The sequence below is a fragment of the Ambystoma mexicanum genome, chromosome 11 (genome assembly GCF_040938575.1).
Source record: "Ambystoma mexicanum isolate Mex_15411 chromosome 11, UKY_AmexF1_1, whole genome shotgun sequence".
NCBI lineage: Eukaryota > Metazoa > Chordata > Amphibia > Caudata > Ambystomatidae > Ambystoma > Ambystoma mexicanum.
In genome coordinates this window covers 246666601-246788496 of record NC_090934.1, presented here as the reverse complement: position 1 = coordinate 246788496, position 121896 = coordinate 246666601, and the positions used below count along the sequence as shown (strand labels likewise).

Below are 121896 nucleotides of genomic sequence, written 5' to 3'. Positions count from 1 at the left end.
GTCTGTTCATTGGAATAACACTTAGTCTAATACATTTTCACCTGAAGGAGACACATTTGAATCTGATCCAGATTCTGAATCCTGAAGTTTTAGCATCTCAATCTCAATCATCAGAATTTGGATTCTTTTGCTCACTCTTAGTTGGTGGATTGTTTCATTGAGCTCTGGAGCAGGACAATAGCAAAAGAAGCAGGATTTACAAAGATGAAGCTTTTTCTAAATGTGGAACGTGGGGAGCATTTTAATAAAGCAGCAACACAAGAATGATGCACAGGAAGTAATAAGGTCCATGGTTGGTTTTTCATAGCAGGCACTTAATGCCCTGGGAGATCAAGGATTTGGTCCTGTCTATAAGGTATGGAACAAGAGAGCAAAAAGGATAACAAGGCGAGAAATATGATTTTTTTGGTGCTCCTAAAGGAAGGATTACCCTACGCGCCCTTCCACATTTCTTGATCAGCACACAGCATTTCATCAGGACCATTGGAAACTATTACATGTTGGAATGACATTTGTGCAGAGGCCCTTTTGTTAGTGTTCTGTAAAGTGCATTTGTGAATTAAGCTGGCCAAGAAAAGAGACCCACAGTTGTGATCTCAGGCACCAAACTGGATCCATTTGGAAATGGGGAAGAAACCTTGGCAGTCCTGGTGAGGAACCGTAGATGTTTGGCCGGTGAGCAACATGGCTGCTGTCATCTGATGTCCATACATTTAGTTCAACAATCATCGCCAATGCTAGCAGACCACAACAGAACCATATATGGAAGGAAAATCTGCCAGTCCCCTACAGATTTGGAAACATGTTGAGTGAGGTAAATGTGTGAAGCTGATTTCAAATGTTCCAGTTAGGTCAGGCAGTGTTTGACTGTCCGAGGTTTGTTGACCATTTCCTCTGCTGTCTGACTCTGTGTCCTGGTATGGTCACGCCAGTGTAATGAGGAAGTGGGTTTTTTATCGCGCACTAGGGTGAAAGATTGACCGCCTTCACTGTCTCATCAGGCATTGGAGCCACACCTACAGCCAAGTCAAGTGGCTCCTAATCCAGACACGGACAGCGTGCGGCTGCACTTTCTGCTTGTTGCTGAAGAATGGCCGCAGCTCAGTTCCTGCTACGTGTCACGCTCCCGCGTGAACAGCCTCTGCACCAGTGATCTGTAGAGCTGGGAATTCAGAAACCTTGGGTAAGAGTCTCTGTGCATTAGGGCGTAGACTTGCGCTTGGGCCTCATCAAACATGTGGGCACTTGGCCGTGCTAGTGACTTGTTGATGGAGTCCCGCACCGTGGCGTCAATGCTGACCTGTTGTAGGCAAGAGAGGGAGAGACCTTTAGGTTATAAGCAGCAGCATGAGATTGCATTGTTACAGCATTAGAGTGCAATGTGTTTCCTTATGATGGTGTCCCCCTGCTCCTTCTAGGACTTTATGCAGATGCCTGTGTTCCTACATTGTAAGGATGACCAACATCACTTCTATAAATTGGGAATAAATTATGGGTAGCCAGCTACTGCCCTCAATATTTACCTGTAAAACCAGTTGGGAATTTATCTCCCTAATAGCTTTTTTTAACACCGAAATCCCACTGGAAAAGAAAACCTTAATCCCACTTTAACAGAAGTAGATAATAATTTACTACTTCTTAAAACTAGGCTAAAAACCCCTGCACTAGATCCATTCTATATAGCACTTTCCTATTCCTATGCAATCCAGTGCTCTCCCATGCTATCCTATTGCTGGGTATAATCACCTTGGACCTCCATCTACTATTGCATGTCCTAGTAGTTGGGGGCCAGATATAGCAAAATAGGGACCCATTATTGTCATAGTAATGAACATTCATACAGTACTCGTTTTTATCAATCTGAAAAACATTTACCAATTCAGTGCCTGCTTACAAGTATGGGTATGCGGTAAAAGGTGGTACTAGTGGATTTACCACCACTTTTACAGCACTGCTAATTTACAAACTAAAAGGTGGGTTGGAGAAGAAACCCTTCATGCCTGGAGGTGTTTCCTCCAGACAAATTGAGGATTTTCTTTCCGCAGGAATTACCATCTTCACAGACCCAGTGGGATTCCATAACGTGGAACAGCAACAACTCCAAATCTGGAGCATTTGCTTACAGTTCTGAGATGGTAAGGCAGCTCAGCCAAAGATGTACCTGCCGTATTCATAATGAGGGAGCAAGGTGGGAATCACACCGGTGATCTACACGTCCCTCTGTGGTTGGTTCACCCACTGAGCTCCAATGCACTGACATATTCCTTTCAATTGATCCAGGTTTCTTAGCCATTATGCCTGTCTCACCTCCTTAGGAGACAATATGGAGATGTAATCCAGGTAGACCTTCTTGGCGGCCTCTGTGACCGGGGCCTCATGTTGTTCCTTCTTCAGCTCCTCGCAGGCCAGCCAGAACATCATGTTCTCATCGCTGTGCTCAGTCTGAAGGAACTGGGCAAAGACGTTCCGACCAGCTGGGTTCTCCAGCAAGAGATCGAAGGAGCGCGTCCAGGAGGTGACCTCGTCCAGGGTGAGGCTACTGCTGCTGCTGGAGAAGGGTAGAAAGCAGAGGAGACAGAGTCTGAGTCTCTACAGAAAGAAGCAAACAAGAGGCTTGCGAGATTCCACCCCCGCAGACACATCATAGAGAGAGCGAGAGGTGGAAGATACGCTACTGAGCTCGCGAGATTCCACCCCCGCAGACACATCATAGAGAGAGCGAGAGGTGGAAGATACGCTACTGACTCCTTACAGTGAAACAGTGTCCTACGTAGTTTACAACTAGAATTGCTTCTATGTGTTCAGACTAGACCGAGTCATTATTCAATTTATTTCAAAAATGTTATATAGTACTTTTATTTAAAGTGCTTTACAAAACATAGTGTAAAATCACAATAACATAGTTGTGAAAATCCAGTATTAACACCAAAAACGTATCACTCAAAACTGCAATGAAATAGTCACAGAGACTTACCCAAAATAATGAACAGAGGTAAACATGTTAACCAGCAGATGATAATAAAAAGTCTTCTGTAAACAAGTGAAAAGATTGAAAACGAGAACATGCAGCAGTAGGACTTTGAGTAGAGAGAAAAGGTCGAGAAGTAGACGGAAGAGAGCGAGGCAGATGATAACGGGATATCAGATCACAGAGTTAACATGGGTCGAATGCATGAACACACGTAAAAACTGTGCATAGGAAATGAAAACTAAAATGAGAAACAGCAGAAAGATATTTGAGCTGTGATGGATAAGGAGGGATCAAAGTTGAAAGATCTAAGGCAAAGAGAATGAGAAGAGTAGAATCTACGGCAGAAAAAACAGGCCGAATAACATAACGAGGTAAGCCAACATACAAGGAAGAACAATAATTAAGACTGAAGAAATAAGAGTTTGAAGTAGTCATTTAATAGGAGAAAACGCGTGTAAAGCTGATGGTGACGTGCCTGTACAACAGCTAATATTTGATCCTGATAGGACAATGATGGCTCATAATTTCCTAAGCTTTATTCCCATCAGTATCCATAGCCTCCCATCAAGCCTTTAGTGATTCTCTGATTCCTCTCTCAGGATCACCCAATGTCACGTGTCTCAGCTGCTCATTTCAAGAGCTATGCACTGACTGGTGTATAACAGCCTCCTCCCATAAAAGTCACGTGAGCAGGAGCCTCTCACTAGCCTCCATAATATATGCTCTGCTCCTCTTCCCAGAGGTCACCCAATGGCAGCTATCTGATCCACTCACTTCAAGAGAAGGACACTGGCTGCTTCATCACCAGCTTTGTTGAATAACTTCCTTGCACTGGCTGTCTTCAGTGAGTCTCTGCCTTCCTGCAGGTATTACCCAATGGTAGGTGTCTCGTCCTCTTACGTCAAGAGACTTCCATTGACTGGTGTATCATCAGTCTCACTGAATCTCTGCAACTTCTCCCATATAATGCAGGCACAAGTGAGTATCATTGTAGCTGCCCGGGGGTTATCTACTCCACTTGTTCCTCCTGCCTGGTGTCACCTGATGGAACATACCCCATCACTTGCTTTAAAAGATGGACAATAAGAAGTGTGTCACCTGATCCCCAGAATGTCTGCTGGTTCCTCTTTCAAAAATCATGTGTCTCACTTCTTGCCCTCAGGGCTTCTCTGCTCCTCCCAAGTGTCATCCGATGGCACAAGTCTCATCTACTCTCTACATGAGACGGGCACTGATGACCACCACCTCCCTGAATCTCTGCTAGTACTTCCTTTTAAGTTTCAGGGGAGCGCGAGTCTGACACTAACTTCATCAGGGATTCTCTGTTCCTCCTTCTCGTCGTGTTTCACCTAATGACATGTGTTTTGTCTTTTCACTTTAAGAGAAGGACGCTGACTTATGTATCGCCCACCTCCCTTTTTCTTCGTCCCTCAAAGATCATGTGGGTGTGAGTCTTGCATTATCTGCCTTCATGTATTCTGCTGGAGTACACCCGAGCTGCTTTCCCCATCAGGGTTCCACACCTTAAACTCACACCAGATAGATCTTATCTAGTTCATCCTGTTCAAATTACAGAATGCATCGCTCGCAAAACACAGTGTAAGCCTTAACCTACTCTAAATCTAACTCTCTGAGTCGCCAGTCACTCACCACCAGCCTTGGACTGGCCTATCGCACAATAGGCCAATGCCTATGAGGGGAAGATAGCTCAGCAGCAGCGTGCGCGTCTTGGAAGCAAGACGACACGAAGCAACAACAGGTTCGATCCCCGGGTCCGCGCTTAAAAACCTCTGGGTGTTTAAGCACGTTATAAATACGTAACTAAGACAAAAAAAAACACAATTACGCAGCTAAGAAACACAAACAATTCCTGTAACAGCACCTCGATGCCTGCGGGCTGTGTGAGCGCTTTATAAATGTTAAATAAATAAATAAATAAATACAAATTCCCGATTGCCTGCTCATGATTCTAGCACGGGCCAGTATTTTGGGTGAGAATGTGCACCTTTTTTGGCCAATCTGGGGCAATTTCATAGCTTACTATACTAGTTGTAGCCAATGCTACTAAGCAAATATGATTTAAAATATATTATTTTCAACATATTTTCCCCAAAACATCCCCTTGGTAGTACTTAAACTGCATATCAAATGACATATCATATCATCATATCATAGCATGTGCTGAAAAGTAAAGTCTTGTAATGTGTGATTCTGGGCCACTGTCTCATTGGTGCCTGGATGGATTTTATGTCCCAATCGGATGGTGCTCGCGACCTTTAGGCCATGTGGTCAAGCTTCTTAAAAACTTGATCCAAGATATGTGACCTGGTCAATCACCCAACATTAGGGAGAATGGGTATCCAGTGACAATGTTTACATGAAAATGGCCGCCAGGTGGAGACATTTCCTTAGAAATCCACCCTATACAATGGAACCGGAAAATGGAGAGTCTAGTGAATCCGTTCATCCAGGTCTATATACCAGTCCCCTCCCCGCTATTTGATTCGTTTTGTCAGTGGGTGTAAATTCAACATGGAAACCTCTGAAGAGCCGGGTTTTCTAGGTTAGGTTTGTACGCATTACCAAAACGAATGTCAAATGCCACCTGCTATGTCCATGCATCCAGGTCGCCAATATGGCACAGCGCATAAAAAACCATGTAGAAATTGGTTTACTCATATTTTTTATGTATGCACCATGCATATAACATGGGTGAAAAACTACCTATGTATAGCTAGTGCAAGCAAGGGTAGTCTGGGGAAACTTCAGATTGTGCAAAACGATGCTGTCCGCATCGAGAAAAATGTACCCCTGCACGAGCCAATATCGATCCACTGGTGAAACCTACATTGGCTGCCTGTTGAGGCTACAATTCGCTATAAGCTCAGCACTATTTTGCACAAATGTCTTTACGGGCATGCACCCGGACATTTAAAAGACTCTATTAATGTTTAAAGGCAAGAGAACCACCGGTCTACAGATGCTACACGGTTGATCGTCCCAAATACCAATCGGGCTAGAGGCATTGGCAGGTCTTTCTTGACACAGGCAGCCCTGGTATGAAATAATCTCTCCAAGGATTTGCATGCCGATAGCAACCTAACCACTTTTAGGAAGCGATTGAAGACAGCTTTGTTCAAATAAATTCAATGTTAGGCTTTTTCTCTTTTTGACATTGGTTTACCCTTCCTCCTTCTCCTCTGCCCCTGATGCCTGCAGGCTCTGGCGCATTACATATAAATGAATAAATGAATAAATAAATAAATAAATAAATAAAAGAAAGGAGGTGACAGAACAAAAGGAAGAGCTGGCAAGAACAATGGGAAGGGAATGAGACTAGTGGGGGCATCTGAGTTCAGAGCCAAGCGAGGAGAATGTGGGGATCAAATCCTGCCACCTTTCGTGCATATAAATGATATGGGCCATTCATATAAATATATTGACATTTTCAGCTTAAATTAGAAGAAATCAGGACAACAGGGTACGTAAACGACTGGCATAGCTCTTCATATAGTAACATTGCGAAACATACCATAGCCTTGAATGTTTCAGCATGATGGATACCGAATTCAAATATCACAGTCTAGTTAAGCATAGCATTACATGATATTGCATAGCATAGTATAACATAGCATAAAGCAAGATTAACCTAAATACGTAAAAACTTCATATCATGCCTTAACATAGCATACACCACCACAGCATATTGTAATGTAGCAGGTCTCCATCTCAGGACTTGCCCCCGGTACCCATGACTCATGCTACTCCTTGTTGGTTGCTTTGTATGCGTTTGCTGAATCCAGGAGACATGCACCCAGCCCGCAGAGGGTGCTCATACCCACCTCTCCTCGTTCCCCTGAGGGCTCTCCAGTCTTGTGATGGATGCTGTTCTCCTACCCAGGCCATCCTCCTTTCTGCGGATTCTCACTGCCAGGCTCCTGTGGAAGACATGGCGATGGTCAGTGGCAGCCTGAGGAGTGTTGAAGGTGAAGATTCACACTTAGTTACAAGAACATGGCCTGTTTGTGCTCAAGGGCACAAGGGCAAGACTGTGGGAATGAGTGTGACCCCGCTGAAGTGTACAGTGTCTTTGATGTGCTGATGAGTGAGACTCCATAGAAATGTATGAAGCCAGTGATGTGGGGATGAGTGAGTATCCTATAAGATACACAAGGCCACTAATATGACAGTGAGTGAGACTCTGCTCAAGTCAATAGGGGCAGTGATGTAAGAGAGAGGGAGTCTTCATTGAGGTGTGTGAGGCCAGTGATGTGGGAAGGTATTGAAAGCTATGACAACAGTGCTGTGGGATTCAGTGATACTCCACTGAAGTTGATGAGACCAATGGTTTTGAGAGTGAGGCAGGCTCAGTCTGAAATGTTTAAAAACATTGGCGAAGGTACAGTGGAAACCTGATCATGCTGGTTGCAGTCGGGCCCTATCTCACAAGAGCAGATGGTGATACAAGGACCTGTTATGAAGGAACTCAGACAGTTGCCATGAGTAGCTCTCACCATAAGCAGGTGCAGCACAAGCAGCAGGTCCTCGGGCAGCGACAGCAGGCCGGGGGGCTCAAGGGGGCGCTGTCTGTTTCAGACAGACGCCTCTGGAGCTCTGACTCATCCGAATCCATCCCCTGTGGAACCAAAAGGAGGGTTTAACATAGCAGAAGCACAAGAGGCAGAATCACACAAGGAGACAGGTCCCGCTTTAGGCCGAGATGGACTGAAGCATGAGAAGTCTATGAAAATGCACTACAAATCTCAATGGAACACGGGCCTCTCCCCAGGGTCTGCACTGTGGAAGGAGAACTCAGACTTGCCCAGCATCTGTTCAATGGAAAACCTAACCCTTCCATAAAGAGGCCACCGATAATGTGGCAGGAATGCACAGCCAGTCTTCACGGTTTCTTCTATGCCAAGGCCTACGGGCCACATACGTTACAGGGACTCACAGTCTTCTTCAGAGTCATTTTTATTGTAGGACTATTATGATAAATACATTCATGCCAAGCATGTCTGGGGATACCCCACACTATTTGAGAACTGATGTGCACTGGTTCACTCAACCGTTCCCTGCAGACCCTGACAGTCGAGGACTGACATGTGACTGGTACACTCAGCACCTCTCCGAAGACTCTGATAGCCATGGCCTGACATGTGACTGGTAAACTTAACCCTTCTCCACAGAGTCTGCTGTTCAAAACCTGGCATGTGACCAATACACTCAACCCTTCTCTGCACACTCTGATGGTCAAGTAATGACATGGCGGGTACACTCCACAACTCTCCGCAGACTCTGATTGCCAAGGACTGTCATGTGACTGGTACAATCAACCCTTCTCCACAGATTCTGCTGTTCAAGGTCTGACATGTGACCGATAAACTGAACACCTCTCCGTAGACTCTGATTGGCAAGGACTGTCATGTGACTGGTACAAACAACCTTTCTCCATAGATTTTGCTGTTCAAAATCTGACATGTGACCAATACACTGAACACCTCTCTGTAGACTCTGATTTTCAAGGACTGTTATGCGACTGGTACAATCAACCCTTCTCCTCAGATTCTGCTGTTCGAAGTCTGACATGTGACCAATACACTCAACCCTTCTCCACACACTCTGATGGTCAAGTAATGACATGGCTGGTGCACTCCACGCCTTTCCGTAAACTCTGATTGTCAAGGACTGCCATGTGACTGGTACACTCAACCCTTTTCCGCAGATTCTGCTGGTGGATGTGCCAGGAGCAGTCTTCCCTTCTACAGGGTCTGTGCTCTTCATGAATCAAAATGAATAGGTCAGTGTCAATTGGTCTTTCTTGGCCGCTTCTTATCTTTCACGGATGACACTGTTTCACAGGAATACTTCTCCGCAGCTGCTGCTAGGATGGCACACAAATCACTGTAGAGTCATAGCTATAACTGGTCGGAAATGCATCTGCAATTGTTCTGCAATCCAAATGCTAAATCCCGCCAATTGTGACTTATTGTTTTAGTTATATCTTTATAAAATATGGGTTCGTGCAGTATCTACTTTACGTTTGTTCAACATTTTCTTAATCCATTCTAGTTGTGGCATCACTGCTCAACTGTAATAAGTGGAATGTGGAATGTCCTCACTGGATAACCATTGTGTATACCCTGCAGAGCGAGCTTTACCAGCTATTTCCCTTTCCTGATGTTGCATGCGCCTACTGCGGCACCCTGGCAGAGGATTATGGAATTCAGAATCAGCTGCCATGAAGATACAGTAGGGGAGTACTCCATTTTATCTTACATCGTTTGACTTTTTTGGATTGCTGCTGCTTTATGGGAGAAGAAACTTGCTATTTTTTATGTTTTCTGTGGTTTCCTTAGCCCCCCCCACCCCTGACGCCATTTGAAATAGTGACCTATGAGGACCAGGGATGTCATTTCACCAAAATGCCAGTGGTAGTGGACGTGACATCACATGTCCCTTGACCCCCAATGACATTATAGTAAGTGATGTAATTTGACCACGCCCCCAAGTGACCTTCCGAGTTTTTAGATGCATCTAGAATCCGTCTTTCCAGGTGCTCTCATTTCAGCCAGATATAAGAATCGAGGCACAGAGGGAGGCATGTTTTGTCCACGATTACGCATTTCGGGAATGCCATTTTCCAGATTCGACATGGGGTCTATATGTAAAACATACATAATGCAGTATTTCTAACAGGGTAACCGAAATCTGTAACACAGGCTACAACTAGTGTATGAAACATCTATAGATCAATGGACACAGAAGTACGTGTTATCTGTGGCGTTGCTGTGTTGAACATGACGAAAAAGCACTAACCTGGGGAGGCGTGCACTGCTGTTTAACCAGGAGAAAAATGCTGCATGAGCAAGGCCTGAAAATTAAACCAGTAACCAATATTTAGTTTCAACAAAATTCCCTGGTTATAAATGTATTTATGATTCAGCTACGACTACGATAGAAGAAACCTATTAGACTGGTGTGCGTGCACCTGATAATGTTATCTTTGCTATAGTATAATACCTGGGAAAGTTTCTTTCAATATACCCAAGAGCTCCCATAGTTTTTATTATCTAAGCGTAATACTGGGTGCCAGAGGACTTTAAAAAAAAACACCTTTTAATGTTGCTTCTCACCCGGGGACCCACTGGCAGACTTCAAGGCGTGCACTGCACACTACCCTTTTGTCAGACCAAGTGGTGCTTAATGGCATAGCACACAATTTCGCAGCTCCCCTACGAGCCATGCTGTGGGGGCCCCCCAAGCTCCTTAAGAAAGCACAGGGCACGCCACAGGCCGTGTGTGCGGAATGTCCATGATGATTATGCCACTGCAGGGGCATGCACTACTGCAAGTGAAAGAAGTAAATATGTTTTTCAATCAAACCTTAAATCTTTAACGTGACATAGGGAGATAGGGACAGTGCCTGGTCCACAAATATACCAGCCATGAGTTGTTTTTTTGGAGGGTGAAATATTTGCCACAAGTGTGTGATTGCGACTAAGCATAGGGAGGGAGACCAAACTAACAAAAACCTTTTGGAGGGGGAGGGTGCAGGGGGATTCTTCTCCCTCCCAGGGTAAATGTTTTGAATAATGGGTTAAAATGGTGCATTAGAAAGCACACTTTCAGGTAACATTTGGGTAAAAGGCCAACAATGTGGGTAAAAGGCCAACAATAGGTTGTGTAGGGTGTAGAGTAAATCATGAAAAAAAGTCCAATAGATGCAAGTCACCAAAAGTGCACAGGGCATTTCCCAATGCATTATCATGCCAGTCCCTGCAATATATGCCAGTATAAAGACATTTGTATGTTGACTGCGCCCATACATTTCCATGCTGGCTCCACCAACATATTCTAGTATTCCCATGTAAGAACATACTTATGTTCACTTTAAGATGTTTTTCTATAGTATCATTAATGGCACTGGGCACAACACTGGCTCTGCCACTATATGCCAGTATTCCTATGTAAGTACATACTCCCGTTGGTTTGGCCATTAAAAGTGACATGTCAAAATAGGAAAACCTGTCCAAACTGGTTCCAATGTAAGCCGGTCTAGACCCATAAGAACACGTATCTTGCTTGATTCATCATAGATGCTCAGTTAATAAATTGTCATGCTACAGTGAAGAATATACAGGCGGCTACGATAAAACATCAGTCTAGCTAGGTAAGCCTACTTATCATGCTTGCTTTTTTAAATATGCCATGAGTAATAAATGTCATGCCACAGTAAGCAATGGCTAGACTGACTGCAGCAAAATGCCATAGAATGGCACACTTGAACTTGCCTTTGCCCAAAAATATCAGTAAAACATGTACAGTCATTAAATGATGTGATAAAAATGGTTCAGTGATCCCCAGTCTCCCAGGGCCTTACACACACATGCATCCCCTTCACCCACCCGTCACTCACCCATACATCTACTATCACACTTGCTCACACTGGATTCACCACACAGGCACACACCAAACCCCACCCAGAACATTCAAACACACACGACCCCATGTATGCTCATTCACCCACCAGTCACTCACTCACACCTTCTCTTACATGCACTCATTGCATTCTCTACACAGGCTCACATCCACCCACCCACCCAGAACATTCAAAAACAAGCCATAACATTCATACTCGTTCACTCACCAGTCACTCAATCATACAACTTTTCTTACCTCCACCCATTGCATTTTCTACACAGGTGCCACACACACCCAGCCACCCACCCAGAACATTAAAAAAGACGCCATCACATTCATACTCATTCTCCCACCAGTCACTCACTCACACCTTCTCTTACATGCACTCATTGCATTCTCTACACAGGCACACATCCATCCACTCATAGAATTCTCTACACAGGCACACACCCACCCAGAACATTCAAAAACAAGCCTTCACATTTATACTCGTTTCCCACCAGTCACTCATACATACACCTTTTCTTACCTCCACCCATTGCATTTTCTACACAGGTGCCACACACACCAACCCACCACCCAGAACATTCAAACACACGCCATTACATTCATACTCATTCTTCCACCAGTCACTCTCACACACATTCTCTTGCATCAACTTATTGCATTCTCTACACAGGCACACACCCATCCACTCCTTGCACTCTCTACACAGGCACACACCCACCCACCCATAGACCTTTTCTTACCTCCACACATTGAATTTTCTACACAGGCGCAACACACAATGACCCACCCACCCAGTACAATCAAAAACACACACATCACATCGCTTCTTATTCACCTACCAGTGACTCACACTTTCTCTTGCATCCACTCATTACATTTTCTACACAGGAATACACTGGCCCACTCAGAACATTCATAAACACACATTACACCACTTCTCATTCATCTACCAGTCACTCACACCTTCTCACTCATTGCATTCTCTACTCAGGCACACACCCACCCACCGAGAACATTCAAAAACACACATCACATCACTTCTCATTCTCTCACAGTCACTCACACCTTCTCTTAGATCCACTCATTGCATTCTCTACACAGGCACACATACACCCACCCACCCAGAACATTCAAAAACACACATCACATCACTTCTCATTCACACACCCACCAGTCACTCACACATTCTCTTATATCCTCTCATTACATTCTCTGTGCACAGGCACACATACACCCACCCACCCAGAACATTCAAAAACACACATCACATCACTTCTCATTCACCCACAATTGGCATACATACATCTGACACGCACTTCACACATGCAAATCACACATCATATTACAAAAAGAAAGCCTTCTTAACTTTTTCTTGCAGCTTCGGTCCCTCCTTCCCGGCCCCCTTAGATCCTCTGTGCTGCTCACAAACAGGAACCAGGAAGCTGCAATAGCTTCCTGGTTCCTGTATTTTAGCTGCAAGGAATCTGAGGGAGAAGGGGATGGAGCTGAATGCGGTATCTGACAAGTGCCACGTGTTAGGGTCAGCTCCAACCCCTATTAAGTGCCTCTACAGCCCAGCCTGCACCCTGATGGGTGAGGGCTGAGCCGGGTACCCACCAGACCTGGTGTGGTGGGTCCCCCACGCTGCAGGAGGGACAGCTACGCCAGGAACAGCTGTTTTCATGTTTGGCAAAACAAAAAACAAAACTAATTTTCTTTTTTTAAATTTGGTGTAGCAAGGGAGTTCCAAGGCTTGCAACTGTCGACCCCAGGGGTAGCAGTTGCACCCCAGGTGACCCCCAAATGATGTCTCTGATGGGGACAGTGCAAGAGGTGGGACAGGGACGTGGGTGGCATAAACACACCAGTAATTTATAGATAGCTTTCAACTACAGTGTGTACTCCACCCCGGAATCCCAAGCAAAGTGATTGACAATAGAACACAAAATGTGGGTAACTCTCAACCAGAAATGATCAAAGCTACTGTGCCCTGTTATATGGGCTTTGGCTCACTTGGGAGAGTCTCAGTCATGTTTTAGCCCTCAGTACATTTTACAGAAGAGAATATACAATTTAATATCATTCTTAATCCACCCAATAGCACTCCTGTTGTTTATCAGACGTCACTCAAAACACTGAGTGGAATAAAGCCTTGTATATGGTAGCTACCTATCACCAACTTAATTAAGCAATAAACCCCGAGCTAGGGGGGCACTACTACATCTGTTAATGCCCCGGGGTTTTAGTTGCAGGCACGAGCGAACAACAGCCTTAACGAAGACCCCAGGGCTGAGGTAATGACCCCCCAGTGATGGGTTTATTGCTATTAGTATTCCAGGTGTATTTCCCAGTATACTAATTGCAATGGGTTCACGGCCATGGACGTGAATGGGATGTCTGATGCCTAGGACGGACTCAAAAAGCCAATGCACATCATTATGAGAGAGGCTTGACTGTTTACTTTTTGAACAGTTTGGATGTATGGCAGCCATGTTGGAGGTATAACATGGCTGCAATAAATCCAAACTGTTCATGAAGTGAACGGACTGGTCATGAAGGTAGATAAAGACGAACGAGGAGACAAGTATTGAAAGCATGTTCCCTATAATGGTGATGGAGCCTTATTAAAACGTGGATGTGGCAAGAAAAGGAAAAGGGGGCTGCAGCAGTGAGAGAAGCTGCAAATGGGAGGGAATGGAATGCAGGAATGGCTGGCATGCATCTTGAGAGTTGGAAGGAGGGATTCACCAGCTGTTAAAGCCAGTGAAATGGCCAATGGGAAGAAGAAGGTGAGTTCTTAGCGTGACAGAGGGGTACTATTATGTAATAACCCACTACAGTTGTATTGTGATCCCACAATTCATGCTGCTACTGTGAGAATATATTACAAAACCCAGTTTCCAAAACAGAATTGCATCCCCTCTAACAATACCTGACTGGAGGGAGGAATGACTAGATTTCTGTATTCAATAATTCTCAGATAGGTATGTATAACAGTATGGGCCTCATTACGACTCAGGCGGTAAGGGGTTTACGGCAGCGTAAACAGCGCCGACCCTTACCGCCTGATTCCGAGGTCCCTTAGCGCCATGGAGGTTTTAACACCTGCTTTTAGCAGGTGTTAAAATCCATGGCGCTAAGGGACCTTGATGTTAATTACGCCACCGTAATTTACGGTGGCGTAATTAACGCCTTCCCCACTCCCATTATGCCCTATGGGGCAAAAATGGGAATGGGGAAGGGTAAATGGGGATTGGGGACTTACCGCCCCGCCAACCTCGGAATGGGCCGGTAAGTCCGCCAACCACCATGGCGTAAACATAGTTTACGCCATGGTGGTAAAGGTACGACCCAGGCGGTAACTTACCGCCTGGGTCGTAATGAGGCCCCATGTGTATTTAATACACTAATGAAAAGAGTGTTTTGTCGCTGTGTTAGTCGAGTTTTAATATAATACATCATGCAGTTGTTTTACCTTTTCTTGGACTAATTGTGAATATTGGTCACTATTGATGTTTCATAGACTTCTACAATTTAAGGGGCCAAGTGAAATGTGTAGCAAAGAAAAAAAAACAACATGACAGTTCATATGCATAATGAAAAGGAGATCATGTTTAGTCTGAACTTCACTGGGAGAAAGAAAAGTATGCATGGAAAGCAGGCCTGGGTTTGCTGCCTTATCTAAAGGACCATAAAACAGGCAGTAGGAAGGCAAAGCCTACATGATTCTACTCATAACGCTGTGGGTAGTAATAGCGAAGAATTGGAAAAGGAAAGAACCTCCCACGAATGTGGAATGGCTACGTAAAGTATGGGGCATAGTAGCAATGGAATGGATCACATACGGAATACAAGGGGATAGAGACAAGTTCCACCAAGATTGGAGTATGGTGTTGGACTACATACGGGGAGAATATTTGATGCAATGTTGCCCCCAGAATCTGAAGATCTTGGACATACTGTAAAACAAAAACAAAAAATGTTTCTTGCAACCCTTACCGAAGCCACAAGAGACTGTACCACTATGACTTCAAATTGCAGGTCGGGAGAGGTGGGGACACTTACAGTTTGTATTAATGGAAATGCTAATAAATACAAGTAAAAAAAAAAAAAAAAAAGGAAAAAAAAGAAATCAAATCTCACACACACATAATGTAGTATACTCTCAAACGTAGGCACAGGCAGACTTAACATAAATATATCACATTTGGCCTTCCTCACTGAGTGTAAGCAAGGCTGAAACCCTGTAACCTGCACTTGTAATATCGACAATGTACCTGGAATGCGAATGTTGGCACTCTATGTACATGGGCTACAGCAACTTAAAATAAAATCATTCATTTGCTTTTAGAACATATGGAAATATTTAAAAACACAATTGGAAAGCAGGATTTGGTTTGCATTTTCCTCACAAAAAGCCTAAAGACGTGTTTTGCAGCCTGCACGTTGTGTAAGGGTCATGTTGTGATTCCAATACACATACTATTATTCATTGAAAACAATTCAAATTTCTAGATATGCAAAGAGATGCATTTTAAGAAAGCACATACATGTTGAATATACTATATTCCTGAGATGTTTTAATGTGGGTGACAAAAAGTTACAAAAATACTCATCTTGCTTTAGAAACATATTGAGGTTAACGATTTCAAAACAAACAATAGGAAAGCAGTGTGTTTTGCATTTTCCTCACAGAGAGTTTAAACATGTTTTTTGTAACCTCTATGTAGTGTCAAGGCAGTGTACGGATTTGAATACAATGGCGTAGGTTTACTAGCCAGCATACAAAGTGTCCACTGCAAAGTACGTTCTCAGGGTTCAAATGGTGCAGCGGGCAATATTACCTCAGTATGCATCAAGTTTCATAATGGCCAACTGGCTTCCATATAATATGACACATACAACATATGTTACTTATTTTTTATTGGTGAAATGTCTGCTGTCCTCTCAGTGTGCTTCATGCTAGATAATGGGCGGACACCATTGGAGCTTAGCTACCTAAGATTTCTGTAGTCGATGTCCTGTCTCCTCGACCATTAGAGGCTCTGGATAGTAGTGTGAAGCCCTTACATTTTAGGGATCTACTCTCTGAGCCATAATGTGTTCCAAATAAGCAGATAAGGAATTATTGGTGGACACATGCTGTTCTTTTGTGCATGAATTGTGTGAGATCAATCACCAAAGTACATAGATCAGATGCAAAGACTTTGTGACTTGTAGAGGAGCATACGTGTACATCTTTGATAGAACCGGCTCCCTCACCTTCGACATATTGAATGAAGGACAGGAAGAAACTGTGCATGACCCCGGGTATCATTCGAATACCACATCAGGTGTACGAGAGACTTTATGCATTCAGACAACCATACAAAATGTACCCTCAAACTGAAGTGGTAGCAGGAGATTTGCAGACAACACTGAACATCAAAGAACTGTAAAGAAAATCTGACAGGTGCAAAGTGATGTCATAAGGAGAAGACACAATGACACACTGAAACGATATGAGGATACTTGAAGAATTAAGATGTGACCTAAGAAACAAGATTATGTCTACATACAAGTGGGGAGAAACCATATGTACACAAACGATAAGTAACCAGATGTGTAGTAAATGTATACACGCAAAAAAGCAAGATAGATGAGTCACATAGAAGCTTGCTGCAGTAGAAAATATAACACAGGTAAAGCGGCAATGTTGAAAAGATGGACGTCGGCTCTGAATAATAGTAAATGAAAAGCTTGAGGGAGAGAGACCAGGGCTGCAGAGCCAACAGAAGCTGGAAGTGAATTTGTGCATGAACAAAGAATAGCCATTGGTCAAAGATCAATGTACCACAGCAAGAAGCAAATGCAGGGTAAAAAGGGAGTCTGCAAGGTTAAGCAATACACACAGGACATATTTCTCTTAGATTAAGTAAATGAGCAAACATTTGTGAATGCCAAGTATTGAACAATAAAAGATGCAGAAAATATGTGTGAGACGGAGCAACCAAGTCTTCAGAGGCCAAAGAGAGCCATGACACCCAGAGTAATTGAATTAAGTAGCACCTAATAGAAAGGCGAGATGGACAAAATCACGGTCTCTTCACACGTGTTGCAAGACCAGAAAACAAGGCCTATTCATAAATCCCAGACAAAGATAACAATGTACATTAACTACTGTTAGAGTTCCAGAGAAGAGAACATTCATCAAGGTCAAGCACAAAGAAGAAGCCTCGGCTGAAGGCTTGGCTGATGAGAGATGGTAGATTTATTGGCTACCTGGGCACATTGTTCTCTGCACCTTGGTTTCGTTTTGCTTACGTGCTGCTAGCAAACCGAATGTTCAAGGTTGGAGTGAATGCCAACCGATCAGAAGGCCTATGTAATGGGAAGCATACATTGTTGCAGGCACCAATCCGCTGTTGGTATGAAACTGCAATCTGTGTTATGCATAATTAGAGGGAGGTTCAAGGTTTGCCTGGCAAATGAGGGGAAGCCAATTATGTTGCTAACACCTAAACAAAATATAGGTATATATATGCTCTCTTAACCAATCCCTCCACCAGAAAGGTTTTATTATTTGCCATGTAGAATGACATCATAGCTGAGGTGTACAGCCTTTGTGTAATTGAAATTTAATTGAGAATATGTGGACTATGATTTGATGTTGGCCAGGTTTCCCTACTTTATTGAATTGATAATAAAGTAGTATTTTGCCATATTCTTTGAGTTTGTCCGGTTATTTGTGCCTGCAATCATTTGTTATGGTAATCTCATTCTATGCATAAGAACGCTCAAAGGTGCTGCAGCACATTTTGGTAGCAGTGCGGATGGTTCAGATCCAGACACTCGGATGCTCGAGCTTCCTGTGGCGAGCGGTAGTACAACACGTGTGACCAGAGGCAGTTAGCCTGTGACCCTTTGAAGAAATTCCTGTCTGGTCCCTGCAGTCGCCCCTTGGACTGCTTAGCTGTATCCAATGAGGGAATGGCACAGAGAATGAAGTGGAAATGGTAGAAGGGCTGTCTAAGAGTTACGCGGTCCGCGGACAGGGTGTGCTGCATCCGGGGTTTTCCAGCAAATCCAGCATGGAAAGAAGACTGTAGGGATCAGCCAATCAGATGTTGAGGTTGTGGATTTGTGTTCAAAGAGACTGTGTGTAGTGAAGATGGCAGAAGTGGAGAAAGTCAGGGTGTTGGTGCTCGGAGATATGTTTGTGCATGGTTTACAACAGTATGCTCAATGCAGGCATGTTGCAAAGAATTTCGATGTTAAAGGAGTGGAGGTGGTGTGGAGCACTGTGCCTGATTGCAATGTACAGGGAATTGTACAAGTTTGTGAAGATATGGGCAGGATCAACAGTCCCCATGTGGTAGTTTTGCACTATGGTGCTTTCCATTTGGGCTATGTCAGTGCCCCTACTTTGTTGGCAGATTTGGAACACTTGGCTCAAGCAGTAATGAACATCCTTCCATATACCAAAGTAATTTTTTCTGGATTAGTACCTAGGGCAAAATGGGACAATAGTTCAGTTTTTTGTCCTCAGCAAAACAATGCTAGGTGTGTAATCAACCGAGGCGTGTGTGCCTTCATGCTTAGAGCTGGTATGTTCTTCTGTAATAATGAGAATATTGATTCCAGTAATGCTGTTTATTCTAAAGAAGATGGCATTTCCTTATTTTTTATGGGAAATGCCATTCTGTTTTGGAATGTAAGGGTTGCTTTGGAGGAGGTTATGTGAAGACATTTGTGATATCATCTTTGATGTCCTGGGTGTTAGTGTTAGCAGTGCACGGTGGCGCGTGTTAGGGTTGCTTATCTTACCATAACTGCCGAATTTCAGGGGTTTTTTCGGTTTTAGTTTGAACCATAACGTCCCTTTAACAAAGTTTTTTTACTGAATTTGATAGGTTTTTAGTAGCACAACTTAACCATAATGTCCCTTTTAGCAAAGTTTTTTCACTGAATTTCATAGGCTTTTAGTAGCGCAACTTAACCATAACGTCCCTTTTAACAAAGTTTTTTCACTGAATATATATATATACACAACGTGATTTATTAGGGAAAAGGAGAATACCTCGATACCTGTCCTCAAGGAGGGAGAAAGGACCACTCAAAACTCTTGAACAGTGTATTATGTAAGGGATTCCTGCGGGGACAGCTAAAGAAGGGTGAGCAACACTATAAAATGGAGTAAACTAGAGTTGAGATACATCTATCCAAAGAATAAGACAAGACGATTGTAGAAAACGTGTGCACATGTGTTTTGGGGTGTCTTTTGAAAAATATCAATGTAAAAAATATATTAATGTGTTTTTTATTAGTGGCGATAAAATAGGTTGAAAGCTTAAAAAATATAAAAACGATAGCACTAAGATTTGACAAAGTTATTAGACACTAGAAAACTAAGCGATTGGCACCAATCAAACCTAGAAGGGTAGTATTTGAAGAAAGGTCGAATAAAATAAGATTCTTAAATTATAAAAAATAATAACATAATAGTATGAATTGATAGAAATTATAAATGAAGAGATACAATTAATTTTGTTGTATAGGCTTGGAAATTGTTTGGAGGAATTGGTTTTTGGAAGAGTGACTGGCAAATCAGAGAGTTAGATTGTTTTTTGGAAAAGGGAGGAAATTGATGATGCTGGCCTAAAGTGATTGTTGAAGTGTGATTAATTAAATAATAAAAAAAAACCTGGTAAGTATAAACAGTTAAAAACGACTTGTCATTATGGGGAAACTCTCCTTTTACATCTATGCAGACATTACCAAGATACACGCCCATGATTAGAAGGTGCCACGCTGAGTGGGTAAAAAGCTCAACTAATAAAACACTCATGGCATGGCCTCAAGAACGCTCATTATTAAAAACAGTATTGTGACACATGACAACATAATTGCATGCTACATATACACGGAAGAAGCTACAGAAAAGGCTAGCTGTTTTAGAACTATGTAAGATGTATCAGAGTGAGAGAGAGGACCCGCCTATGAAAGGGTGGATGCTCAGTCAGCATAAAGAGGAGGATGTAACACACTCAGCTCCTCTTTCTCCTCCGAAAAATGAAAAGACAATGCAAGATAAACAGGGAATCTATCCTCTAAAGGTATTAAAGCAGCGGTGGGGTATGTTAATCCAACATACGCTCCTCCCACTTATAATAGTGAAGATAGCATGGAAGAAAGGAAGAATAAAGAATGTACACATATGTCCATGTGCGACAAACATAAAGAGCACATTGGGAGATGGGAAAGACAGATAGAAATAGAAGAGGAAGTCCGGAGACAAGAAAGAAAGAAAGACAAAGCAAGTGTAATGACAATAGTACAAAACGAGTGGATGGGAGGACAGATATTACTTAAATTAGACGTAAAGTGCATTGATGATGTTAAAGAGAGAGAAGAGAGAGAGGAAAGAGAAAAGAAGGAAAAGGAACAAGGAAGGGCATACAAGGAAGAGAAAGAAAGCGACAGGAAATGAAAGGAAGAACAGCCTGTTTCTGTTTTCTTTGCACGCTTTGACTTTAAGCGCAAGGAAGCCACAGATAAAATTATAGAGCTCATCAACTATCTACACCTCCATTTGTAGAAGTAGGGTTCGATGCAAGTACAGGTACTATAGGTTTTTGTTGCTTCCTTCTCAATCGAATCTCCTTTCAAGAAGGATACGTGAGTGGGAAGGAGGCAAGTGTCTCTGTTTCAGGCACAGCATCCACTGTTTCCTGAGACTCAATTACAATGGGCCTTAAATCAATTGAATTTGCCAACCAGCCTTTGGACGTATCGATTCCCTTTTCTGGTGCCATTTTAAAGTGGGGGTGAGAACAGAGGAAGTCCAGCTGATCACTGTGCTTCTGGATATCTGTATGAATACGACCAAAACGACTTTTGGCACCTCCTTCTCAAGCACTTTCACCTGAACTTCATTAACATCGTTGGCGTAAGCTTCTCACATAACTGGCGGAGAAGGAACACTGTTAGACTCTCGGAATAGGTTCCGGAGAGACAGAATACGACCACAGCCTTGATTAACTCATCCTTCTAAAGCTGCTCAGTCCCTAACATTTCTTAAAGCGGCATGGGTCATGCCTCTCCTCAGAAAACCTAATCTAGATCCAAACTTACCCACTAATTTCAGACCTATAACAACAGTCCCATTCCTCCTAAAAATACTAGATAGAGCAGCCTATCTACAAATTCAAAAACATTTAGAGTACAATAACCTTCTAGGCCTGCGGCAATCTGGCTTTAGACCCAGGCACAGGACTGAAACTGCCCTCCTGGATCTTAAAATCCAAATGGATGAAGCCAAAGACAAAAGTAAATTGCGCATCCTTCTTCTGCTGGCCCTTTCAGTAGCGTTCGATCTTGTTGACCACCAGATCCTGACAAATCATTTGACCACAGCTGCAGCCTTCTCTCTGAATGCCGGTAGCTGGATACAATCTTTTCTTTCAAGTAGAACAACAAGGGGCTTCGCACCCACAGCATCGTCTGAGCCAGTACCCATCTACTGTGGAGTCCCACAGGGCCCTTGTGTCTCAACTACACTACAACATCTTTACAAAGCTCCTCTTTGATCGTCTTGATAAAATGGGTGTCACCTACACGAATTCTGCAGGTGACACCCAGGTCCTCATTATGCTCACTGGTTGCTATGACAAAGACTCTAAAATTTTACACAAAATTTACCTCAAAATTCAGGCGTGGATGTCTGCCCACAGCCTTTGTCTAAATGACGACAAGATGGAGCTTCTTTCATTGGATCTCAAGTTTGTCTAAACAGACTGGATACACAATATAAGACTTTTAACATTAATGGAAATATCATTAAAGTTGCTAAAGAGGTCAAAACTTTAGGCATCTACTTAGACTCTACTCTCTCTCTTAAAAAAACAAGTCAATACCACAGCCACAACTACAGCACACATTAGGAAACTGATTAATGCCTGCAAACCTTGCTTGTCTACTAACAGTTGCCTCACCATAGCCAAGTTGGACTACTGCAATAACTTATGTTTCGGCTCCTCCGAACGCAATCTGAATAGATTACACGTTCTCCAGAACAATGCTCTTAGATCTGCATTAAATATCCCATGGTCTAATCACATCTCGGCCATTAGACGGGATTCACATTGGCTCCGAGTGCGCGACAGAATCTCACTGCGCACGTTAGTCATCACACACTAATGCCTGTCAAACACAGCCCCTAAATACTTAACTAACAAAGTCACCAGAAACTAAAAACTACAGGTGGGTCCAGCTTCCCTGTATTAGCTGCAAAGTGCTGGAACTCCCTCCCTATAGCCATCAGAGCCGAATCATCTTTTTGGACCTTTAGATCTAAAGTGAAAGCTTGGCTCTTCGCCCAGCGACACTAAATCTATCCCGGACTGTATCTACTGCCCACATTCTCTGTTATGTCGATCTTACTGCAGTTATTTTTACTGCTTTGTTAAGTCTGTGACATCAATATTGAGCTGACCTGCTGACCATATTGTAGCTTTGTTGACTATCTTCATCTGGCGTCATGGCCGTCAGTGTATTTTTGTAACTCTGTTACTATCTTTATCTGGCGAAATGGCATACTGTGAATTGTTTTCCTAGCTGCCAAAACCTTCTTGTATCTATCCCTGATGTTGACACGTTGATCAATCTGTAACCAAAGTCAATTTGCCACGTTTTACCTGTCTACTATGTAAGTACATGTAACAATTACCTATGCTCAAGATCCCAGATACCTCAGGGTTAGGTGTGCTCTACAAATAATAAACTAAACTAAACAGAGCTTCAATAAAATTTTAATGGCAAAATGGAGCACACCAGGTAAAGGAACCTCTCCTACGTTGGAGGAACATTCGCAATGCGACATAGTAATTTTTGTGATCTCCTCCTCAAGCACATTCGCCTGAACTTCATTAACATTGTTGGCGTACACTTCTCACATAACTTACGGAGTTGGAACACTGTTAGACTCTGGGAATAGGTTCCGGAGAGACAGAATACGACCACAGCCTTGATGAACTCACCCTTCTGAAGCTGTTCAATCCCTAAAATTTCTTAAAGAGGCATGGGTCATGCCTCTCCTCAAAAAACCTAATCTAGATCCAAACTTACCCACTAATTTCAGACCTATAACAACAGTCCCATTCCTCCTAAAAATACTAGATAGAGCGGCCTATCTACAAATTCAAAAACATTTAGAGTACAATAACCTTCTAGGCCTGCGGCAATCTGGCTTTAGACCCAGGCACAGGACTGAAACTGCCCTCCTGGATCTTAAAATCCAAATGGATGAAGCCAAAGACAAAAGTAAATTGCGCATCCTTCTTCTGCTGGCCCTTTCAGTAGCGTTCGATCCTGTTGACCACCAGATCCTGACAAAACATTTGACCACAGCTGCAGCCTTCTCTCTGAATGCCGCTAGCTGGATACAATCTTTTCTTTCAAATAGAACAACAAGGGGCTTCGCACCCACAGCATCGTCTGAGCCAGTACCCATCTACTGTGGAGTCCCACAGGGCCCTTGTGTCTCAACTACACTACAACATCTTTACAAAGCTGCGCTTTGATCGTCTTGATAGCATGGGTGTCACCTACACGAATTCTGCAGGTGACACCCAGGTCCTCATTATGCTCACTGGTTGCTATGACAAAGACTCTAAAATTTTACACAAAATTTACCTCGAAATTCAGGCGTGGATGGCTGCCCACAGCCTTTGTCTAAATGACGACAAGATGGAGCTTCTTTCATTGGATCTCAAGTTTGTCTAAACAGACTGGATACACAATATAAGACTTTTAACATTAATGGGAATATCATTAAAGTTGATAAAGAGGTCAAAACCTTAGGCATCTACTTAGACTCTACTCTCTCTCTTAAAAAACAAGTCAATACCACAGCCACAACTACAGCACACATTAAGAAACTGATTAATGCCTGCAAACCTTGCTTGTCTACTAACAGTTGCCTCACCATAGCCAAGTTGGACTACTGCAATAACTCATGTTTCGGCTCCTCCGAACGCAATCTGAATAGATTACACGTTCTCCAGAATAATGCTCTTAGATATGCATTAAATATCCCATGGTCTAATCACATCTCGGCCATTAGACGGGATTCACATTGGCTCCGAGTGCGCGACAGAATCTCACTGTGCACGTTAGTCATCACACACTATTGCCTGTCAAACACAGCCCCTAAATACTTAACTAACAAAGTCACCAGAAACTAAAAACTGCAGGTGGGTCCAGCTTCCCTGTATTAGATGCAAAGTGCTGGAACTCCCTCCCTATAGCCATCAGAGCCGAATCATCTTTTTGGACCTTTAGATCAAAGTGAAAACTTGGCTCTTCGCCCAGCGACACTAAATCTATCCCGGACTGTATCTACTGCCCACATTCTCTGTTATGTCGATCTTACTGCAGTTATTTTTACTGCCTTGTTAGGTCTGTGACATCAATATTGAGATGACCTGCTGACCATATTGTAGCTTTGTTGACTATCTTCATCTGGCGTCATGGCCGCCAGTGTATTTTTGTAACTCTGTTACTATCTTTATCTGGCAGAATGGCATATTGTGAATTGTTTTCCTAGCTGCCAAAACCTTCTTGTATCTATCCCAGATGTTGACACGTTGATCAATCTGTAACCAATGTCAATTTGCCACATTTTACCTGTCTACTATGTAAGTACTTGTAACAATTACCTATGCTCAAGATCCCAGATACCTCAGGGTTAGGTGTGCTCTACAAATAATAAACTAAACTAAACAGAGCTTCAATAAAATTTTCATGGCAAAATGGAGCACACCAGGTAAAGGAACCTCTCCCACGTTGGAGGAACATTCGCAATGCGACATAGTAATTTTTGTGACCTCTTCCTCAAGCACATTCGCCTGAACTTCATTAACATTGTTGGCGTACACTTCTCACATAACTGGCGGAGTTGGAACACTGTTAGACTCTGGGAATAGGTCCGGAGAGACAGACAAACATTGGCTAAAGTGATCATTTGCCACTGAAATGCCCTCCCCCAGAGTGTGAACCACTTCCATTGGGATTTCCAATAGTAGTAGTCATCCAAGAAGAATTACACATAGAGTAGCATAATTTCAGTAACATCAATGCCACCAAACGATTCTGACAAAATCAAAGGGTAGTACCCTGCCACTCCATCCTTCTGATACTGTATCCGATGTCACGTTCCCACCGGACACTGCAGTCACCTCAACGCATTTGTTAGGCATGTTGGACTTGAAGCAAGCTATTATCTGGCTCGTATCTGAATGAGGCGGGCATGGGATTTTGACTGGGTTGATTACCTCTGGCTCACGTGTCCCCTTTGATTGATTTTCCACCCCGCCACCCCTCAGAGTGGTCATTTGATATCCATCTGTTTTTCCATATGGCTTCTAATTGCATAGATTATATTTTTGTTCTCTGCACGCAGCTTTTCCTGTCATGTTTATAGCAACAAGGTACCTTTGAATTAAAATCGGTGCTATTATATATAACAAGGCAGATCTTGCCTTACCTTAAAATCTCGAAGTGAACTTGGTGAAAAAGAAGAGCACTCCCTCCCTACCACCCACTGCAAGTTGACAGCAGACAGCACTTCCAAAGCACTCTTGCCAATGTGCGTGTGCCAGTGATTTTAAGGGATTTCTGGGGTGGAAGGCTGGGATCTTCACCAACCAATAAAATGAATGGATGTTGTGAGCTCAGCCAATCACGATGCTTGGAAAGTGTTTTCAGGTTTAAACACAATTTTCAAGCAGTTTTCTTCATCAAAAGGTAAATCCCCCTTGCCGGCAACAGCACTTGTCCAAAGCACTCTTACCAATGTGTGCGTCACGTGCCACGTGCCAATGCGTGTGAGCCGGTGCTTTTAAGGGATTTCCAGTGTGGGAGGCAGGGAAATCGTCATCAACCAATAAAATGAATGGATGTCTTGAGCTCAGCCAATCACGACACTTGGAAAGTGTTCTCAGTTTTAAATACAATTTTCAAGCAGTTTTCTCTGTCAAAAGGTAACTCTCCTTCGCAGCCGACAGCACTCGTCCAAAGCACTATCACCAATGTGGATCAACAACATATATGAAGTTGCCACCACAATGGGGAGGAGTTTGTTCATTAGTACTGATGAGCATGCCAGCCCAAGTAGTACCACAAAGTGACAAAGTGACAGATCACAGACTTTCCTAAAATGGATGCTTACCAGAAAAAGAAGAAATCGCTTAACCTTATTCAACCAACGATAGAGAATTACTTCTCGACAAAATCAATAGAAGCCTCTCATGACATTCCAGATGAGCATAAATTGTTCAGCAGAACGGCAGTGATATTTACAGCTATATTCATGCCAGCAATTCGAGGTGCATTGAACACCAAGTGGTTACATATCACCAGGTGGGAGCTGTTACAAATGATCAAGACCACAATAAAATGATTTAATGTGATCAAAGAAGAATTTTCAAGCAGTTTTCTTCATCAAAAGGTAAATCCCCCTTGCCGGCAACAGCACTTGTCCAAAGCACTCTTACCAATGTGTGCGTGCCAATGCGTGTGAGCCGGTGCTTTTAAGGGATTTCCAGTGTGGGAGGCAGGGAAATCGTCATCAACCAATAAAATGAATGGATGTCTTGAGCTCAGCCAATCACGACACTTGGAAAGTGTTCTCAGTTTTAAATACAATTTTCAAGCAGTTTTCTCTGTCAAAAGGTAACTCTCCTTCGCAGCCGACAGCACTCGTCCAAAGCACTATCACCAATGTGGATCAACAACATATATGAAGTTGCCACCACAATGGGGAGGAGTTTGTTCATTAGTACTGATGAGCATGCCAGCCCAAGTAGTACCACAAAGTGACAAAGTGACAGATCACAGACTTTCCTAAAATGGATGCTTACCAGAAAAAGAAGAAATCGCTTAACCTTATTCAACCAACGATAGAGAATTACTTCTCGACAAAATCGATAGAAGCCTCTCATGACATTCCAGATGAGCATAAATTGTTCAGCAGAACGGCAGTGATATTTACAGCTACATTCATGCCAGCAATTCGAGGTGCATTGAACACCAAGTGGTTACATATCACCAGGTGGGAGCTGTTACAAATGATCAAGACCACATTAAAATGATTTAATGTGATCAAAGAAGAACTAAGGGCCATCAGGCTCATGGCCCTCCAGATCGGGTATGTCCTGGACTTAATTACAAATGGCAGGAGGCGTGTGTGCCAAGATCAGGCCTTCATGCTGTGCATACCCACTTGCCCATGATGAAGAAAATGGAAACCCTTACAGAAGCAATAACTATGCTTTTAACCCTTCATACGAAGATGGTGGAAGATGTAGATGAGACTGAGGATGAAGATTGGTTTTTGTCCCTGTTTTCATGGGTTGCAACCAGGTTGGAAAATGCCTTTGAACTACTTGGTTGTTCAAAACACAGTGTTAGTGTTGCTGGGATTCTGCCTTATATGAATAATCATAGGACAGTGCAAGAAGACAGCAAAGAAAGCATTTGGAAAGAAGATGATGACCAATGTGAATGCTGTGGCTGATGAGCACACAGAGACCAAAAACACCACTTGTGCCCATCTGGGAGAAAGCCCTCTGCCACCCCTAGGAACACAGTTGTATTACCCCCAGTATCATAAGAACAATGTAGGGCATTGGGTGTTCTGTCAAGCAACTGGGGAATACTGCCCTATGACCTGCAGTGTGGATGAACACAATGGGCCTCATTACAAGTTTGGCGGTAGCTGTGCCCTTATTAAGGGCACGGCTACTGCCAAACTCGCTACCGGCCCGGCACCCGCGAATGGGCCATTGCTGGACCATTATGAGATGAATGGGCCGGTAATTGCCCATTTGTGGGTGCCGGTATGGCCGGCCTCCCGATCCCCATTCTGTCACATAGGGCAGAATAGGGGTCGGGAGCATGGTTGCACTGGTGCCGGTGCAATCACGAGTTCTGCTTGCGGGTGCCGGTCTACACACCTGGTAAGATATGGATCCCAAAGAAGTCATTCTGTGGAAGAAAAATGAAGAATATTGAGGAGGTGGAGGTGGTTGAGGACCATACGGGGGAATGTAGAGGAGCAGACATGTACGTCATTGATAGAACCTGCCTCCTCACCTCTGACATATTGGATGAAGGACAGCAAGACACTGTGCATGACAGAAGGTATCATTCCAATACGGCATTGGGTGTATGAGAGATGTAATGCACTCAGACAACTGTACCAAATGTACCCTCAAACTGAAGTGGTAGCAGGAGATGTGCAGACACCACTGAAAAGTAGAAGACACAATGATGCACTGAAACAATCTGAGGATACTTGTAGAGTAAAGATCTAACTAAAGAAACAAGAGTAATCCTGCATAGAAGTGAGAAGAAACCGTATATACACAGAAGATAAGTAACCAGATGTGTAGTAAATATATATATACGCAGAAACGCTATGTAGATGAGTCACATAGAAGCTTGCAGGAGTAGAAAATATAACACAGATAAAGTGGCCATGTTGAAAAGATGGACGTTGGCTCTGAATAATAGTAAGCAAAACGTTTGAAGGAGTGAGACCAGGGCTGCTGAGCTGACAGACGCTGGAAGTGAATTTGTGCATGAAAAGATAATAGCTGTTGGCCAAAGATCAAGTATACTAGAGCAAGAAGCAATCGCTGAGTAAAAAAGGGAGTCAACGAGGATAAGCAATATATGCAGGACATATTTCTCCCAGATTAAGTAAATGAGCAAACATTTGTGAATGCCGAGTACTGAACAATAAAAGATGCAGAAAGTATATGTGAGACAGAGCAACCAAGTCTCCAGAGCCCAAAGACAGTCATGACACCCAGGATCATTGAATAAAATAGCACTAAATAGAAAGGCGAGATTGGCAAAATCATGGTCTCTTCACATGTTTCACCCATGGGGGCGAACCCAGAGGCGTCCACGATATCGCAGGAGGAACAGCAGACCAACACAGATTCAGTAACGCTGCCTATATTTAATCTATATCAAATCCCGTTGTCTGAGACTGAATTGCAAGTCCTGGCAAAAGGGCTGACATTCATCCCCACACACCCTACAGACTGGTTCAGTGTTCAGACTGAAATTAGAAGATTTTTCAGGTCAGTGAGGCTCAAGATCTTCTTTTTGGACAAAGATAACTTACCAGATGAAAGTGAAACTGGTCTGCATCCCCCTTCCACATTCACCCCGGAAGACAATGCTATGCCGAATGAACTTCTCACGTTTGAGAAATGCGTCTTAAGAGACCTTAAAAAATTACAAAGACAGCATAGGAACATTCGCTACAATTTGTCACAATCAGAAAGACAAGCTTTAAAATCTCTTAGCAATAATCCGCATATTGTCATCAAACCTGCGGACAAGGGCGGGGGTATTGCTATACTGAACCAGGCACAATACCACACTATGGTTTCAGACCTTCTCAATGTACCAGGCAGCTACCGCCCCCTCCGCAAAGATCCTACTAAGGACATCCAGAAGTCCATCCTGGAAATCACGGACTATACCCTGCAGCGCTCCTGGATTACCCCAAAAGAAGCGCAATTTCTTAACAAACCAGACTGCTCTATTCCTAAATTTTATGCAATTCCTAAAATTCATAAAGACATGGCTAAACCAACAGGTAGACCGATACTAACAGGCTGTGGGACCATTTTGGAACCAGTCTGCCAATTCATCGACAAGTATCTTCAGCCCATCAGCCAACAAACAGAGTCATACCTTAGGGAAAGTACCTCAGTTATCTCATTGTTCGAAGGCAAGGCCTTTGACCCTTCCACCAGCCTTTTGGTTACGCCTGATATCATAGCGCTTTATACTAATATTCCGCATGATGAGGCTATGGAATCTTTGCAAGATAACCTTACTCGCTCTGCATTGAGCTATAAAGATCCCATTGAATTTATCATGGAACTGGTCGCCCTGGCACTTACCAAGAATTATTTTAAATACCAGGACCAGTTCTATGAAGAAACCCAAAGAACAGCCATGGGGGCAGCCTTTGCCCCGAGTTTGGCAATCATCTTTATGGCTGACTTTGAGACCAAATTCATCTTTTCCTACCTTAACCCGTATCGCCAACATATTGAGAATTGGAGGCGGTATATAGACGATATCATCTTCATCTGGCACAGCACCACTGATGAACTCGACTCTTTTTTGCTATGGTTGAATGAATGCCACCACACTATCAAATTCACACTTGCCAAGAGTAACATACAAATCCCTTTTCTTGATTTACTCATTCAGCATCCTGCCAACCAACTAGTCTGTTCCCCCTTTACCAAGCCTACAGATCGCAATACCTTATTTTTCTTTGTTAGCCACCATCCTCACACACAAAAAGAAAACCTACCCTACTCTCAATTTTTGAGAATCAGAAGGAACTGCACCTCCATAGCAGATTATGACCAACATGCAGCAAATTTGACCACGAAATTCCGGCAACGTGGGTCTCCTAAAAAATTGATTACCAACTCTTATAAACAGGCAAGATTTACTCCCTGAGATACTCTACTACTACCTAAGGACGTTGTGCCACATGATAAACTAGTATGTGCTCTCACCTACAGTCCACATACCTTCTTAATCAAAAAAGCTATCAACAAATACTGGTCGGTGGTGCAGCTCTCCCTACCAGCAGAACCATTACCAATATTTGCAATGAAGGGACAAAAGAATCTAAAGGATCAACTGGTCCATGCATCTTCTACCCAGAAAACTTGCAGATCTTCCACAACAAGTTGGGATCTCCGTCCACTGACGGGGCACTTTCCTTGTGGTAACTGCTCAATTTGCAAATTTGCTGTTAAGATTAAATCATTCCCCGTGCATGGCAAACTTTGGGAAATACGCCATCACTCAAATTGCAAGACCTCGTGGGTCATCTATTGTATTGAGTGTCCCTGCGGGCTCAAATACGTAGGCAAAACCACATGACCGTCCACACCAGAATCACGGAGCATCGCTCCAAGATCCGATGCAAAGCCATCAACTCGCTCCTAGTGAGCCATTACATGGAATATGGTCACACAACTGAAGACTTACGCTGGTGGGTCATTGATGTTGTTAAGAATGCCTCCAACCCACTGCAGGCATTATCCAATAAGGAGGCACGCTGGATTTCTGAACTAGACACAATTACCAAGGGTCTTAATGAGGCATCCCAAACTTGGTGGTAAACCGCTTTCTCCATCATGTGGTCCTGTATACTCCATTCTACCTCTGGGGTCTCTGATTATACACTACAATATACTAAGTTATCTTGCATGAGTTACATGCATCCCTAATTAGATCTATCAACCCATGTTGCTCGTTTTGGCATCATCATATATTTTAGCACTTGCCTTCACTCAGTAATGTACCTGGACAAATACATTCATATGTCCGCTCCCAAGGGCTCTCTCTACGTATCACAGTACATCATTACTGAGGTTGCTGCATCTTTGGTTAGATGCACCACGCAGATCTGCCTGCCTCGTTATTTTTATTTCTATTTTTATCTTCATTGTTATTCCAACTTCTGACTCTATCCAGTAATTTATCTGTAGACACACATATATGCATATATTGGCACATATATTGTCTGCATGTTCGTTACTATTCCGCTATTGACGGTGTAGTACCCGTTAAAATGCGTAGGAAAGACTTCCGTAGTCCTCTTTCTATGCGCTTGCATGCACACACTTGACCACGCCCCTAGAAGAACAAACGATGTATTTACTCGCCATACGCATACCGGCGACGAGCATTCAGATCGCCTGTAACCTGCTTTCACTTGAAGGTGCCCTGTAAGTAACTACATCCTTGTGTACTTTCTATTCATAGCCCCCTTCAATATGTATGATTCTCACGGGCACTCGTATCTGTTTTTGCAGCTACGACACGCCCCAAATTTATGTATGGCTGGATTGTGCCCTAACAACTTTGTTTCCTGCTTCCTTGTGTGCCGGACTCGCACAACACGCTTCTACAGATGAGCACAGGTTCGCTAATGTTTATGTTGCACGAGCCTTCCTGTATAACCTTTATCCTGTGAGCGCTTTGTCCATCAAGCTTCCATACTTTTTATTTTCTTTTAGATGTGCCTTAATATTTTGGAACTGGCGGCACGCATTTTGACTTCCGAGTCACAGTACACTCACCATGACAGTCTTTCTCAGCAGGCACCTGCTATACCGTTTTAGGTATGAATTTGCCCCCTTGTTTTTTTCATATAGGGATGCTGGGACCCACCTTCTACCTATATTGGTGCCATGCAGTTATTTATAACACCCTCCCCCCACTTCTATCCTTCTCTCACCCCTTACCCTCTTGCTTGGGACTCAAGAAATAGTTTCTATGACTTTCCCACTATAACCTCTCTATAGTGGCACGCATTTTTCACTTTTACATGGTGATTTTCGGGTATCAATAGGACTCTATGATATTTAGGTATTGCACCGTTTGCCAGTTGTAAGGGAGTGGCGGCCTGATGTTCTCCACCATGCATTGGTATCACTCTCCTTTCACCTCTCATATCAGTATATCTCTCTCTGTATTTCTAAATGTCCTCTGAAATCATTACCTCTTTAGGTATTATATCTCATTGCATTTATAGGGGCTGAACTGTAAGATTAAAGTACATGAGGAAGGTGGTCTCCATCTACCCCCATACCACCGAAACTCCATCTGTTCCCACGTTTCGACTACAGGCGCATTTGCACCTGCACCAAGTCGTCGTGGCAACACACATCCATTAGCGGAAGGCGTCGTATCTCTTTTCAGCCTGTGTACATCATTTCAGCCTGTGAACATAACCTTTTAGGTTTTTTGTTGAATCAAAAGCAATTGTGTGTATCATTCATACTTAGCTGTGCAAATTCATGTATGTTTTGTTGCTTATGATTTCTAGCTATTTTGCCTAAAATTAGGCCCAATGCACAGTATTTTTTGCCTGCTGCATGACTCTTTCATTTAGCCTTCATTAAGAAAAAGACTACCTTTGATGCTATTTACAAATTATATCCTCAAGATAGTAAGGGCTAGTTAGTGACAGTCTATCCTTTGTCGGCTAATCTGCTTTTCTTTGTTTCAAAAATATAATTTTTTTTGGTCTGACGAACCACTGTATGGATTAACTATCTCCAGCCATCTGTGTGCAACTTGTATGGATAAAGACCAACAATAATACAAATGTTGTTTTGCTTAACATTGGACTTGGTGTTGTAATCTTGTTTCCTTTCCTCCTTTTTATCTGTGTATGATTTTATTCTCCTCTATTTTTTTCAATTGAAAAGAAATACGCCCCTCTTTGTAGTTTGGTTTATGTATGTTTGTCCATTTGTGTAATTACTGTTCATATTTGTAGCCAATCATTGGGTAAACTGGTTTCTTCTACTACAAATAATTTAAAAGAAACAGAAAAACAATTGTTTTCATATTTTCTGAATGATGTTTTAGGATCATCGAATTGATGAGGTAGAAAAATACACATGAATAATTATCTGCTTTGTTCTGTTTAAGCTACCAGTTGAATATGTACTGACAGCTATTTAAATAATATCATAACTTTAGTCTGTTCGGGAACACTCTTGTGTTATAGGTTTGTTTTTTGCTCCATTGAGTTCCCGTTTCTTTTGGAGTTCCTCTTTTGTGTATATTCTCTTCACATGTGGTGCAAGACCAGAAAACAAGGCCTACTCAGAAGTCCCAGACAAAGATAACGATGTACATTAGCTACCTTTACATTTTCAGAGAAGAGAACATTCTGAAAGGTCAAGTAAAAAGAAGAAGCATTGGCTGAAGGCTAGACTGATGAGATTTGGTAGACTGGGCAAGTGGGCAGTAGCCTCATGTTGTTCTCTGCACTTGGGTTTTGTTTTGCTTACGTGCTGCTAACAGACCGAATGTCCAAGGTTGAGAGAGAATGCCAACCAATCAGAGGGCCTATGTAATGGTGAGCATACATTGTTGCTGGGGCCAATCTGCTGTTGTTATGTGTTGTAATGACACGTGCATGTTGATGGGGTGATGTCAGAGTTTCTGGTGTCCGGAATGTGGGGGTTTTCTATGTTCCAAAGGGACGGTTGGGACTTAAGTGAGAGAGGCTGGCTGAATAGGTGTGCGGAATCCAGTGTCCTACATTTATACCTGTGTCTCTGTCTATCTACCTTTCCTGCTGTCTCATGAACCCTGAATGAGTACTGGACCAAGGACAATACATCTTCCATGTACTTAACAACAAAGGTCCTGCTTCATCATTTCACTGGCAACAAGGTTTACAGTGGATGGTAGAGGACTCTGGTGAGACATCAGCGCTACTGAGGGGGGTGCAGCACATCTTGCACACTGCCCCGGCAGGTTTTACCCACTCCCAGATGGAAACAAAGGACAAGGGAAGATGTGAGCGCCGGCAACCAGCTGATGTCCCATATTGCTGCCGAAGTCCAGAGCATTTTGTGCCAGTACCCAGCATTGCATCTACCCGAGAGCATTTGCCCGGATTTGGTTTCTTATTCCCTCAGTTGCAACGGGCAAGACCAGTGATGGAGTAGCATCCCAGCTGTTGTTGCCGATTGAGCGAGTGGCACTCAGTTCCAGCAGTTGAAGACCATCACCAGAAAAGTTGAACAAAGTCAGGCCATCCGCATCATAGGACGTCCCTGTCTCCCTTTTTCAAGTGGTTTTGTCCTGTTGGGAGTCAACCAAGTACAGTAGAGGTACCGTGCAGAGACTGAGTTCTTCGCCAGCGAGAGCCAGCCTACATGCCGCCACTGTGTTTCACAGAGGAGTGCTGACGTCACAGAGCAGAGACATTTCCTGGTCACTTGATTGACCGTTGGTGCGCTTGCACCTGTTGCCCAGAATGAAGCGTGTTGGAGGTAATCCCTCCCTGTATAGCAGGAGGGAGAGTTCCACACTCTGGCTGGTACCATGATCACCAGCACTTGTATCAGAGGAGTGATGCATGCACAGTGAGGAGGTTTACCCTTCATTCACAGAGGATCCCAGCGGGGGGGCACACTTCCTGCGTATGGCGTCGATTGGATCACATATTAGGAACGTTTGTAGATCCTGGAGGACTTGACTGTCTTTAGGTTTGGTGGGTAGAGGTAGTTGAGTGTTGTGCCTGTTTCCATTTGTGCATTGTCTTTCTGTTGTGGCCCATTTTAGTAAGGGGTAAGATCATTACCCGGGTGGAAGTGGTATGTTGTGTTGAGGCCGTTTTTTGTTTCCTGTTTGATGTGTTTGCCTTGTGGCCTCAACCCTTGAGGTGCCCCTGGCTCTTCGCCCATGTCGGATTGTTGGAAACATTTATTGTGGTGAGTTTATTTTGCTGTGCAGCATTCTGTTAGGTTAAGGTTTTTGCATTCACTAGAGATTTTCTTTTTAACAGTTAGCAGAGGTTTGACCAGGGACGTCATTTAGGGGTCACCAGGGGGTGCACTTGCGACCCCTGAGGTCTCTCTTGCTACCCCTATGATCTCCAGTGCTACCCCTAAAAATTTTTTTTAAGTTTTTTTTTCTTTCTTGTTCAGGCTTCTTAAAAAACAGGGGGTTCCACAAGTGACCCTAAATAACAAAGAATAGGAATAACAAATCATTTGTCTTTTTGGAATTCCGTACAATAATTGCTAGACTCATTACAGGTTTATTTTAGACACACTTCAGGGGGTGAGTCACTGGTTTAGTCTGTTCTTAAACACCTCAGTTTCACAATGCAGACAAAATGCTCCAAAAAGCATCTAGAGTAGAATAAGCATCAATTTTGGACTATGTATTTAGCTTTTCACTAGTTACAGTTATAGCATGTTTTTTTGCCGATACATATGGTGATCCATTCTTGTATGAAATGTTTATCACGTTACCGTGATATTGTAACAATATTTTTCATAGTGTACTTAAGAAAAATGCTATAAGGTGAGACTTCCTGTTTTGTCAAGGTGTAAAAGGTTGTGTTCCATTGCTTTCCGTGATTATATGATATGATATGGCATTTATAACGCACCTACACACAAGTGTTTCAAGGCGCGACGAGGCAAGGGAGGGGAACAAGGGAACATACAACGATCCTACTAGGCCAGGTGTCCTTCAGATCGCGCAAGTGTGTGGGAACGGAGGAGAGGAAAGGTCAGTACATGGGAATAGATAATAACAAGTGCAGACATCAGGTATCGAGGTCTGGAGGGGGAACTGTAGGGACACAGAACAGTCCCCAAGTGCGGGGGTTGCCAGGTGGGCAGTGCAGGTGTGTGATGCAGGCGGGAGAGGGACCTGGGGCCGGCATCAGAGGGTGTCCAGGTAGCCAGTGCAGTACTGGTTTCAGCCAGGAGGTCAGCAGAGGAGAGCAGGAGAGAAAGCAGAAGCAAAGAGAAAGGATTTGGTGTGTTTCCAGAACCGAAGATTGTTCTCCTAAGGTTTAAGGGAGGCAGGGAGGCTGTTCCAGCCGAGGAGAGAGATCTACCACCAACTCGTTGCTTGGAGAAGCGACTGACCCTGAGGGAGTTGGAGGCAGATGATCAAAGAGCTCGAGAATGAAGATATTTAGGAAGAGCGAGTTGGAGGTATTGAGGTCCCAGACCGCAGAAGACCTTGTGGACGATGCAGAGGGTTTGAACTTAATCCTCGCAGCCACTGGGAGCCAGTGCAGAGATTTCAGTCCTGGAGAGATACGATCCCTGGGCTTGAGGCCAAGGACAAGTCTCACAGTCCTGTTCTGGATGAGTTGCAGAGGACGGAGAGTAGAAGCAGGCAGATTTAGAAAGAGGCTGTTGCAATAGTCCAGTATAGAGAGAACCAGAGCTCTGGAGACAGTGAGCTTCTGGGGGAAGGAGAAGAAAGGCAGAATACCTCTGAGGAGGTGCAGCTGGTAGTGTGACTTCTTGGAGATGTCAGAGATGTGAGGAAAGAAGGAGAGTGTGGAGTCAGGAGTCAGCTTGCATGTCTGAACTCCTTTATTCCCATATCATAACTGACTCCTCTCCATTCCATTCATTCCCAAGTTCTACCCACCAAACATTCAACATTCTATTCAGCTACAACAGAGTCGAAGATGACCCTGACGTTTTTGGCTTTGCAGATGGGAACAGGAAGAGGACCGAGAGAGGCTGGCCAGAGAGCAACAGGAAAGGAGGGTGCGGGTGTGGTGATGAGGAGAATCTCAATCTTCCTGGCATTAAGGCAGATGTCATTAGCGGCACACCACTCCTGGAGAGCAGACAGTCAGAGATGAGGGAAGGAGAGGAGGAGGTAGAGGGTAGCCTGAGAATGAGCTGGTTGTCATCTGCATAGCACTGAAAGTTGGGGCAGAGAGCGTCAATGCGGTGGGCAAGGAGTGCCAGGTATTGGTTGAACAGCCAGGGAGAGGTTAGACCCCTGGGGGCCACCACAGGAAGAGTAAAAGGTAGCAGAGAGGAAGAATCAAAGTTGGACCTCAGAGGGTCGGTTAGAGAGGAAAGTAGTCAGCCACGCCAGAGCCTGACCAGTGAGAGCCAGGTTATCACAGAGACGGTTGAGCAGGATGGCATGGTTGACAGTGTCAAATGCAGATGAGAGATCAAGCAGGATGAGGACACAGGGGGTGTTAGAGTCAAGGTTGGAGAGCAGATCTTCACGGATGTTCAGGAGAGCAGTTTCTATGCTTCTGGCAGCTCTGAAGCCAGACTGATGGTCATGAAGACAACCAACAGATTTAGTATAGAGATTAAGCTGGGAGATGGCTAGTTTCTCCAGGAGCTTGCCCAGAAAGGGAGTGATGGAGATTGGGCGATAATTAGCCGGGCATGGGGGGGCGGCATAGGGTTTTTTAAGAAGGGGGTGCACAAGGGTGTGCTTCAGGGGTTATGGGAAGACTCCAGTGGGGAAGGAGTGATTGCAGAAATCAGCCAGGGCAGGAGCCAGGGAGTCGATGTGGTCCTTGATAGTTTTGGAGGAACAGGGGAAAGGAAAAGAAGGAGGGAGGAGGGGTGGCTGCAGAAGGGCTAGAGGAAGAGCAGGGAGTAGGGGAAGGGATGGCATAGGAGGCGAGTGAGGACAGGATGTCCCGAGTTTTAGAGACAAAATGAGAGGCCAGTGCCGTGCAGAGGACCTGGGAAGGGACAGGAGAGGTAGAGATTGTGGCAGGATTGGCCAGTTCCTATCAGATTTTAAAGAGCTCAGCCGAGTTGTTAGATGCTGCAGAGACGTGGGCTTGTATATGACCTCTCTTCTTGGTTAGGACAGAGAACCAGTATTGCGTTTGCAACCGGCAGCAGGCCATTTTGTCAGAGGATGTACATGAAACACGCCATTTCCTCTCGGTCACCCTGCACTTATGTTTTAGGGTGACGAGGTCTGAATCATACCAGGAGTTGCACTTGGCTTTGGGCTTCAGGCGGATTCTCATGACAGGGGCAAGGATATCAAGAGTATCAGAGATAGCAGAGTGGAGCGTGGAGAAGGATGTGTCAGGGTGAGAGTCAGCCAAAGAGGTAGCAGGGATGAGAAGGTGGCGTCGAAAGCCTCAGATGACACACGCTTCATAGGTCGGATGACCGAGAAGGTAAGTGGCATTGATGGAATTGGCTTGGCCTGAGGGGTATGGAGGAAGAGGATGGAGGAGAGGAGACAGTGATCACCACAGGAGAGAGGAGTGGAGAGAGGATCAGAGAGGGGAAGGTCTGAGGAGATCAGAACATCCAGAGTGTGCACTGCAGAGTGAGTCGGACCAGAGGGGAGAATAGTGAGTGAGAGTAGCCGAGGTCGCAAAAGAAGGACAGGAGGCATCCAGGTGGATGTTTAAATCTCCAAGAAGGAGGAGTTGAGTGGTTGAGGCCAGGAATGACAAGGAGCGGTCCGCCCACTCAGAGAGGAAGGAGGAGATCTGACCAGGTGGCCGATAGATAGTAGCCACAGTAAGGGAATGGCTAGGCGAGAGAGAAAGCCTACAGACAAGGCATTCAAAAGAGGAGTAGGTTTGCGTAGGAGTGACAGAGGCAGGAATCCACTCGGGAAGATCAGGGCAACACCCCCTCCAGAGCGGTTGGACCTCGGCACAGAGAGGATCTTGTAGCCGTCGAGTAGGAGCATGTCAAAGCTAGTGACAGATCTGGCCATGAACCATGTCTCGGTGAGACCGAGAACATTGAGGTCGAAATCTTCCAGAAGGCGGCAGATATCAGAGGAGTGTTTGACAGCAGAGTGAGAGTTTAGAGTGACAATATGGAGAAGATTGGCATCCTTGAAGGACTTCCGGGGAGGGGTTACACATCAGAGGTACGCCCTTCGGAGGTATAGAAGGTGCCCGAGAGGGGGCAGAGAGGGAAGGAGAAGGCACGGTAGCCAAGGAGGAGGCAGAAAGGGGAGGCGAGGAAACCACGGGAAGGGGGAGAGAGGGTACAGCAGGAGAAGAGAGGAAATTGATGAGGCACGGGAAGCATCTATCAAAGAGGTGAAGGTTGGCCTGAGGGCCTTCGACTAAGTTGGTCCGGTTCGAGTAAACATTAATAATGACCTTAGAGGAATGGAAGGAGGACAGGAGGACGTCCCAACGGGTGCCACCATTAATGAGAGAAGAGGAGAAGGGAGAGAGCATAGAGACCATATGAAGGGTCCATAGGTCTGGCGAAGAAACGATGAAGAGGATCTCGGTGAGAGTTTCCTTAGAGGAGGCACTGGTGTAGGTGTCAGCAATAGGGAGGCCTGGGTTGGAGACCAGGATGTCCTTTTTAAACTTCTGCCCACCATATTTAAAGGGGAAAGCAGGAAAGTCAATAGAGAAGCAGTTAGAGAAGATAGGAGAGACAGAGAGCACCATAGAGTAGGTGGGAGCGGAGAGAGGTGGAGGTACTGGAGGAGGGAACTAGAGTAGGCAGACAAGGATTGAGAGGCAGTCAAGTTGCGCATTAGGACAAGATGATGACACTCAGGTTTACAGAGCTAACATATTGCAGTTAAGACAGGAGATAAGACACACCTAAATTTGAGAATCTTGAATAGAGGGAGAAAGGCCTAGGTTTCACAATGTAATTTTAAATACTGAGACAGTGCATATTATAACAGGAGAAAACACACCTAAATCTGAGAATCCTGAATAGAGGGAGAAAAGCCTAGGTTTCACCAATTTTAAATACTGAGACAGTGCATATTATAACAGGAGAAAAACACACCTAAATTTGAGAATCCTGAATAGAGGGAGAAAGGCCTAGGTTTCACAATGTAATTTTAAATACTGAGACATTGAATATTATAAGAATTGAAGTGATGCAATTAAATAGACAGGAGAGAACACAACTAAGTTAGAGGGTTTGTAAGGTGGAGGCGCTAGGCAGGGAGGCCTGGACCATTGAGCAGGGTGACAACTGGTAACAGGCGTCCCCTGCGGACACCTGCAGAGACAACCAGGAGCTGCCAATCAGGGAGCCGCCCTTTGCCTAGGGGCCCTTAGCCGCAGGGGGCTGCCGGGCAGAGGGCTGCTCAGGGATGGTCAGCTAAGAGCGCCAGGCAGCCAATCAGGACAGGGAAGGGACTGGCTGGGAAATAGGAGGGGGAGAAAACAAGGAAGTGGCTGAGGGGGTGGGGTGAGAGGACACTGCGCTCAGAGTGCGAAAAGCACACTAAAAAAAGAAAGAGGTGGGGTCAAATGGCATCACTTCTTGTGATGTCATTAGAAGTCAAGGTTCATGTGATTTCACTTCTGCTACCCCTGGCATTTTGGTGAAATGACATCCCTAGGTTTCACTTCGGGGGGTGTGGCAACTTTAAATTTGGTTGAAGACTTTATTTACAGGTATTTTACTGCTATTTCCCACCACTTCAGTTGGACATGAGTGTGGGCGCTTTAAAGTAGAGTTGACTGTGCAAGTGAATGAATTTCTAACTTGTATGATTTATGAAGTGACATGAACATGTTTTCAGGAGTGTCAATTTCCCATCACATCAGTTGGACATGAGGGTTGGGATTTTGAAGTGGGGTTAACGGGGTAAGTGAACTAAATCCACTGTATCTTTAACATGTGTTGATTTATGCGATGTGAACATGGTTTTTTGAAAAATGTTATAGGCGCCTCTCATATGGTCATCTGCATGCTCTTTAAAGTGTATTAATTGTTTGAGCGACGTTAGTAGAAGTGGGTGTGTATTGACCAAATGGTAGATTATCGTTTTAGGAGGCACCAGGTGGAGCAAGGTTGTTTCCCTATGTTCCCATATCATTTGCTGAATGGTAAATTATCCTGTATGTGTGCGTGAGCGTGTATTTACCGAATGGTAAGGTTTCTGCCAAGGAGGTGAGAGTCAAAGCTGGAGTATGGCGAGATGCAGAGCTGAAATGTCTATATGTTCTCATATTATTTACTGAATGGAGGATATCCTTTATGTTTGCATGAGCGCGTATTTACCGAATTATAAGGTTTCTTGGAAGGAGGTGAGAGGCAGAGCGGAAATGTTGTGTGTTTTTTTTAAATGTTCCTGATGGTAAAATCTCTGGTGGAGGAGGTGTTAGACTGACAGTGTGGTGATTACCAGTGCAAATGTTCTGTTAGCCAGGTGCACCTTCTTTTTGATGCAGTCTTAGGGACCAATTCCAAGAGTAGAGGGTGGTGTTTGCATTTGTTTGTATTAGAACTTTTAGTCACCTGCTGCAACAGGCGTTATTGTTGTCAAGTAGGTTTTGCTGAGTGGTGCCACCTTAACAGCACTTGAGTGGTATCATAGTGGAACCTGTGTCGTGCTCATGTTTGGTTTTGGTCGAGTTTTGCTTTGTGCAGTGTTGTGTCCGGGTACTTTCCTTTGAAGCAAAGTAAGGTGAAGATGGGGTACTGAGGCCACCCTTGTGTCCTCCCAAGTTCATAATGAGACGAAAGGCCTGAAATGCTTACAGCCACTCATCTTATACTGTTGATTGACAAATACACAGAGAGATATCCTCTCAGCCAGCCATACAGACTGAATACAGTGCAAATATTTCCCTGTGTGGGAGACGAGCCTGTGATCGTGGACAGGGATGCCTATATCGACAGCCTTGACTTAGCACCAAGAAGCCATGGTGCTGATGTCATTAGTGACACCACGACATAGCAGCATTAGATATGAAGCACACTTGCAGTCCTGCACTGCATCACACAAACACACGCTCAAATGCATGAAGAACACAAGAGCACAGTTGTATAGCTAGAGGACAGATACATATAAATATGGACAATGCCTTTATTATTTTTGCACTAGCCAAATGCAGTAATGCAGAACCGCAAAGCACACGAGATCCTGAGCAAGCTTGCTGATGCTTAAAGCCAATAGCCGCGTGGACATACAGAAGTATATATGGAACCTGACCAACCATGTAAAATTAACCTATTGGGAACATAGCTAACATGGATGATGTAGAAACCGTATTATAAGTTTTAGAGAAATTACAGCAGGCATCAATCCTCTGAGCATGAGACGAGCCAAGCTGATTCAGGCTGCACAGAGAGCAAAGACCTGCAAGATAAGCTCACAGCCAAGGTCAGAGATACGAGGACACATTGCAATCCCCAGACGACAAAGGGACTAGCTGCTGAAAAACGGAAAAAATCCTCCTAAATGTGAGCTGCAAGCTCATATTTATGGTCTCTAAACACATGATATAGCCAGACTAGACAATGAACAGTCATCAACTGTGAGAAAGGTGAGCCGATCCCAGCAAGACAGATGCAGACAGCAACACGTGTTGCAAACGTGAGTAGCATGTCTCATAAGCAAAGGTGGTACATACAAGTTACAATACAGACACATAATGAGGTGCACAGCGAGCTGAGAACTTGAACAAGTCCGAGACTTGGGGGCATCAGCTCTAACCAATCATAGCGTAGGACACTAAGGGTGGATGGTGAGGGGGCAAAAACCAATTGTAAGCCCACTACTCTGCAACGATGTAATAGATAGTTTCTTGGGGGTGGCACAGGCCAGCCACCTGACATGCAAGAGCCAGTAGAATAACATCTGTAGGAGACCGTAAATGTTATAGAACTCTCAATATCCAATCCCTCGGGCTGATATGGTTTTTGGAGAAGGGCCCAAGTGATGATGCCAGAGTTATACAAAACTGGCCTGCATGCCATGGAACGCATAGATGTACTCGAGTCTTCCTGTTTTTTTTAATTGATCCCTGTTGGTTTTATTTGCAATAAACCGCAGTTTGTACTTGCCGTTGACTGAGTCCTCTGTTTATTCTTCAGAGGATGTTGGGCCCTCCAAGTCTGCGCACTCTCAGCATCACTCTGGCATACCGGAAAGTCCCCCCTCAACAAAGGTAAGTAATGTAAACTGGTTTCTGTGTTCAGTAAGGAGAGGAGTTTAGGTGTGCGAGGTGCCAGTGAGAGTTATCAGATATAGGGCCTCATTACAACTCAGGCGGTAAGGGTTTTACGGCGGCGTAAACAGCACCGACCCTTACCACCTGAGTACGAGGTCCCTTAGCGCCATGGCGGACTTAACACCTGCTTTTAGCAGGTGTTAAAATCCATGGCGCTAAGGGACCATGGAGTTAATTACGCCACCGTAATTTACGGTGGCGTAATTAACGCCTTCCCCACTCCCATTATGCCCTATGGGGCAAAATGGGAATGGGGAAGGGTAAATGGGAAAATGGGGATTTACCGCCCCGCCAAGGTTGGAATGGGGCGGTAAATCCGCCAACCACCATGGCGTAAACATAGTTTACGCCATGGTGGTAAAGTCACGGCCCAGGCGGTAACTTACCGCCTGGGTCGTAATGAGGCCCATAGTATTATGCTTGTGGTGCATGTCTCTGTCTGCAAGAGGGTTTTTAGGCAGTTGGCCGGCGAGATTTGTTTTGTGCAGAGTAGTTGTTCACAGTTGAGCCGTTTGCGCTCAGGTGTGGCAGGCCTGAAGCTCTGTGGGGCAGCCCAGGGTGGAAGAGGTTTGGTTCACTGGAGGAGATGTTGGTTAGTTGGTGTGTTGCTTGTTACGAGTAAAGGTATGTTTGGGTGTGGCAGGCCTGAGGTCCTGAGGGGCAACTCTGGGCAGGTGGCTGTGCAGTTATTTTTATGTTTGTTCTCTGTGGTTTTCTTGTCGGTTCTTGGATGGTTTTGGTAGGAAGCATGAATGCCCCTTTTCCACGTCGGTGGGCATTTGTTTCCATATTTTGCATATGTGTAAGGACAGAGTGGAGTGATAGCAGAATGATAACTGAGCAGTGTGGAGTATCCTGCCATTTCCGTAGCGTCCAGGTTTTGGTTTGGTGAAAGGTTTGCACCTTTTGTGTTTCCATTGTACTCTGAATTTTGCCCATATAGCTGGCCACTTGTGGGAAAGATTGGAGTGTGTGGCGTGTGGTTTCATGTCTTTATAACAAATCACTTTATAACGAATGCTCAAATTACGAATATTATATAACAACACAACTTAACACATTTTCTTTCTTTGTTTTGGGGTGGGGTCTACCCTAAGCCCCTGTTTCCCACCCCTAAACCTCACCCACACAATGTAACACCTTACCCCACCCCCACATACATTTACGTTATGTTTTTCGTTATATAATTTTCGTTATATATTCATTCGATATAAAACCTTTGTTATTAAGACTGTATACCATAGTGTGTGCCTAAGGTAATGTTAGTTGTGCAGGTCATCGCTTCGTTGCATGTCTTGTGGTTTGTGTAATCTGTAACGGAGGGGGAAGTGTTGTAATGAGATGTGAGTTTTGATGGGGTGGTGTCAGTGTTTCTGGGGTCCGGAATGTAGGGGTTTTCTAAGTTCCAAAGGGACGGTTGGGACTTGAGAGAGAGAGGCTGGCTGGATTGGTGTGGGGAATCCAGTATCCTATGTTTATACTTGTGTCTCCGTCTGCCTGCCTTTCCTGCTGTCTCATGAACCCTGAATGAGTACTTGAAAAAGGACAATACAGCATTCGTGTACTTACCGACGAATGTACCCGCTTTCATTATTTCATTGTGCTACTACACTCTCTATTTTGCGTAGTTAGAGGAGTGTTCAAGGTATGCCTGCCAGATAAGGGGCAGCCAATAATATTACTAACACCTAAACAATATATAGGTATATATGTTCCCTTAAGCAATCCCTCCACTCAATAGTTTTTTTTTTATATGCCACGTAGAATGACATCATAGCTGACACACACAGAGGTTTCAAAGCCTTTGTGTAATTGAAATAAGATTGAGAGTGTATGGACTATGACTTGATCTTCGCAAGGTTTCCCTACATTATGGAACTGATAATAAAGAAGTGCTTTGTCATATTCTTTGAGTCTGTCTGGTTATTTGGGTCCAAAATCATTTATGATGGTAATCCCACTCTGTGCATAAGAACGCTCAAAGGTGCTACTGCACAGACTGGTACAAGTGACCAGCACATTTATTTGTTTTATACTCCTTATTGTGTGTTGAACTTATCCATACTTTATGTTATTAATAATAATAATAATAATAATGCCAACTATTAATATTTCTATTATTATCGTTTAAAGGTAATTTGATTGATCACATAATAATACACATGCTTTATAATTATGATTAATAATGATATGAATTATTATTATTATTATGATTATTATTATATAGCACTTGCTATACAAGATTATATTTGCATATAAGAAATCGTGGCTCATTTTATGTGGCCCTTTAAATGGCTGCATTTGTGAGTTGTTAGACATCAGGACCAGGGCAATATATATTGAAGTCCCATATCAAGAGTTAAACATCACTGATTCGCCTCTCTTTGGGACTCCGTCTGATGGATGTTGTTAACCTGAGGTTAAGGTTGTAGCTGATTTTATGACAGAATAATGTCTAGAGAAATTAAAATAAACATTGAGGCAAAATGGGAAAAAAATAGATCAAATTCTTCCACAAAGGCTCCTAGTTTAAATAACCCACACAGAGATAAGGGAAGAACGACGCACAGGTGAGATATTGTCAATTACTGTTTCACAATCTGCCTGGTGTCCAGGTGAACAGGGCGACCTGGTCAGCAAGGTCGTCAGGGGTTTTCAGAACAGCATGGAGACCTTTGGCACCAGTGACCTTTTTGATGATTGTGATGTTAGTAGGCATTTATGACCTTGTGTGTGGTCCAAGCATGATAGTCTGTACGGGTATTGTTATACCAATACAACGAGAAAGTATGATTCATTAATTCCAACTATAATAATAATAATAATTGTTATTATTATTATTATTATATCATCATTTGATAAGCCACATACAGATATGCATGTGTTCAACCCCTTAAAAAGCCATCAAAAGAAGGACTTGAGCAGAAAGAGCGAGAGAGAAAAAGAGAGAGAAAGAGAGAGAGCGAGAGAGAGAGAGCGAGAGAGAGAGAGAGAGAGAGAGAGAGAGAGAGAGAGGGATGGCACTAGCCGGGTCGATAAAAAATGTATCTTGTTCAGGTAAAAGTTTTACCATTCAGTCTTATAAAAGAGTCTGAATGAGCCCCCTCAAAAAATTGAAGCTTGGACAGTGATGGTGTCATGCTGCACTGCATCTCACAGTTCTCAGTTTTTTGTGGAAGCAGCAACCAGAAAAGAAACACTGTTATTTACAGAAGGATAAGTGAAGTCATACCCCAGTGCCTGGATAGAACTCAAGTGACAGTACAGAATGATAGAAAGAGAAGAAAGAGCAGTGGCTTTGGGATCTAGAGTAAAGGCTATCTAGTGCCCCGGTACAGGTACACCACTTGGAAGATGTCCATCATATTCAAGTAATGCGGGTGCTGACGAACACCCTTTGATGATTCTGCTCACAGCTGTGAGACCAGTTGGAAGATATGTCAGTTTGCTCCTCAGTCTGCTGATGTTGTTTCCACATAGTGACACCAGTAGTGTGGCTGACATGCCATTATTCAGCGACACCAGCAATTGCTTCCATTTCACATTGAGGGGAATGTGATTTTTCAAAACATTGTTTTGCTCTGATGCACCTAATAGCTTTACTTTCTGCCACAGAGCAGAATTTGCAATAGAAACAGTCAATTGTGACATATACAAACTGCAGAAAGAAAGCCTGCAGAATAGTTCAGCATATGATATTGCAGAGTGAGGTAAAGCGGATCACTGTTTTGAATCCATGGTGGGTCCCTGCGACCCCACAAAGACATTTACTTTTGTTTTATTTCATGTGACAGCAACAGATTTTGCAGCTAAAGGAGAACAGATGCAAAATTGCCAAAAAAGAAACATATTCTCCCTCTCTCCCACTCTCTCTCTCTATCTCTCTCGCTCGCTCTCATTCTCTCGCTCTCCCGCTTCATCCCCCCCCCCTTCACCACCGCCTCTCTCTTTCCAGAAGTCACATTGCATGGTTGTTAGAGCCACCCTAGCCCTGGCCATATTGGAGCAGCCAGATATCTTGAGGGGAGTGGGGTGTGGTTCATTTGCAAAACAAGTTAGAAAAAAGGAAGTAATGTGATTATACTAACATTGTAAACTGGATCTTTTTTTAAAAATTACAATATTCATTGCTAATGTTGTAGTCATAGTAAGAATGTTACACTTGTCTTTCTGTGCAAGGCGTATTATCAAAGCCTCGAATAACAATAGGAATTATTTTATGTTAGCTTGTAATTATGTTAGCTTCCAAGATGTACAATCTGTCCACTCCTATACAACATTTCAAAGGACCCTTATATGAAAGCATATAGAAACAATGTGGGTTCTCAGCTGCTTTCCACAAAATCAAAGAGGAGTTTGGGAAAATAATATTAACCACAGATCTTTTTATTTGAAACATATGTCTGTGATAAAAGGTTTGTATGCTTGAATCACTAGTACATCAACCACACACTGGTTGGTGCTCATTAATTTTTAAATCTTGTAACCATTCTGCCACTTCACGGGCAGCTGTGCATTGTCTTGGTTATGGGGAATTTTAGAAGAGGAGCAGCTTGGTCTATGTGTGAGCATGCACATTTTAAAAACCACAGACATTAAGATTGATCGGTTTAGACCCATCAGAAACTAATGGGTAATTAATGGATTCTCCAAATTCTGTTAAGCATTAGCCCGCCAGGTACACGAGTTCTCATTTTTTCATATGCAGGAAGGTGTTAGGATAATCACCAAAGACAACAATTCAATCTTTGGAGTTTGACAAATTTAGAAAATGCACATGTCATCAAGATATCTTCTTGAGAAAATAAACTCTGTACATGATTCCACACAACATAAACTATACACTTGAACAATATTTTTGCATACAGCCTTAGGGAGCTGCCATGGGGTCCAACTTTGCCTCTGTGTATGCTACCAGTTTTGTGATTAATTACAGTGTTCTTCACCAATAATTTTTAAAGTGCCTGTAGTGAATTCAGAAGGAGGCTCAGAGGCTATTTGATATGATATTTTTCTATTTATATCACGCCCATACACACGTGTTTCAGAGCGTGACGAGGCAGGGGAGGGGAACAAGGGAGGACAAAACAATGATCTTACTAGGCCCAGTGACATTGAGAACATGCAAGTGCAGGGGCGCAGTGAAGGGGGAAAGTGCAAAGGGGAGGGGAGGAGTGGAAAGTGTTGAACATGTGATCAAAACAACAACTAGAACAAACAACAACAAATCGTGCTGCCAGCAGGTGTTAAGTGTGAGAATAAGGTGCAGACAACGGGTGTCAGCAGGGGAGAGGAAGAGCAAAGGCAGAGGCAATGAGGAAGGTCTTGAGGTGATTGCAGAACCGAAGATGGTTCTCCTCAAGTTTCGAGGCGGGGAGGCTGTCCCAGAAGGAGGCTCTAGCCGAGGAAAGAGATCTACTTAGTTGGCTGATGATAATCAATATGATCAACAAATCTACAGAGTATATGGATCAAGAGGTACTTCTGAATTTACTGTATACACTGTCTTTCAGAGCATTTCATTGATCACCTAACCATTTTGTTGTACAAGGTCTGTGGTTTGTTATCTTTATTTAGTAAGAATTGTGCTCTGATGGTTTTGGCCACAACCCCAGTGGGAACATTTTAATAAAATAATAATGCATTTGACTATCTTTAGGAAGACCCATCAGCTTCTGTGTTTTCATGCACTGCAATATGTGGATGAGCCATTGCAAAGACAGTGGGGAGGGGAAATGCCTGTTAGGTGCTCGCCCCTGTAACTAATGGGTATTTCTATACAGAGTGAATAATTCTAAATAGGGGATAGGGCGAGTGTTGTTTGTAGAAGTGTAATTCCCAAAGGCAGGTCAAATGAAATCCTGTGTTTGATAAGAAAAGACCTTACAGGACTTCTTGGTTTGCGGGCTAGTACAGGTGTTTAGGTGGTCTTTCCCCGCCACCATGCTGAACCCAGGGTAGAACAACACCGACTATCAGGCTACCAGGGAAAAAAGCAGAAACTGACATTGTAACAGTTTACAGTAGTCATAAAGCTGCAGTGAAACACCAGGAAACAAAATTCAGCACATCTTCAAACATGAATACAAGGGAATAAGCAAACATTTGCAAAGCCAGCAGTTATGACTTTTATGTAGGCATGGGATAGGAATTTTCCAGACACTGGCATATTGATACTGTTTGGCAAAAAGATGGCAAGTGGGTTTAGTTCCTCTGCATTTTATGGCAGTGCTGGTAAATGACTTATACCTATGCAAAAGCAAAAACAGTTCGCTTTGCCAGTGTATGTTTTTAACAGGAATTTTGTGTAAGAAACAGATGCATGATAACACATATTGTTTATAAATCAAGTGGCTAAAGGCATACTTTTAAAGACAATTATATTCTACCAGTAGCAGATTTACAGCCACAATTAACACATTTCCTTTCAGAAGACTTCCTATAAATAACATTGGCATCTGCTTAAAAGCACAGAGCTAGCACAATGAGATATTGGCACAGTTGGGTTTGAGTTGGGACTTGCATGACCAGGGCTGGTCAATGAGTGAGTAAAACCCCATACAAAATCCACATGCTGTGTGTACTTTCCCAGACCTGCTGTCTCTCCCTTTCCTATCTTCACTTTCCATACCAATAGTTTTGGCTTAGAGACTGCTTTCAGCACTACCCAATTGCCCAAGCTAAGGAATAGCACGAACTTCACAGGGAGAAAAGGCAGACAGCAACCTGTTAGATAGTAATACTGTTGAGATGCACAGGACAAGAAAGAAGGATCAATAAACCCACACATAACCCAGAAGTGATTAGTTGTCATATTATAGTGAGTTAGGTGTAGGGAAAAGTTAGAGTATGGCCCATGATGGAATGGGTAAACATAGGCATGGAAGAAAGCCTTGAAGATTTCTAAGCATAGTCATGAAAAGCAGACTCAGATTATTTTGAAAGATTGCTGGACTAATAAGCAGAAGTGCAGGGAGAAAGTGCTTCAGGAGTAGAGCCAGCTGCAGCACTGTACTAAATGTAGCCACACGCACCAGACCAAAGAACATTACGACCATAAAGGGCAAAGGGACCACAGCACTATAAAGCCCCACGGCAGGTGCTGGAGCGATCCAGGAAGAGACACTGCAGCTGTGGAAAGAAACCTGAGTAGCACGAGCACTGTGGAGACTAAATGCTGGTGCCAGAACAAGCTGAGAAGAGCTGCGGGAGCTAGGCTGATGGCAGGTAAATTTAACAATGGATTTGTGTTTCATTCTAGGAAAAAAACCTTGCTAGGTTAGGTATGACTTGCCACTATCCAAATCTGGGATGAATTGTCTTGGAAATGTCTTGGGAATGCACCCAGGACATTTTTTCTTTTCTTTTCCCTTTTAGGTTTGGCTGAAGAGAGTGAATACTCATTAATTAAAATGGAGCCTCAAACGTGAATTGAAAGGCTATGTGCAATCAAAAACACCAAAATAATATTAGGTGTTTTGTGATGTAGTACCACCAGCTGCATCACTTTGTATCATTCTGAAACATAGTGACTTCTTTCCATGTCTGCCCCCTCCCACTTTTTGTCCAAGACTCCCTCTAGTTTCCACTTCTTACCCCTCCTACTCCTTCTCTTTTGCAGAGGACAGTTTCAGTTGCTCTCTAGATGTTGTCTCAAAGGTCCATAGAGTGTCACTCTTGGCCAGACTCAAATGTCCCTTTGGCTTAAATCGAGTCTCACTACTGTCACTACTGACTCTCCTCAATGGCCATGGGGCTTTCATTGCTGGAAAGCACCATCGTCTGATGGGATTTAATGGCCTGGCTATCTCTCTCTCTCTCTCTCTCTCTCTCTCTCTCTCTCTCTCTCTCTCTCTCTTTCTCTCTTCACATCCCCCTCTCTCTCTCGCATCTGCAGTACCATAGACATTCATGGTGCCTCAGTGCTGCACAGCCTCCATTTCATTCTAGACTTTAAAGGGGCCTCACTGTGGACAAGCCACTTTAGCCAATATATCAAAATGGAGTCCCACTCCTGGCCATACTTAATGACCATATTCACTTTGATATAGCCTCACCCCTAGCCACTGCTAATGACACTGTTGACTATCAACATATCATATCATAATTAATTCCCACACCTGCCTACCTTCAATGCACCAATACATATTCATGAAGTCTAGATCCTTTCCAACCCCACTGTCAAAGAGGTTTTCACGTAGCCCTATTTCTGGCCAAAATCAATAAACTAATGAACTTTAACCAGTGGTGTAGCAAAAAATTGGGGGTCCCCTCTGCGAGCCATGCTGAGGGACGCCCCAGTGCCTTAACAAAGCACAGGGCACGCCACACCCTGGGCCGGCACTGACGATTAAGTGTGCGCAATGCCCATGATGATTATGCCGCTGCAGGGGCATGCACTACTCCAGGTGAAAAATGTGCAGGGCCAGACTGGGGCATCCAATTGTCTCGAGCACCAATGAATAAGTGGCCCACAGTTGCAAAATGGCAATTTATTCCTTTTGTGACAGGCCGTTTGAGTAGCGCCCAAGGGGGAGATTTTTGATAAAATGTGATATTTATTCAGTAACACTGGTAAAAACTACTAGTCACATGGTGAAGTAACTTATCAAACTGGCCCACAGGGGCCAAAAATGTAACCCGCTTTAACCCAAAAAACGGGCCCACACTAGCATGTTGTGTTTTTGGTTCGGGCATTACCCTTATTTCACTATAGGCGAGTCAAAGCCTTAAGATGTCAATATGTTTTTTTAATCAAAACTTAAATGTTTCACGTAGCGTTGAAAGAAGGGGGCTTTGCCTGGTCCCCGAATATACCAACTACCAGTGGTGGACGCTGAGTTGTTTTATTGGAGAGTGTAAATATTTGCCAACAGTATGCAATTGCGACCGAGCGTACTGAGACAGCCCAAACCCATGAAAACGGGTTTGGTGGGTCAGGGGGTTCTTCACCTTCCCTGAAACATTTTTCTGAATAATGGGTAACATGGCGCATTATACCGCACACTTTCTGTGGAAAAAGTGGTAAATGGCCCAACAGTTTGCAATCGGTTTGTAGGGTAAATCCTGAAAAAATACAATAGATGCAAGTCACCAAAAGTGCACAGGCGCATTTCCCACTGCATTTTAATAAATGTCTTTGAATATATGCCGGTAAAATAAAACATTTTCATTCTGGCTGTGCCCATACATTTCCATGCTTGCTCCAACAACATATGCCAGTATTCCCATATAAGAACATACTCATGTTCACTTTGACTTGTTTTTTATAGTATTGTTACTGGTATTATGCACAAAGCTGGCTCTGCCAATATAGGCCCATATTTTATATGTAAGAACATACTGCTGTTGGTTTGGCCGTTAAAAGTCACATGCCACAATTTGAAAACATGTCCAAACTCGTTCTAATGTAAGGCAGTCTAGACTCATAAGAACACTTATCACAATTGCTTCATCATAGATGTTCAGTTAATAATAAGTCATGCTACAGTAAGAAACAGCTGGGTCACTACACCAAAATGTCAGTCTAGCAATGTCATATAACTTATCATGCTTGACATACTATGATATGGCATTTATAACGTGCCTATACACAAGTGTTTCAAAGTGCTTGCTTTATCCAAGATGCCAAGTAATAAATGTTTTGCCACAGTAAGCAATGACTAGACTGGCTGGACCAAAAAGCCAGTCTAGCTACGTAATAACACACATGAACTTTGTGTTGCCTGAAAATAGCAGTAAACCATGCTAAGTTATTTAAGGATGTGTCAAAAATTCTCAAGTAATCCCAGCCCCACCACACACACTCACACTCACATTTATCCCCTTTCACCCACTAGTCACTCCCCCATACATCTTCTCCCACATCCATTCACACTGCATTCACCACACAGGCACCCACCCACCCAAAGCATTCACACACATCACACACACACACAATAACACACACACACACACACGCACATGCACATGCACATACACACACACACACACACACACACACACACACATACACACACACACAGTCACATTCCTACCCATTGACCGACCATTTACTCACCACATCCACTCACACTGCATTTTCCACAGAGACATGCACAATACCACCCAGAACATTCAAGCACACACTATCACATTCCTACTCGTTCACACCAGCCACTCACCCATAAACCTTCTCTCACATCCACTCACACTGCATTCTTCACACTGGAACAAACCCACCCAGAACATTTAAACGCACACTATCACATTCATACACTTTCACCCACTACTACCTGACTCATAGACCTTCTCTCATGTCTGCTCACACTACATTCTTCACATAGGCATGCACCCACCCACCAAACACGCAGTATCACATTCCTACTCACTCACTCACCCACCATTCACTCCACCACAAACCTTCTTTCACACTGCATTCTCCACACTGGCACCCACTCACCCAGAACATTTAAACACACACTATCACATTCCTACTCATTCACCCACCACTCAATGACCCATAACACATACATAATAATTTAGCATTTATATAGCATACATCTGACATGCACCTGACACAAGCAAAATATACATACACATTTTTCTTAAAAGCCTTCTTAACTGTTTTTCCCACTTGAGCTTTGGTTCGTCACTCCAGGAAGCCAGAGGAGACGGGGTTAGGGCTGAACTGAACATGACATGGGATACATGCCACATGTCACATTCAGCTCTGGGATCCCCAAAAATAATTGGTGTGGCGGGGCAACCCGGACCACGTGGGCTGCATGCGCCCCGCTGCATCAGTTACTTTAATAGGGTCTCTCTCTCTCTCTCCTGACCGAATGCAATCATCTATTTGACGTTAATGGACTATCATTCCTAGACACCCTCCATAGCCTCACATGTGGTAATAGAGATTCACCCCTATCCATAGCAAGTGTTTCACACATTTCATTGTTGTTTCTCTTCTGGTCAGATTCAGAGACCTCTTCAACTTGAAGCTAGCATAATTCCTCTATCTCTCCCATACACTTCAATTTTAGATTGATAACACACTCTTCAGAAGTGGAGAGAAAGCAGCAGGTGGTGTGCATCCTGCTGCATAGTGTTTCCCACATGAACGCATGTGCAAAATGCATGTACGCTCAATGGGTCCAGTGTGTTTTCTCCTGGCTGCTCTCCTTCCTCATGGCTTCTATCAAATTCAACCTGCAACCTTTCTTCTTAGCCTATTATCGCCTCACCAAACTGCCTAAACATCGCTGTCCTACCGCCTCTTCTTTCCATCGATATCTGACCTCAATTTCTGAGACGGCATCTCTGAGCCCGGAGCTTGGCTCTTTCAGTCTGCCCATGGCCTCTGTGCCAGTAGCTTTCGGCACAGCTTTAGTGGTGTAGTAGCAACAACTAAAATGTGCTTCTAATGTGGTTTGCTGCTGTGGAATTACTTCTGAAATCCCGGCTGTGCCATGGACAACTTCTGGAGACAGCGGAGGGTGTCACTGGGCCGCTGACATAATGCCTCTATCCCTTAAAAGCCTCTACAGCATATGAATGACACTAACAACTTGGCATTTGCTTGTGAGCAGTTTCATCTGTAGTGGCTGGTGATGAGTGAGCTCATGTTTGCAAACCCAGTGATTGTCCCAATTGAGGCTGCTGTTGGCTCCTGTGTAGCTGAGATTTTCAACAAACCATCCTTCCATCTGGTAAACTGCTGGATCTTGTGTGCTGCTTGCTTTGCCCCTGCTTGCACATTATTAACATTATCCTGTGCCAGTCAGTATCTGTTTTGCTTGCAGTCAGAATCTCCATGCAGGTTTTGTAGCACTCAACATCTGTTTGCAGTGTCATGTGAGTCGTAGTGCTTTTCATCTGCTAACATGTCTACTCGGTGAGTCTTTCTATTTGGTTTTCCCTCTATTTGACCAACTGCATAGTTTACTAGTCCTGGCTTGTTGCCTAATATCTATTCTGCCCTGAACTGTTAAATTGGTATGTGACTGTCTATTGTGGATTATCATCTGTACACTGGCTTTTGGCCAGCTTGGTTTGATACATCTTGGCACTTGGTCTATGGCTGCTTTCAAATGTGCCACTATTACTCAATCCAGTGTGCCTGGGATAGAGTTGTGGCCCCTTTTGTCTTGGCACCTATAGCTTACAGATATTCATGAACTTCATTGTCTTCATTCTGGCTTGACGTGGACTTTTCCTCCCTGCCCTGCTTCTCCTTGTAGCCACTCACTTGATCAAAATGATCAGCTGTCATCTGCTGGCTATGGCTATTTTTTACTCTTGTTCTCCAGCTTTGGCTCCTGTCAGGTTACATACTTTCTGTTATTCACTTTTGATCTTCATGTTGTTTCTATTTAATTGATTTCCCTTTTCTTTTTCCATTATGAATCGCTCTATCCTTGATCATTCCTCTTTCCATCGCTCTCTGCCATTTCACTATTGTGGCCATAGTCAAAACAATATTTCTTTATCCTATTTCTTCTTCATTCTCTCCTCTACGCCCCCACTGTTTCTGTCACTCTGTGGATCCCACACCCCTACATTCTCTATGCAAAACAATCTCTTCTACTCTTTGTCTTCCTCTTATTCTACAGTATATTTGCTTGATCTAAATCTGGATTTTCCCTTTTAATGTAACTACTCCTGCAGCTTCCACCTCCTCCTCTCCTTAATTTTATGTCAAGACCGGAGGCTTGGATTATTCTTCTCTTCCATATTTACTATCAGCAGCAAAGTAGAAACCAATAAAACATGAAAACACAAAACTCAATAAAAACTACAATAACCATGGTTTTAGAGTCTTTATAGTTCTGTTCGTATTGGTCCTCAAACTGACCATGTGATAACTTCATCCAATCATAGTGTTCCTTGTCCATAAATCACCCTGTCTTTCTACTATTCCTCCTCTTTCTTTGCTGCTTGGTAGCGAGTTAAGTGCCCTTTTATTATTCGTATGAATGTGTATGTTATGGTGACGGTGTGTGTTTACTCAGGCAGACTTACACACACGCGCGTAATCTAGATTAGTGTTGGAGCATGTGCGCATCAAGTGTTGATGATTGGGAAGTTGTGGTCACAACAGGGGTAGTGCTCTGGCGACCGCAACTTCTGAGGATAGCCACACAGGGCACTACGGTCACGGAAGGGGGAACGCGACGGGACCACGTAGTTCCAGCACTCCCACCATTCCATGGACCATTAGGAGAATGAGAGCCCTCCGAGAGCATATTTACACAAGCTTTTAACTCTTTTTATCAGGAGATATAGTGCACGTGTTCGCTTCGGAACGCAGCGTTCTATTTGATCGCACTACGCAAATACTGATCACAGTGCCCCTGCAGGCCAGAGGGAGACACCGCAATCAAAACAGTGACGGGCACAGTCCCAGGTAAAACCTGATATACCATATATATATATATATATCCAAAAACAGGCCAGGCAAGCAATACATTATGAAATCTATATTGGCAATCTCCAAGAGATTATATAACTCCTGGCTTATAGTCATAAATCCGCAGTGTTCTGTGCAGACATGAGGTCCTCTAGTGATGAGGGAAAGGCTAATGTAGCCAGAAGAGGAGCCATGCGGAGATAACTCGGGTCCTCCAAAAAGCTCTAGGGGCCTCGTTGGGACAAGGGCTCCAGCAGATAGCTCTGATGGAGGACTGGCTCAAGTTATCACAGGGCCTGGAGGAGATCAAAGGGCTAAAAGAGCACAGTGGAAAACAGAAGGGGCAGAAAAGCAGCCCGCAGGGCAGAATAAGCCCACACCCCACTGGGCACACCACCAAAGAAGAAGGGTGGCAGGAGAAGGAGAGTAAGAGTAAAGGCGGGGCCTAGCAGGTGGCAGGATAAATCCTCAGACACCTCTGATGAGGGAGAGGCAGACTGGGAGGAAGACTACTCGGAGGAAGAAGAAAAAGTATATTATATATCTTCCTCAGAAGAAGAACGACACAAAGCGCCAAAGAAAAAGAGTAAGGAGGAGACAGAGGAGGATGGTGCAGGTGATGAATTTGACCCTGAGGCACTAATCCACCCAAGCAAGGTCTTCCGTGTGAGGGCCGCCTAAGAAAACAGCGGCCTACTTAAGAAAGAGTCTGAGGGCGCACCCAGCTAAAGAGGCTAGGAGTAAAATGAGGGCAGAATGCCCTAGTCCTCATTTCCCAGAGGGTGCAGCAGATACACCCGAGAGTGATGCCAAAATGATCACGTTAATGAGTACGTACAGTAAGGACATGAGGAAAGGTCTAGATAGGTCCTGGCAGTCATGCCAGGACATAATGCTGGACATGACAGGGCCCCTCACTAAGATTCTACAGATTGGCGAAGAGGCCAGAGAAAAGGGGGAGCCAGTGGACCTGACAATCTTGATTGGGTGGGCCCATAGGGCAATATGTATGTTGGGCAATGCCAACCACACAATCACCACAGAGAGAAGAAGGTCTCTGCTGGTAAAGATAGACCCGAAGCAAAGTGATCTAGCTTCTTCGGAGTCAGCGTCGACTGCGAAGGGAAAACTCTTCAGAGGTTCCTTCATTAAAGAGTTGACTAAGTTTGCAAACTCCTATGCAGCGCTGGACATGGCACAGGCCTCTCTCAGGAGAGTGTTAGGGAGACATATTTTTGGACGGGCTAGCAGAGGCAGGGGTCCCTTGGCTGGCCGGTTCCACTTTAACAGATCCTACCAGGACATAACACAGTGGCGAGATGAGGAGGATTGAAGACAGACCCCTTCTTCCCATAAAGGGGCAGAGAAAGGGGTAGAAGCTGGCAGGATGCAGAGCGTCAACAAAACAACTCAAGTGATAGCGAACAACCCACACTTAATTACCCCAGCTGTATGGGGAAGAATAGCAGAGTTTTTACAAAACTGTTTCACTATATCGGGGGATACCTGAATAATAGAAACAGTACAAGGTTTACACATAGACTTTCTAGAGACACCTCATCAGAAGAACCCGCCGAGGGGTTTAGAACTAAACAGGGAAGACACATTATTGCTGGAAGAAGAGCTAAGAGGGCTAGAAAGCAAAAAGGCTATATGACTAGTAACAGATTACTCAAAGGGATATATAAGCAGCATGTTTCTCGTGAAATGGAAAAACAAGGTAAGACCAATTATAATCTTGTAAGGTTTAAACAAATACATAGTGTACAGGCACTTCAAGATGGAAGGGATACGCCTGTTAAGAGATACTTTAATTCAAGGGGATGGCTAGCTAGAATAGATTTAAAGGATGCATATTTAACCATACCTATAGCAGAGGAACACTGCAGATTCCTAAGGTTCATCTGGGGAGTAGCGACATGGGAGTTTCGATGTCTGCCCTTCGGCCTGGCATCACACCATGGTGTTTCACCAAGATGATGAAACCAGTGGTGACGCACCTCAGGAGTCAGGGAATAAGACTCATAATATATTTAGACAACATATGTCTGATGTGTCAGGAGAAAATAACACTATTAGTACAGGTGCAGACAACAATAATATTGTTAGAGGACCTGGGGTTCCTAATAAATTGGGAAAAATCCCAAATAGTACTAGAACAGGCAATGGAATTTCTGAGTTTCATAGTGGACTCTATTCAGGGATCTCTCAGTCTACCTATTCCCAAAGTGAACGATATCAAAAAGCAGCTAAGAAACGCTCTAGCAAAGGGAGAAATGTCACTGAGGGACATCGCAAGGTTAGTGGGCCGCCTTGCTTCATCAATGCAAGCGATATTTCCAGGACCATTACATTACAGGGCACTCTGGAGGTTAAAGATCAGACACCTCAGGTGGGGCGCTTCTTACGAAACAAATGTTACCATCTCCCAAGAAGTGAGGGAAGAGTTGGAATGGTGGCTACACCACATGGATGCATGAAACGGGAGGGCCATATTTGGCTCATCCCCGGACCTATTCATCGAATCCGACGCCAGCAGATCGGGCTGGGGAGCCCAATGCGGGGACCTGTGGATAGGGGGCAGGTGGTCGGATCAGGAGATGACTCTACATATCAACTGCCTGGAGTTGCTAGCAGGGTCCTTCCCAGTGAAATGCTTGACTCAAGAGAGGGCACAATGTGGTGTCCTGCTAAAGATGGACAATGTCTCGGCAGTCAGGTACATAAACAGACTGGGCGGGACAAGATCCAGACTACTGGCAGAACTGGCAAAAGATTTCTAGGAACCCTGTCTTCACAGGGAAGTGTCAGTGACGGCAGAGTACCTGCTGGGCCATCAGAACGAGGTGGCCGATTGAAACTCCAGATACCTCAAGGATGCCAGCGATTGGAAGCTGGACGAGAAAGTGTTTCAAAATCTAATGACTCAATGGGGACCATGCTGGTCAACTTATCTGCAACAAGACTAAACAGTTACCCCGGGTCTTCAGCTGGAGACCGGACCCAGAGGCAGAGGTGACAGATGCCTTCCTACAGTCATGGGGCCACCAGACAAACTATGCATTACCTCCTTTCCCTATGATAGCGAGGATGCTAGCCCAGGTGAGAAGCCAGAAAGCATCCCCAGTACTAGTCACATGGGACTGGAGGGGGCAAGTGTGGTTCCCCAGTCTACTGGAATTATCACACCACAACCCAGTGACGCTACCCAACGACGAATTTGTTGTTCGAGACCCCAGGGATCTCAGCCATCCACTAGTGAGGTCAGGCAGATTCAACCTAATCTCATGGGCGATTTCAGGAGATCTTGGGTTAGGCCAGGACTATCGAATGAGGCTGAAAACATCATTAGCGAATCCTGGGCTCGAGGAACACACAGGGCTTATAAATCTGCATAGGCTAGATGGAGTAGCTGGTATTTGGAGAGGAATATTCATCCCAATGGAACAGATGTAGTATACATAGCCAATTTCTTAGCACAATTGGCAGCCCAAGGGAAAACATACAGAATTATCAACACGGCCAGGTCCGCGATATTGGCAGGACACCCTAGGATCGAAGGCATAGCGATAGGTGAACTTCCCTTGATCTGTAGATTAGTAAAGGGAGTACAAATGACTAAACCTCCTAGCAAAAATATACTCAATTGTGGGATGTAGACACAGTTTTGAGATTATTTCTATCGTGGCCAGATAATCAGGATCTATCCAGGAAGGCTATTTCAGGCATGCTAGCCATGCTACTATGTCTATTAGCTTGTAAGAGATCATCAGATGTTAGAGAACTAGAAATCAACAGGAAGAGTGTATCACCTAACAGAGTGACCTTTCTCATAATGAGAAGGACCAAGACAGGTTTGAGATCCATATTTTACAAATCCTTCCCGGGACAACCAAAATTATGCTTCATCAGATGCTTAGCAGCATATGAGCACATGACAAGGGAAGTAAGACCTCCAGGAGTAACCCAATTACTGATAGCAATTTGTAAACCCTTTAAGGCCATAACACCGTCTACCATAGCCAGACGGCTTAGATGGGTAATGGAACAGGCAGGCATTGATGTAGTAAAATATGGCGCTCACTCAGCTAGAGGGGTGATGGCTACCAAGGCATTCAACATAGGGTCCAGAGTAGAGGACATTATGAGGTTGGCGGATTGGTTGAATTAATTGACTTTTACAACTTTCTATTTCAAACCAACGGAAGGTGTGGCATCATTAGTCGTGAGTAAGCTTTGAACAAGCACAATCCGAGCCTCTGGTCTTGACATAGAATTCAGATTTTCAACACATTTGTTCCAGAAAGTCATAATTCTATTAAAGACACAGAGGCAAAGGATTATCCCACCCTATCAATCGTAACAATGGAATGGAATGGAATGGAATGTAAAAGTACTGAAATGTTTTCCATGTTTCTGCAATTACTGAAATGGTGCATGATGAATATATTAAAATGGTACAGTTTTGTTAAATGCACAATAGGAAAATATAGATAAATTGTGGTTAGCTTTATGATTGTCCCACCCTCTTTTGGTTTATAGTCACCATTTACTTTATGTTTCTATAGGTACATTGGCGGACAACAAACAATCCGGAAATTGAACTCTTATCAGCATGGAATGGATGGGATTACAAAGTTCACTGGACGCATCCTCGGCTGGAAAAAGAAAGGGGAGGAATAGTAGAAGGACAGGGTGATTTATGGACAAGGAACACTATGATTGGTTGAAGTTATCACATGGTCAGTTTGAGGACCAATAAGAACAGAACTACAAAGACTCTAAAAACATTGGTTATTGTAGTTGTTATTGAGTTTTGTGTTTTCATGTTTTATTGGTTTGAACTTAGCTGCTGAACAGTAAATATGGAAGAGAAGCATAATCCTTCGCCTCCGTGTCTTCAATAGAATTATGACTTTCTGGAATGAATGTGTTCAAAATCTGAATTATCACATTCTCCTCCTCTCTCAGGCACTCATAGTGGTACTGCTATTCTCTTCCATCCTTCATGAGCTCTTTCTTCTCCTCCAACTTTTCCTCCTAAATGTTCTTGTTTTGAGATTCACTATCCTGTTTTTCCCAAGCAGCTTCAACACTCTTTTTTGTCTATTGTCCGCCCGGTCCTCTTTCTTTCTTTCGTTAGGACAGTGATTCCTTGCTATCCTACCGCCTTCTTTTTAAAGCCCCTTTCTTTCATATTGGTGACTATAGTTTTCAAATATATTCTTTCCATTCTATATGTTCTTTCTTTTCTATTGAAAGATTATCCCTACCTGTTTCACATATTTCTGGCTTTTATTGTGTCTACTCAGTTGTCTGTGTCTTCTATTTTGAGTTTAATTTCCTCTTTTCAGATAATTTGTATCTTTATTTTATTATATTCTTCCCTCTTTCCCCTCCTTCTTCTCCTAAAGTGTATTTTCTGTAAGTTGTTTCAACACATCTTCCCTTTCTTCCGGTGTCTACATTTTCCTCTTCCTTTTGGTGCCTTCACTTCTCTTGATCCTGTCTTCTCCTCTTATTTTATCTCCTCTTCATTGCCTTCCTCATTTGATTCTCTTCATCCGTCTCTTACATTTGTTCTCTCTCGTGAACTTCATCAACGTTGGCTTATCTCTTCTTTGTAATCCACTCATAGGCATTTTAGCAAACTTGAATGTTCTTGGAAAAAACTCCAATTCTTTGTTTGTTCTTACAGCCACGTTCATTTTTCATGGTTCCTATAATTTCACATTCTTTCATGCAAAGTGGCTTTACTGTGAATCTCTCATTTCTTCTCCTCCTCCTCATCCTTGTCGCCTTCTTCTGCTTCCTAATACTCTTCTGCCAGATCTCCTGGTCCTTCACTTAACTCCACTATTTCTGCCTCTGAAATTGCCTCATACTTTACTTTCAAGATTGTTAATCTTCATTCCTCATTTTAAATGACCTATTTTGTTTCTTTTTCTTTGTTTATGTCATCATCATTCTTTCATTTCTCTTTGGTCTCTGAAGCGTCATTGGGACTCATCGGGAATGGTATTAGCGACACCAATACCGCTCTGCCGGATCACGACTGTACAGACAGCACCATCACAGCCAGCTGTAATAGCGCTGACAACACACAACACTATCGCAAACCTATCACAAGTACAGTATCACCATTAATGTACCGGAAAACTGATGCTAATACCGCTGGATATACCTGCAGCCACCTGTTGGAGGTAAATGAACCCAGGTGACAGTAATAAAGCCACAGGTGCACGCAATGCACACACGAGGGCTAGAAAAGACCCACCCAGGCCCAAACACACTTCCCAACACCAAGATGCCATTTGTAGCAGGGAGCTTTGACATGGATGGACACATGCTGGGCCTGGAGCTACAGAGGCTTGACAACCAGGCTAGGACACAGGGAGCACGGGGGGTGAAGAGGAGGAGGAGGAGTCTAGCCCCAGCAAGGCGTGCAGCCATCCCCAGGGTCAAGCCATCACCCTGGGCCCTGACTGAGGGCCAGTTGGTTGAAGAGTACAGGCTGGACAGGGCTACCATCACACAGTTGCTGGTCACAATTCAAGGGGACATTGGGAGCAGGATTGCCATCAGCACTGCTGTGCCCCCACTCGTCAAGCTGGTTTCAGTCCAGGCCTGTGGTCGCTCCCACTCACTGCACCCAATCATATTTCCCGGCTCTTGGGTATTCACACTGGGGGATGCAGTGGTGGACTCTTCACAATGCAATTTGCCATGGGCGAGTACGTCACCTCCAGCCTCCTGTGTGCCGGTGCCTGCCTCCGGTCCTCCCACTCCTTCGATGGAGGCCATGTCGATGAGGGTGGTGCACTACTCTTCGTATGGTGCCATTTTAGGTGGTGGTAGACCTCCCCCGGTCGCCCTGTTCTTGCTCCTGTGCTGTGCCAGGAGGCCCGGTCATGGACCCACAGTTCGTTGATTCTCTTGCTGAAGTCCTCACCATTCCTGGGGACATGGCCCACCGCAGTGACCTTTTCACTGATCTCTGCCCAGATCCTGTTACGCCACTGGTACCCTGTCTTCTTTTGTTGCGGCCCATATAGTTAAACCTGATGTGAAATCACCTCCTCCAAAGGTATTGCCAGTTCACTGTCAGCCTATCCAGGGCAGACTTGCTCCTCAGACACTCCTGGGACATTTTCAGAACTTTTTTGGAGTGGATGTTTTCCAGGGGCACCGATTTTCGGTGGACTGTGATTTCCAAAATTGCCGGTGCTTTGTTTCCCGTTCCGGCGGTGACATATTTCCAGCTGCGGTATTAGCTCAAGCTATTGGTACACACTAGTAGCAGGCTCTACGGTTTGCTGCCGACACTAACGCAATGTTCGCTGGGTTTTCAGATTTCCAGCCTCTATTAGCGCTGTACAGTATTAGCGTTAATGCCCGGCCCGTATGCGCGTGCCCCCTAATACATGATAGGGCGTTGTTTGCGCCACGACTCCTGGCATTAATGCAAATGCACTTCGATGGTAACTATGCCAGAATACCACCCAACTCGTGATGAGGCCCATCGTCTTTCTTATTCCATTGAGCTAATCCTAACGATGCTCCTGTCTATTCCTCCCTTTTCCTCTTATTGCTTGGGGATATCCTAATTTTCTTGATTATCAAACAGTGTTTTTATTCTTAATTTGAAATATTTCTAATGATTCTTAAAAAAACTATATTTTAATCCCTCTTTTCTTTCTACTTATCAACCCATTTCTCTTCTTGCTTTTCTATCTAAACTCCTGATACATGCAGTCTGGTCTCCGTTTTCTGTTGATCAGGATGACAATTCTTTACTTCAATCTCTTTAATTTGGGTTCTGTCCTGCTCACTCTAAAGAGAATGCTCTTCTACATGTCACTGACATTCTTTTATCTTCTCATCTTGCAGAGCAATCTTCCCTTGTAAGTCTTTTTGATTTCTTCTCTGGTTTATATGTTGTGGACAACGCTATTCTTTATTGTTCTATTGTTTCTCTTGGTATTTCAGGTACTGTTCTGTCTGGGTACTCTGCATATACCTTGGTTTAGCCTATTCTGCAAAAAAGGGCTGCTATTTTCTTTCTCCTTTACTGCTTCACCATGACTTCTGCAAGGCTAATTTCTTGCTCCTCCTCTATTTTCTTTGGTTTGGGTGAACCACTTCACAGCCCTATATGGGACCTTGGAGGACTCACTGGATCCAGGTCCAGAGAAAGGGAGTTGTGGTTTAAATCTCATCACTGATGTGGTAAAGGACGCAATAAAGAAGTAATCGGGATCTAGGGCCTCAGGACCTAATGGTCTCACAAATCAAATTTTTAAATCAGGCATTTCCCTTTGGTCAAACATCCTATATAACCTCTTCAAAAAGATAATTAATTTGGGAATCCTCCCTGACTCTTGTAAAGAAGCTGTTGTGATAACAATTTATAAGAAGGAGGATTGGGCTGATCAATAAAATTATAGCCCAATCTCCTTTCTGGATGTGGACAGCAACATTTTTGCATGCTTGGTCCTGAGGGACCTGGAAAGCTGGGCAAAGAAACAGGGAATCCTATCAAAGAAACAAATAGGGTTCCGTACAGGCCTGTCCACCACCTTGAATGGCCTGATTTTAAGCACAACTTCATGAAAATCCTTTCAAAAGGGTGGCCCAAAACTGTTTGGTGCCTGGGTTGGTCTTTCTCAGACTTTCGACACAGTCAACAGAGTTTGGTTACGGCAGAGGTTGAGCCAGTGGCGGCTCCCCAATTCTCTGCTAGCAATAATTATCGAGCTCAATAGGAAATAATTTCTGAGGATAAGATTGAATGCTAGAGTTAAATTTTCCTGCCAAATTCCAACTTTCATGGGAGTGAGACAGGGATGCTGGGTAGCTCCCTGCCTCTTAAATCTGTATCCGGCAAATCTAGCCAGAAGCATGCAGGGGCAGGGTCTTTCGAGTCCTGTAGTGCGATCAGAGAGGCTGAACTGGGTGGCATACGCAGATGAAATCACACTGCTGGACTATCGCCCTTTGGGCTTCAGCGTCTTCTGGATATCCTGGTGGAGTTTTGCCACAATTAACAACCTCAAAAAGAATCCTTCTAAATATTCATCTTCAAACGTCCACTGACAAAGGTTCCCAATTTCACCTGGAGACTCTGAGGACAAGTAGTGGCAACTGGAAAGAACGTCCTATGTATGGGATTTAATATCCGCTCCTTTCCCTCCCAGGGCTATGTCGAGGGCATCATGGAGGGCAAACTAATCCAACTAGGGTATCAAATGAAGAAACTGAACTCTGAGTACTGTAAGTTCTCGTTAGTATCTCTGATTAGATACTATATCATCAAAGGAATCCCTATCCTATTCTACGGAGTAGATGTCAATCCTGCCATCAATACAGTAAATTGGGATAGGCTAGATGGTCTACTGTGGAAAAATATTTTATTCTTCCCTCAAGCCCTCCCAATTTAGACTCTGAGGTATAAAGTGGGACAGCTATCTCTCCGCTTGTATATCGAGTGGAGAATATTGTCTGTTTTCAGACTAATCTGGGAACCCTGAGATTATAGCCTGTATGTAGATTTGAATCAGAAGTTAGTTAATAACAATAACCTCTTTCTATCCAGCCTGGCTAACTATGCCCTAAAAGTTCAGAAATCTTGTGAATGTGAAACCAATGATCTCATTAAAAATCCAATGTTTGTAAAAAAAAAAAAACAACAGCAAGAGGGGAGCAATGGAGTGTAGCTATGGATTCCTGGGACCTCCACAATCTTCATCGGCTGACATCCAAGAAAGATTTAAGAATTCCAACATGGGAACTAGCAGGAAAACAAGCTTCTTTTGACCATATCTACACTTCCAGAAACCTCCTAGCAAATGCAACTTCTTTTGAAGTAATACATACATGGAACAGCAACCATAATCTCATTGAAACTACATGGAAAACGAGCTACCTGGAACCACCATCAAAGGATCCGCAAATGGAGGCAAGAGTGGTGACTAACCTAGCTGGTACTAGGCTGAGGTTAACTGATGAAGCAATTGAGAAAATAACAAGTAGGTACTTGGCAAACAAAGTTTAAGCTGCCTCAATTAATATAACACCAACAACAGACTACCGTCCTCTGCTCGTTCCCTATCAGTGAACGGCTTCAAGAACAAATCAAACTGTGGCTCATTGCCACTCGAATAATCAAATCCTGAGACAGAAATGCTTGGAAATGAGGCGCCTCTCTCGTAATGCAAATTAATATCCTTCCACTCACACAGTAGAAGTCGCCAAAGCCGCAACAAGGAATTACAAACACTGGCTAAAATCATATAAAATCAGTCTATATCAGAAAGACTCTGAAAACATGTTAAGAACATTAAGTGGGAAACAGGCCAAAGCCTTCTGGTCTTTAATCTCAGCAGACAAAATGAGTGACGGAAGACACTCTATCCAACAGTGTCAGTGAACACGAGTGGTCTCTATATTTTTTTAATATCTTGGATAAACTTCGAGCTAACAAACCGGGAAACTGTTCCTACAAAGGAAAAATGGGATATTGAGCTACACAAGGCATCCATTAAGAACAAAATCAACAAACTAAAACATCTAGAGTGCCCGGTCCTGATGGGTTGTTAAGTATTTCAATCAGGCAATAAACTCTGCTCTCAGACTAGTGTACAGTGCAATGGAAAAACTTATTTGATATACAGATTCAATTATTTGAACGATGTACCACTCGTATCACACCCCTTACTTAAAAATACCCCGGGTCACGCTGGACCAGGAATCAGGCTGGTTTGTAAAAGGTATTATTTATTTATTTATTTATTTAAGATCAAAATCACAATATATATATTAATAGGTACAACAATCACCAATGGGGTGACAGAACACAGAATAATATCTTTAATACACAATAAGTAATGAGCAAAACAAATGCAGCACAGAAATTATACTTTTGTGTTGGTTCAGATCAGATAGCACTATGGTTAGAGATTCCCCCTGCAACACCCCTGTTAGGCAGAAACCTGTGCAGTTCCCTTGGGGAACACTGCAAAAGATTTAAGACTACAGGTATAGCAGTAAACCCACTTGGTAGCAGTCTGCACCACCCAGATTTACCTGGTAGCTGTGGCTGAGCAGTCAGACTTCCCTCAAGAAGAGTTAGGCAGTATGCAAAGTATACACAATATGTACTCAAATACAATAGCACAAGCAAACACTGACCAGAGCTTGGTTTCAGAAGTATATAGTTATTTATTTTAAGAACACATAAGTTGAAAACACTCTAGCAATATATAGTAAAACACTTCAAACACAGTTATATGGAAAGCAGTCCCAACCCTTATTCCTAACTAGACAACTCTTGGTTAACACCACATAATTCAAACAGAGGTGAGTGCTTAACTTTAGATGACACTCTAGTAGGTTCAAAGAAGGGAGGGAAAAAGAGCAGAATTAGGATAGACACACCACTCTAAGGTCAAGAACATTCTTTGCAAGTTCAAGGAAGCACAAAGTCACAGGTGAGCAAAACTCACTAGGCAGGGCCCACTCTTAGAGCAGACGGAGCGAAAATGTGCCCAAGATCACACAGTTATTAGGGATTCAGAGTCTTGCAAACGAGTTCAGAAAGAGTTTAGAGAGGCTTAGAAAGTTTAGCCAGGGTGTCCCAGGCAATCCCAGGTTCGAAAGCCGGGGGCTAAAACTACCCCGTACAGTCGGTAGCAAGGGAAGCCAGGCGGAACACGGTACCTTAAACGGGAAGGATCCTCCAGCGGTGGCAGTTGTTCCAGGCAGTGGCAGCAAGGCTCGACGTCGGTCAGGGAAGAAGCAGATCTCGCTGAAGAGCAGAAGAAGAAGATTGTTGCACTGCCCGGGAAGAAACCAGCCGCGGAGTCCTCCGGTTAAAGGGTTGTACCGACTTTCGCGGTTGTGGTAAAAGTGTGGTATTCCGGTTGCCGGGGTGCTTGGCACGGGCAAGGCGGCCACGAGATACCTCGAAGAAGCGGAAAGAAGGTGAAAACTGGTTGTCCCCACCAGTCAAGGGAAGGAGCCACTCCGTTAAGAGTTCTCCTCGGTCGTTGGGAAAAAGTGGTGAGACGGTTCAGCAGGGCTCCACCGGGTGGTGTCATCGTGGCAGGTCGGCTCAGCTCTTCCCTCGTCGGATTCTTGGTCCTGTGGCGACTTCTAAAGTTCCAGTCCCCAAAGCCCTGCTTTTATGCAGCAAACCCCCATTCACCCAGCCTAGCTGTCACTCAAACATGCTAAGTGGTGAGCCGGCCGGCTCACCACTTGGGCCAATCAGGACGGAGTGCGACTTGAGTTACCAAGGTAACTCAGTCCAGGGTGCCTAAATCCCCCTCCACCCCTCCTAAGTACCCCAGACAGAGTGGCACCACTTTGGAGGGCTTCTGTGGAGAAGCCCGCCAAAAGTGGAACAAAGGGCTCCACTTTGGGTCAGAGTTACAGAGGCGAACGCCAACGCCATTTTAGGATCAAGCTTTGGCAAAAAATCCCAACCGGAGTTATAATAATAAATATATAAACCGGCGGTATGTTTGAGGCTACTGTAAATAAATAATTAAATGTGTTAGCCTAAAACAATGGGAAATCCCATAGGAAAATATTCGCGGTTGAATATAAAAAGTAGTTTCCACTGCCACCAGCCAAAACTCGATCCGGGGGGACGGAGACGTGCCCCCTTGACTAACAGACCCTGGGGCAATCGAATTGCCCCAGCCAGTACGTCCACAATATGATGGTTTGTACTGGTTCTGTTCAGGATTTAAGACTAGTAAAGTCTTTGGAGACTTTACCTGCCCTGGGCGACAGTAGTCAGTCCCAGGGTATGGAGTCTATGTTGGGGAGTCCCTAGGACACCCCTGGGTTACTGCACAGAGGGTGCTGTGTAACCCACATTACAAAAACACATGAGGCCCTATGGAGTAAAAGACCCCATAGCCCATTCAACACAAGGTTAACCAAAGAAACACTCTTCAAACATGCCCAAGAGTGAGGGAAAAAGTGTCTCACTCTTGGCAGGAGAAAGAAAGAAACCCCAAGAAATCCAGCAAAGCTGCTGGGGGACTCACTAGGTAGGGAAATTCAGCCTAAACAGAGAATTCTCCCTAACACTCGCCCCCCCCAGACTAAGGGACAGGAGGATTTAATCCACTCCTGGATGAACCTCATACCTCTAGTCGATGATATACATCCTAGAGAGTCCATCAGCATTTTGATGGTGCCACCCTGACCTGTGCTCAATGGTGAAATCAAACCCTTGCAGGCAGATTGACCATCTCAATAGTTTTGGATTTTCCCCTTTCATTTGCATTAACCATCTCAAGGGTTGGTGGTCAGTCTGAATAACAAAAGTAGAACCATACAAGTATGGTCTAAACTTCTTCAGTGCCCACACAATAGCAAAGCATTCTCTTTCGATTGTTGCCCACCTTGTCTCAGGATCCTTCAGTTTTCTACTGATGAAGCAAATGGGGTGCTCCCTACCCTTCTCATCCAGTTGGCTTAGAACTGCCCCTATACCTACATTGGAAGCATCAGTTTGTACAATGAAAGTTTGGTGGTAGTCAGGAGCTCTTAATACTGGAGCTTGGCAAAGAGCTCTCTTCAGTTTTTCAAAGGCCTGATTGCACTCCTCATTCCATTTTACCTTTTTTGGGAATTTAGGAGAGGAGATTACATTCAATGGAGAAGCTATGGTCCCATAGTTCTCAATGAAATTCCTGTAATACCCAGTGAGGCCTAGGAAGGCTCTCACCTGGGTTTGAGTAGTTGGTGTTGTCCAATTTTGCACAGCTTCAATCTTGCTGAGCAAAGGCCTTATTTCTCCACCTCCTACCTCATGCCCAAGGTAGACCACTTTACTTTGACCAATCTGGCACTTACTGGCTTTGATTGTCAAATGGGCCTGTTCCAGAGCCTGCAACACATGTCCTAGGTGGTTCACATGTTCCTCCCAGGAGTGGCTGAAGACTGCAATGTCATCCAAGTATGCCATGCAGAAGTCTTCCATCCCAGCCAGAACTTGGTTCACCATCCTTTGGAATGTGGCAGGTGCAATTTTTAATCCAAAAGGCATGACCTTAAACTGGTACAAGCCAAATGGGGTTGAAAATGCAGTTTTCTCCTTGGCATGGTCTGTCAGGGCTATTTGCCAATAGCCTGACGTAAGGTCAAATGTGCTGAGGTACTTGGCTGCACCAAGTTTATCCACCAACTCATCTGTCCTGGGCAAAGGGTGGGCATCAGTCTTGGTGACTGCATTTAGAGCTCTATAGTCCACACAGAATCTCAAGTCTTTGGATCCTGCCTTTGGTACTAACACAACTGGGCTAGACCATGGACTAGTAGAGGGCTCCATTACCCCGAGATCAAGCATCTTCTTGACCTCCCCTTTGATGTGGGTTCTGATATGTTCTGACATTCTGTATCCTCTGCTTTTGACTGGCAGACAGTCACCAGTGAGTATATCATGCTGGCCCCAAGGGGTCAAGCCTGGTGACAGTGAGAACAGGGAGGCAAACTGATTTAACATTGATTTGCACTCCTCTTGTTGCTCAGGTGTCAGGTCTGAAGAGAGATTGACTCCTTCAACTTTTTCATCTAAAGGCACACCTCTGAGGAGATCAGGGAGAGATTCACTCTCTTCTTCCTCTGCAGCTGAAGCTAGAAGCAAGGCTCCTACGTCAGGTCTGGAGATGTATGCTTTTAGTCTGTTGGTGTGGAAGACTCTAGGAGCTTCCCTGGGTCTGCCCAGATCCACCAGATAGTTGACCTCTCCAAGTTTTCCCACAATCTTGAAGGGTCCCATCCATTTGTCTTGCAAGGCCCTCTGCCTTGTTGGGAGCATAACTAGAACTAGCTGGTCTTGAGTAAACTCAACCATGTTAGCCTTCTGGTCATGCCAATGTTTGACCAGAGCTTGACCAGCTTTCAAGTTGTCACTTGCTTCTGCCATCATGTGTGACATTCTCCTCCGGAGACCTATCACATAGTCAGTCACTCTGACTGGCTTGAGGGGAGGAGCACCTTCCAATCCCTCCTTAATCAGGGCCAATGGACCTCTGACCGGATGGCCATAGAGAAGCTCAAAGGGAGAATAACCTACTCCCTCCTGAGGGACTTCTCTATAAGAAAAGAGAAGGCATGGCAGTAGAAGGTCCCACTTCTTTTTAAGGGGTTCCTCTAAAGCACCTATCATGCTCTTCATGGTTCTGTTGAACCTTTCAACCAACTTGTTTGTCTGAGGGTGGTATGCTGTTGAGAACTTGTAAGTAACTCCACAGGTTTTCCACATGGCTTTCATGTAGTGGGACATAAAGTTTGATCCCCTGTCAGAGATTACTTCCTTAGGAAACCCAACCCTGGTAAAAATACCAAGGAGGGCCTTAGCCACAGCCGGAGCCGTAACAATCCTCATAGGAATTGCCTCAGGGTACCTAGTAGCATGGTCTACTACATCAAGTATAAACCTGTTGCCTGAGGAGGTTGGGGGATCAAGGGGACCAACAATGTCAATCCCTACCCTCTCAAATGGGACTCCCACAACTGGGAGAGGCACTAAAGGTGCCACATTCTTGGAACCAACCTTACCAGAAGTCTGGCAGGTATGGCAGCTCTTACAATATCTATCTACTTCAGCCCCCATCTTTGGCCAATAAAAGTAGAGAGAGAGCCTTTCCTTGGTCTTCTTGAAACTCAAGTGACCAGCCAAAGGTATCTCATGGGCTAGTTGTAAGAACTGTTGTCTGTTCTCTTGTGGGACTACAAGGCGCTTGTAGTCTCCAGGTTCAGACTCAGTTGATTCACTGTAGAAGAGGCCATCTTCCCAGTGTAACCTATACTTCCCAGGCTCTTGCCCATCAGCCTGAGAAGCTGCCTGGTGGCGGAGGCCTTCCAGAGTTGGACATTCTCTTTGCCCCTTACGAAAAGCTGCCCTGCTAGGCCCACCTTCTGCCAGTAAAGACTGCAGCTCAGGATGGTCCTCAGGGTCCAAATCTCCAATAAGGTTTGGGCCTCCTTCTAGCTCTTCTTCAGAGTCTAGCTCAACCACACAGGGTTGTACCTCCCTCTCAGCCTCAGCTGGAGGTGGAGTTACAGGTGTAACTGTGGACAACCTAGGGGAAGTCCTTGTTGGAAGCACTGGAGTGCTTGCTGCTGGCTTTTTCCTAGGAGTCTTGGGTTGCCCCTTTGCTCCTGATCTGGTAGTTACTGCAGTAAGTTGCTCCAGTGGGAGAGGAGTGATTTCTGTCATCATCTCCTGAGATACCCCTCTCAGGGTTTTCTCTCTTGCAGGTTTTGTGAGCTCCTGTAACCTTTTACTAGGTGGTCTGGGGGTATGTGACACAACTCCAAGAGTTTTTAGGTCATTACCCAACAGAACTCTACCTGGCACTTCACATTGTACACTGACAGGTATTTTCACAGCCATATCATTACATTGGATGAGAACTGGTAACTGGGGACACATCTGCACAGGCCCACCAGCTAACTTGGTGAGGCATTTGGGTGCCTTAGCAACATCCTCTGCCTTGAAAAATGATTCATCCACCACAGTTATGCTGGCTCCAGTGTCCCTAATGGCAGGAGTCTCCTGACCATTCACCTGGACACTGTCCTTATAATACTCTTTAGTATTATCTGGGATAGAGTTATAGACATCTAAATTCTGTTGTTCCCACAACCCCAGAGAGACTAAAGAAACACTAGCTGAGACTCCAGTGGGTTCATCAGCCAGTAATAGAAAGTTTCCACTTGCCATATGTACTTCCTCTTCTGGAGCGAAGGCTAAGGAGGCAAGCTGGACCCCTGAAGGTTTACCCTTACATCTGGGATCTCCTTTCACATGGTCAGTAGCCTTACAAATAAAGCATGAGCCAAAGGCTCGCTGGAATGGAGGCTTGTTCTGACCTCCTTCTGGTCTGGGACCAGAAGGTACACTAGCCTGATTCGGTTTCCCTTGTGGCTTACCCTTATAGTTTTGTTTGGGGCCCTCTTTGGAATTTGTAGTATTAGAATTCTCTTTGGAGTCCTTCTTAGGCTGTTTCTCCCCATCCTTTTTCTGAGTTACCCCAGAATCCTTGTGAGTGGCCCTGTTGGCAACCCACAAGTCAGCAGCCTTAGCTAGTTTCCGGGAATCTAATTCCTTGGAATCAGCCAAGTGTTGTCTGAGCTCAGGAGAGCAGGCATCATAAATAGTCTCCAACATAAACAAATTCTTCATACCTTCATAAGTGTTCACCTTGTAACCCTTAATCCATCCCTCTAAGTTTTTCAACCCTTCACTCACCCAGGTAGCCCAAGGGGTACCATCATGCTTTTTGAGGCTCCTAAACCTCTTAAGATACTGGGAAGGGGTCTTCCCAAACCTAGCTATCAAAGCTAGTTTCACACATTCATAGTCCCTCTTATCCTCCTCCCCCATCTCCATTACCACATCAGTTGCAACAGGGGGAAGCCTAGAGAACAACCAGGTGAGTAAGTCATTTCATGTGATGTTCTGGAGCCCATGATTATATTCAAACAGAGACAACCAATCCAACACATCCAACTTAGGCTCATACATACCAACCAATTCTTTAGGCATCCGGGGTCTTTTAGGACTGGAACTTCTAGAGGAGCCAGAGAGAGAAGCATTCTCAACAGACAATTTCTTCATTTCTAGCTCATGCTTGAGCTCCATTTCCCTTAGCCTTAGTTCTTTTTCAGTTTGAGCATTAAGTTTTTTATACTCCAATTCTAGTTTCATTTTCTCCAGTTCATAGTACTGAGGACTAAATGTGGGACCTGGTAAAGGCCCAGTAGGCACAGCAGGTAGAGCAGGCAGAGGCCTAGGGGGGACAGTCACAACAGCCTCACCCTCCTCTTCTGACTCTTCCTCAAAATCATCAACATTTTGTTCTATGTCAATTTCAATACTGTCATCTACATTTGCTGGAGTGGTAGGTTCCTCTGAACCATCACCCAGACTTTGGTTAGCTAACAATCTTTCAATCAGCTCCATTTTCTTGCCCTTAGTCATGAGATCCTTATGTTTACAGAGCACTCTTAAACAATCAGCAGTTTTTGCTGCAAGGGACTCTTGACTATAGCTTTCTATAACTGACATGTTAGAGGTTTACTTCTACAGTGCTAAGCTTTGTGGTTAGTTGCACTAAGGTATCTAAAGCACACTAAAATGTATACTCAATACAAATCCCACCGCTGTACACCAGTGTTAGGCAGAAACCTGTGCAGTTCCCTTGGGGAACACTGCAAAAGATTTAAGACTACAGGTATAGCAGTAAACCCACTTGGTAGCAGTCTGCACCACCCAGATTTACCTGGTAGCTGTGGCTGAGCAGTCAGACTTCCCTCAAGAAGAGTTAGGCAGTATGCAAAGTATACACAATATGTACTCAAATACAATAGCACAAGCAAACACTGACCAGAGCTTGGTTTCAGAAGTATATAGTTATTTATTTTAAGAACACATAAGTTGAAAACACTAGCAATATATAGTAAAACACTTCAAACACAGTTATATGGAAAGCAGTCCCAACCCTTATTCCTAACTAGACAACTCTTGGTTAACACCACATAATTCAAACAGAGGTGAGTGCTTAACTTTAGATGACACTCTAGTAGGTTCAAAGAAGGGAGGGAAAAAGAGCAGAATTAGGATAGACACACCACTCTAAGGTCAAGAACATTCTTTGCAAGTTCAAGGAAGCACAAATTCACAGGTGAGCAAAAGTCACTAGGCAGGGCCCACTCTTAGAGCAGACGGAGCGAAAATGTGCCCAAGATCACACAGTTATTAGGGATTCAGAGTCTTGCAAACAAGTTCAGAAAGAGTATAGAGAGGCTTAGAAAGTTCAGCCAGGGTGTCCCAGGCAATCCCAGGTTCGAAAGCCGGGGGCTAAAACTACCCCGTACAGTCGGTAGCAAGGGAAGCCAGGCGGAACACGGTACCTTAAACGGGAAGGATCCTCCAGCGGTGGCAGTTGTTCCAGGCAGTGGCAGCAAGGCTCGACGTCGGTCAGGGAAGAAGCAGATCTCGCTGAAGAGCAGAAGAAGGAGGTCGTTGCACTGCCCGGGAAGAAACCAGCCGCGGAGTCCTCCGGTTAAAGGGTTGTACCGACTTTCGCGGTTGTGGTAAAAGTGTGGTATTCCGGTTGCCGGGGTGCTTGGCACGGGCAAGGCGGCCACGAGATACCTCGAAGAAGCGGAAAGAAGGTGAAAACTGGTTGTCCCCACCAGTCAAGGGAAGGAGCCACTCCGTTAAGAGTTCTCCTCGGTCGTTGGGAAAAAGTGGTGAGACGGTTCAGCAGGGCTCCACCGGGTGGTGTCGTCGTGGCAGGTCGGCTCAGCTCTTCCCTCGTCGGATTCTTGGTCCTGTGGCGACTTCTAAAGTTCCAGTCCCCAAAGCCCTGCTTTTATGCAGCAAACCCCCATTCACCCAGCCTAGCTGTCACTCAAACATGCTAAGTGGTGAGCCGGCCGGCTCACCACTTGGGCCAATCAGGAGGGAGTGCGACTTGAGTTACCAAGGTAACTTAGTCCAGGGTGCCTAAATCCCCCTCCACCCCTCCTAAGTACCCCAGACAGAGTGGCACCACTTTGGAGGGCTTCTGTGGAGAAGCCTGCCAAAAGTGGAACAAAGGGCTCCACTTTGGGTCAGAGTTACAGAGGCGAACGCCAACGCCATTTTAGGATCAAGCTTTGGCAAAAAATCCCAACCGGAGTTATAATAATAAATATATAAACCGGCGGTATGTTTGAGGCTACCGTAAATAAATAATTAAATGTGTTAGCCTAAAACAATGGGAAATCCCATAGGAAAATATTCGCGGTTGAATATAAAAAGTAGTTTCCACTGCCACCAGCCAAAACTCGATCAGGGGGGACGGAGACGTGCCCCCTTGACTAACAGACCCTGGGGCAATCGAATTGCCCCAGCCAGTACGTCCACAATATGATGGTTTGTACTGGTTCTGTTCAGGATTTAAGACTAGTAAAGTCTTTGGAGACTTTACCTGCCCTGGGCGACAGTAGTCAGTCCCAGGGTATGGAGTCTATGTTGGGGAGTCCCTAGGACACCCCTGGGTTACTGCACAGAGGGTGCTGTGTAACCCACATTACAAAAACACATGAGGCCCTATGGAGTAAAAGACCCCATAGCCCATTCAACACAAGGTTAACCAAAGAAACACTCTTCAAACATGCCCAAGAGTGAGGGAAAAAGTGTCTCACTCTTGGCAGGAGAAAGAAAGAAACCCCAAGAAATCCAGCAAAGCTGCTGGGGGACTCACTAGGTAGGGAAATTCAGCCTAAACAGAGAATTCTCCCTAACAACCCCTCAACCCCCAATAGGCAATGCAAAGAGATGGAAGGGGAGAGCAGGTATTCAGGAATAGTACAGATCAAACAGAGTCTCACTTCCCCCTTTCCCCCTTACACAGAAAGAGAAAAACGAAGTGGGATTTTCAATTGTCAGAATGACATAAAGTCGCTGAGCAAGAACTCTAAATGTGCAGAAAAATGCTTAAAGTATTCTAAATTCCTACCCAAGCCGCTTTTAACAGTTGCACACAATCACCAGCAATGATTTAGTCCAAAGAAAATATTTGAAATGTTAAAGTCCAGGTCAGAAACAAATGGAAGCTATTTCACACGTGTACAAATTTCTCAAAATGGGAATTTGCAGCAAACTTTTCCATGCACAATATTCGTGATAGCGGGAGAATCACACTGTTTTGAAATGTGGGTTCTATGGATAGCTATGGATGTTAGGTACAAGTAGGAGTTGAAATTTCATTTCTATCACAATAACAGAGGGAGTTATAGAGGTTTTAGTAAAGGTCATTTTTGCGAGAATGGAAAGAGGCTTCAGTTTTAAAATCAGAAAAATATTGACTATGGACTAGAGCATCCAAGCTAAGCCAACAGGAAGGCACAACATAAGAGTCAGGAATGATTCGTCACTCAGTCCTAGTTCCTCGCTGTCCACCTTGGAGCGCTAGGCTGGTCACTCGAATGAAATTAATAGATCAAAGTTGACAAACTGACTAGGAAAAGGATGCTTTTACAGATAGACAGAATAAGATTTCACTAGCGATTTAAACAATATTACTGATTATACAAGTAAGGACAGTTCAGAGGTTAGGAGGCGACAAGATAATGCACAGGAATCAACAGTTTCTAGATTCCTGTTAATACTCACAAAACAAAATGGATGTAAGGTTTTGGACTGTCATGATTCTGGACCGTCATGATTCTGGACTGTCAGGATTCTGGACCATTGAATCATATCTATCAGGGACTGACAGCTGGGCACATCAGACTTGACAGGGTCAGCAAGGCACTCTGGTCACAACACAGCACAGGCCTGGACGGAATCTGCCCTTCTTGGTTCTGAGAATTTTTCAGTTCAGCAGGCAAACATTAACAGCACGCCCAGCTGTATTATGATGCTTCCCCTAGACTTTTGGGGTTCTGTTCTAGAATTTGAGGCCTAGCTGAGAATGGTTCAGCTATGAAATAGGCCTTTGCTTTGCCAAGTTTCTGGAGTCTGGAACAAGGAAGATGTAGATTTCAGCAGCAGGGTGTTCCACCAGCAGTCAGGGGAGTGAGCGGATCTGTGAGTCTCTATGTGTTGTCCACTGTCTCTATTTATGCTATAAAATGATATCATAAAGGGGTGTATGGGCCGGCTTAGCAAAGCTTGCCCCTGTGAGCTGGGATAGGGTTAACACTTCATCTCCGCCTTGCATTTGGGGTGATTGGATCAAGGCCGGCTGATGTCACATTTTATGATTTGCTTTACAGTCCTCAGAGACCTCCCTTTAACCACTGGTCTCAAAATCGGATTTTACACTAAACGCACATTTCTACATTAGTCACTTTTATACAAATTACACACAAAGATGCCATATTTTGTGTAGCATCTTTTCATCAAAATCTTGCAGCTGTAGGATCTTGTTTTAACTTTCTATAGAATGTTGTCCTTTTCACTATGAACACAAATTCCAAAGTTTAAACAACTCTCCACAAATGTGTGTTTAATATGGGAATGAGTGTATGAAGTTTCACAATTCTAGCAGAAATACAGACCCTATAAGCCCACATTTATTGCCATTCCTGTTCAGAATAAGCTACACGGTTGTACTAAGTTTTCAAAGGTAGCGCTAAAATTTAGGTTAATTAATCTGCCATTTTCCGATTTTGCACCCCTTTTGATAATAAATTATACACCTTTTAAAAATGTCCATTACATATCCTGTTAACAGCAAATGGTCAGTATTTGTCACTCCTTGAAGCATGTGGTGGCCCCCTCCTTTGGAATTTGCTTCTGTCAGCCAGGAGTTTCCTGGGCTGCAGCATTTTTACGGCCTTTCCATATCCTGGGTTGGAGGATGTCCATTGTTCCATAGTTTTCTGTAGACAAGATTCTGTGCCACCCTGCAATTAACACCTCCCCGTGAGTTTCTGCTGAGAGGAAGGCCCTCTTTCCAGCAGAAAACCCTGCTTTTCCAGTTCTTCCAGCCCCAGCCAGACTACTTAACTTTTAAATCCAGCAAAACCAACTTTGTTGCATTAAACATAATACATTATTTTCTTAGACTTAAACTCTGTGGGATAAAAACACAACTAAGATCTGTATTCCTTTTTGGCAACAATCCTTTTTCTGTTTGCTAATCCAGCAGGCCTTTGAGTTTTAGCTCACTTCTAAAGTTTCATCAGTAACTCTGACAGCTGTCATTCAGGTGGCCCAGGGTACTGCACCCAGATTTTGGCAGTGGCTGTCAGTTTACAGTCAATCCAGTTTTCTGATGAATGTTTTGCTCTACACATTAGGATTTTGTATGTTCATAATGCTTCATTAGATACATGAATTTTAGCACCAGGCAAGATTTTAAATGTTGAAAAGGGTTGTGTTATAGACATTTTCGAGTTTTTAGCAACAAAGCAAATGACATTTGTAGGCACATTTTGGGCTTTCCCTTGCAAAGGGCTGCTTCTCTCTCTGCACTCTGTTTGCTGGTCAAGGAGCTCACTGGCACCTTTCCTGAAGGGTGTGCTCTATTCCACCGCAAATGCACAATGGGTGGCAGGTTGCGCATCCCTCTTTTTGTGTGCTGAAGCACACGGTTTTGGTAGGTTTTTGTAGGTTTTTGGCACACACACAGGTTTTGCTGCCATTTTTGCTGTTTCTTTCCCCATAATTGGCAGGGTGATGCCGCATAGCACAGCGGAGTGGGTCAATACATTCCACAGGGTTGTCAAATATGGACTTAAAAGCAAACCCTGAAGCCTGGGCAACCTTGGTTACAGAAATCTTCAGAACGTGCAAAGAGACCAACACGATACCCAAGTCCTGGAAAACAGCCAATATCGTCCCGATATACAAAAAAAGGGAAAAGGGAAATCCGGCCAGCTATCTACCCATCACCTTACTGGACTGCATCTGTAAGCTTTTTGGAGCATTCCTGCTTGGAAAATCTAGATCATGGGCTCTATCTTCAAAAGGACATGATCATTTCCAAACTGGCTTTACCCAAAACATAGGAACGTCTGAATCGGGCATGGCACAGGGGTGGATGGATCAGTATGCTCCCAGTTTAAGGCAAATGTGAGTGCCTCTGAGAGGCAGGTAGGATTTCTGTAGGGAAGTAGGTCATTTGGTAGGTTTGGAAGAATGGGTCCTCGGTTTGATGGGCCAGTGGGAAATAATTATGGAGGATTCTATGGGATTCAGTGTTGGTCATGTAGAAAGTACAATAAACAATCATTCACGATAAGAAGCAGTGCAGACACAGATTTCTCTTTACTTAAGAGTGTCCTTCAATAGAATGGACACGAGCTGTAATGGAAAGTGTGCGACCAAATAATAAACATGAGACGGAATCTCCCAAGACAATGTGTCACTAATTAGACACACATCCAAAGGTTGGTGACTGTTTGAAGCTGAGAATATTGTTAAATTAAGAATGTTAAACTGAGGAACAATTATATTAAGTAACAGAAACATATTTTCTATTACCTTTAGATGAATTACTGAATATATCTGTTATCTACATCTGAAGAAGGGCTCAAGAAAGCCCGAAACGCGTAATGAAAGATAGGAGTTGTCTTTGTAAGGAAGAATCAACTTGAACAGGACATTGACTTAAAAATCCTATCAGGAAATCAGATAAACCTGGAGTCACTTGAGTGCAAGATAAAACTTTTTATGTCACTTGAAGAAAAATTCCCTCTGCTTTTAGGTTGATGAACACCTAACAGAATTGCAATGGTTATGTATGGTTTATTATGTTTACTGAAAAGCAAAAGGACAATTTGTTCTAAAATTAAATCTCGTTTGATGTTGAAACTTTTCCTGAAATTACTCATAAATATATGAATGATTATTTGATTTGAATTTTTTCCAATTATATCGGACAAGAGTGTGCCCTTGTCACTGCCTCTCGTTGACCACGGGAGATCATCGTTGCTCATGTAGAAGGTTAGGACATGTGTCACAAGATTGTCATGCCAGGCCACAGAATTTTAACATGGGAGCTCTGCAGATGCAATCCCCGACCCTGCCATATGACCCGGGCTCTGTGCATTTGCAGCAGGCATGGGTTGAACAGAACCCAGCGACTACACAAACCTTTGGGATCCCACCGGCCATTCAGCACAAGTATTGGTGCAGACATGGCCAAAGAATCCTTTACCCTAAGGAACAGTTATGCACTACACTGGAGCAAGTGTTTTTGTGAGAGTCCTTTTTCATTCCCCGGTGCAAATATGTACCAGGAATAGGACAGCCACAGGGGTCTCTGATGTGTCCAGTAGTGTCCATTATCACCAATCCAGAAGATGAACCCTGGATAGGTGTGCAGCTTGGTGACCGATCCTTCTCATTTAGGGTTGGCAGTGCAAGTAGAGGGGTCCCTGTGCATTCAGCATTGTTTCTTTATGGGGTGATGGTTTTGTTGAGTTGGGTCCCTGGGAGCAGAAATCAGATTTTCTGGGTACTGATTGAGTTTTTATGTCAGCCTGATGTGCAAAGGAAGTAACACCAGGCACCATTGTGATGATTCTCTCAGAGGCTGTAGTGATCAAGAAAAGCAGGGTGGTTCTCTCAGGCACAGATGAGGAAGGCGGACAGTGGTGCACAGTTCTGTGCATCAACTTATTGCTAAGGGACGTGTCCAATGAGCAATTGCTTGAAGACACAGGAGAGATGGGTTTTGAGATTGGGGTGCCTTGCCAAAGCAATAGCGCAAAGGGAAGTACCACAGACGATGCTCATCGGTAGAAATACCTCACCATATTGGGAGATGGATTTGGGAATGGTTCGTGACCATTTGTGGATAAGCAATCCTCATGATGTGGGGCTGCTAAAGAGTGTTGGAGCAGTGTGAATAAAATTGAAACCTGGTGTGATGTTACCACGGGTTAAGCAGTACCCAATGTCTATGGAGCGGGATGAAGCAATTAACGAGACCATTATGGCGTTGTTGAAGCAAGGCATAATACAACCTTCTGTGTCAACATGTATGATTGATTGATTGATATTTTATTTCTATCACGCTCGTATACAAGTGTTTCAGAGGGCGACAAGGTAAGGGAGAACAAAACAGCGATCTTACTAGGCCCAGTGCCATTGAGAACGCGCAAGTGCATGGGAGAGGGGGAGGGGAAAAGTGCATGGAAGGTGGGAGAGGTGGAAAGTGCGAAGCAGAGGAGAAACAGATAAATAACAATAAATAAATAAATAATAAAGGCAACAAACAGTGGTAATGCAGCCAGCAATTTGCAAGTGCTAGGTTTAAGGCAGCAGGCAGGGTAGGTCTGATAAGTGCAGGAAGAAAAAGGGGGGCTGCATGGGTACAGATACAGACCCCAGTGCAAGGGGTGACCCGGAGGCAGTGCGGGAGGGTGACAGGATGAGAAGGTACCTGGGCCAAAAGGACAGAGGGTGGCTAGGTGCACGGTGTCAAGAGAGAAGAGATCAGCAGGGGAGAGGGAGAGAGAAGGTAGAAGAAAAGAGGAACATCTTGAGGTGCTTCCGGAACCGGAGATGGTTCACCTCAAGTTTTAGAGTGGCAGGGAGGCTGTTCCAGAGGGAGGCCCCAGCCGAAGACAGAGATCTACCCCTAGCTTGTTTATTAGAAAAAACGACTGACCCTGAGTGAGTTGGAGGTAGAGGAGCAAAGAGCTCGAGAGGGGAGGTATTTACGGAGGGATAGCTGAAAGTAGTTTGGACCCAGGCCCCAGAAAGCCTTGTGGACAATGCAGAGGGTTTTGAATTTAATCCTTGCATTCACTGGGTGCCAGTGGAGAGATTTCAGAGCTGGAGAGATACAATCCCAGGGCTTGAGGCCAAGGACAATTCTCGCAGTCCTGTTCTGGATTAGTTGCAGAGGGCGGAGAGTAGAGGCAGGTAGATTTAGAAAGAGGCTGTTACAGTAGTCCAAGCTAGAGAGAACCAGAGCTTGAGATACCATGAGCTTCTGGGGGAAGGAGTGGAAAGGCAGAGTACCTCTGAGGAGGTGCAGTCGGATATTTGACTTTTTAGAGACCTCAGAGATGTGGGCGGAGAAGGAAAGGGTGGACTCAAAGATGACCCCAAGGTTCTTAGCCTCACAGGTGGGGGTAGGAGGAAGGCCAAGGGAGGCCGGCCAGAGAGTGAGGGGAAAGGATGGCGAAGGTGTGCCGATGAGGAGGATCTCCGTCTTGCTGGCATTCAGACAAAGATCATTGGCGGCACACTAATCTTGAATGGCAAGTAGGCAATCAGAGATGAGAGAGGGAGAGGAGGTGGCAGAGGGCAGCCTGAAAATGAGTTGAGTGTCGTTAGTGTAGCACTGGAAATTTGAGCAGAAAATCTACCCTGTGAAGTAAGCGAAGCGAAGGGGGCCATTTGGAGGATGGTCAATGATTTGCACCCCCCCCAATAATATTGTTGAGGTGTAATTTCTGGTGGTACACAATCCTGCTACCCTTCTCTGTAATAGACCTATTGGGTTGGCCCACTTCACAGTGATTGATTTTTAAAAAATGATTTTTCTCTGATCCTTACACTCCGATTCTCAGTACCTCATGGTGATTACATATCGTGGTCAAAGATTCGAGCACACAAGGTTGCCCCAGTGCTACTGCGAATCTCTGAGTGTCTTTAACAGGGTGTTTCAAATGGATTTGGGGAATCTACATGTGTCTAGTACTGTAATTCAATAGGTGGACGATGTATTAGTCTGTAGCACTTCAGACGAGCAGTGTTGAGGAGACTCAATTATGCTCCTCACCCTGCTCATGGAGAAGGGGTACTAAGTGGACAAAGAGAAATTGCAGTACGGCCATACAAAGAAAGTATATTTGGGGCAAGTAATATCACCTGCGGGAAGGAAGGTAATGCCAGTGACTACAGTTCAGCATACGTCTCAGCTAGTCACAGTAAAACAGATGCAGCAGTTGTTGGGGCTCTGTAACTAATTTAGATCATGGGGCCTAAGGAAACACAGAAGGTGAAAGGTCAAATAAAGTGATCTGTGGAAATGGGGACTTGCTTCCGAGAACTCAAGGTGCAATCAGAAATACTCTGGACTTTGCCACCACGAATGATGAGAAACCATATTATTTGTATTCACATTCAAATGGGCAGGTGATGACAACGGTCCTGACCCAGCAAACATCGCTGGGGTACAAACCTTCAGCGTACTACAGCGGACTCCTAGACCCATTTAGGCAGAGACAGTTCCTATGTGAACAAGTTCTATCGGCAGTGGCTTTTGCTATACAAATTACTTCAACTATTACAATGGGTTGTCAGGTGACATTGTGCGTAGAGCGTGCGGTCTTCGTGATTTTGGAGAAATGCAAGTCAACGTTGACAACCCAAAGAGTATCAGGATATGAGGTTATTTTATCAAATGCATCGATACATCCCGTGCAGTGTCACCTAGTCAATCCTGTGACATTTGTAGCCGAACCAGTGAAACCTGAGGACACTGTTCATGATTGTGCCACTTATGAGGGAGAAGAGGAAGGAAGAATCAATGTTAAAGAGAATGGCCTGGAGGGGATTGAGGTACCTTTCGTTGATAGGTCCTTAACCATAAAACAGGACACTGGTGACAGACATATGGGTGCAGCTGTCGTGGGCTTTGTGGACGGGAAATACCTGGCCAGAATGATGAGACGATTACTTTCGCATTACTCCGCACAAGTGGTGGAACTAGTTGCACTGTACATTCTGCGTTATCAAGATGGCAGAAAAGAGGGCTTAGGAGGTCAACTGGGTCCCCTGTCCAGCATGCTATGTTGCTCACCTGAATATTCGAAGCATTAACTTTGTCCGCAGAGATAGGGTTAGTTAAATGAACTACATATGCTAACTGTACTAATCAAATAGCTCTCAGGAATGATGCCGCAGACAAGGCAGTGTAGGAAGCAGCATATTTACCATTTACAGATTCCCAGAAACTGTAAGCCATGTCCCAGTTACCAGCCTCATGCATTGCTGTTCCTGTGCTTCAATCATAGAAATGAAATGGAAATCCCCTAGAGATGAGCTTTAGCTCTAGAAGAAGAGAGGATGTGTTCTCTCACTCATGGATTTGCTATGGGGACTGGAAGTGACAGGGAAGGTAGTAATGACTGTAGAGCTGCTTATTTTGGCTCTAGAGCAATTACACTCCCCGTCACAGAATTCTTGGCGACAAATCGCTGCAGAGCTCCAGGAGGAATGGTTTAACCCTACCGACAAGAAGAGGTAATTCGGTTCATAGGGAGTTGTGTAGTGTGCAAAGAGATCAATCCCGGAAATACCATGAGGTTGGTAAGGAGGGTCTTGCCTAGGGCATTTGGCCCATTCAAAGAACTCTCCAATGACTTTGTGGACATGACTACAAGGTGCAGTAACTTCAGATATTTGATCTTGGTGGCTTGTTAATTCTACCAGTGGCTTTAGGTTGGTCCCTGCATACATCCTGAGGCTAAATCGGCAGCAGGATTTCTGGTGAGAGAGGTGTTTCCGCAGTAGGGAATTTGTGAGGTCCTAAATCCTGACAATGTAACCCACTACTTTAATGCCTTGTTTGCAGAAATTACTTACTTTTCGGACTCATGCACAGGTTGTGCTCGTTTTACCACCCGCAGGCCCACAGGATTGTGGTGAGGCTCAGTGGTGTCCTTACACCCCATGTAGCCAAATTATATAATGAATTGAAAAACCCTGGCACCACTGCCTTCCACTTGCCTTGTTTTATTTGATAAACCAGCAAGGAAAAGGCAATCACTTAAGCCCTCATGAAATCGTGATGGCGTAGGTTAAACACACCTCTGTCACCTACACGCACGGCATCAGACACACACAAGATAGAAGAGACCCTAGGAGAGGATTTTAGAGTGTCATTATAATTATAAGAAAATTAAGGCTTTGAAAAAAGTGTTAAGATTATTTCTTCACAGGTTGTGCCTTCTCACAAACAGACAACAGGAGAATACTGCATGGCTACCAACGATCAACGCAAGACACAGCTGCTCCCGGGAAATTGAATCTTTGTCCACACCTTTGAGCGTCGCTGGATTGAACAGCGTTTCCATGGACTTCATCGAGCTATCTACTCATCTCCGACTGCTGTGAAGGTGGAGGGCAACAAGAATTGGATTCATCTCAGTGCTGCATGAAGAGCTAGCAGCACCCATCCAGCAGCACAGGAGCAGGAATAAAGTTAGTTACGCCCTAAAGACTCTCCATTAATTCCAATTCAAAGGGGGGTGCTAGCGAAGTTCCCAAGTTTGAACCTTTTTGTTTAGAAAATGAATGTCCAAATTTGTAAATTGTGTGAAAATGAGTGTTTTTATGGTTTGTATGGTCCTTTTGTAATCATGTCTAAAGATAGCAACTAGCGTAAATACAGAAAGTTTAAATGTGTCTAGTGTTGTGGAATTCGAATTTGAAGAGATCATGTCAAGGGGAATAATAAGTGTTGATAGTGATTTTTTGGATAATGGGGATGATGAACTAGATCCCACAACAAATGCACATGGTTTCACAGCAGATACCATGGTATAGCCATAAGAGAAATGTGGGAAGAGAGAGAACCGTAGGATATTGCTACATCTGCTCTCTCATCCCCCATACTTTTGGCATACATAGGGTATTCATCCAGAGTGAGGTAGAGGTGGCAGACGCACTATGTCTAGTGCACCTTGCCTTCTGCAGGGTCTGAGGGCAGTTTAAACGGCAGTCAATTATGACATTAATCATACCAATCGATGAAGACTGTTCAGTTGCCGGTCATAAAGAGCAGAAACACATACACTGTGCTCAAAGAACCCAATTGACTCTGGAAGGGGCTATTTTTTCTAAAAATCAATGGGAGCAAGTGGTGAAGAGTTGCAGAGTTGGAGGATTTAGGGGATTGTAAGAAGGGGTGGCACAAATAAACCAAGAATGCGGGAATGTATGGAGAAGTTACTTGTAACATCTGACGTGGCTCAAAGAGCAATAATAACCTGTACAAATACTGACACTTACCAATTTTTCTCTTTGTTTCAAGGTCGATGGAGTGGTGCCTGTAGGCACAAATCGGAACTACATCTGTACACTTCGCATCACTGATCTGGCTGGAGGTGCGGATACTCTTCTAGATAACTCCTGGACCTGTGGACAAACGCATACAGGTAGTTCCCTCTAGCCTGGTGAGGTGTGTGCAGTTTCTCTACCCTTCACGTGCCAGTTCTCGTCATCCAAAATGAACATCTAGTTTTACCCGTCCAATGCTGAAGTTAAATGTGTGCCCCCTTTGTCCCCTGTGCCCCGTTCACCCCTTTCATCATTTTATATGGACAAACCAATGACTTTGTTCGACTAAAATCAGGAACAATTGCAACGTAGTAGACAATCCAATTACCTCGCAGCAGCATCATCCAAAGTTTTAATGGACATTCCTAATAAATTTCGACTGTTCAGCCACATCGAGAGTTTCTTTGTGTCCATTCTGCCATCTGGTGTCCCAAGCAGCAGCAAATTCCAAATGGCTCCAGGTGACCAGGCACAGACGTTTGCTATTCGTCAATGCATCCGAAAAAGCATTTAGTGGCATTAGGGAAGAGCTCTGGGCACTGAGGCTATTTACTTGCAGAACCGGCACATACTTGACCTCCTAACAGCAATGGAGGGTGTGGTGTGTGAGAAGATTGGGAGTATCTACTGCACATTTGTGCCTCCCAATGATACAGAGAATGGTACCCTGACACGGACTATTGCTACCTTACATAAACTCATGATCATGGATAATGAAGCAGGAATTACAAAAGACTCATGGTACTCTCTGTTTTGTTTGGTACCATCTTGGATGAGCCTTGCTTTGAAGATCTTCTTACCTGTCTTTGTCTTTTTTCTTACTCTTTTTTCTTCCTGTCAAATGCTCTTACGATGTTGTTCTGCCCAGGTACCGGAAGTAGCTGCCATGTTCACTGTGACCATGACCTACATATTAGGCAACTTGGTCTCTTTTCAAAATTCCAGTTTGGGTTTAGAAAAAACATGGGCACTCCACTCATTGCCACTATACTTGTGTATCTTTTGTCTAACACACACAATAAAGACGCGGGGGAGGTCTATAGGGATTCACTAGATTTATCTAGTGCATTTGATTGTGTGGTGGGAACCCATTTGTGGAACAAACTCCTCAGCTGGGATGTACCCAAAAAGCTGGTTCAGTTCTTTTCATTACTCCACTCTGTCACTTCTCTGAGGATGAGCCTTATGTGGGAGGGTTCTTTGTCTACCCATATATATACTTGCGTGTGTCTGAAGTACGACTGTACAGTTGCCCCTGTCCTCTTCAATCTGTATGTGCGAGATGTGTAATATCTGTGGAGGGGTGAGATGATATCATTGGCTAGATTGGGCAGCCTTCACGGATGACTTTATTTTCTTTGATCGAACAGCCAAGGGCCTCCAATACAAATGAAATCTATTTGCACAGTAGTGTACCAATAATAATTTATCCCCTAATGGGGGTAAATATAAAATTGTAATCTTCTATAAGAAACAAAAGATCATTAATCACTTCTCATGGAATCTAGGTGGGGAAAGATTTGAAAATGTGGACTCCGTAAGGTATTTGGGCTATAATTTGAGCAATCGGTCTTCCTGTGTTACTTGGAAGGCAGGCCTTATGAGTCGGCTCTCCCCTTTGACCTCTCAAATTAAATGTCTATAGAAAGGCATGCACGTTTTTCTATTCTACCAATGTAGCGTTTTTACTTGGAAAAACTTGTGCTATTGTATGGACTAAATTTCTGCCTACTAGATTTGGGGGTTTATCTAAATAGTGTAAAAGGAAAACTGTGGAAACAGGTTTTGGGTCTTTCTGACGCTATCCCCAACTCTATCATCAGGCATGAATTGTGCCTTATCTTGCTTAAGGCACGTTATATTTAGTGTATACTGGCTACCTATTCTAAGATCCTCTGTCCACCAGTTTATAGACTTTACATGGGTCTGTCCAGTATTATGAAAGCATCCTCAGTTCTCTCTGTTAACCACTTTATAAAGAGAATGCAGTATATTCTGATTTATATTGGTGGAGCGGAAGAGGAATAAGTCTATCATTCTGGATATCAAAAGGCTAAATTGAAAAAACTAGACTGTGTGGAAACAGTTGATGCAATTTATCTGTATAGTACATATACTGAATGTGCTAAATTTGAACATAAAATTGAAAGTATCCCTCGATAGCTACAGAGGTTACCTTGTAATAAAGTTTGTGAGGGTTATCTACGCTTTCACCTCAACCAATTTCACTCCAAGGAATGTATCTCACATTGGAAAGGTCAACAACCTCTTCTTGATAACATTCATTGCAGGTTCTGTGAGAGTACGTATGACCAGGAACCCCTCAAGCATTGGTCACTGTTTGTCCTTATTTTCAGGAAAATAGAGAAAGATTTTTCAAACAATGCACTCCAAGGGAACATGACTTCTATACCTTTCCTGGTCCCTGTTAATGTGGGGCCATAACGTCTCACTTATTTTATCGTTGTATCAATTTTTGTCATTTATATAATGAGAATTATCTATTTTCTATTTTCGTTTTTTCTGTTTTGTATCCATATATCTTTTTTGTGTGAGGTTGCTTTGGTAACTTAAATCACAATTACAAAATCGATTAAAAAAACAGATGGCTGTGACCCTGTTTAATGCTAGAATACCTACCAATGGGAATTGAGACTGAAACTGCTTTGTGTCCTCCATCAGGTCAGGGTAATTGTGTGGAGCGGTGAGTAGATTGTGGGCATAGTGAGGGGACGAGTCGGGCTTGTTCAGCGGAGGAGTGTGTCCATACTCGGACTGATGTTAGAGATGGTTGTGGGGTTTTACCCCAACAAGATGATTATGATTTGTTAGTTAAAGTATTAACTAAAGGGGGAAATGTTGGGGTGGTCATGATAGGTCCATGAGCAAGGGGGGTTTTATGTTGCACACGCCATATTGATGACTAGGGATACGCTGACCTGACTGCGATGTTGCAACTTCATATGTATCAAGTGTAGTTCATTATGGATGGGATAGGTTACTGTACTGTTACTTTTTGTTTAGAGCTGATACATATTAGCTTGCACATGTGCACAAAGATAAAACATTAAAAGCACCAAATGAAACAAATACAATTGACACATGGGGTGCTCTGAAGTACATGGAAACACAGAGGCAGGGAAGGTTTGTATTGCGCATGCAAGGAAGAGGGCTGGCCAGAGAGAACCCAATGTGAAGAAAATATGACAGTTACTAAACATGAATGCACACTGATATAAATAAATAGGGAATTTGTGAATCTAAATGTAGTGGGATGTTTACAAATGGATTTAAACACAGCAGTCAAGGCTGTCTGCAAAGTGAACTTTGACCTTTGAGAAACTGGTTCTGCAGGATTTCAGAGGTCAGAGGATAGGTAAATAAGTCACTTCAAACATCACGATCAGCTCATCTGAAGGAGCCGGCCATGGGTTTTATGGTCTGATAACTATCGCAGACGGTTTATGTAATCTCTTGAATGCATGGGGGCTTGACAAAGGGGTTTTGCTATTTGTTTTTGGCCCACAGTAAAACACAGGGTGTGTCAATGCCCAAGGCTAAAGTGATTGAAATACAGGAGTTTCAATTTTATTTTCAGATGTGCTGTGCACGATGAAATGGCAGTTTTTTAGATTAGAATGTTCCAATAGAACCAGTGACCTGGAGGATGAGATAGTTATCGTTAATTTAAAGAGAACATGTTTACCCAGCCTTCTTCCTATCGCTTGAAATATTTCTGAAATCCATGTGCAATTTAAAGTTAAGGTTAAAATGGCTTAGGACAGTAATGTACTATGTTTGCATCCAAATGTTTAACTGAACGATGATGTCATGACCTACCACGGACATATAATAAAATCAGGTGTGTTCTACACATGAGCTGAAGATGGTAGTAAGATAACAGCTGCCAATGATTATCTAGGAATAGGAGATCGATGGGATTTTTTTGAAGAGGTTTTTGTCCAATCACATGTAGGGGTGGGTTGTAATAAAGTATCTGGAAGTGTGTTAACTGTTGCAAATTTGTAAAATTGTATGTAAGATGTCAACAGATGTGGTTTGTAGAGACGTGGGGGTTAGTTTGGTTCTATAGCACTTTCTAACTGCTCCCTGAATGATTGTGCAATAATCTTGCTTTACGTACAACATGTGCACTTGTTCATCAGGTGGTGGGCCTGCTTGGATTGAGGTGATTAAGGGGCCCACCCCTATATACCCCAAACACAACAGACACTGATGCAAACACAGCAAGCTCTGATGCGGATACAGCAAACACCAATGCAGACACAGGCACTAGCACAACTGAATACAGTAACACCATGGAACGTGAACATATTGCCACAAGCACCCACACCTAGGATAGGGGGTGTGACAGTAGTGGGAGGGAACACATTCACATGTACAGGACTGGACATATATCCACAATAGGACAGCCTACAGAAAGACTTAATGTGCTGCATTCTATCGATTACACCAGACCCACAAGAGGAACCGAGGGTTGGAGTGACCATAGGTGACAAAACATTCTTCTTTCTAGAAGATATAGGGGCAACTCGATACTATGTTAAAGAAGGGAAGTTCTCAATGTCAGGCATTGCCGTGAATGCACAAAGATTTTCTAGAGCAACGACTGCAGTTCCTTTTACAGACTCTTTACCTATTACTACTGGAGAACACGACATGTCTTTGCCATTATTATATTCCCTCAAAACACCAGTTAACATATTAGGGAGAGAGTTGATGAGCAAATTAAACATGACCATATAATTACCCTCATCAGGGGATAATATGTTCTACACCAGGGATACATTATGTGAATGCACAAGAATGCTTAACAACATTTTATGGCCAGGAAGCACAAAGAGCCGTGCCATTGAACCCGGAGGTATTTCATAATGGGGTACACATATTGTTAGCATGGCTTCCAAGAATATAGGATAGACTAATGTAGTTATCCACAGAGTTCTGTTTCAACCAGAAGTAACCTTGGACGTGGAGGAAGGGCAGACAATTACAATTGAATTAGAAGCAGCAATTGTGAGGGAAGACAGAGTCATTCTGCATGGAATTGATGAAGAAGAGTCAAACTGGACAACAGTGATAGCTCTTGACAAAGGGCAAAGATTGACTGACTTAACAGATGCATACTTGTTTACAGCTGCCTACTCAGATTACGAGATTCTGTTTACTTTAAGTCTTACATATCAGTTAAAGATTGAACATAGGGACATAGGGGACCCCAGAGAATGTCACTAATAGAAAAGCTACCGTCCTTCCTCAGAAAGATTTGGCAAATGTACCAAGCACTTTGTGGACCAGCAGTCCATATGACGTTAATCTATTGAAAGGAATGGGGGCAGTCAAAATTAAATTGAAAAGGGGAGCTATTCTACCTCAAGTGAGACAATATCCCATGTCAAAAGAAGCTGATGAGGGTATCTATGAAAATGTTGCTGCCTTGGCGCGTCAAGGGATATTAGTGCCTTTGGAATCCACATATAACATGGCTGTGTACCAGTGAAAAAAGTGATGGGAGGGTCGTGGAGATTTATCAAGGACTTATGCCCCCTGAACAATATTGTTGAGGCAGAGTTTCCATTGGTTCCAAACTCAGCCACAATATTATGTAACATCCTATCCAAAATCAATTTTTTACAGTGATTGATTTAAAGAATGCTTTATTTTCCATCCCCATGCATGAACAATCCCAATATTTGACATAATGTACTTACAGCAGGATTAAACTACAACACACTTGATTACCACAGGGGTATTGCGAGTCCCCCTCTGTATTCAACTGCGTGCTACAGATGGACTTGGGAAACATACAACTTGACAGCACAGTGATACAATATGTAACAATATGTAGATTACATTTTAGTGTGCAGCAACAGAGAGGAGTGCAGGAAAGTCTCAATAAAAAATGATGACAGTGCTGGCAGAAAAAGGGTACAAAGTTGACAAAGAAATATTGCAATATTGCCAGGAAGAAGGACCGTATTTAGGACAGCTAATATCAAAAGAAGGAAGAAAGGTGATACCTGAAACAGCAGAGGCAATCATGAAGACACCTAAGCCAGAGATAGTGAAAGGGTTACAGCAATTTCTAGGCCTTTGTAACTATAACAGGACATGGGTTTTTCATTACAGCACGTATGTCAGACTGATTTTAAAAGGACTCAAGAAGGCACATGGTGAAAAAACAGTTATATAGCCTGGAAAGGCGAGATGATAGATTTCTTGAATGAATTGAAGCTAGCAATTAGCAAAGCTCCCGTCTTAGGGATCCCCGATTACAATGAAGAATCATTTTCTTTTCCCATTCAAATGGAGTAGTGATGATGGCTTTCCTTGCACAAAAAACTACCATGGGACACAAACGACTAGCATTTTACAGTGGTGTCTTAGATCCAGTAAGGAGAGGTCATTATCCCTGTGAACAAGCATTGGCAGGAGCAGCCTTTGTGATTGAGAAATGTGCCGCATAACTATGGGATGCACAGTTACATTATATGTTAATCATGCCCTATTTTCTATACTTGAAAAGCAGAAAAGCACATTGACCCCACAGAGAGCCTGCGGTTATGAAGTAATTATATCCAACACATCCATTAAAATTGTCAGTTGTCGAATGGTGAATGCAGCCAGATTTATAGCAGTACCAGTAAAAGAAGGAGATACTGTGTGTGATTGCACTAATTACACTGAATGCCATGATGAGATGCCACATGTAAAAGAAAATGCCCTGGGAGGGGAGATAATTCTCTTAATTAAGGAGTCATCGTCAAGAGACCAGAGCACTGGTGAAAGGCACAGCAGGACAGCTGTAGTAAAATCAAAACTGAATGATAGCTTTGAGACAGTAGTGACAAGTGTGTAATTGCCTGTGCATTTCTCAGCACGAGCAGCAGAATTGGTAGCCATGATTTTGGCACTCAAAGCACATGAAGAAGAGACAGTAGCAGTGTAGACCAACTATGCCTACGTGATGTGAACAGTACACACAGGACTGTCACATTAGAAGAGGCATGGCTTCTTATGTGCGGACCGCACAACAGTGCAGATGCACCGCTATTCGGCAGACTCACAGACACACTCCAACTCCCATCGTCCATCGACATGGCAAAGTGCGCAGCACACACTAGATATGCAGATTTGATTTCTCGGGGCAGTGAGAACACTGACCGTGAAGCAAAAAGAGCAGCTTTTTCAGAAATATCTGAAATTATGACTGTGCCGAATAAATACACAAATGCACGCAACATGACGATGAAGGAGACTTTTAACATCCTACGCATTGCACAAATTACCAAATTACAGGGAAGAGCACCACCAGAAGAGCAAGAGCTATGGAAAGAAAGGGGAGTGCTCATTGTCCCCCACAGATGCAATGTGGCACCAGGGCAGCACCAGGAAACCAGTTATGACTCTAGGGGTGCTTAAAGTAGCTTTAGACCAATTGCATCAGACAGCATACACATCAAGAGTGACTTGCAGTACTGATTTTGGAGGACTAGTCTGTCCTGAATATGACCGAACACGTCACAGATTTAGTTGTAAATTGTTTGACATGGCAGAAGTTTAGCACTGGCCATACTTTGTGAACAGTGCCAGGAGCAATACCCTGTCTTACTGGATCATTTCAGCATTTACCTATGAACTTTCAACATATGCTAGTAGTCATGTGTCCCTTTTCCCGATGAATGGAAGCAGGTCCATGTACACATCTGGATGCCACATGTGGTGTGAATTTCCTCATGCATGAGGTATTTCCAGGATGGGAAGTGTGTGAAGTGCTCCGGTCTGACATGGACCACATTTTGTAAATGAGGTATTAAACACATCAAAATCCTGTTGGGTATTAAACGTAAATTCTCGCCTGCTTACCACCCCACCCACAGGCAAATGGAATCTGTGAATGTCTCAACGGCCTCCTAAACAAGCGAATTGCCAAAATAAAAAATAAAACACTGAAAAAAGGTTATCTCCATTGGCTTCCTTTGGCCCTATCTGCATTATGCAATCAGCCCAGCTCCGACCATCACCTGACTCCACATGAGCTGGTGACGGCACACTGAATGCACACACCCCTTGCTCCTCCCAATCAAACTCACACTGATGCAGAGAATGCAGCTACTCTGTTAGGGCAAGAAATGCATGATTATTTGATAGCTATAACTGAGCCTCTTAAAGGCATGCCTCGATAGCTATGGGTCGCGGCAAGGGGAATCTAAAAAGACTGCTGAAATAAATTACAAGCTGATCCCAAAGACCTGCTCAAACAGCTAGTACTATTCCCAGGGGCCAAGGCCCTGTGCAGGAATTTTACAAGACGGTGGCACAAGCCCTATTTTGATGGACTGATCATAGTTGAAGCAGTTACACAGACAGCAGTGAAACTCCAAGAAAGGAAGCCCTGACTGCACCTTTCACAACATCAAACTCTACAAATGAGAGACCCCCCTGCCTGCCAACATCAAGCACGAAGGTTAAGAAGACATGGCAAGAGTCCAAACAAGATCAATGACAAGGGTCAATCTGCATCAAGAAGAATTCAAAAAGGAATTCCGTAGAAATATACAGAAAAGATTATTCAATGTCTTTTCAACTAGGCTTGCTTGTAATAAAGCTTGAATATTCCACAGTAAAAAAGTAAATAACAAATGTTGCTGATAACATATAGCGTTTTCTTGGTATTATTCTATTTAATGGAATTGTATCCCTTTTTTGAGCATGGAACATCTGTTTCGCTGTATTTTGGTTTAATATAAAAGCCTACATTATTTTAGAAAGAAGTTTCCTTTCAAAACTAACATTTTTATTTCTGTAAATACCCACTCTTTAAAGAAAGTTTAAAGGACTTCTTCTGGCGGAAACAATGGGATTATTCAATACTGTTAGATATTCTCTTTTAGACGGAATAACACTTCCAATGATTTGCAAAAGCAAGACACATTAGCAATTATGCTTATAGCAAACATTTGTACATTTTTTTGCCTTTATTTTATTATTCTTAAGGCATTAATAGAGCGCATTGCTTGTTACATCTTGCACTCTGCCTGACAAGAGGACAATTTGAAAGACAATCAACTGTTATAAAATATGTGACCTCAGCAGATTTCCCCCACATAGATAACTATATAAAGGAGTAACACATGATGGATACATTTGAAGCACATCTGATAGATAAAGCACCTCCCAGCAAGGTGCTAAATTATACCCTGACAGGTCCAAGAATAGGGGCGGTGCAGACAGTGGCTCATGAAATGTTAAAATGCAGGGATGCCCAGAGAAGTCTGATATGTTATTGTTTTAATAGGCCACAATTGCAAATAACTGGAAAAGCATTCTTCTCTGGGAAATGGGTTGACGAGTAATCGGATGTGGAGCAGCGGCATTGGTGTCTGCATTCAGAGATGCAATTGAAAATGCAGATAAAGTCTGTCATAAAGAATGGAAACAAACTGGTAAACTTTTAACATGGGTTTAAGATGAACAAGGACTTCTACCCATTACTAAAATACAAGCACCAAAATTATGTTGAGGAAATATTGGCCCAGTGAAAGTTGGCAATAATGAGAGATGCAAACGCATCATGGATATACCTGGTATGACATTTGGCACTGCTGTACTTATGGTCCCCTATTGGGCCTGTGGTTAAAAAGCCTATATGCAGCTCCCTCCAAATTGGGGAGGGTTGTGTTCTCTGGTGGTAGCCTCACCAGCTCTAGTAGTACCTCAAAGTAAAGTAAAGATTAGTGATTTCTACCGAATGGATGCATACTTAAGAAACAAAATGTCTGTTACTCTTAAACGCAGTAAAAGGGAAAAATATATTCGGCTAAATCAATAGAGACCTATGATGGCATACCAGATGAGCATAAATTGTTCAGTAGGATGGTAGTGTTTTTATGTCCTTCTTTATTCCTGGGCTGCAGGCATCCACAAATGCAAAATTGTTACAAATAACCAGATGCAAGTTGTTGCAAACAATTAATGCAACTGTGAAAGGCTTTAATGTCATAAAAGAGAAGCTGAGGGCAATCAGGCATATGACCCTCCAGAAGGTATGTTCTCAATTTGATAATGGTCATGGAGGGGGTTGAGGGTGCAAAAATGGGGCTTTCTTGTTGTACATATATTTAGCCTCCCACGATGAGGAGAATGGAACCCTCAGAAAGGCGATAGCCACCTTAATAGAACTACACACAAAAATGGTGGAGGAGAGATTAAAAATGATGACTGGTTTGGCTATCTGTTCTCCTTGATGCCCACTTGGCTAGCTAATGCATTCCAAATATGAATAGATATAGTAGTACTGATACTACTGGCTTTCTGGGTTCTAAGAATAGCAATACACTGTTGCAAAAAGGCTGCCAATGGGGCAGTTGGAATCGAAATAGTAATAAACCTGGATACTCACATACATGAGTATACCCAAGTAGATGACCTGCCTCGTACCCAGGCATTGAAAAGTACTATCGCCCCTCCACGATCAAAATGTATTTGTCCTCAGGACCCTCACAATTTCAGAGAGCCCTGGGTATATTGTGATTATAACAGGGAATGCTACTATATGACCTGGTGCAGGGGCGAATATGTCAGTGATAGAGGTCCCTGTTGGGTGTGACTAAGGTATGGATATTGAAACAGCACTTTGCAGGGAGGGTATGACAGAAGATCTGGTTGAGGACTCGACCAGAGGGGGGGGGGTGTTGAGAGACAGATGAATACCTCATCCGTAGGTAATTCCCCTCCCCCAAACCAGTAGCGCACAGGTGAGAAACGTTACTCACTAAGGAAACCGTATCGTCCATATCCCAGGCAGATACACCAGGAGATGGCATGAGTAAAATCAAACTAACATTGCCACAATACATGTGCAAGCATAAGACACAAAGCAAATATGCACTCAACACGAAGAACGCAAACACTAGGGGATATATGCACTTATACATGAAGAATATTAACCTGGCATTCATATGCATATGAAGGCAACATAAATGACACGCAAATGTAGCTCACTAACATGGAAAAGCGAGAGTAATGGGTAGCCATCTTTTCCAAAATGGAAGCCACAACATGCTTCTAAATAATACAAGGCATCAAGGCTTCACAAGTACTGAAGATGCCGAAATCACAGAAATACAGATCTGTGCAGAACCCAGGCAGTAGCTGGTAATCAGAGCCAAGGTTACTGGGATATTAGGGTGGGTCCAAATGTTAAAGAGAAGACACAAGATAATAATTTCCAGGACGAGAAGAATACTCACCATCTAATTAAAGTCTGGAAGAGCACATCCAACCATTGTGAACCAGGTGCGAGCGATCGGTATACCTAAGAAAACCCCACAATGAATAACTCAAAAGTGTCCCCAGTGGTAAAAGGAACCATAACACTCACACTAATATTAGCTAAAATCTCAATAAATGCAGGGTGAAATCATTCCAAAAGCGGTCTTATCACACGTGACCCGTTATTGAAGAACTCTGTCTAATCATTAGCAATGAACACAGATAGAACACCTACCCCACTTCTCATGCATATTCCCAGAGACAAGGACCCACACAAGGTTGACTACAAAGAAATCACCCTGGCTCATGGCCTATGAATGAGGGACAGTATTTTCTTTAATTGAAGTGAAAGCAGTCCATTGACCTCTCTCCCCCCTACTCCTGCCTGGCACATGTCTTGATGACCTGTCAGTTACCCAAGGTTGGTCAGTAAGAAGCCAACCAATCAGAACCCCTGATCTCATGCCGTCCAGTACGCATTATGCCAACCAATCGTTTATTGTACAGATAATATATTTTTACTATTATCAATTTAGAGGTGGTCTCGGGACTAGCCATCAGATTATTGTTGTCCAATCAGTTTAACCCTTATAGAATGTATATGTCGTCAATCCCTTTAACCAATCCCCGTAAACTGTCGGTTTTGGTAGCTAAGATTACAGTATGATGTCAGTTATGACAAATAGTGAGTATACAACCTATTGTGTTTGATAAGCATGCTGAGAGTGACAGCCTTTTATGCTTGTATGCTGTCCCTGCTTTATTTGGATGTTAATAAAGCTGGGTTTTGCCTTTCATTTTGTCTGGGTTTTTCTGGCTCCTGATCCTCTTAGTAAATTTGGGATTCCCAGGCTGTCTTAACACAACGGTGGGTACGTTTCACATTAGTCCGCACTGTTGTCATGGCAATGGAGAGGGTGTTTTATGTTATAGTACGGTACTGCCAGGGCAATAGAAGTGTGTTTCACAATGTAGTGCAGTACTTCTATACACATGGTGGCATTGTTTCACGATAAAGTGTGGTCTCTATATGCGGATATCAACTCAAATCTGGAGAAAAAAAAGCTTGAAGATGCTCACTGGTTTGAACACATGGGTAGAGAGTGAATTGGCAAAAATAAAGACAAACTGTCAGACCTAACGGAGAATGCAATGAAGGTTACGAAACCCTGGGACGAAATGGACTGGATAGTCACAACTGACACTATGTGATCTTCAGCGTATCCAAGTCCATTCTTGATGACCGACAAGAAGCAGGGTCAATTGGCAAAACACCTGGTAAAATTCCCAAACTGGAAGCTGCAGAAACAATTATTTAGAGTGAGCCTGTATGTGGTTCACACAGGGGAGATCCTGTCCAGAAGAGGTCTGGGCTTAAATGTGACTGCTTTATGCAATGTATGCAAAAACGCCTAAGAGCAATCCTTAAAACACCTGTTAATGGAATGTCAGGGAACATGGGCAGTGAGACTGGTGTTTTTTGGAAGATTTGGGCTGGGAAAAACGCGCTTCCTGCCGGACATGTGCTGGGACAGATTGGTCTCAGGCCAAAATCAGGCTCTCACAGTTGCCGTAGTCCAGGTGTTCGAGAGAAGTCAGATAGAGATCTAATAAGATAGCCATGAACCAAGGTGGGTCTAACCTATAGAGGGAAGAAACCAAAGATCTTTGGAAGATTGATTGTAAAACCCCTAATAATGTTAGTCAAAAGTGGGAAGATGCTGTCACCTGTGATTCGAGGGAAGAGGGGGTGGTAAGGTTGTCTCCTTCGATTCTGTGGAGTTACTCCATTCTTGCAACAACAGCAAAATATTATTCTTCTCTTTTGTTGTTTCTTCTCTCTCTTCTCCCTCTTTCTCTCCTTTTTCACTTTTTAGTTTTAGTCTATACGTAAATAGGATAGTAACATGATTTTATTTGAATTCTTGTGTTCTTAAGTGTTTCTGCAACTGAAGGTTTTTAAGTAATGAGATATTTTATTCTTCAAGACTGATTCGCCAGTAACTTGTATATTTTTGTGATGATTATGAATATGACATTTTGTAAAAGGTTATTTTAACCAAATACAGATTTTTAGAAAAGTGGGGTAGTTCTCTGTGGGCGTGTTTGACATTGTATTGCAGTATTTTAATGACAATAGCGGGTGTGTTTCATGCTGTAGTGCAGCATTTCTATGGCACTGGTGGAATTTTCATATTATAGTGCTGTATTTCTAAACCGATTATGTGGGTGTTTCATGCTATCGTGCTGTTTAGATATGGCAACGGTGGGATACTTAACTTTATAGTGTTTTATTTCTCTGGGCAATTGTGGAGTATTTCACATTATAGTGCAGATTCTCTATGGCAGTGGTGGAGAATTACATTTAATAGTGCAGTATATTTAAATGTTTAACTTTGTTCGTTTTTCAATGGAAATGGTAATGGTGTTACAGGTTATTGTGCGCTATTTTTATGGCAATACTGTGGCATTGCTATTGCAATGGTTGGGGAGTTTCACATTATATTGTAGTATTTCTATTACAATGATGTGTTTCACATTATAGGACAGTATTTCTATGGCAATGGTGTGTGTGGTATTGCTATTGCAATAGTGGGAGTGATTCACAATCTAGTGCTGCGTTTTTGTTGAAATGGTGTGGTGTTTCATAGTGCTGTATTTTATTGCAAAGATGTTGGTGTTTCCCTGTATAGTGCAGTATTTCTATGGCAATGGTGGGAAGTGGTTTACGTTAAAGTGTAGTATTGCTGTGGTAGTGTTGGGTGTTCCACATGTGTGGCATTCTTGCACAGTTATGAGTTTACTGCACAGTACTGGGCCACATCCCATGGAACCAAAATGTTTAGTGTAGCTTGACACACCTACAGCACTTCATAGGAGTATTGCACTATAGTGAGCCTGTAGAATATCCGCTTCATTGCAGCGTACAACACCCGTACAACAACCGAAGCATCTTTAGAGAGTGCACGGTCTTAGCCTTACCATGGGAAAGCTGCACTGTTGCGTGTTCAGATCACTGCACTGCGATTGGGAAACCGCACAGCCATGTGCCACCTATTCTGCATGGCCATAGGAAAACTGCACTGTAGACTTACAACTACAACTGCTGCTCGTCCTTACCATTGGCACACAGAGTTAGAAGAAGGCATTTGTATCACAGGGGCCAATCACAGATCTGAAGCAGCATCACCACAGTAGTGCTGTTCTATATCCTAGCAAAGTGACAGCACTGCCACAGGAAAAACTATACTCTAGAATGCACGTCTCTGCCGATAGTGCTACAGTATACGTTACACATATGTGGCTTTATGCTTGCACCATAGAAGGCAAATATGTGGCATGACTTCTGCATTACCCTTTTAGAATATGGCTGGTTACTACTGCACTATGTGACTAACGCTGCACTACAAGGTGCAACACGGTGACAGTAATACTTTAGCATAGAACGCGAATCTGTGCAGTCGATACCGTCAACAGGAAACACACCTGTGTGTTTAATAACTCACCATATGATGTACATATGTGTCATTATTGCTGCTGTATAGGATGTGGGTCGGTGGCACCATTAATTGCAGGTGGCATCATTAATGCCACACTGAAGTTGGTGTACTATAATGCAGCACGCAAATAGACTGTCAGCCTAGAAGTGCGGTGTGCCAAAGCCACAGAACAGGACATGCCCAATCTCACACTATTACAGACGTCCTCCACCATAGCGCCTCACTTGCCAAGTACACAACAAGCGCTTAGGACAGCTGCACTATTCCGTATGCCAGATCCACAGCATTGCCAGCGGGTTACCGCCGAACAGTGCGCCAAATCCATACCACTGCCACACGGCAGTGCAGGGTGCCAACTAACAGCATTAGTGTAGAAACACAGCAAATCCAGTGAGCCAAGGAGACGGCATTACCATAGATGGCTGCCCGATATGGTAAGTAACCAGCACCGAGGTGCCACATTAATACCGCAACGCAGTGTGCCAAGCACACACAGGCTTTAAAGGGACAGTGCGCTCGAGTGTGACACCCCCACGGCCAGACCGGAAGCATGTCACACCTGAGGCACACCACATTCTAGCGGGATGAAGCACAGCATCCCACTAGACGTGCAGCACTGCCGAATGCACAGCTTTACCATGCGGCTACTGCTCTGTCGGGGGCCACATGCACAGCCTTGCTATATGAATGCGGCGCTGCAGTCAGACACATCTAAACAATAATGCAGCATTACCAGAGACATATCACACAACAGGATATGAGATCCACAACATTGACGTAGGAATGTATCCCAGCAATCTGCCAAATGATCTACCATTACATTGGTTTAGCAATAACACGTTTTGTTACAGCGTTTAAGAGGTAGAGCAATCCAAAACGAAGCACTATATAACACGTGATTTAAAAAGAATTGTAATAACTATTATTAAATCCACATCCTTATCATATGGGCACGGCACTATAGAGGGACATGCCCAAAGCATGCCACGGCGTTACTATATGCTGCCAAACATACAGTCTTGCCATATGAAACTGCACTGTGATGGGCCAAATAAGCAGCATTATCAGATTAATGGTGGCTATTATGATAAACACGTCTGCAGCCATTCCGCGGTGTATTCTGATGGCTCCATGGCAGGCTCCCCGTGATCCCTTCGTGGCTTCTAAAGCTGCCGCACTGTCCCCCTGCACCAGGTAGTAGCGGTGGTCGGGAGGCCCTATACATCCCTCCGCACCATCATCATTCACTCTCTCCCTCTTCCTCCCCTGCCCCTCCCTCCGGCTCATCTCGCACCATCAGCAGCTGTGCCCTCCACATAACGACCCACCCTCTGCACTTACCTCGTGCCTCCATGCAGGTCCCGGTCCTTTCTCCCAGCCTCACACGGCTCCTCTTGTCTGTTTGGGGAAAGCAGCGGAGTGCTGGTTCTGTACCGAGCGTGGGTATTCCTGTCTCTCCCTCTCCCCTCTTCCCCTGCATGCTTCCTTTCCTTCACCTCATCATTCTCAATTTCGCCAGCAGGTGGCAGTGTCTGCCTGTTCATTACTTGCTTGGAATTTGCAGGCAGGCGCTGTTGCTACGCTCTCTCTGGGTCTATCCATTCTGCAAGGAATATTTCCACAGCACCGGGAGGCCACAGAGAAATGTGGGCTCAGGGGATATTTGGTTCCAGGTCTGGTGGATGGTCTCCAACTCACAGCCCACCGGTGTCCCACACATATCGATATTTCTACACCGCTAAACGGGGCATAGGAAGAGAGATGTGGCGGTGGCGCCGTGGCGGGCACTATGGTGAAACGGTCGTGCAAAACAATCACTTTCTCCAGGAACTTCAATGGCAATCGGCCCAATCACTTATTTCAGAAAATCAGAAGGACTATAGTGTGCTCGACGAACCACCCAACCAATTGTAAAATTCCGAATTTCAGTGCTGGAACAATAATTGGACCTGCGTGGGTTATAGGTCGAGAAACACGTGAACGGAGGATAATACAGGGGAAATGCTAGTCTTGGAAGCAAGACCACACAGAGGTTCGAATCCCGGACAGGATATTAGAAACTGAACTCAGGTCTGGTGTTAGGCATTCTATAAAAAAGACCATTAAAACAATGTGGCTGTGGTTCACACTAGTGCAAATGATTTGCACCAAAAGGAGCACTGGCACATTTCCTGCTTTCCCACCAGTACTGTAAATGTTAGGATTGCGTGTCGGAGCTAGTTAGCAGCACTGGGAAAGAAGCAGCTGCACAAAAATGCCGAGGCCTTTTCTGTTGATCCTATTTGCAATTGTATGTGATGTTTCATTTGTAATTTGGTTCTTACATGTAATGTTTTTATATAACCCTCTTGAGGGTTTTGCAAACTATTATTGTGACTAAAGATATTATCCATTTTTGCATAATTTCCTTCAGTGTATTTACCTGTGCAAAGGAGCCCGTGCTTATCGGGAGGCCCTTTATTGATAATAAAATACATAGAGGTAGACTTTTTGATTTAGCCCATTCGACACCCCGATCTAATTTTGTTTTTGGTAGACTTGATCCCAGAGTCCGTGGTTTAAGGGTTTCATGCATCCAGAATACACTGGGAAATCCCTAACGCTCAACCAAATCATTTCATTACACTTTTGCAAATACCAGCGTACTGTTGCTGTGCTTGCTCCACCAAACTCAATGTAGGCCTCCCATGAATACAGCTCCACCCACAAACCTCTGAGAATCCACCAGGACTCGAATTTAGTTCCAACACTAAGTGAAGAGTTGCCAACTAGAACACTGGCAATCCCTTACTATTAAGAGGCAGCATTTAAACAGCTAGGCATTGTATTCTTAGCTATGAAGGCACTGCCACTGCATGCACTGCTTTGGTTGCTGAAGGCGTTATCGCAGTTACTGTTTCTTCTCACAGTGAAGAGAATGTCCCTTCATCAGATGCTGTCAACCTGCAGTTCTTTCACACCACGTTTACTCTCATAATGTGTGGCACTGGTGAGTGCTGCTACTGGATCTGCACTTTTCTTTTAGAATTGGACTGATAATTCGATGGGCACTAACACTACATGCATTCAAGCTTTGCCAAAACCATAAGGTTTCACTTTTATATATTGAAATGCTTTTGCCTGCTGACCATTGTAAGAGGATTCAATTCAGCACTACAGCTAAGTTAACGCCTAGTCTAGAATACTGAATGAAAACCCTTATTGATATATCTTTATGTCCAGTTCATGCGTTCTGGATGACTACCCCTATATAACACCCCTCTCTTGGAATCCCCCTGACCCCACTGAGCCAAGAAGTAGTTCTGTTTTGCAAGTTTAAAAGGTTTATTTGATAATTTAAAATATATATATATCACACTTTATAATAAATTAATAATTGAATAGCACACTTAATCTGATATGATAAAGATCAACAACGGAGAATCTGGCACTAGCACACTTCTTATAATCACTAATGAGTTGACATGAAATGGATAAGGTAGCACACTGGTAAATAGGAACAAAAGTATAATGTGGTAGAGGATGCTTTATGTAAGCTCAGGTGGATGCAATATTCAATGAATGCAGTACAGAAAATACTCAATATGATTTCAACCAAACAATGTAATCACTTTTCTCTGGCAATCCCCTCCCCCCCTTGATGCAAGGCAAGGAAATGGAAGGAAGCACACAGTTCTCAGAAATGCAATCAACTGTAATTCAGTTCAATCCAGCAAACTTAGACTACATAAATTTGAAAACACAGGCCCAAATTGCTTTGATATGTGCTGGCAATGAATTGAAAAGTATGCTAAAATACTTTTAATTCCCTTTCAGAGGTTCAGGGTGATTGGTATCTAGTTAATATTAGTCCAGGCTCACACTAGCAATGATTCAGGAATGATTAGCAGGTTAAACGAAGTTTTGGCAAATGGAAGGCAAGCAGCAGCAGTTTTTACATGTGAAGAAATTTGCAAATCGCGGTAAAATTCGCGGATGCGCCGAGCGCTATTACAGAGGAACCACAAGGACTATCTCTATCGTTTTGGGGTCCTAGGAAAGCCTAGGATCTCAGCTTCCAAATAAAAGTTACTGCAAGTCTCTAGCACAAACGGTTGCGGAGATATGAGCGATTTTGTGAAGGTCGTTTTTCAGATTTGAAATTCTAAAGTTCAAAAAGACAAGTGCAGCTTGCAACTAGAAAATGACAAGTGACAGCTCTACAAATGACAGGTGACAGTTAGGAGGCAGTTCTACTTAGATTAAATAGATTGAATTATATTATTTTAACTAGGAGATTGGTTCTGCACAGTTTTCTAGGTACTCACACTATATTCTTGAGTGAAATGGGCCTCATCACGGATCTGGTCAGGGTTTTAGACTCGCCTCTGGTCTCTGCACTTCACAGTGATCTGGGTCAGCTCTCTCTGGTTCTGCTAACAGGTCAGCTCTACCCTGCTTCTGGTCTGGCCTGATGGATTTGAAGTCTCTATGTTGCTCTCTGAAGGTTGATGAATTTGAAGTCTGGATCTCTGGATGTTGTATGGTCCGGCAGAGCGTCCCGCTGCAGATGGATTTGAAGGTCCCTATCTGTCCTGTCTGTCTGCTTTTATGTGTTTAGAATGTGGGTGTGTTCTAGCATCACTGACCCTACCTCTCTCTCAGCTTCTAATTGGTCAAACTTCCATTTATCATTTGATTGGGGAATGAACTGTGAGTCAGAGGGATGTCATTTTATGGCTTGCAGATAGGACACTCCTCTGTCAGATTGCACACATTCTATATTTGATAATAAAAGACATATTTCACAGTTACACAATTGCTTGAAATTACATATGCATGGTGTGGCTGAATTTAGCCATGTCTCTGTCCAAATCTGCTGTTTCTAAGAGCTTGCATTCAGAAATGGCACATAATTGACTTTTTAACTGATTTTTCACTTTCTGACATTGACCCAACTTTACATACATGTGTGCAGGGAGTATGGACATTAACTGATGAAGTTTCAGATTTTTAACATGCATACATTTAGAGTAATATCCACTTTTCCGCTAAAACCCCCCTGAACACGCCACCGGGTCGAAAAACCTCTTAAAATGTGGGCAGAAAAATCACAAGAATTATGGTATCATTTATAAAATTTTCACATGTCCGCTCTATGAATGATCCATCTTTTTAAAGTTATGTTCTGGCTCCAAAGGGGTGTGGTTTCCTCTCAGCACAAGGTAGAAATACTGGTTTATCCAGTTCTGCCAAGCCAGCTTGCTCTCACAGGCAGTGCCCCTCCCCTTTCCTCAGGAGGAAGCCACTTTTTACGACCATTTACGACTCCTGCCAATAAAACCTTTGCCTGAGCCAGGACAGGGCTTTGTTCAGAGCTCCTGTAGAGCACAGGTAATTCAATTATCAGATAGATGGCATATCCTTAGTGTGAGCAGCAAAAGGGCAGCTAGGCCTGGGAACACAGCTGTGACTCAAGTTTCACTCCTGATGGGGTAGTTGCCAGGCAAATTGGAATCTCTTTAAGCTGTCATTTCTGTTCCCCAGTTTCTGCATTCAAATAAAACTAAACATTTTCACATATGCAGCTAGAAGGCTGATTCTAAGTTTAAAACTATGACATTTAAACAATTGCAACCTATGTGACACTCAAAAGTAGGTCACTCAGTCAATTTAAACATTTAGATTTTTTTTAGTGTCTTTCAGTCCAAATTTACTTAAACTGTTGAAATCCACAGCTCAGCCAGTCTTGTTATACACCTTCAAGTCACTTCAGAATATAACTTTACATTGGATCCACCTCTCAGTAAGTCTTTCTTTCGCTTGCTTTGGGTTCATTTATTCAGTTTTGCAAAAAGTAAAATCTGGTGTTGTTTTAAAATGCCGGCTTTTGGATAGTGGTGAGTACTGGTACTGCACCCATTTTTGAGATTTAAGAAATGAATTCCTCACAATTATGGGTTTGCTTTTGGCAATCAGCATTGCCATTTCCAATGGTTTCAGACTACTGTGCGGGTAGTCCAATGGTGGTTTTAGGCAGTGTCCTTCTGTGCCCATAACATCGGCAAAAATGGGTGGCAGCCTATTCTTCCTGCATTTCCCTGTGCATTTTCTGGGAAGCTCTGGCCATCATGATGTTTTCATGTCAGTACTGCACAGTTTTGAGGTAGGGCTCGGATGCATGGGTAAATACATCCCACAAGCCCCCCTCTTGCGATGGCCATTCTATTTCACGAATGGGACTCGCAAGACCTGGGATGTTTCCTCATCTTCTTCCAATAGATGGCACAGTTCAGCATCTTTTCCTCCATCCGGTACTGATCGATCGGTTCTCCTCGCCGGTCCTGATGGGAATATTGGGCGGTACCCAGGGCCCGTTGCGTCTCTGCTCGCGGTCTCCGGATCGCCCTCCTTGGTCATTCTCCATGGTTTCATCTCTCCTAGGATGATAAAGCAAAAGCGGCAATACCTACTCATAGACGTTTTTCCACCACTGTTGAGATAGTGGGGCAGCATATGCATTTCATCATAACAAAACATTACATTCTTATTTTGAAAAAAAAACAGTACAACTAAGAGACAGTTTCATGCAAATCACAATATTTTAGAGACTAGATGTGGTATGTTTTATGGTTGGAACTGAATTAGTCTGAGACAGTACCCGCTAGGATTCCAGAGGATTCCTCCAGTTGTTGCAGAGTGTGCCTGGGATGGCAACATTTCAACTGGTTTATGTGGACCCACTTGTCTTCCCCCGCTGCCAAAGGACCTTTGGGGATGTGGATTTTGTAGGCCACAGGGGAGATCTTGTTGATGATCTCAAAGGGTCCTTTCCATGTAGGCAAAAATTTGCGCTGCTTGGCCTGGTTCCTTTGGAAGTTGTATAGATAGACCCGGTCCCCCACCTGATATTCCTTCCTGGAAGTTTTCAGGTCATAGTGGGTCTTCATGCTATCAGCTGATCTTTCTAGATTCCGCTGAGCATAGGCAAAAGCATGCTGAAGGTGTTTCCTTAATTTCTCCACATACTCATGAGTTGTGGAGGCATTTATCAACGTTTGCTCTTGGGTTCTGTAGAGCAAATGCTGGGGAAGCACCATCTTGCGTCCAGTCATCAACTCAAATGGTGACATTTTAGTTGCAGATGAAGGGGTAGATCTGATGGCCATTAGGACCAGAGGTAATCGGATATCCCAACTTGGCCCAGAATCTGCCACAAACTTCTTTAATATGCTCACAATTGTCCGGTTATATCTCTCTACTGCCCCAGAAGAAGCTGGTCTATAAGCAATATGCAGCTTTCTCTTGACCCCCAGTATCTCCCACATCTTTGTCATTACTTCACTGGTGAAGTGGCTACCTCTGTCTGACTCAATCCTTTGAGGTAGACCAAAACGGGAAAAGATGTGGTTAATCATCAAGGCAGCTGCCGTTTCTGCCTTGCAGTTTGGGGCTGGGAGACATTCCACCCACTTGGTAAACAAGCATGTGACGGTCAACATGTACTTATTCCCCCTAGCAGAGTGAATCACGGGGCCTACAAAGTCGATTTGTAAATCTGACCATGGCAGTGTCATCCCCCTCTTTTGGAGAGGCGCACGGTGCGTGAGGGATGATGGCTGAAATTGTGCACACACAAGACACCCCTTCAAGTATTGGTCGAGGTCCTGCCCCATGTGTGGCCAGTATGCAACCTCTCTTAAGATTTCCAATGTTGTGTGAAACCCCCTATGACCGGCGGTGGCCGCATCATGGGCGTGACTTAACATCAGGCTTCGGAATGAGGTAGGAACCACCCACTGATCGTGGCCAGCTTTGGATTTCCTTACCAGCAAACCGTCTTGGATCCGGAACATTTTTGGACATTTCATCAACACTCTTAGGTCCTCTTTCCCAATGTAATCGGTATCCGTCAGGGGAAAGTTCTCGGGGTCCTCAAGGTGCTGGTAAAATTTACCAATTATTGGATCCCCCTTCTGAGCAGTAATCAAATCAGCATCATGGGTCTCCTTACTCCATTGTGCAATTGAAAGGTCGTTGTGAGCATTTGTCTGGGACCTAGTGATGGCAGTGACCTGGATTTCCCCCAACAGGGACTCAATCTCAATTAGATCCCCTTGGATGGCCCCGGTTTTGGCCAGCTGATCAGCTAAGTCATTTCCAGTTTTGTCTGGTCCCTCTACTTTGGAATGACCCTTGATCTTTTTCCAATAGATGGTCATCTCATTCGATGTGACCAGATCATCAATGTTTTGGATCAACTTCCCATGTTTCAAGGGTTTGTTGTTAGCACATAACATGCCTCTGGTTTTCCAATTAACCAGGTGCTCCACGAACCCGTTCCGTACATAATCCCAATCTGTGATTATGACCAGTTCGTGGAGTTGATGCTGGACAGCAGTGAGGATGGCCTGATGCACAGCCATCAATTCTGCCACCTGACTACTTCGGGGGCCAATTTTGTATCCAGCGGAGGGTTCTGGGGACTCATTCACCCATGCATTCCCTACGCCGGCCACCAGTTCTTTCTCCCCGTTGTTGTCAACATGGTAAGAGCATCCATCCACATAGACAGTGGGCATTCCCTCACACTTGTCCTCTTCAAAGACTTTGTGGGGGGAATTAAGGTATGCCTCCATGTTGTCCTTTATTTTTAGACTTTCGTCCTCGAGACAGTTTTCTCTGGCACAATCATGCAAGTCAGCCAGACCTTGCGCGAGGGGACTCTTCTTGTTTTGGCCATATCTGACCTCCACAGGAAAGCCTTGCATTGACAGAATCCAGGAAGTAATTTGGGAATTACTCACATTTCCGGCCCGGATTCTGTCACTTTGGAGATATTGCAGAGGCTGGTGTGGAGTCTCCACTATGATGTGTTCCCCCTGGATAAACGGGCGGTAATTCTTCAATGCCCACACCGTTGCCAGGAGTGCCTTCTCACAATCGTTGAATTTTTCCTCCACAGAGGATAAAGTTTTGCTCGCATAGGAGATTACTTTATTGACCTTGTCATGCTTTTGATATAATACTGCCGTCAAGCACGTATTAGAGAACCCTGTCTCCAGGAAGAACTCCTTGTTTCTGACCGGGTAAGCTAGGCAAGGCGCTTGTGAGAGGCTTCTTTTGAGTTGTTTTACTGCCTCGGCTTGTTCTGGACCCCATTCCCACTTGACCCCCCCCCCTTCAGGAGATGAATCAGGGGTCTGGTGATCTCTGCGTAGCCCTCAATGAACTTTCTGCTGTAATTAGTCAGTCCAAGGAGGCTCCTTAGTTCCCGCAGAGTTGTGGGGTCTTTCAATTTTTGAAGTGCTTCCACTTTCTTTTCCTGGGGACAGAGACCCTGAGGAGTAATCTCGTGCCCCAAGAAATTAACACGGGTTCTAAACCACTGTGCTTTCTGAAAGGAAAGTTTTGCTCCGGCGGCCCTCAACTGTGTCAGAACATAACGGATCTCCGCTATGTGTTCCTCAACAGTTGAGCTTTTGATGAGGACATCATCTACATAAGCCAGGTTACCCCTTGCACCCAAGTCGGGCATGGCCTTGTGTAGAAAAATGTTGAATTCATTGCCGGAGTTGAGGTATCCGAAGGGAGTCCGGGTCCATGTGTACTGCTGGCCCCCAAAGGTAAAAGCCAGTTTGTATTGGTCCTCCCTGCTGACAGGCACGGTCCAGTATCCATTGGTCAGGTCTATTGCAGTGAATACCTGTGACCCCTGAATCTGGGCCAGCCCTTGGTCAATGTAGGGCAGAGGCCATCGGGAAGTATGGACCCGTTTGTTGAGCTCCCTAAGGTCGGCGCAGAGTCTCCACTGGCCGTTTGGCTTCAATATTCCCAGCACCGTATTATTGAAGGTGCTGTGGACGGGACGGATTATTCCCCGGGACTCAAGGTTCTTAATTATTTCAGTAAGGGACTCCATTGATGCGAGAGGCAAGCGATATTGCTTCACAAACACAGGAGTCATGTCAGGGTCCGTGGGGATTGTTGTTGTGTGGATGTCAGTGCGACCACAGTCATATGAGTCTACCGCAAAGAGATCTTGGAAATCCAAGAAAACTTGTTTCAACTTTTGCTTTTGTTCCAGAGTCACACAGGCATCAGCTAGGTTGACTCTCTCTTCCACCATCTGCCTGAAGCCTGGAAAGACTTCTGGTTTGGCTATCTCCGCGGCCTCCTCCAGCTGGGTGGAGAAGTCCCTGGTCAGAGTGCTGATTTGGACCGGAGGCTTCAGGTGGGAAAGGCAGCCCTCATGTACCTGGAAAATCACCTCATCCCTCCTGAAGTCACACGTCACATCTTCCTTACCATAGGGGCAGGAAGTGTACACCAGGAAGTTCCCCCCATGCCGGGTAAAAATCCTGTCTGGTGTTGTATTGTCATCACTGTCACTGTCAACACAGTCCTTGGGGATTGGTCCTAACAGTTCATTTACAAGATCAATGGAGAAATGTCGGTCATCAACCGCCATTCCAATAATGGTGCCTGCGGCTAGAGTAATACTCTTTAAGTCGCTGTTATCCACCTCTATTAGAATGGTGTCATGTTCTATGTTGACTAATGGAGTTGGGTTTACCCCCAACCCTTCCTGTTGGAAAGAAGCATTTAGATGTATGTAAGCATCAGGGTTTTTCAACTCTTGTCCCCTTTTAACTTTCACTTCCAGGGAGAATTGTCGGGTCCTTTCTGGGATGGTGACTTCCTCTTTAACCTGAATTTCAACTGCATAAGGTAGCAATTGAGCTGACCTAAATGCTTTTTCTGGATCATCAAAGCCCATGGGATTATCCGCTAATCGGGACCAAGCTTTGAAGTTTATTAGGTCCAAACTAATGGCAAAGCGATTGAGAATGTCACTGCCTAAGTAAAAGGCGGCAGGGACGTCTCGCACGACCCAACAATTGTGGACTATGCTCTTGTTGCCAATGGAGATTTTGAGCATACACCTGCTTGGCAGGAGATGTTTGGAATTAGGTGCTTCCAGGTCCATTTCCCATTTGTCTATCAGTTTGAAGGTGGGAATGGCTGGATCTTTTGGGAGTTGGCGAAACATGGCTTCGCTGATGAAGCTCTTACCGTTGTTCACACACACTCGAGCGAGAACAGAGTCCTTCCCATCATTTAACTGAACAGGGATGAACAACTGCTCTCCAATTTGCTGAATATCAGCCAGGCTCTGAGCTGATTTCACATCTTTCTGGACTATAGGAGTGGGAGTTTCTGATTGTGGATTAGTATAGAATTTCAGAGTGTTTACTTCCAGCGTGGAATACCACTTTAGACTGGAAGGAAGGTTGATTTTCAGAAATAGAGAGGACCCCCCATCACCAGTCTGTTGTCCTACTGCTATTACTGTCACGTCTGGAATTTGGTTATTCTGGAAGTGAAATTCTACTTGGTCAGATTTTTGTTCAACCATGTGGCAGGTGCCGTTTAAACTAACATGGTTGACACTCTGTTTTAATTTTATTGGTCGGCTAGTCTGGGTCCAGAGGACCTTGTTTACACAATCTATTAGGGGTGACAACCTTCTCAGGAGGTCATTCCCTAGTAAACAAGGGGTGCCCTCCGGGGTCACAACTATGACCGGGTGTTTCAACTTGTGTCGCCCAATTTTAATGTCCAAGTCTGCAGTCCCCTCAACGGGAATTTCCTTCCCGTCAAAGTTCTGTAGTTGTCCCGGAAGAGAGGTGAGAGGAATTTGGTAATTCTCTCCCCTTCCTGCATTCAGTTCGTCAAAGGCCCTTCTGGACAGAAGGGTAGCTTGAGATCCAGTGTCCACCAGTGCCGAGATTGTACCCTGCCCCTGTACTTGTACCGGGGCATAATATCTTCCCTCCTTCTCCTCAAGGGGGCACAGGTAATGTACATTTTTGGACAAATGGTGGGCTAACTTTCTGGTTTTGGACATTGCTAGCGAAGAGATTTGGGCAGAATTCTGTGGAGAGTCTTGGGAATCTGAAAGAAAAAGTTGGCAACTGGAGATCAGAGCCATTGTGGGTTCCCCTGGTTCCGGTTCTGGGCTGCCCCCCCCTTTTTGGAGGCAGTCCCCAGGATGGGTTTGAACCAGGGGATTTTCTTGCTGTTGGTTCTGGGATGAGATGGTGGGCGGCGGTAGCTCAGTCTCCACATCTCCCCAGTCTGGATTTGCATCCCTAGGGACCCATTTTTCTTTGGGGGGAGTTCCCCCCTCTCTGAAGGAGAAGATCCTTTTCTCAGGATCCTCTGAGGATCCCTCTCCCTCAAATTGGAAGATCTGTACCTCCTCCTCAAACTGAGTCTGTTTGGGTCTTTTGTTTCTCCTACCCCCCCTCTGCTCCTTAGGAGGCAGACTTTCAGGGGCAAGAGATTTCGTTTCCGGTTCCTGGGTTTCCAGGGGCTGTTTACAAGTGAGGAAGGAAGCTTCCTCCAAGGCTTTACACCCCCCTTCCCTTTGTGCCTCCTCCCTGGGAACCGGTGTGTTATCGGGGTGCTGCCCCCGTCATTGTTCTGGAGCACCAGGTCCAGAGTTGGGTACGTTCTGCGCCGGCACGCCCATCTGAGGGTTCTGCTGAGCCCTCAGTATGTGACCCAGGTCCCGCGCCATGTTTTGAACCTGGCGCTCTAACTGGGAAACCCGCTCAGGCTGATACGGGGCCCTGTTATCTCCCCTGGGCTGATCCCGGGAAGGGTAGCTGTCCCTCCTCTGGTAATACCCCGGGTTGGGAAGATTTGGGTACCCCTCCACCCTTGGCCTCCCCTCTCCCGGATTCAATGGTCTGGGCTCAGGGAATTGGGGAAAGAAGGATGGATGGTTTTGGGGCTGAAAGTCGGGTGGATATCTGGGGAAAAAGTTCTGCCCAGGGTTTGGTAAATTTCTGCCCTCCTGTGGGAAGTTTGGAGGGAAGTTCCCTGGGTTAGGTGCTTGTCTGGATCCCCCCCCTTGGGCTGGAGGAGTCCACACATAACCCAGGATGGGTCGATTTCCCTTGTAACGGGGACTTACATAATCAGGAGAGCGAGGGACCCCATTTGTGGGGCTGCCTCCTTGGCTCCCTGTCTGTGACTGACCCGAGGACCTCCTGGGCCTAGCATTATTATGTGCAGGCAGGTTTTTAGGCCCCCCCATCTCCAAATCCAAAACGGGGGTGACCTTTACCTCTGCCACCTTGGCAGCAGCAGGGGTGCTGTTGGCTTTGGGGTTTTTCTGGGCATTACTTTTGCTATCTATCGGTTTCTGCACCTCATAGATCCGGGTAGCCTGTTCAATGACCCAGTCTAAAGATCTTTTCTCGTGAAAATCCCTCACGAGCTGGGTCATGATATATTTGGGCAAGGCATGGAGAAACGTATTTATAAATTCCCTGCTATCCGTGCGCACCCTTCTTGTGGTCTGTGCAAAAGCCCGCTTTAACTCCTGCACAAATTCTTGTGGGGCCTGATCCTCCCCACATTGCAAATTGTAGGCTGCCTTGCGAGCCTCTTGAGGATTTCTGTGAACAGAAAAATGTTTCAAGATGGCCGCCTTATAGGTGGACCATCTTAAATGATTTTGGTCCTCCAGCCCCGCAAAGAAACTGGAGTATTCCGGGGAGAAGGTCCACTTTACATATTGAATACAGCTTTGGCTGTCCTTCAAATGGAAAGTCTCCATCATTTGTTCAAACAACTCTAAGTGCTCCCAAACAGAATACTTAGCGTTCTTATGGTAAGGCGTGATGACGCTCCTGATCGCCTTAATCTGCTTTAAGGGGTCCTTAAGCAAGGCCCTTTTTGCCTTATTGGCCTTTTTGGTTCGGGTAACCCTTGTCCATTCTTCCTCGGACTCAGAGGCACTGCTCCCAGAGGTTCCCGTCTGTTCTTCCAGGTTTTCCCGGATTCTGCGAGCCTGGGAATGGCTGGCAGAATGTGGGGACCTGGTCTCCTGTGTCCTGCGCAGTTCAGAGGAGTCTTCAGATTCCTCCTTGCTGCCAGGATTTGATGGGTACCCCCTCTACTGACCTAACTGGGCAGAGGTTTTCAGGATGCCCTTAATGGGCCTACTCTCCTGGGGTTCCCCATTGAACTGTACTGTACTTGGGTGCCCATACCCGGATGCCCACCCCTCCATTTCTGAGTGGTACTGGCCTATGAGCCCCATACTCTTAGCTGCATAGCAATCTGCCATCCCTGCAGCCCTGTGCTCATGTGCGCCAGGGGACATGGGGGTGGCAGAGTCCAGGGACTGAGAGGTATGAGGGCCTCTGGTACTAGTGCTCCTGAGGTTATGCTCCGGAGTTTCCCTTTCCCAGCGAACCTCATCTCTATCCGCCCCTGCTCCCTGTTGCAATGCAAGAGCCTGCATTTGTGCTTTCAGTTCCTCTGTTAAGGCCTTACTCGACTCTATAAGTCTCTCCTGCATCGCTACCTGTTGTTGGAGCCTATCATTGTGTTGGCAGAGAGCCTCATTCGCTCTCTGTGCTTCCTGATTGGTCCTGGAGTACTGGGCCAGTCTTTGCTGCAGGAGGGTTACCTCCTGGGCAATGTCCCTATTGGCCTGCTCCTTTCTTGCCAAAGCCTCTTCCACCCTCCTGGTGTGCTCTAACGAGTTCTCGTGTTCTTTTTGGAGGTCACCCAGTCCCTGGTGGGCCAGGTGATTTTCTTCCATTTTTCTTTTTAAATGGCAGACTTCCTGGCCTAAGGCGTCTCTTTCCTGACTAAGAGCCTGCATTTGTGCCGCCAGGTCGTCCCTTTGCCGTTGAAGGGCACCAGCTTTTTGGCGCTCCTAATCAAACTCTGCCTGGGTATCCAGGTCTTTCAGAATTAGTTTGTTGCTCTCTGCCTTCTCTCTATCTAGGTGACTTTGCAGGGTGACTACCTGCTCAGCACATGCCCTATTGAAGTCTAGCTGTTGCTCCAGCTTTTTCTGGCTTTGCAGTAGGGAGTCCAAACCTTCTTGGTGTTCCTTCTGCAAGGCCAGAAATCTGGTATCCTGTTCTGACTTTTCCTTTTGCAGCACATCCATATCCTCCTTTATTTTAGTGATGTACAGTCTGCTGTCATTTTCTGACTCCTGGCTCCTCTGCAGCCTCTGCTCAGAAGAGACCAGGTCAGATTGGACCTTCTCTAACACCATCTGTTGCCTATTTGCCAGATTTTGGCTTTCAGCACATCTATCCTGCATGTCTCCCATATATAGGTACAGGTATGCTGCTATCCTGGCAATCTTATTGTGTTCCTCTTTGGCTTTAGGAGCCATATATAGTTCACTCAGGGCCACATGTAATGGACCCTGATCTCTCCATAAGTCTGACCCTGTTTCAGTGACCTGTCGCGTGATGGCCTGCAACCAGGCATCCTGGCCCTGTTCGGTCCATTCACCTCTCACAAATAGCTTATGCAAGAGGTGCTCTCTGGCTATTTTCATATCTACCAAGGTCGTCATTCTAGAGATTGGTCTCTGTCCTGACTTACAGAAGTTAGTATTTTATTTTTGCAGAACAGAACTTTTCTTGGAGTGTCCCTTTTGAGGAATGCTTTACAGCGTAACACAGCGTGGTGATCCGACCGGATGTATGTATCCCGTCAGTTAGCACACTGTATTGAGCTGCACAAGTGGTAAATCTAACCCAACATCCCGGACGAGCCCCCAATTTGTAAGAGGATTCAATTCAGCACTACAGCTAAGTTAACGCCTAGTCTAGAATACTGAATGAAAACCCTTATTGATATATCTTTATGTCCAGTTCATGCGTTCTGGATGACTACCCCTATATAACACCCCTCTCTTGGAATCCCCCTGACCCCACTGAGCCAAGAAGTAGTTCTGTTTTGCAAGTTTAAAAGGTTTATTTGATAATTTAAAATATATATATATCACACTTTATAATAAATTAATAATTGAATAGCACACTTAATCTGATATGATAAAGATCAACAACGGAGAATCTGGCACTAGCACACTTCTTATAATCACTAATGAGTTGACATGAAATGGATAAGGTAGCACACTGGTAAATAGGAACAAAAGTATAATGTGGTAGAGGATGCTTTATGTAAGCTCAGGTGGATGCAATATTCAATGAATGCAGTACAGAAAATACTCAATATGATTTCAACCAAACAAAGTAATCACTTTTCTCTGGCAATCCCCTCCCCCCCCTTGATGCAAGGCAAGGAAATGGAAGGAAGCACACAGTTCTCAGAAATGCAATCAACTGTAATTCAGTTCAATCCAGCAAACTTAGACTACATAAATTTGAAAACACAGGCCCAAATTGCTTTGATATGTGCTGGCAATGAATTGAAAAGTATGCTAAAATACTTTTAATTCCCTTTCAGAGGTTCAGGGTGATTGGTATCTAGTTAATATTAGTCCAGGCTCACACTAGCAATGATTCAGGAATGATTAGCAGGTTAAACGAAGTTTTGGCAAATGGAAGGCAAGCAGCAGCAGTTTTTACATGTGAAGAAATGTGCAAATCGCGGTAAAATTCGCGGATGCGCCGAGCGCTATTACAGAGGAACCACAAGGACTATCTCTATCGTTTTGGGGTGCTAGGAAAGCCTAGGATCTCAGCTTCCAAATAAAAGTTACTGCAAGTCTCTAGCACAAACGGTTGCGGAGATATGAGCGATTTTGTGAAGGTCGTTTTTCAGATTTGAAATTCTAAAGTTCAAAAAGACAAGTGACAGCTCTACAAATGACAGGTGACAGTTAGGAGGCAGTTCTACTTAGATTAAATAGATTGAATTATATTATTTTAACTAGGAGATTGGTTCTGCACAGTTTTCTAGGTACTCACACTATATTCTTGAGTGAAATGGGCCTCATCACGGATCTGGTCAGGGTTTTAGACTCGCCTCTGGTCTCTGCACTTCACAGTGATCTGGGTCAGCTCTCTCTGGTTCAGCTAACAGGTCAGCTCTACCCTGCTTCTGGTCTGGCCTGATGGATTTGAAGTCTCTATGTTGCTCTCTGAAGGTTGATGAATTTGAAGTCTGGATCTCTGGATGTTGTATGGTCCGGCAGAGCGTCCCGCTGCAGATGGATTTGAAGGTCCCTATCTGTCCTGTCTGTCTGCTTTTATGTGTTTAGAATGTGGGTGTGTTCTAGCATCACTGACCCTACCTCTCTCTCAGCTTCTAATTGGTCAAACTTCCATTTATCATTTGATTGGGGAATGAACTGTGAGTCAGAGGGATGTCATTTTATGGCTTGCAGATAGGACACTCCTCTGTCAGATTGCACACATTCTATATTTGATAATAAAAGACATATTTCACAGTTACACAATTGCTTGAAATTACATATGCATGGTGTGGCTGAATTTAGCCATGTCTCTGTCCAAATCTGCTGTTTCTAAGAGCTTGCATTCAGAAATGGCACATAATTGACTTTTTAACTGATTTTTCACTTTCTGACATTGACCCAACTTTACATACATGTGTGCAGGGAGTATGGACATTAACTGATGAAGTTTCAGATTTTTAACATGCATAAATTTAGAGTAATATCCACTTTTCCGCTAAAACCCCCCTGAACACGCCACCGGGTCGAAAAACCTCTTAAAATGTGGGCAGAAAAATCACAAGAATTATGGTATCATTTATAAAATTTTCACATGTCCGCTCTATGAATGATCCATCTTTTTAAAGTTATGTTCTGGCTCCAAAGGGGTGTGGTTTCCTCTCAGCACAAGGTAGAAATACTGGTTTATCCAGTTCTGCCAAGCCAGCTGGCTCTCACAGGCAGTGCCCCTCCCCTTTCCTCAGGAGGAAGCCACTTTTTACGACCATTTACGACTCCTGCCAATAAAACCTTTGCCTGAGCCAGGACAGGGCTTTGTTCAGAGCTCCTGTAGAGCACAGGTAATTCAATTATCAGATAGATGGCATATCCTTAGTGTGAGCAGCAAAAGGGCAGCTAGGCCTGGGAACACAGCTGTGACTCAAGTTTCACTCCTGATGGGGTAGTTGCCAGGCAAATTGGAATCTCTTTAAGCTGTCATTTCTGTTCCCCAGTTTCTGCATTCAAATAAAACTAAACATTTTCACATATGCAGCTAGAAGGCTGATTCTAAGTTTAAAACTATGACATTTAAACAATTGCAACCTATGTGACACTCAAAAGTAGGTCACTCAGTCAATTTAAACATTTAGATTTTTTTTAGTGTCTTTCAGTCCAAATTTACTTAAACTGTTGAAATCCACAGCTCAGCCAGTCTTGTTATACACCTTCAAGTCACTTCAGAATATAACTTTACATTGGATCCACCTCTCAGTAAGTCTTTCTTTCGCTTGCTTTGGGTTCATTTATTCAGTTTTGCAAAAAGTAAAATCTGGTGTTGTTTTAAAATGCCGGCTTTTGGATAGTGGTGAGTACTGGTACTGCACCCATTTTTGAGATTTAAGAAATGAATTCCTCACAATTATGGGTTTGCTTTTGGCAATCAGCATTGCCATTTCCAATGGTTTCAGACTACTGTGCGGGTAGTCCAATGGTGGTTTTAGGCAGTGTCCTTCTGTGCCCATAACATCGGCAAAAATGGGTGGCAGCCTATTCTTCCTGCATTTCCCTGTGCATTTTCTGGGAAGCTCTGGCCATCATGATGTTTTCATGTCAGTACTGCACAGTTTTGAGGTAGGGCTCGGATGCATGGGTAAATACATCCCACACCATGCACATATCTCTTGTGTACTCGTTTGCAAGACTGTGTGCGTGAGATACCGTAGTCCTTACAGGAGTATAAAAGAATGGGAGCACCCTATTTTTTGTGTATGGGGGAGAACCATCGGAGGGTCAGGAACATGTATTTAAAGCAAAACAGAAGGTAATTACCCCATTTCTCAAACTCGACTTCTTAAGAGTGGTGCACCATCTTGGACTTGTGAAAGATTCCCCATCTCTGTGATGGGGAAAGGTTTATTGAATAACTTACCCAAAACCAAGATTATAAAAAAGATATATTTTCAATTTATTTCAGACTTATTAAAGGCACAATCTAAAAGAACCAACTAAGGTATCCAAGTAGAAATACACGTAATATAAAAAACAAAACACATTTAATACATAAACAACAAGTGAGGTTAGTACGTGTTTTTAGTGCATTGCTTGTTGCACAATCACACATAGGGTAATAGCAGAGGTATACGATTCATCAAACTCTGTCAAAAAGGCTTTTAGATGTTTCCAGTCTGTGTGATAGTCACAGGCGTGACATTTTTTTTTAATGATGACAGGTAGAATGAGATGACTGTGTCAAGATTCTGGGGCTCATTACAAGTTTGGCGGTGTCAGGTAAAAAGTAGTGGTGATTCCGTTACCGCCGCTTTTCAAGCACTGCCAAATTCTAACTTTTGGCAGATTTACTGCCCGTGGGATTACTGCATAGTAAATCTGCAGATTTTTTTAAGTAAAAGATTTACTGTGCAGCAATTTGGCCATAGGTTAATCTGCCAAAAATCCCCATGGTG

At 44.0% G+C, this 121896-nt stretch overlaps 1 protein-coding gene and 1 long non-coding RNA gene across 3 annotated transcripts; one reads left to right on the top strand and one right to left on the bottom strand.

Annotated features, from left to right (window-relative positions):
- Window positions 1–223: 223 nt before the first annotated feature.
- On the bottom strand, window positions 224–103978 carry LOC138503322 (regulator of G-protein signaling 17-like). 2 transcript variants are annotated; one of them, XM_069622951.1, is made up of 5 exons: window positions 103825–103978; window positions 7486–7607; window positions 6814–6909; window positions 2308–2548; window positions 224–1300 (listed from the first exon to the last, which is right to left on the bottom strand). In XM_069622951.1, exons 2-5 carry the CDS (start codon window positions 7602–7604, stop codon window positions 1112–1114), a joined length of 645 nt encoding a protein of 214 aa, XP_069479052.1. In that variant the 5' UTR covers window positions 7605–7607; window positions 103825–103978; the 3' UTR covers window positions 224–1111. The 2 variants fall into 2 exon arrangements, with proteins under 2 accessions (XP_069479052.1, XP_069479053.1); XM_069622952.1 differs by lacking the exon at window positions 103825–103978 and adding an exon at window positions 87641–87726.
- On the top strand, window positions 82619–91573 carry LOC138503324 (uncharacterized). Its single transcript, XR_011279616.1, has 2 exons — window positions 82619–86830; window positions 87663–91573. It is a non-coding gene; the product is annotated as an uncharacterized lncRNA (long non-coding RNA).
- Window positions 103979–121896: the final 17918 nt, after the last annotated feature.

Coding starts and splice junctions, on each gene's coding strand:
- LOC138503322 (XM_069622951.1), bottom strand. CDS start 7,604: ATGGATTCGGATGAGTCAGAGCTCCAGAGGCGTCTGTCTGAAACAGAC. Junction 2,549..6,813: donor CCTCAGGGGAACGAGGAGAG/GTGGGTATGAGC, acceptor ACCCTTCTCCAG/CAGCAGCAGTAGCCTCACCC. Junction 1,301..2,307: donor CCATATTGTCTCCTAAGGAG/GTGAGACAGGCA, acceptor TGCCTACAACAG/GTCAGCATTGACGCCACGGT.